This window comes from Drosophila hydei, unplaced genomic scaffold (genome assembly GCF_003285905.1).
Source record: "Drosophila hydei strain 15085-1641.00,03,60 unplaced genomic scaffold, DhydRS2 tig00000541-arrow-arrow-pilon, whole genome shotgun sequence".
Classification (NCBI taxonomy): domain Eukaryota; kingdom Metazoa; phylum Arthropoda; class Insecta; order Diptera; family Drosophilidae; genus Drosophila; species Drosophila hydei.
The window spans coordinates 1-122,637 of NW_022045749.1; the positions used below are offsets into that span (position 1 = coordinate 1).

Here is a 122,637-nt window from a genome sequence, read left to right on the forward strand (position 1 = left end):
AACGCATTGAATGAATGTGTGCATGTATATAAAAAATACTTGAACTTGGCACTGCTTAACATGGAACACGTAGCATCATCTATTGAACGTTGACAACATTGGATTAGAAAAGAATACAAGCGTTGAATGAATAGATGCACATAAAAATTCTTGCGCTTGGCACTGCTTGACATGGAACACGTAGCATAATCTATTGAACAGTAGATTAGAAAAGAATAAACGCATTGACTGAATGTGTGCATATGTATAAAAAATACTTGACATGGAACACGTAGCGTCATCTATTGAACGTTAACAAAGTTGTATTAGAAAAGAATACACGCGTTGAATGAATGGTTCACATAAAAAATGCTTGCGCTTGGCACTGCTTGACATAGAAACATAGCGTCATCTATTGAACGTTGACAACGTGGGATTAGAAAAGACTACACGCTTTGAAGGAATAGGTGCACATATATAAAAGAAACTTGAGCTGGGCACTGCTTGACATGGAACACGTAGCATCATCTATTGAACGTTGACAACATTGGATTAGAAAAGAATACAAGCGTTGAATGAATAGATGCACATAAAAATTCTTGCGCTTGGCACTGCTTGACATGGAACACGTAGCGTCATCTATTGAACGTTGACAACGTTGGATTAGAAAAGACTACACGCTTTGAAGGAATAGGTGCACATATATAAAAGAAACTTGAGCTGGGCACTGCTTGACATGGAACACGTAGCATCATCTATTGAACGTTGACAACATTGGATTAGAAAAGAATACAAACGTTGAATGAATAGATGCACATAAAAATTCTTGCGCTTGGCACTGCTTGACATGGAACACGTAGCATAATCTATTGAACAGTAGATTAGAAAAGAATAAACGCATTGACTGAATGTGTGCATATGTATAAAAAATACTTGACATGGAACACGTAGCATCATCTATTGAACGTTGACAACATTGGATTAGAAAAGAATACAAGCGTTGAATGAATAGATGCACATAAAAATTCTTGCGCTTGGCACTGCTTGACGTGGAAACGTGGCGTCATCTATTGAACGGTAGATTAGAAAAGAATAAACGCATTGAATGAATGTGTGCACATATATAAGAAATACTTGAACTTGGCAATGCTTCACATGGAAACGTGGCGTCATCTAATGAACATTGAAAACGTTGGATTAGAAAAAAATACGCGCATTATATGAATGTGTGCACATATACATAAAATGCTTGAGCAGGGCACTGCTTGACATGGAAATGTGGCTTCATATATTGAACGGTAGATTAGAAAAGAATAAACGCATTGAATGAATGTGTGCACATATATAAAAAATACTTGAACTTGCCTCTGCTAGACATAGAACACGTAGCATTATCTATTGAGCATTGACAACGTTGGATTAGAAAAGAATACACGCGTTGAATGAATAGGTGCATATAAAAAATGTTTGCGCTTGGCACTGCTTGACATTGAACACGTAGCGTCATCTATTGAACGTTGACAACGTTGGATTAGAAAATACACGTATTCAATGAATTTGTGCACATTTATTAAAAACGCTTGCGCTTGGCACTGCTTTACATGGAAACGTGGCGTCATCTATTGATCGGTACTTTAGAAAAGAATAAACGCATCATCTATTGAACGTTGACAACTTTGGATTAGAAAAGAATACACGCGTTGAAAGAATAGGTGCACATAAAAAATTCGTGCGCGTGGCACTGCTTGACATGGAACACGTGGCATCATCTATTGAACGTTGACAACTTTGGATTAGAAAAGAATACACGCGTTGAAAGAATAGGTGCACATAAAAAATTCGTTCGCGTGGCACTGCTTGACATCGAATACGTAGCGTCATCTATTGCACGTTGACAACATTAGTTTAGAATACAATACACACATTGAAGGAATGTGTGCACTTATATAAAATATACTTGAACTTGGCAATGCTTGACATGGAACACGTAGCATCATCTATTGAACGTTGACAACGTTGGATTAGAAAAGAATACGAGCGTTGAATGAATAGGTGAACATAAAAATTCTTGCGCTTGGCACTGCTTGACATGGAACACGTAGCATAATCTATTGAACGGTAGATTAGAAAAGAATAAACGCATTGAATGAATGTGTGCATATATATAAAAAATACTTGACATGGAATACGTAGCGTCATCTATTGAACGTTGGATTAGAAAAGAATACACGCGTTGAAGGAATAGGTGCACATAAAAAGTTCGTTCGCGTGGCACTGCTTGACATGGAACACGTAGCGTCATCTATTGCACGTTGACAATATTAGTTTGGAATGCAATACACGCATAAATAAAAAAATACTTGAACTTGGCAATGCTTGACATGGAACACGTAGCGTCATCTATTGAACGTTGACATCGTTGGATTAGAAAATACACGTATTCAATGAATTTGTGCACATTTACTAAAAACGCTTGCGCTTGGCACTGCTTTACATGGAAACGTAGCGTCATCTATTGATCGGTACTTTAGAAAAGAATAAACGCATTGTGTGCACATATATAAAAAATACTTGAACTTGGCAATGCTTCACATGGAAACGTGGCGTCATCTAATGAACATTGAAAACGTTGGATTAGAAAAAAATACGCGCATTATATGAATGTGTGCACATATACATAAAATGCTTGAGCATGGCACTGCTTGACATGGAAACGTGGCTTCATATATTGAACGGTAGATTAGAAAAGAATAAACGCATTGAATGAATGTGTGCACATATATAAAAAATACTTGAACTTGCCTCTGCTAGACATAGAACACGTAGCATTATCTATTGAGCATTGACAACGTTGGATTAGAAAAGAATACACGCGTTGAATGAATAGGTGCATATAAAAAATGTTTGCGCTTGGCACTGCTTGACATTGAACACGTAGCGTCATCTATTGAACGTTGACAACGTTGGATTAGAAAATACACGTATTCAATGAATTTGTGCACATTTATTAAAAACGCTTGCGCTTGGCACTGCTTTACATGGAAACGTGGCGTCATCTATTGATCGGTACTTTAGAAAAGAATAAACGCATCATCTATTGAACGTTGACAACTTTGGATTAGAAAAGAATACACGCGTTGAAAGAATAGGTGCACATAAAAAATTCGTGCGCGTGGCACTGCTTGACATGGAACACGTGGCATCATCTATTGAACGTTGACAACTTTGGATTAGAAAAGAATACACGCGTTGAAAGAATAGGTGCACATAAAAAATTCGTTCGCGTGGCACTGCTTGACATCGAATACGTAGCGTCATCTATTGCACGTTGACAACATTAGTTTAGAATACAATACACACATTGAAGGAATGTGTGCACTTATATAAAATATACTTGAACTTGGCAATGCTTGACATGGAACACGTAGCATCATCTATTGAACGTTGACAACGTTGGATTAGAAAAGAATACAAGCGTTGAATGAATAGGTGAACATAAAAATTCTTGCGCTTGGCACTGCTTGACATGGAACACGTAGCATAATCTATTGAACGGTAGATTAGAAAAGAATAAACGCATTGAATGAATGTGTGCATATATATAAAAAATACTTGACATGGAATACGTAGCGTCATCTATTGAACGTTGGATTAGAAAAGAATACACGCGTTGAAGGAATAGGTGCACATAAAAAATTCGTTCGCGTGGCACTGCTTGACATGGAACACGTAGCGTCATCTATTGCACGTTGACAATATTAGTTTGGAATGCAATACACGCATAAATAAAAAATACTTGAACTTGGCAATGCTTGACATGGAACACGTAGCGTCATCTATTGAACGTTGACATCGTTCGATTAGAAAATACACGTATTCAATGAATTTGTGCACATTTACTAAAAACGCTTGCGCTTGGCACTGCTTTACATGGAAACGTAGCGTCATCTATTGATCGGTACTTTAGAAAAGAATAAACGCATTGTGTGCACATATATAAAAAATACTTGAACTTGGCAATGCTTGACATGGAAACGTTGCGTCATCTATTGAATGAATGTGTGCACTTATATAAAAAATACTTGAACTTGGCACTGCTTAACATGGAACACGTAGCATCATCTATTGAACGTTGACAACATTGGATTAGAAAAGAATACACGCGTTGAAGGAATAAGTGCACATAAAAAATTCGTGCGCGTGGCACTGCTTGACATGGAAAACGTAGCGTCAGCTATTGCACGTTGACAACATTAGTTTAGAATACAATACACACATTGAAGGAATGTGTGCACATATATAAAATATACTTGAACTTGGCAATGCTTGACATGGAAACGTTGCGTCATCTATTGAATGAATGTGTGCACTTATATAAAAAATACTTGAACTTGGCACTGCTTAACATGGAACACGTAGCATCATCTATTGAACGTTGACAACATTGGATTAGAAAAGAATACACGCGTTGAATGAATAGGTGCACATAAAAATTCTTGCGCTTGGCACTGCTTGACATGGAACACGTAGCATAATCTATTGAACGGTAGATTAGAAAAGAATAAACGCATTGAATGAATGTGTGCATATACATAAAAAATACTTGAACTGGGCACTGCTTAACATCAAACACGTAGCATCATCTGTTGAACGTTAACAAAGTTGTATTAGAAAATAATACACACGCGTTGAATGAATAGGTGCACATAAAAAATGCTTGCGCTTGGCACTGCTTGACATGGAAACATAGCGTCGTCTATTGAACGTTGACAACGTTGGATTAGGAAAGAATACACGCATTGAATGAATTTGTGCACTTATTTAAAAGATACTTGAGCTGGGCACTGCTTGACATGGAACACGTAGCATCATAAGTTGAACGTTAAGAAAGTTGTATTAGAAAATAATACACGCGTTGAATGAATAGGTGCACATAAAAAATGCTTGCGCTTGGCACTGCGTGACATGTAAACGTAGCGGCATCTATTGAACGTTGACAACGTTGGATTAGAAAAGAATACACGCCTTGAATGAATTTGTGCACATATATAAAAAACACTTGCGCTTGGCACTGCTTGACATGGAACAAGTAGCGTCATCTAGTGAACGGTACATACTACCTTCGCCGCTAGAAGAGGAGATTGCCCAAGCGTTGCATTGGGGCCCACTATTCCGAAAGCCTCAAAAGTAAAGTACCTTGGTATCACTCTTGACAGACAGCTGACGTTTAAAGCGCTGCCGAGAGCTTCAAGCTAGTTGTCTTACAGCAGCAAGGCCGCCATCTACAAGGCAATAGTTGTCCCACCAACCTTCGTATATGGTATCTCTCTCTCTCTCTCTCTCTATGGGGCTCAGTCTTACATAGGGATTTAGCAATTCCCACAGTCGCTCAACTCATTGGGCGACACAGTTCAAGATACGCGCACAGACTTGCAGCGCATCCTAAACATCTCGCAAGCAACCTGGCTATAAACAACAATAGCCACCTACAACGAAAGCCCCGCGAGGCATCTCAAAGCTGCTCTCGCCCTGCTTCACAAAAGAGGAGTATCAGCGATGCGCGCTGAAACGAGCTGAATCGCCCCCCCACTGACGCAGAATTTCAATTATGGAAATTTACAAGAAAGCTCAAACGGCAGCCAATCCGTCGTCATCCCATTCGGAGCATTTCTGATTCCTGGCACATCGGAGACGAAGCTCAAGCTGAGGCTTTTGCCAACCATCTTCAAGACCAATTCACGCCGGTGATTACCACAGAGGCCTCAGAAATCGAAGCAACAGAAGACATAGTTCTCTCGCCCCTCCCAACTGAAAACCAGATAACTGAATGTACAAAAGAAGAGGTTCTAGAACACATCAGAAGAGTGAAGGCAAAAATATCCCCTGGATATGATCTAATAAATGGCAGAGTCCTCACAGCACTGCCTGACTCCACCATACGCTACATAACTATGGTGTACAACGCCATGCTTCGCATTCGGCACTTTCCAGCCTGCTGGAAGCGCGCCGTGATTGTGATGATTCGTATGCCTGGCAAACCCGTGGGCGAAATTGCGTCGTACAGACCAATTAGCCTGTTGCCAGTACTCTCAAAAATATTCGAAAGAATATTTCTGGAACGAATACTGACACATCTGGGACGCCAGGAGGCCATTCCGAACCATCAGTTTGCCTTCAGGAGGCAGCATGGAACTCCGGAGCAGGTTCACAGAGTTGTGCACCATATTCTAGGAGCCTTTGAAGAAAAGATGTACTGCTATGCCATCTTTTTAGACATTAAACAGGCGTTTGATCGACTTTGCCACCTGGGACTGCTGCAGAAAGTGAGGACCACCCTTCCAGCCCCATTTTTCGCTTTGCTATCCTCATATCTTATTGGAAGAACCTTCCAAGTGTCAAGGGGCTGCAAGCAGTATCCTCGACTAGACCAATTATGGCTAGAGTACCACAGGGTAGTGTTCTAGGCCCAACACTTTACACTTTATACACTGGAGATATGCCAACTCCCGAGCCAATTATGGGAACTACCGATGCAGTACTCATAGCGACTTATGCAGATGACACCGCCATCTTATCACGTGTCACGTGTCACGTGTCACGTATCTGCGCAAGAAGCCTCAGACTCACTACAAAAATATCTAGACTCTTTCGGACGCTGGGCAAAACGGTGGTGTATCACCATTAATGCACAATAGTCCAGTCCGTACATACTACCTTCGCCGCTAGAAGAGGAGATTGCCCAAGCGTTGCATTGGGGCCCACTATTCCGAAAGCCTCAAAAGTAAAGTACCTTGGTATCACTCTTGACAGACAGCTGACGTTTAAAGCGCTGCCGAGAGCTTCAAGCTAGTTGTCTTACAGCAGCAAGGCCGCCATCTACAAGGCAATAGTTGTCCCACCAACCTTCGTATATGGTATCTCTCTCTCTCTCTCTCTATGGGGCTCAGTCTTACATAGGGATTTAGCAATTCCCACAGTCGCTCAACTCATTGGGCGACACAGTTCAAGATACGCGCACAGACTTGCAGCGCATCCTAAACATCTCGCAAGCAACCTGGCTATAAACAACAATAGCCACCTACAACGAAAGCCCCGCGAGGCATCTCAAAGCTGCTCTCGCCCTGCTTCACAAAAGAGGTGTATCAGCGATGCGCGCTGAAACGAGCTGAATCGCCCCCCCACTGACGCAGAATTTCAATTATGGAAATTTACAAGAAAGCTCAAACGGCAGCCAATCCGTCGTCATCCCATTCGGAGCATTTCTGATTCCTGGCACATCGGAGACGAAGCTCAAGCTGAGGCTTTTGCCAACCATCTTCAAGACCAATTCACGCCGGTGATTACCACAGAGGCCTCAGAAATCGAAGCAACAGAAGACATCGTTCTCTCGCCCCTCCCAACTGAAAACCAGATAACTGAATGTACAAAAGAAGAGGTTCTAGAACACATCAGAAGAGTGAAGGCAAAAATATCCCCTGGATATGATCTAATAAATGGCAGAGTCCTCACAGCACTGCCTGACTCCACCATACGCTACATAACTATGGTGTACAACGCCATGCTTCGCATTCGGCACTTTCCAGCCTGCTGGAAGCGCGCCGTGATTGTGATGATTCGTATGCCTGGCAAACCCGTGGGCGAAATTGCGTCGTACAGACCAATTAGCCTGTTGCCAGTACTCTCCAAAATATTCGAAAGAATATTTCTGGAACGAATACTGACACATCTGGGACGCCAGGAGGCCATTCCGAACCATCAGTTTGCCTTCAGGAGGCAGCATGGAACTCCGGAGCAGGTTCACAGAGTTGTGCACCATATTCTAGGAGCCTTTGAAGAAAAGATGTACTGCTATGCCATCTTTTTAGACATTAAACAGGCGTTTGATCGACTTTGCCACCTGGGACTGCTGCAGAAAGTGAGGACCACCCTTCCAGCCCCATTTTTCGCTTTGCTATCCTCATATCTTATTGGAAGAACCTTCCAAGTGTCAAGGGGCTGCAAGCAGTATCCTCGACTAGACCAATTATGGCTAGAGTACCACAGGGTAGTGTTCTAGGCCCAACACTTTACACTTTATACACTGGAGATATGCCAACTCCCGAGTTATATATGCATTTAAGGTAATCGATATAAGCATAGTTTTAAGAGATTTCTCATCACTAAAAGACAAAGTCCATACCTAAATGTTGCATGTTTAGGATGATGAAAAAACCAGCAACATTATGAAATTAAAATTACAAAGAAATACATATCCACTAAGCTGACGCCAGAATAGTCTAGCAACATGTTGAAACTGAAATTATAAAGAAACGGCTATGTCGCCAGAATAGACTAGGATTAAGAAGAAAAATCGAATAAAGATCAGTTCTAATCTGAGACTTAACTGAAGAGGTTGAGCCATGTTTTTTAATTTCAAAAACAAAGAACTCAAAACAAAATTGGCGCAGCCGGTAGGATCCTTTGTTTAAAAAAAAAAAAAAAAAAAAAAAAAAAAAAAAAAAAAAAAAGGATTCTGTGATAAATTCGAACTAAAAATAAGTCGAAAAATTTATAAATCGATCATTATAAAATAAAAAGTCAAACTAAAAATAAGTTGACAAGTTTTATAAATCGAAAAAAGAGGTCAAACTACAAATAAGTTGACAACTTTTAAAAAAAAAAAAAAAAAAAAAAAAAAAAAAAAAAAAAAAAAAAGTACATCTCAACGCTGGCAACCAGAAAACAAAAGAGAGCAGTATATTACGACAAAAGCAGGATGGCACAAGCTAACCCACAAATGTCATCGCAGCAATTATATGAGCAGTTGATCAACAAGGAGCGGCAACTAGAGGAGCTACATCAAGCTTACGTCACGCTCCAGGGAAACACCAATACGGCTCAGAAGGAACGGTTGTTTCAAAACATCAATTATTTGGCAACGTTCACGGGAACAGGTGATATATCGATTAACTCGTTCTTCAGCAGCGTGGAGTACCTTCTCCAAGGAGTGGAGGACACTGAACTAAGACGAGAGGCCACTAGGACAATCTTCAACAAGACAATTCAAGGACAGGCGAAGGATGTAGTTATCAATATACCGGAACCAGACAACTGGGACCTAATCAAGTCAACCCTAAAGCTAAGGTATCGACCGGACACGGAACCCCATCAAATTTACCGTAAAATTTATGAGTTAAAAGTAGACACCGTAAGCGAACTGGTAGCAGAACTACAAAATATTAAGTATAAAACAGACGAATTAAAAGTTTACCATCAAAACGATAATGTCATAGATTTAAGTAACGTAGAAAGTTTACTAGTAAATGCAGCTAAAGAAATGACTCAAGGCACTTTACTTGATAAAATATACGAAGAAAGAAATTTAAATGAGATTCTAAAAAAAATGATGTTACGTAGATACGAAAATAGTTGTATTAGATTTCAATATAAGAAAAGTAAACCCAATAGGTATAACGCTGAGGCTGAGTCTAGCAAGAAAAATCATAACTACAAAAACGAAAATATCCAACAACAAAATTATGACAAGAAGCAACAATATTATCAACAAAATTATAACAATAACAAGCGATCTTATTATCAACCACAAAGTGGTCACAACAAAAATCAACAAAAATACCAACAAAACAACTCAGGTCAGTACAGACAAGATTATACTCAACACAATTCAGGACAGAATCATCAGCAAACAAATTCACAACAGTCAAAACAGTATAGGCCAAGGAATTCAGAACCCATGGAAATAGAAAACCTAGAAACAAAGCAAGATACAAACAGTTACCCAGAAACAAGAAATGACTACGACCAGGCAGAGGTTAATAATACAGTTTTTTTTATGAAGCAGCCTCGGAATGCCAACCATTATTAGAACTAAACATCGATAAACATAGATATATAGCATTAATAGATACAGGAGCAAGTTTAAGTCTAGTTAACAACCAAATTAATGGGCACACAAAGATTAAGCTGAATAAACCCATATCATATAGCACAATTAATAGTAAGGACATAATAGAGTATGAAATTCATACAACAGCACCTAGAGAATTTAATTTACCAAACAACGCTAGAGTCCGCTGGAAGTTAGCCCCACTAAAGGGAAGAAAATATAACTTTATTATAGGTATAGACCTTCTACAATTTTTAAGTGCAGTTATTAATATTGAAAGAAACAGTTTAACATTAAATCACAAAGAAAACCGTATAATAAATAAGCCATATCAATATGAAGAAATCTGTACATTAGAAAGTACTATAGATAAATATGATAGCTTGGCATTAGATCATTTAAATACACAAGAAGTAATTGAAGTTAAGAAAATTATAAAACGATATAGTAAACTTTTTTTCAAAGAAGGAGATAAACTAACTAGTACAACCGAAATAGAACATGAAATACGGACAACTACAGATGAACAACTTAATTCAAAGCTATATAGATACCCACCACAGCATGAGGAAGAAGTCAGAAAACAGATAAAAGAAATGGAAGAACAGGGAATTATTAGAAAAAGCAATTCAAGATATTCGAGTCCACTTTTAGTAATACCAAAAAAGTTAGACAATTCAAAACAAAAAAAATTCCGCATTGTAATAGATTATAGAAAACTTAATGAAATAACCATCGACGATAAATTTCCGATTCCCAATATAAATTCAATTCTTGATAAACTCGGAAGAGCCCAGTACTTCACAACAATAGATCTAGCAAAAGGCTACCATCAAATTTTAGTAAAAGAGGAAGACAGAAAAAAAACTGCCTTCGTTACGCCGCATGGCTTATATGAATTTATTAGAATGCCATTTGGGTTGAAAAATGCCCCTGCCACTTTCCAAAGACTAATGAATGAAATCTTAAGAGAGTTTATTAACAAAAAATGTGTCGTGTATTTGGACGACATACTTATTTTTAGCACATCGTTGCAAGAGCATGTTGAAGCCATCAACGAAATATTTAAAGTATTAGAGGATAAGAATTTGAAGATTCAAATCGATAAGTGTAACTTCATGAAGAAGGAGACAGAATTTTTAGGTCATATCTTAACCAAAGAAGGCATTAAACCAAATCCAAACAAAATAGCCATAATAGAAAAGTTACCTTTACCAAAAACAGAAAAGGAGATAAAAAGTTTTTTAGGCATAACAGGTTTCTACAGAAAATTTATTAAAGATTACGCAAAAGTAGCACAACCCATAACAAAATATTTAAAGAAAAATACTAAAATAAATACAAAAGATCCAACTTTCATCGAAGCATTTGAAAAGTTAAAGCAGCTTATTTGTTCACACCCTATATTAAGATTTCCTAACTTTGAAAAAGCATTCACGCTTACAACTGACGCTTCAAATTATGCCATAGGATCGGTTCTTTCTCAAGAAGGGCATCCAATTTGTTTTGCGTCAAGGACATTGAACAATCATGAGAAAAATTATTCAGCGACAGATAAAGAATTTTTAGCAGTACTATGGAGTGTAAACTATTTTAGACCATATCTCTACGGAAGAAAATTCAAATTATTAACAGATCACCAAGCGATAAAATTCTTATATTCAAAACATAAAGGGAAAGATATTTCGCCAAGGCATCAAAGATGGTTACTAAAACTAGGAGAATATCAGTTTGACATAGATTACTTAAGAGGAAGAGAAAACAGAGTAGCCGATTTCTTAAGCAGAATAAAAGGTAATGATTTTGACCCACAGCAAGATAACAATGACAATATATCAGACATAAACATTATAACAAATATTGAAGACACAGAAGATAAATATTCGATAGCAGCAACTATACATTCAGCAGAAGAAAATTTACAGGATCATTTTCTAATAAGGGAAGAAATAGTAAATAAATATAAAACACAAATAATAATAACAAATTCCAAAACAGAAGAGTGTAAATCGATTCATGGAAAAAGAATAATTTTCATAGCAAAACACGACTTCCCAACAATGGAAGAAATTTTTACGAAATACTTAAACAAAGGAAAAGTAGGCATATATTCAGATCTACCGGATCAGGAATATAATATAGTACAAGAAAAATTAGTTCAATTATACTCTAACAACATACAAATAGAATTCACTAAATGCACACATAGAGCTCAAGATATAGAAACTGAAACGGACGCTGTAAAACAAATATCTATTTACCATGTACAAGAGAGTATGCATTCAGGTATTCAAGAGACGTATAACAAAATAAAAAATAAAATATTTTACCCTAAGTTATTAGAATTAATACAGAGAGTGATCAACCAATGCGACTTTTGCAAAGAAGTCAAATATGACAGAAACCCAGTTAAAAACAAATTTGTTAAAACAGAAACTCCCTCGGATAAAAACCAAATAATACATATAGACACATACGTAATAAAAAACACATATTTTTTAACTATTATAGATAAATTTTCAAAATTCGCAGCCGTTTACCCACTAAACGATAGGAACCATATAACCATTGTAGAGCAGATCGAAAATCATTTTACTAAAATAGGCAAACCAAATAAGATTGTAGCTGACAATGAATTTAATTCAATAAGAATTAAAGAACTATTAAGCCGAGAAAATATTGAATTACATTTAACAAAACCGAACAGCCATACAGGCAATGCAGATGTAGAAAGACTGCATAACTCATTGGCAGAAAAATTTAGGATAATATATAATACTAAAACAGAAAACATATCAGTAAAACAAATTATGCAAAGGGCAGTAAGAAATTATAACGACAGGTACCACTCTACTATTAAATGCACACCTTTTGAAGCGCATAATAATAAAATGGATTTTAAAATCATTAGGAATAATATAGTAACCACTAAAATCAAGATGCTTGATAAAAACAACCAAAACAGAGAAAATTATGAAGAAAAAAGAGAAGAGGGGTTTATTAAAAACTATAAAGCAGTAAGACACAAAGAAGTACCAAAGTTAAAAAAAGCTAAACTTAAGAATATTAACCCAGCAAATATAAAACGTGTTTACAAATATACAGAAGACAAGAATGATAACTCATCAAATACCTAACTGAAAAAAAAAATAAATAAAACCTATAACAATTAATCTATGAATGTAAACAAGTCAATATTCATAATTCAAAACAATAATTATAAGTAATACCTACCTTATATATTACCGCTAATAAGAAAGTTAATAACAATACAGAATTCAGGAGAATTCTTATTTAAATGAGGGAGAAGTTATATATGCATTTAAGGTAATCGATATAAGCATAGTTTTAAGAGATTTCTCATCACTAAAAGACAAAGTCCATACCTAAATGTTGCATGTTTAGGATGATGAAAAAACCAGCAACATTATGAAATTAAAATTACAAAGAAATACATATCCACTAAGCTGACGCCAGAATAGTCTAGCAACATGTTGAAACTGAAATTATAAAGAAACGGCTATGTCGCCAGAATAGACTAGGATTAAGAAGAAAAATCGAATAAAGATCAGTTCTAATCTGAGACTTAACTGAAGAGGTTGAGCCATGTTTTTTAATTTCAAAAACAAACAACTCAAAACAAAATTCCCGAGCCAATTATGGGAACTACCGATGCAGTACTCATAGCGACTTATGCAGATGACACCGCCATCTTATCACGTGTCACGTGTCACGTGTCACGTATCTGCGCAAGAAGCCTCAGACTCACTACAAAAATATCTAGACTCTTTCGGACGCTGGGCAAAACGGTGGTGTATCACCATTAATGCACAATAGTCCAGTCCGTACATACTACCTTCGCCGCTAGAAGAGGAGATTGCCCAAGCGTTGCATTGGGGCCCACTATTCCGAAAGCCTCAAAAGTAAAGTACCTTGGTATCACTCTTGACAGACAGCTGACGTTTAAAGCGCTGCAGAGAGCTTCAAGCTAGTTGTCTTACAGCAGCAAGGCTGCCATCTACAAGGCAATAGTTGTTCCACCAACCTTCGTATATGGTATCTCTCTCTCTCTGGAAGAACGCTTTTTAACCCTTCTTTGAATTGTTCTTTTTTGAATAATCGAAACAGTTAATTTTATTGGTTTTTCTTATTATATTCACTACTTTTAATTTGACTTATATGACACCAATTTTTAGCATGTCCTATCAGTACGAGTTAAAACACGAGACTGATCTATATTTTTACAAATCATAGCCTCACCGGCGTAAGTAGAGTTGCCCTTGCCAGGGCTGTTCCTTAACTTGTCTAGCACCCGATAATAAGTGTTGAATAATACCTTACATTAAGTGTTATAAGCTAACTAAGTGTTATAAGTTAACTACCCCCCCCTCAAGTGTAAGGTCGTCCTCGACCGACCCAATTCCAGCGACGACTCCTCGCAAGTGCTTCGCGGACTTCTTTGCGTCGATGATCCACCAAAGAGTGAGGCCAATGCAGATTAAAGCACAGCATATGGCTCCTCTTTCGGAGTGCCGTACAACGACACATCATCAAAGTGCACCATTTCGGTTCCTTGGTCGCATATTAGCAGCGGTGACCAGCGAGTCGGTGCAGGTGTTCTCGAATGAAATCCGCAAGTCGTTCTCATTCACATTCAATACGGAGCAGTATGAGCAGCGTACTGATTCTTCGCTATCGCCGTTCAGCAGGCGCTTACTAAGCTTGCTCTTGCGCCTACGTATGTGGCGTCTGTTGAAGCTGTTGGTGCACAACGTGGACGTGGGCCTTGGCATCGGATGATGCACACCAAAGTTGTGCAGCTGCAGCGACTTGAGTGTGGCTGGCGCCGTCGATGACTGGCCGTGCACGTGCCCGTGATGGCCGTGATGACTGTGTCCCACCACTCCAGCGATGCTATGAGCCGTTACTGGACGAGTGATGTGTGTAGTCTGTCGGCGCGCTCAGCTGGCGATTGAATTCGGCCTTGCGGCGCGTCAAGTCCGTCAGGCAGTATTTGTTCAGATGGCCGTTGCTGGAGACAGGGCTCTTGGGCGATGATGCCAGATGCTGCGTATAGGCCGAAGGAGTTGCTGCTCACGCTTAGCTTATTGCCGGCGTTGTGCAGCAGATTGTTACAGTTCTTGCCGCTGATCTTGGCCGCCAGCGAGTGCGACACCGGCCGACTTTTGCCCGTCGTCGGTATCGTGTTGCTGCTGCTGCTAGCCGCCCTGTACTCCTTGTCGTCGCTCTCGCTGCGCACCGATGCTCGATACGCAGTAAATGTCTTCGTCTTGCTCTTCAGCGAGCCGTTCAGCAGTAGCTGCTGTTGCCGTGCGGCAACTGCCGACAATGCCGGCAGCTGCAGTTGACGTGACGCCGCTGCCGATGAGGATGAGGATGAGCCGGCAGCTGTGGCAGGTGTCGACAGAGATGGGCAGCGGTTGGAGCAACCTGTGGCTGTGAAACTTCTTGAATTAATGCAGTTGGCGGTGTTTTGGGGATTTCTTGACTTGGTTCTAGTATGGATGAAGAGTCGCTTGGCTCTGCCGCCGCGAAGAGTTCGTTAGTTGTTGCTGGCTGATGAGCTTCTACTGTTGGTGGTGGTGCCGTGAACAAGGGGGTTTCCTCAACGATTCCGCTTGTAGATTTGCATGCTGTGGTTCTGGCTTAGCATCCAACTATGGGGCGAATAGAGCTGTTGCTGGTTCTTGTGGACGACAGGATAAATCGTAATTTTTCTGCAGGCTTTTTTAATTTTTGGGAATTTGGTTATAAAATGTATAGTGTTGATGGATTCCTCTAGCCAAATTGATTTTAAATCTGAGGAGTCCAAAATGTTTGGGCTAACAATGAGCCTTCGCGAGAGTAATAGCAAGCATTAAACTTTGCAACTCGATCGTCCGCATTCTGTTTCTGGACAGTGTTTCAGTGTTTCAAATAAATAAATCAATTTGTGAGTTTTGGCTATCCCGAGAACTCCATTGACAGCAAATGTTAACTGGTTAAGCTGGTCTTGAACCTCAGTGTTTACTTCTATCCGTCTACTGTTGGCATTCATTAGTCGCATTTCAGTGGACCTAATCTACTCTAAATGACCGGCATCGGGTGTACCCGCCACCAAAATGTTTTATAAAAATTATGCCAAGTGGCTAAAGGTAAATTGAAAAACTATATCTAACTTATTCTAAATTGCCTAGCGGCTTATAATAAAAGGTGTAATAAAAAAAACAAGGGAGTCATCTTAGGTTGTCCTTGTGGACCACCCTTCCTTTAATGAGGACCTCGGTCCCCAGGTCCGCTTCCACGGCCTTCTCGTCACATAAAGGTGCGAGTTTGTTTCCGAGCCGTCGGTTGGACTTGACCAAAACCTTGTCACCAACATCGAAGACTCTATTCTGCCGCTTTGCGTTCTCCCTAGCTCTGAGCGTCGTCTGAGCGTTTCTGATCTTTTCTTCTATCTTTTCTTGTGGCTCTTGTTTTTTGGGGTGTCTATCATACTTAGCCCTAGCACATGTTTTGCAGTTTTGTACTATTTCCTTGGCAATTTTTGCCATCCGTGGAAAGTAGTACTCCGAGAGTACCTGCTTAACATTTTCCTGTGCAGACCTATGGGCCCTATTATGCTCGACTGTGAGGATTTCCCTTCTTTCTCCAACCGCAAATATGTCCACTACGCGATTTTTGCAATGCCAGAACTTTGTGGCTGGGTATCTTCGCACCAATGCATCTTGTATCATTGTATAGCTGATCAAGTAGCGTTTCTTATTTCCAAAAAGAATAAAACTTCGTTTTAAGGGGAAACGCGCCTCTTCTAGCACTATCTGGTTTTGAAAACCGTTCAAGGGTTTGTCTGTCGTCTCAATGGTGTTGGTGAGAGATACCTCACTGTGGATCGTTGCTGCGCAGGACTCAATTTCTTGCTCATTTATAGCGTTGAGCTGCTGTCTTGACAAGGCATCCGCAACCAGATTGTCCTTGCCAGGTTTATAGAAGATACGTGCATTAGACTCGTCAATGCGCGCTTTCCACCTTTTGATTTTCGCATTTTGATTAGATTCCGAAACTGCGAAGGTCAAGGGTTGATGGTCAGTGAAGATATTAATGTCTTTCACCCCATACAAATAGTGCCTTAATTTGGCAAGTGACCATACAATGGCCAATAACTCTCTCTCATTGGTTGCATAGTTAACCTCACTGTCCTTCAATGTTCTTGAAATCATTGTTATAGGACGACCCTCTTGAGACAAAACTGCACCTATGCCGTGAGCCGAAGCGTCGGTCGTTAGATCGAATGGCTTCTTAAAATCAGGGTACCTGAGCATTACATTCTCGGATGACAAAATATCGCGCAACTTCTGAAATGCCCTCTGCTGCACTTCAGAGAATTGAACCTTTATATTTCTGGACCTATGCTTACTGACTGTTCCATTTTCACCCTTCAGGATATTCGAGATGGGTCTTGCTATTGCGGCGAAGTCCCTAATGAAACATCTGTAATAACTTGCGAGGCCTAGAAATGATCTGACCTCGAACAGCGTTTTTGGTTCTGGATACTCCTGTATTGCCCTAACCTTTTCAGGATCCGTCGTGGTGCCAGTGCTGGTGACTACGAAACCAAGAAAGTTCACGCTTTTCTTAAAAAAACGTGACTTTTTGACGGAGACCCTCATGTTTGCTTTGTGTAAGCTTTTTAGGACCCAATCCACGTGTTTAATGTGGGATTCCGCATCTTCTGAAAAGATGATTACGTCATTGACATCAACATAGCAAAATTTGCCAATCTGCTCTCGCAGTATGTCGTCGATGGTTCTTTGAAAGATGCTTGCTGCATTCTTTAATCCAAAGGGGAGTCTTTTGAACTCGTATTTCCCCCCGTTCACAGAGAAAGAGGTTTTTTCACGGTCGCGTTCAGCGAGTATGATCTGGTGATAACCAGACTTGAGGTCTAATGTTGAAAAGAATTTGGCTCTCCCCAAATTCCCCAATATCATTGATATATTTGGCATAGGGTATTTGTCCGGCACGGTTTTTTCGTTAAGTTTACGAAAGTCCATTACCAACCTCATTTTCCTATTGCCCGCTTCATAAGTGCCCTTCTTGTCTACTACCCATATTGAGTTATTGTAGGGAGAGACGGACTTTTGAATTATATCATTCTTTAGTAGATCTTTGATTTCTTTATTAACGAAATCAGCCGCTCCCATTGGATATGGGTAAAGCTTGGTATAGATCGGTTGCTCATCTATGGTCCTAATGGTAGCCACGACTGATGTGTTATACGGCAACGTCTCGTCTGGGTCTGCAAAGGCCTTTTGTCTGGTCTTCAGCATTTTCAAAAAAGAACTTCTAACTAATGGGGATACATCTGCTATTTGTTCAGCTAACTCATTAATTCTTTGAGTCAATGCATGCTCCCTCTGCTGGTTTACAGCAGCCTGTTCGGCTAAAGCTTTGCTGATAGCCGTCCTTATTACTTCCGTAAGCTGATCTACATCCATTCTACCTGATGGTGGGAGAACTGCACAGTCGGAATCTGAGTCGCTAGACTGCCTGCGAGGGTTTCTCTATTGGTTGAACCGAGACATGCGCAGGTCAGTGGTCGCGAAAAATAAAACGGGCCGTCAGAAGATGGGTCGAATTACGTCGCAGTTCTGAACTACGAGAACTGCATGCACAACTTCAGACACACAGAAAGTAACACAATGTAATTTTATTGACGATCTGAATGATCAATTGCTGCCACTAAAATTCCCAAAGTAGTCACTCTCACTTGGTTCTGATCATTAATTTTTTTTTTTTTTTTACATGCAATTGCAATATAAAATACTCGCTAGTCCTAGGTATTTTTTTATAAAATAAATTTTAACACTTTTTGTGTTTGAAGAAAAATTTTGGCTAGAGTATCCACTTACAAGATTCAACTAACACAAAACAAAAAAAAAATCCCTTTATAAGATCTGTCAATTGCAGCTCCCGCGCTGCTGTCTTAATTGTTGTTGGTTGTGGAGTCCGACCACTAGTTGGGCGCCAATTATATGGTTTCCAGTCCTGTGGTGACTGAAAGTTAGGTTGAGAGGCGACTGTGCCTCTTATTGCTGGCCTCGGGCTCAGACAATGAAATAAGCCATTTAACGAGCAAATGACGGAGTGAATATTTATTTAAGCGGTTTACTGGAAGAACGCTTTTTAACCCTTCTTTGAATTGTTCTTTTTTGAATAATCGAAACAGTTAATTTTATTGGTTTTTCTTATTATATTCACTACTTTTAATTTGACTTATATGACACCAATTTTTAGCATGTCCTATCAGTACGAGTTAAAACACGAGACTGATCTATATTTTTACAAATCATAGCCTCACCGGCGTAAGTAGAGTTGCCCTTGCCAGGGCTGTTCCTTAACTTGTCTAGCACCCGATAATAAGTGTTGAATAATACCTTACATTAAGTGTTATAAGCTAACTAAGTGTTATAAGTTAACTACCCCCCCCTCAAGTGTAAGGTCGTCCTCGACCGACCCAATTCCAGCGACGACTCCTCGCAAGTGCTTCGCGGACTTCTTTGCGTCGATGATCCACCAAAGAGTGAGGCCAATGCAGATTAAAGCACAGCATATGGCTCCTCTTTCGGAGTGCCGTACAACGACACATCATCAAAGTGCACCATTTCGGTTCCTTGGTCGCATATTAGCAGCGGTGACCAGCGAGTCGGTGCAGGTGTTCTCGAATGAAATCCGCAAGTCGTTCTCATTCACATTCAATACGGAGCAGTATGAGCAGCGTACTGATTCTTCGCTATCGCCGTTCAGCAGGCGCTTACTAAGCTTGCTCTTGCGCCTACGTATGTGGCGTCTGTTGAAGCTGTTGGTGCACGACGTGGACGTGGGCCTTGGCATCGGATGATGCATACCAAAGTTGTGCAGCTGCAGCGACTTGAGTGTGGCTGGCGCCGTCGATGACTGGCCGTGCACGTGCCCGTGATGGCCGTGATGACTGTGTCCCACCACTCCAGCGATGCTATGAGCCGTTACTGGACGAGTGATGTGTGTAGTCTGTCGGCGCGCTCAGCTGGCGATTGAATTCGGCCTTGCGGCGCGTCAAGTCCGTCAGGCAGTATTTGTTCAGATGGCCGTTGCTGGAGACAGGGCTCTTGGGCGATGATGCCAGATGCTGCGTATAGGCCGAAGGAGTTGCTGCTCACGCTTAGCTTATTGCCGGCGTTGTGCAGCAGATTGTTACAGTTCTTGCCGCTGATCTTGGCCGCCAGCGAGTGCGACACCGGCCGACTTTTGCCCGTCGTCGGTATCGTGTTGCTGCTGCTGCTAGCCGCCCTGTACTCCTTGTCGTCGCTCTCGCTGCGCACCGATGCTCGATACGCAGTAAATGTCTTCGTCTTGCTCTTCAGCGAGCCGTTCAGCAGTAGCTGCTGTTGCCGTGCGGCAACTGCCGACAATGCCGGCAGCTGCAGTTGACGTGACGCCGCTGCCGATGAGGATGAGGATGAGCCGGCAGCTGTGGCAGGTGTCGACAGAGATGGGCAGCGGTTGGAGCAACCTGTGGCTGTGAAACTTCTTGAATTAATGCAGTTGGCGGTGTTTTGGGGATTTCTTGACTTGGTTCTAGTATGGATGAAGAGTCGCTTGGCTCTGCCGCCGCGAAGAGTTCGTTAGTTGTTGCTGGCTGATGAGCTTCTACTGTTGGTGGTGGTGCCGTGAACAAGGGGGTTTCCTCAACGATTCCGCTTGTAGATTTGCATGCTGTGGTTCTGGCTTAGCATCCAACTATGGGGCGAATAGAGCTGTTGCTGGTTCTTGTGGACGACAGGATAAATCGTAATTTTTCTGCAGGCTTTTTTAATTTTTGGGAATTTGGTTATAAAATGTATAGTGTTGATGGATTCCTCTAGCCAAATTGATTTTAAATCTGAGGAGTCCAAAATGTTTGGGCTAACAATGAGCCTTCGCGAGAGTAATAGCAAGCATTAAACTTTGCAACTCCATCGTCCGCATTCTGTTTCTGGACAGTGTTTCAGTGTTTCAAATAAATAAATCAATTTGTGAGTTTTGGCTATCCCGAGAACTCCATTGACAGCAAATGTTAACTGGTTAAGCTGGTCTTGAACCTCAGTGTTTACTTCTATCCGTCTACTGTTGGCATTCATTAGTCGCATTTCAGTGGACCTAATCTACTCTAAATGACCGGCATCGGGTGTACCCGCCACCAAAATGTTTTATAAAAATTATGCCAAGTGGCTAAAGGTAAATTGAAAAACTATATCTAACTTATTCTAAATTGCCTAGCGGCTTATAATAAAAGGTGTAATAAAAAAAACAAGGGAGTCATCTTAGGTTGTCCTTGTGGACCACCCTTCCTTTAATGAGGACCTCGGTCCCCAGGTCCGCTTCCACGGCCTTCTCGTCACATAAAGGTGCGAGTTTGTTTCCGAGCCGTCGGTTGGACTTGAGGTCTAATGTTGAAAAGAATTTGGCTCTCCCCAAATTCCCCAATATCATTGATATATTTGGCATAGGGTATTTGTCCGGCACGGTTTTTTCGTTAAGTTTACGAAAGTCCATTACCAACCTCATTTTCCTATTGCCCGCTTCATAAGTGCCCTTCTTGTCTACTACCCATATTGGGTTATTGTAGGGAGAGACGGACTTTTGAATTATATCATTCTTTAGTAGATCTTTGATTTCTTTATTAACGAAATCAGCCGCTCCCATTGGATATGGGTAAAGCTTGGTATAGATCGGTTGCTCATCTATGGTCCTAATGGTAGCCACGACTGATGTGTTATACGGCAACGTCTCGTCTGGGTCTGCAAAGGCCTTTTGTCTGGTCTTCAGCATTTTCAAAAAAGAACTTCTAACTAATGGGGATGCATCTGCTATTTGTTCAGCTAACTCATGACATGCGCAGGTCAGTGGTCGCGAAAAATAAAACGGGCCGTCAGAAGATGGGTCGAATTACGTCGCAGTTCTGAACTACGAGAACTGCATGCACAACTTCAGACACACAGAAAGTAACACAATGTAATTTTATTGACGATCTGAATGATCAATTGCTGCATTTTGATTAGATTCCGAAACTGCGAAGGTCAAGGGTTGATGGTCAGTGAAGATATTAATGTCTTTCACCCCATACAAATAGTGCCTTAATTTGGCAAGTGACCATACAATGGCCAATAACTCTCTCTCATTGGTTGCATAGTTAACCTCACTGTCCTTCAATGTTCTTGAAATCATTGTTATAGGACGACCCTCTTGAGACAAAACTGCACCTATGCCGTGAGCCGAAGCGTCGGTCGTTAGATCGAATGGCTTCTTAAAATCAGGGTACCTGAGCATTACATTCTCGGATGACAAAATATCGCGCAACTTCTGAAATGCCCTCTGCTGCACTTCAGAGAATTGAACCTTTATATTTCTGGACCTATGCTTACTGACTGTTCCATTTTCACCCTTCAGGATATTCGAGATGGGTCTTGCTATTGCGGCGAAGTCCCTAATGAAACATCTGTAATAACTTGCGAGGCCTAGAAATGATCTGACCTCGAACAGCGTTTTTGGTTCTGGATACTCCTGTATTGCCCTAACCTTTTCAGGATCCGTCGTGGTGCCAGTGCTGGTGACTACGAAACCAAGAAAGTTCACGCTTTTCTTAAAAAAACGTGACTTTTTGACGGAGACCCTCATGTTTGCTTTGTGTAAGCTTTTTTGGACCCAATCCACGTGTTTAATGTGGGATTCCTCATCTTCTGAAAAGATGATTACGTCATTGACATCAACATAGCAAAATTTGCCAATCTGCTCTCGCAGTATGTCGTCGATGGTTCTTTGAAAGATGCTTGCTGCATTCTTTAATCCAAAGGGGAGTCTTTTGAACTCGTATTTCCCCCCGTTCACAGAGAAAGAGGTTTTTTCACGGTCGCGTTCAGCGAGTATGATCTGGTGATAACCAGACTTGAGGTCTAATGTTGAAAAGAATTTGGCTCTCCCCAAATTCCCCAATATCATTGATATATTTGGCATAGGGTATTTGTCCGGCACGGTTTTTTCGTTAAGTTTACGAAAGTCCATTACCAACCTCATTTTCCTATTGCCCGCTTCATAAGTGCCCTTCTTGTCTACTACCCATATTGGGTTATTGTAGGGAGAGACGGACTTTTGAATTATATCATTCTTTAGTAGATCTTTGATTTCTTTATTAACGAAATCAGCCGCTCCCATTGGATATGGGTAAAGCTTGGTATAGATCGGTTGCTCATCTATGGTCCTAATGGTAGCCACGACTGATGTGTTATACGGCAACGTCTCGTCTGGGTCTGCAAAGGCATTTTGTCTGGTCTTCAGCATTTTCAAAAAAGAACTTCTAACTAATGGGGATGCATCTGCTATTTGTTCAGCTAACTCATGACATGCGCAGGTCAGTGGTCGCGAAAAATAAAACGGGCCGTCAGAAGATGGGTCGAATTACGTCGCAGTTCTGAACTACGAGAACTGCATGCACAACTTCAGACACACAGAAAGTAACACAATGTAATTTTATTGACGATCTGAATGATCAATTGCTGCATTTTGATTAGATTCCGAAACTGCGAAGGTCAAGGGTTGATGGTCAGTGAAGATATTAATGTCTTTCACCCCATACAAATAGTGCCTTAATTTGGCAAGTGACCATACAATGGCCAATAACTCTCTCTCATTGGTTGCATAGTTAACCTCACTGTCCTTCAATGTTCTTGAAATCATTGTTATAGGACGACCCTCTTGAGACAAAACTGCACCTATGCCGTGAGCCGAAGCGTCGGTCGTTAGATCGAATGGCTTCTTAAAATCAGGGTACCTGAGCATTACATTCTCGGATGACAAAATATCGCGCAACTTCTGAAATGCCCTCTGCTGCACTTCAGAGAATTGAACCTTTATATTTCTGGACCTATGCTTACTGACTGTTCCATTTTCACCCTTCAGGATATTCGAGATGGGTCTTGCTATTGCGGCGAAGTCCCTAATGAAACATCTGTAATAACTTGCGAGGCCTAGAAATGATCTGACCTCGAACAGCGTTTTTGGTTCTGGATACTCCTGTATTGCCCTAACCTTTTCAGGATCCGTCGTGGTGCCAGTGCTGGTGACTACGAAACCAAGAAAGTTCACGCTTTTCTTAAAAAAACGTGACTTTTTGACGGAGACCCTCATGTTTGCTTTGTGTAAGCTTTTTAGGACCCAATCCACGTGTTTAATGTGGGATTCCTCATCTTCTGAAAAGATGATTACGTCATTGACATCAACATAGCAAAATTTGCCAATCTGCTCTCGCAGTATGTCGTCGATGGTTCTTTGAAAGATGCTTGCTGCATTCTTTAATCCAAAGGGGAGTCTTTTGAACTCGTATTTCCCCCCGTTCACAGAGAAAGAGGTTTTTTCACGGTCGCGTTCAGCGAGTATGATCTGGTGATAACCAGACTTGAGGTCTAATGTTGAAAAGAATTTGGCTCTCCCCAAATTCCCCAATATCATTGATATATTTGGCATAGGGTATTTGTCCGGCACGGTTTTTTCGTTAAGTTTACGAAAGTCCATTACCAACCTCATTTTCCTATTGCCCGCTTCATAAGTGCCCTTCTTGTCTACTACCCATATTGGGTTATTGTAGGGAGAGACGGACTTTTGAATTATATCATTCTTTAGTAGATCTTTGATTTCTTTATTAACGAAATCAGCCGCTCCCATTGGATATGGGTAAAGCTTGGTATAGATCGGTTGCTCATCTATGGTCCTAATGGTAGCCACGACTGATGTGTTATACGGCAACGTCTCGTCTGGGTCTGCAAAGGCCTTTTGTCTGGTCTTCAGCATTTTCAAAAAAGAACTTCTAACTAATGGGGATGCATCTGCTATTTGTTCAGCTAACTCATTAATTCTTTGAGTCAATGCATGCTCCCTCTGCTGGTTTACAGCAGCCTGTTCGGCTAAAGCTTTGCTGATAGCCGTCCTTATTACTTCCGTAAGCTGATCTACATCCATTCTACCTGATGGTGGGAGAACTGCACAGTCGGAATCTGAGTCGCTAGACTGCCTGCGAGGGTTTCTCTATTGGTTGAACCAAGACATGCGCAGGTCAGTGGTCGCGAAAAATAAAACGGGCCGTCAGAAGATGGGTCGAATTACGTCGCAGTTCTGAACTACGAGAACTGCATGCACAACTTCAGACACACAGAAAGTAACACAATGTAATTTTATTGACGATCTGAATGATCAATTGCTGCCACTAAAATTCCCAAAGTAGTCACTCTCACTTGGTTCTGATCATTAATTTTTTTTTTTTTTTTACATGCAATTGCAATATAAAATACTCGCTAGTCCTAGGTATTTTTTTATAAAATAAATTTTAACACTTTTTGTGTTTGAAGAAAAATTTTGGCTAGAGTATCCACTTACAAGATTCAACTAACACAAAACAAAAAAAAAATCCCTTTATAAGATCTGTCAATTGCAGCTCCCGCGCTGCTGTCTTAATTGTTGTTGGTTGTGGAGTCCGACCACTAGTTGGGCGCCAATTATATGGTTTCCAGTCCTGTGGTGACTGAAAGTTAGGTTGAGAGGCGACTGTGCCTCTTATTGCTGGCCTCGGGCTCAGACAATGAAATAAGCCATTTAACGAGCAAATGACGGAGTGAATATTTATTTAAGCGGTTTACTGGAAGAACGCTTTTTAACCCTTCTTTGAATTGTTCTTTTTTGAATAATCGAAACAGTTAATTTTATTGGTTTTTTTTATTATATTCACTACTTTTAATTTGACTTATATGACACCAATTTTTAGCATGTCCTATCAGTACGAGTTAAAACACGAGACTGATCTATATTTTTACAAATCATAGCCTCACCGGCGTAAGTAGAGTTGCCCTTGCCAGGGCTGTTCCTTAACTTGTCTAGCACCCGATAATAAGTGTTGAATAATACCTTACATTAAGTGTTATAAGCTAACTAAGTGTTATAAGTTAACTACCCCCCCCTCAAGTGTAAGGTCGTCCTCGACCGACCCAATTCCAGCGACGACTCCTCGCAAGTGCTTCGCGGACTTCTTTGCGTCGATGATCCACCAAAGAGTGAGGCCAATGCAGATTAAAGCACAGCATATGGCTCCTCTTTCGGAGTGCCGTACAACGACACATCATCAAAGTGCACCATTTCGGTTCCTTGGTCGCATATTAGCAGCGGTGACCAGCGAGTCGGTGCAGGTGTTCTCGAATGAAATCCGCAAGTCGTTCTCATTCACATTCAATACGGAGCAGTATGAGCAGCGTACTGATTCTTCGCTATCGCCGTTCAGCAGGCGCTTACTAAGCTTGCTCTTGCGCCTACGTATGTGGCGTCTGTTGAAGCTGTTGGTGCACGACGTGGACGTGGGCCTTGGCATCGGATGATGCATACCAAAGTTGTGCAGCTGCAGCGACTTGAGTGTGGCTGGCGCCGTCGATGACTGGCCGTGCACGTGCCCGTGATGGCCGTGATGACTGTGTCCCACCACTCCAGCGATGCTATGAGCCGTTACTGGACGAGTGATGTGTGTAGTCTGTCGGCGCGCTCAGCTGGCGATTGAATTCGGCCTTGCGGCGCGTCAAGTCCGTCAGGCAGTATTTGTTCAGATGGCCGTTGCTGGAGACAGGGCTCTTGGGCGATGATGCCAGATGCTGCGTATAGGCCGAAGGAGTTGCTGCTCACGCTTAGCTTATTGCCGGCGTTGTGCAGCAGATTGTTACAGTTCTTGCCGCTGATCTTGGCCGCCAGCGAGTGCGACACCGGCCGACTTTTGCCCGTCGTCGGTATCGTGTTGCTGCTGCTGCTAGCCGCCCTGTACTCCTTGTCGTCGCTCTCGCTGCGCACCGATGCTCGATACGCAGTAAATGTCTTCGTCTTGCTCTTCAGCGAGCCGTTCAGCAGTAGCTGCTGTTGCCGTGCGGCAACTGCCGACAATGCCGGCAGCTGCAGTTGACGTGACGCCGCTGCCGATGAGGATGAGGATGAGCCGGCAGCTGTGGCAGGTGTCGACAGAGATGGGCAGCGGTTGGAGCAACCTGTGGCTGTGAAACTTCTTGAATTAATGCAGTTGGCGGTGTTTTGGGGATTTCTTGACTTGGTTCTAGTATGGATGAAGAGTCGCTTGGCTCTGCCGCCGCGAAGAGTTCGTTAGTTGTTGCTGGCTGATGAGCTTCTACTGTTGGTGGTGGTGCCGTGAACAAGGGGGTTTCCTCAACGATTCCGCTTGTAGATTTGCATGCTGTGGTTCTGGCTTAGCATCCAACTATGGGGCGAATAGAGCTGTTGCTGGTTCTTGTGGACGACAGGATAAATCGTAATTTTTCTGCAGGCTTTTTTAATTTTTGGGAATTTGGTTATAAAATGTATAGTGTTGATGGATTCCTCTAGCCAAATTGATTTTAAATCTGAGGAGTCCAAAATGTTTGGGCTAACAATGAGCCTTCGCGAGAGTAATAGCAAGCATTAAACTTTGCAACTCGATCGTCCGCATTCTGTTTCTGGACAGTGTTTCAGTGTTTCAAATAAATAAATCAATTTGTGAGTTTTGGCTATCCCGAGAACTCCATTGACAGCAAATGTTAACTGGTTAAGCTGGTCTTGAACCTCAGTGTTTACTTCTATCCGTCTACTGTTGGCATTCATTAGTCGCATTTCAGTGGACCTAATCTACTCTAAATGACCGGCATCGGGTGTACCCGCCACCAAAATGTTTTATAAAAATTATGCCAAGTGGCTAAAGGTAAATTGAAAAACTATATCTAACTTATTCTAAATTGCCTAGCGGCTTATAATAAAAGGTGTAATAAAAAAAACAAGGGAGTCATCTTAGGTTGTCCTTGTGGACCACCCTTCCTTTAATGAGGACCTCGGTCCCCAGGTCCGCTTCCACGGCCTTCTCGTCACATAAAGGTGCGAGTTTGTTTCCGAGCCGTCGGTTGGACTTGACCAAAACCTTGTCACCAACATCGAAGACTCTATTCTGCCGCTTTGCGTTCTCCCTAGCTCTGAGCGTCGTCTGAGCGTTTCTGATCTTTTCTTCTATCTTTTCTTGTGGCTCTTGTTTTTTGGGGTGTCTATCATACTTAGCCCTAGCACATGTTTTGCAGTTTTGTACTATTTCCTTGGCAATTTTTGCCATCCGTGGAAAGTAGTACTCCGAGAGTACCTGCTTAACATTTTCCTGTGCAGACCTATGGGCCCTATTATGCTCGACTGTGAGGATTTCCCTTCTTTCTCAGATGGCCGTTGCTGGAGACAGGGCTCTTGGGCGATGATGCCAGATGCTGCGTATAGGCCGAAGGAGTTGCTGCTCACGCTTAGCTTATTGCCGGCGTTGTGCAGCAGATTGTTACAGTTCTTGCCGCTGATCTTGGCCGCCAGCGAGTGCGACACCGGCCGACTTTTGCCCGTCGTCGGTATCGTGTTGCTGCTGCTGCTAGCCGCCCTGTACTCCTTGTCGTCGCTCTCGCTGCGCACCGATGCTCGATACGCAGTAAATGTCTTCGTCTTGCTCTTCAGCGAGCCGTTCAGCAGTAGCTGCTGTTGCCGTGCGGCAACTGCCGACAATGCCGGCAGCTGCAGTTGACGTGACGCCGCTGCCGATGAGGATGAGGATGAGCCGGCAGCTGTGGCAGGTGTCGACAGAGATGGGCAGCGGTTGGAGCAACCTGTGGCTGTGAAACTTCTTGAATTAATGCAGTTGGCGGTGTTTTGGGGATTTCTTGACTTGGTTCTAGTATGGATGAAGAGTCGCTTGGCTCTGCCGCCGCGAAGAGTTCGTTAGTTGTTGCTGGCTGATGAGCTTCTACTGTTGGTGGTGGTGCCGTGAACAAGGGGGTTTCCTCAACGATTCCGCTTGTAGATTTGCATGCTGTGGTTCTGGCTTAGCATCCAACTATGGGGCGAATAGAGCTGTTGCTGGTTCTTGTGGACGACAGGATAAATCGTAATTTTTCTGCAGGCTTTTTTAATTTTTGGGAATTTGGTTATAAAATGTATAGTGTTGATGGATTCCTCTAGCCAAATTGATTTTAAATCTGAGGAGTCCAAAATGTTTGGGCTAACAATGAGCCTTCGCGAGAGTAATAGCAAGCATTAAACTTTGCAACTCGATCGTCCGCATTCTGTTTCTGGACAGTGTTTCAGTGTTTCAAATAAATAAATCAATTTGTGAGTTTTGGCTATCCCGAGAACTCCATTGACAGCAAATGTTAACTGGTTAAGCTGGTCTTGAACCTCAGTGTTTACTTCTATCCGTCTACTGTTGGCATTCATTAGTCGCATTTCAGTGGACCTAATCTACTCTAAATGACCGGCATCGGGTGTACCCGCCACCAAAATGTTTTATAAAAATTATGCCAAGTGGCTAAAGGTAAATTGAAAAACTATATCTAACTTATTCTAAATTGCCTAGCGGCTTATAATAAAAGGTGTAATAAAAAAAACAAGGGAGTCATCTTAGGTTGTCCTTGTGGACCACCCTTCCTTTAATGAGGACCTCGGTCCCCAGGTCCGCTTCCACGGCCTTCTCGTCACATAAAGGTGCGAGTTTGTTTCCGAGCCGTCGGTTGGACTTGACCAAAACCTTGTCACCAACATCGAAGACTCTATTCTGCCGCTTTGCGTTCTCCCTAGCTCTGAGCGTCGTCTGAGCGTTTCTGATCTTTTCTTCTATCTTTTCTTGTGGCTCTTGTTTTTTGGGGTGTCTATCATACTTAGCCCTAGCACATGTTTTGCAGTTTTGTACTATTTCCTTGGCAATTTTTGCCATCCGTGGAAAGTAGTACTCCGAGAGTACCTGCTTAACATTTTCCTGTGCAGACCTATGGGCCCTATTATGCTCGACTGTGAGGATTTCCCTTCTTTCTCCAACCGCAAATATGTCCACTACGCGATTTTTGCAATGCCAGAACTTTGTGGCTGGGTATCTTCGCACCAATGCATCTTGTATCATTGTATAGCTGATCAAGTAGCGTTTCTTATTTCCAAAAAGAATAAAACTTCGTTTTAAGGGGAAACGCGCCTCTTCTAGCACTATCTGGTTTTGAAAACCGTTCAAGGGTTTGTCTGTCGTCTCAATGGTGTTGGTGAGAGATACCTCACTGTGGATCGTTGCTGCGCAGGACTCAATTTCTTGCTCATTTATAGCGTTGAGCTGCTGTCTTGACAAGGCATCCGCAACCAGATTGTCCTTGCCAGGTTTATAGAAGATACGTGCATTAGACTCGTCAATGCGCGCTTTCCACCTTTTGATTTTCGCATTTTGATTAGATTCCGAAACTGCGAAGGTCAAGGGTTGATGGTCAGTGAAGATATTAATGTCTTTCACCCCATACAAATAGTGCCTTAATTTGGCAAGTGACCATGCAATTTCCAATAACTCTCTCTCATTGGATGCATAGTTAACCTCACTGTCCTTCAATGTTCTTGAAATCATTGTTATAGGACGACCCTCTTGAGACAAAACTGCACCTATGCCGTGAGCCGAAGCGTCGGTCGTTAGATCGAATGGCTTCTTAAAATCGGGGTACCTGAGCATTACATTCTCGGATGACAAAATATCGCGCAACTTCTGAAATGCCCTCTGCTGCACTTCAGAGAATTGAACCTTTATATTTCTGGACCTATGCTTACTGACTGTTCCATTTTCACCCTTCAGGATATTCGAGATGGGTCTTGCTATTGCGGCGAAGTCCCTAATGAAACATCTGTAATAACTTGCGAGGCCTAGAAATGATCTGACCTCGAACAGCGTTTTTGGTTCTGGATACTCCTGTATTGCCCTAACCTTTTCAGGATCCGTCGTGGTGCCAGTGCTGGTGACTACGAAACCAAGAAAGTTCACGCTTTTCTTAAAAAAACGTGACTTTTTGACGGAGACCCTCATGTTTGCTTTGTGTAAGCTTTTTAGGACCCAATCCACGTGTTTAATGTGGGATTCCTCATCTTCTGAAAAGATGATTACGTCATTGACATCAACATAGCAAAATTTGCCAATCTGCTCTCGCAGTATGTCGTCGATGGTTCTTTGAAAGATGCTTGCTGCATTCTTTAATCCAAAGGGGAGTCTTTTGAACTCGTATTTCCCCCCGTTCACAGAGAAAGAGGTTTATTCACGGTCGCGTTCAGCGAGTATGATCTGGTGATAACCAGACTTGATGTCTAATGTTGAAAAGAATTTGGCTCTCCCCAAATTCCCCAATATCATTGATATATTTGGCATAGGGTATTTGTCCGGCACGGTTTTTTCGTTAAGTTTACGAAAGTCCATTACCAACCTCATTTTCCTATTGCCCGCTTCATAAGTGCCCTTCTTGTCTACTACCCATATTGGGTTATTGTAGGGAGAGACGGACTTTTGAATTATATCATTCTTTAGTAGATCTTTGATTTCTTTATTAACGAAATCAGCCGCTCCCATTGGATATGGGTAAAGCTTGGTATAGATCGGTTGCTCATCTATGGTCCTAATGGTAGCCACGACTGATGTGTTATACGGCAACGTCTCGTCTGGGTCTGCAAAGGCCTTTTGTCTGGTCTTCAGCATTTTCAAAAAAGAACTTCTAACTAATGGGGATGCATCTGCTATTTGTTCAGCTAACTCATTAATTCTTTGAGTCAATGCATGCTCCCTCTGCTGGTTTACAGCAGCCTGTTCGGCTAAAGCTTTGCTGATAGCCGTCCTTATTACTTCCGTAAGCTGATCTACATCCATTCTACCTGATGGTGGGAGAACTGCACAGTCGGAATCTGAGTCGCTAGACTGCCTGCGAGGGTTTCTCTATTGGTTGAACCGAGACATGCGCAGGTCAGTGGTCGCGAAAAATAAAACGGGCCGTCAGAAGATGGGTCGAATTACGTCGCAGTTCTGAACTACGAGAACTGCATGCACAACTTCAGACACACAGAAAGTAACACAATGTAATTTTATTGACGATCTGAATGATCAATTGCTGCCACTAAAATTCCCAAAGTAGTCACTCTCACTTGGTTCTGATCATTAATTTTTTTTTTTTTTTTACATGCAATTGCAATATAAAATACTCGCTAGTCCTAGGTATTTTTTTATAAAATAAATTTTAACACTTTTTGTGTTTGAAGAAAAATTTTGGCTAGAGTATCCACTTACAAGATTCAACTAACACAAAACAAAAAAAAAAAATCCCTTTATAAGATCTGTCAATTGCAGCTCCCGCGCTGCTGTCTTAATTGTTGTTGGTTGTGGAGTCCGACCACTAGTTGGGCGCCAATTATATGGTTTCCAGTCCTGTGGTGACTGAAAGTTAGGTTGAGAGGCGACTGTGCCTCTTATTGCTGGCCTCGGGCTCAGACAATGAAATAAGCCATTTAACGAGCAAATGACGGAGTGAATATTTATTTAAGCGGTTTACTGGAAGAACGCTTTTTAACCCTTCTTTGAATTGTTCTTTTTTGAATAATCGAAACAGTTAATTTTATTGGTTTTTCTTATTATATTCACTACTTTTAATTTGACTTATATGACACCAATTTTTAGCATGTCCTATCAGTACGAGTTAAAACACGAGACTGATCTATATTGTTACAAATCATAGCCTCACCGGCGTAAGTAGAGTTGCCCTTGCCAGGGCTGTTCCTTAACTTGTCTAGCACCCGATAATAAGTGTTGAATAATACCTTACATTAAGTGTTATAAGCTAACTAAGTGTTATAAGTTAACTTATATATTTATACATATTCTCCAAATTTTTGTTTCCGTTTAGTTTTGATATAACTCAACACGCTAAACTCTAAGCCTATTTTTAGTCAACTAATCCAAATGCATATCACAAACAAAAAAAACTCTCACGCCCTCTTATCTCAAACTTGGCTTTGCTGGCCTTGATCTTGGCTGCTGACCTTGATCTTGGCTCCACGCGTCGCCTCCACCCTTATCTCAAGCTATTGTTGCTGAGTCATCACGTCCTTATCTCAAGCTATTGTTGTTGAGCCACCACGTGATCTTGAACAAAATTGGCATGAGATGTAGGAGTTATGTTTGTTGTTATTGTTGTTAAGTCATCACGTGACCTTGAAAAAAATATACCAACTGGATATGACGTCACTTCCACTTCAAAACAGACTTCCGCTCCAAAACAGACTTCCACTCCAAAAAAAAAAAAACCTTATCTAAAGCGGATATGACGTCACTTCCGCTCCAAAAAAAAAAAACCTTATCTAAACCGGATGTGACGTCACTTCCGCTCCAAAACAGACTTCCGCTCAAAAACAGACAGTTCCTTACTACTATCGCTTGCATGCGTTCTTATGTGTATGCATTTATTATTAGTAATGCATGTATATTATATTAAAACATCACCACTTCGAAGGGGTTTCTTAGCCGAGAAGTCTCCACTCGAGCACTATTGTTTCTGCTCGATTTTATTATTAGACCGAATTTGCACACACATTTAATTCATGTTAAACCAAATCCAATTTTTTGCAAGTATGTTATGTATTTAATTTTTGTATTTAAAAATATTTAAAATTAACCAGTTTTAATAAACTGTGTACCCCATTTCCCAACCATCTTTTTTTAATGCTCTATGATTAATCAATATGTTTAATATTTTAACAATTGGTAAACATCACTTAATTGATATAATATTAATATAAATTCTTAAGCTAAAATACTAAAATATAAGATAATTATGATTGAAAATTATTGTTGTTGATCCACCCAATCGTTATTTAATCGAATATCCGGAGAATTATTGGTTAAATCACAATCGTCAACAAATTCGACGTGCGTAAATGGAAAATGACCTTTTCGTCCATTAAGCTCTCCTTCCCATTGCCCATTTATATTGGTTTTAGTGACTTTAATGATATCCCCTACTTCCAACTTTAGCGCCGTTTTATCGTATGCATTAGGCACGCGAGACTGTTTGACTCGAGCTCGAGCTGGCAATTTGCGCTACCAATACGTAAAAAGATTTTAATATAATAAATAAATCATAATCATATACGCACGTTTAGGTCTGTCCTTTTTAATGTACTAAACTGGCTGGATGACACGGTTGGTGATTCGGAACTGCCCCCTGTGGAACGTGCCGAACAAGCGCTTGGGTTTAAAGTAGCTGCATGGTCCATACCATCTTCGTCCAATGATTCGTCGTACTAAATCCAAAATACATATTTAAAAATGTGGATAAATTGTCGCCTACGAAAATTATTAATGTTTGTGTTAAATTTGCTTAAGTAACTGAAGAATATCTCTTAAAAATAATTTTATAAATCCATGCTTGCTGAGTTGACAATCTGAGATAAAATTACCCAATTTTACAGATGCATCATTATTGTTCCGCTCCAAAGATACATGTATACATTATTTTCCTCGACCATTGCGGCGTGATATATATATGAATTTGTACAAATCAGAACTCACCGTTAACAGAAAATAATTTTCATCATATAACTTACTAATATACTACGATTAAATCACAACCGACTGTAAAATATTCGTTCTCAGTTTAAAACAGCTAAATTTATAAACAATGTCTTCTGAGTGGCCCCATCCTAGTTGTAAGACTAATCCCCTTATCATTCATATTATTATATAACGCTAAGCGTTCCGAATATATATTATCAATTTCAATTAATACTATTAACAATATGTGGTTTATACAGTTTTATAATAAGAGTCAGTAAGTTTTCCAGGCTAACAATTATTTATCTGCTCTATATATTATATTATGTGATCCTCCGGTAAGATGTAGTAAATCAGAAACATAAAAATTGTCCAAATGTCTTAGTTTTTAACAGGAAAGGTGTATTACGAAAAGCGTATATTAAATACTATTTAGCTTGGCCTTAAGACTTTTGAACATATCTCTTAGTTTCTTCAATTTAAGAACTCCTAAATCGGCTATCAACACTTAGTTTCAAGATAATGCTTATTCCTTAGGTTTAAAAATTAATAATGTTTATCTTAATACGTTAATAACGGCAAATTCAAAGAGAAGGAAATTAAAAAAAGCTTACGCGTTGAACATAGGGAACTGGTATTTGCCCAACTAGACCAGTGGAATTGCGGGCTGTCCACCATTGCTCTTCATCTTTTCGAATTACCGTGAGAACTTCGCCTCGTTGAAACGGTAAATCGTCTTGATCCTAAATGTGAAATAGTATAGCCCATATAATTTAAATTTCTTTCAGTATACTTACGCTTCCAACAAAATCAAATTTGCCGATAACTTTTTCATGTTTTTTCTGCGCGGGTCGCTTCAGTGGTGTGGTGTCCAAATAATGCAGTGTGTAGAAAGTTAATAACTTAGGAAGGTTTTCGAAAGACTGATCGCCTATACGGTAAACTATTTGGTCCTGTTGTTGCACCTTGTTTATAATGTAGTTACTAACTTTAGTGTCTTCTCTTTAATTAAGAAGAATAAAATACAAAGGATAAGCATTTTGAATGTGTAATATAAATGTTTTTTTTACCCACCTAACGCAAAGGACGTAATCGCCTTCAATTGAATTGCTATCGCGAACCAAAAAAACTCCTCGTTCCCTCTCATTCATTAATACTTCGGTTGCATCTTGTCGAGACATGGAACCAAAGTACCAGCTGCAACATTTTCATATAAATATTAAGTAAGTTTAGTTGCGCTTATAGTTATAGTTAAATAATAAAATGTATACAACAATATATGTGAACAACAATATCGTGCAGAATCACTGGTTGGGGGATCGGATTATTCATTATTGAAACCAATTGTTCTTACCTGCTATTATCAGATACATCAAATGTATCCATGTTGAATCGAAAATTAATTCGGATTATTCATTATTGAAACCAATTGTTCTTACCTGCTCCTATCAGATACATCAAATGTATCCATGTTGAATCCAAAATTAATTCGACTTTTGTTCGATTATATATATATATATATATACGCCTATATATATATATAGGCGTATATATATATAAACACACACATATATATATATATATATATATGTATATATATATATATATATATATATACATATATTATTGCAACTTTAATTCTTTTTTCTTTGAGCGTTCTCTTTTTATTTTACTTCTTACGGATGTTCACATGGAGTATCGATAAGACTAACAAAGTTTCGGCTTATCAACCGATTAATGCAGCCCTCTACGATAGTTATGGACATCATATGAAGAAAAACGGAATACGATGAAATACATAATATATACATATATATATATATATATATATATATATATATATATACATATATATATATATATATATATATATATATATATATATATGTATATATATATATATATAAGCTTATCAACCGATTAATGCAGTCGTCTACGATAGTTATGGACATCATTTGAAGAAAAACGGAATACGATGAAATACATAAATATATACAGATATATATATATATATATATATATATATAAAAGTCAAATTAATTTTGGATTCAATATATATATATATATATAATATATAATAGTATATATATATTTAGATTTCGATTTATATGCATCGCATATATATATCGTATATTATAATTGTATAGCACTCAATGTATCGGTGTAACAGAATTCGTGACAATTAATCGAGACCAGTCTGTAAGCTGGCTTAAAATCGATACGATAGTCTCAATGTATATATTTAGATTTAGATTTATATGCATCGCATATATATATCGTATATTATAATTGTAAGCACTCAATGTATCGGTGTAAGAGAATTCGTGACAATTAATCGAGACCAGTCTGTAAGCTGGCTTAAAATCGATACGATAGTCTCAATGTATATATTTAGATTTAGATTTATATGCATCGCATATATATATCGTATATTATAATTGTATAGCACTCAATGTATCGGTGTAAGAGAATTCGTGACAATTAATCGAGACCAGTCTGTAAGCTGGCTTAAAATCGATACGATAGTCTCAATGTATATATTTAGATTTCGATTTATATGCATCGCATATATATATCGTATATTATAATTGTAAGCACTCAATGTATCGGTGTAAGAGAATTCGTGACAATTAATCGAGACCAGTCTGTAAGCTGGCTTAAAATCGATACGATAGTCTCAATGTTTTTCTCACATATCTAGTGGCTACGCCATTTTGTGTAAAAGAGAAAAATTGAGAAACGCAAAAAAGGAGTTTCTTTGTGTTAATAATATAATTCTTGATAATTTTAATACTTGGCAATTTGAGTTACAAAGTGCGGTGCAATGTTAATATATTGACGGTGTATGAAATACGTGGCATTAATACGTGCAGATTTACTCATTCTCATGTACATGCAATCTATGTTAATATTCTAATGTGTATGTACATATGTAACTGTATACATGCAAAGAAACTTGTTTGACGTAGATATACATTTACATAAAGGTATATACATAAATGGTATGTGGCTTGTATGCATTTTCAAATACAAATGCATCATTAAAAATTTAGTTAGCTAAAAATATGTGTATTTGTGGACATAATGTATTTAATGAATGCAATAACGATTTCTATTCGAGAACTGTGGCCATTGAGAAAAAATTTGGATTTTAAGTTATTGTTACAAACTACCTGATTTGTAGTCATGTATAGGTATGTACATAAATATGATACTTAATACAGAAATGCAATGATTGCATACAGGGCATTTATGTATTAAGTTTGTTATTTTTTCTACAATTATACATTTCCTCCGTAAAAAAAGTAATCAACTAACAATTTATGGTAATTGTTTTGGGCTATTGCGCAACTTACAATGCTTTTCGTAGTTGTTGAGGCCAATAGTTGACAAAACTTGACCTAAAACGTAGGTTGGTTTATAGAAGTATGTACATATGAAAAGAGGATGAATGTATGCCAGTGAACAAGTTTGGAATTCGATGTGCATTTTTTATCGTGATCATATAAAACACTGTATTTGCCCAATTTTTTGAAGAGCCCAACAATATTAACATTGACTTAAAAGTTTTACAACTTATTCACATGTATATTTTATTATATTTAGGCATTTGTGTTAAGTCTAATTAAATTTAAAGAGCATGAATAAATATAGCATATGGATATAAAGAGCCTGATGTTACATTTTTAGATGAGAAATAGTTGAAAATAATTATAATTTTGAATATATATATATATTACATTTATTCTGCAAAGCTAAAAAATTAATATTAAAATTTAAAATAGAAAGTATGTTTCTATATGTAGCACTATATGTATTTTGTGATTAGTTCGCAGGTTAATTTGTTATTACAGACTATATTATTATTGACAGACCAATATAGGAAGAATCAATATTAAATAGAAACATCCTTAAAGCTATAAACTCTTCTAAATAGTTGAAAAAAGTGAAACTTCAATTTCATAGTTACTTTTAATCGTTTATTTTAAATATCAAAACTATATTGAGTAAATATATTCATCAGTTCAGTTGTTGAGAACTCAAAGAACGACACGTGTACGTATTGGTCAGTTATTCCCGGGCCCTCTTAATCGATTGCTGACTTTCTTAACAGAACGCAACGTTCATATGAACAGCTGAGCAAATTAATAGAACCACCAAAATCACTCAAAGGTAATTAAAAAAAAAACTGAACAAACGGCAAGCATCGTTCAAGACCGACTGAACCTCATTGTTTATAGATACAGAGATAAACCTCAGAAGTTAACACACGGAAAAAGCTTAATCGGATCAACGCGTCTCCCTGATCAAGAATATATCTCATATGGTTTGTCACGTCTGCTTTGGCATGTTGTTTATGTTTTCTAAAAAACTTATGATTCGAATTCTCGATAGGTTTCACTGTATACAAAAATAAGCGTTTATCAATTTTTGAACATTTTTTTTGAAACATTTAATTTGATGTTACTTAATTTTTCATTGACAGGTAAATAAAGCATCAATTATGCCACATTTATCCTTAGCTGTTTACTGTTGGTAAAACGAATACAAGTCAGCCACTAGCTATATTCATCCGAGATGTCAACAATAAATCGGCGGATAAAAGTTAAATTTCGATATACTGAACCCATAAATCAGAATGAAGGCAAGTATATGAAGCTTTAAAAATGTCGGCAAAGTTAAAGGGCAAAGAAGTTTGATTGACTGATATCATTAGCTATTATTATTTCAGCTTACGCATTTTGTATACCCTTATCTCATTAAAAATGGTTTTGTTAAAGTGTATCTAACATGCAGAATGAGGCAAAGCAGACCCCATAAAGTATATGTATTCTTGATCAGGACGATAAGCAGAGTCGCTTGTCCGGTATCGCTCTGTCTGTCCGTATGTGTCAACGCTTCGATGCCAACATCTATAAGAGTTAGAGACTTAAAATGAATTTTTTAGAGATAAGTGTATAGCACGCGCAAATCAAGTTTGTTTCAAATAATCGATAACTGTTCCCGTTTTATTGATTCGGTTAAAAACATGATCGAAATAAAGTTGTTAAATTATATCGTACACTGTTTTGAAATTAAAGCCTCAAAATGTTATATTCAGTTGTATGTACATTTTATACAATTTTTGTTTTTGTTATATTTCGGATGCCGACTCCAAATTCTTTAAAATTAAGTTCAATTGCAAAAAGTGGCAATATGTGAAACTAAGCTGAGAAGAACTCTACTAGCATATGTAGATCATATGCTGAAAATTTCATTAAAATCCATATAATTCTAGCTCTTAAGACGTCCGAGTTATAATTTATTAACTGCATTTCAATCATGTTTTTATTCGATAACAATTAAATGCGAATAGTTATCGAATATTTGAAACAAACTCGATATGCGCGTGCTATACATGATGAATTATTAGCTGCTACTTATGTTAAAATTTGCAACTGCTCGCGTAAGCACTGCAGTGGTTGCGTTGGTAGAGGCGGCGCTCGTATGCAGCTAGGTCCGAGATTCGAGAACGCTGGGGATGAAAAATTTTTTATTGTTTTATTTTATTTTTTTAAATTATGAAGTGGCGGTGTAGGTAGAGTTGGTGCTCGTAGCGCAAATAATCCGGGTTTGAAACCTGGTCTCGCAATGTCGTTTTTTATTTGTTTTCCTTTTTTTTGTTTTGAATACTCGATACAAACTACGGAAAATATTAAAAAACTCAGAGGACTGAGATCAGGGTATCTCCTAGTCGGGCACCCCGACTTACTTGTTTTAATTATGAAGTGGCGGTGTTGGTGAAGCTGACGGTGTCCTAATGTCTGGTTTTAATCCTTTTTTCTTTAATGCTTGGTACAAACCATGGAAAATATTAACAAAAACAAGTAAGCAAGCTGTAGTTGAGTGCCCGACTAGGAGATATTTGCTAATTGGCCAAATTTCATTAAAATCCATATAGTAAAAGCACGTGTCAAGCAGCGCTAATCGCAGTCTTTATCCTATAGATATATACATAAACATATATACAGTGGAGCAATAATGTCTTCGTACAGCAATAATTGTTTTCTTTGGCAACGAATAAGTGATACAAGATGGGGAAAATTAAAAATTTTAATTTACAGATTTATTAACTAATATTTTAACAACAATTAGGAAAAAAAAATAATATCAATATTTTGCTTAGCATAAAAGTTATAACTAAACAACCGCAAGAAAACGCGCTTTTGGCTCCAATAGTCTTCGTACAACGTACTTTCCTAGAACTTTAACTGCAGACAAAAAGCTAAAATGATAACGGTTTTTTACGAAATTTTGCTTATGTATTTTACGCATAGTTGCGAAATAAATTCGAAGTAATTTTTATGCACATTTAGTTGGCGAGTGGACAAAAACTGATTAAAAACGCCAGGAAAACATTTAACAATTGAAGAACGCCATATTATTTTAAGTATGCATGTTAAGCAACAAAAATCCTATTCGGAAATTGCGGAAATAATTGGTCGAAGTAGTTCTACAGTACAATCTGTTATTGGAAGGTTTAAATATAAAGAGCGAGTAGAAAATAAGCCAAAATCAAGACAACCGAAAATTTTGACAAACTCGGATCAGCTAAATATAAAACGAATGGTATCCTCAGATCCATTTATTAGTGCAAATATGATAAGTGCAGAGCTTTTGAAGTCATCGAACAAGGAAGTGCACCCAGAAACTATTCGAAAAGCCATAGTTGCTAGCAGGTATAAGTCGTGCACTCCCAGACGAAAACCATTTATAAGTAGCGCTAATCGTAAAAAACGTTTGGAGTTTGCTCATCAGTACAAAAATCCACCAATAGAGTGCTGGCGTCATATATTATTCTCAGACGAATCAAAGTTTAATATATTTGGATCAGATGGACGACTGCTTGTGTGGAGAAGAGCTGAAGAGGCACTAGATCCAAAAAACACAATTAAGACAGTAAAGCATAGTGGTGGTGGTGTGATGGTATGGGGTTGTATGGTTGTATCGAGTGTTAAAAAAAAAAAAAAGAAAAATAAGAGACCGGGTTTCGAACCCGGATTATTTGCGCAACGTGCACCAACTCTACCAACACCGCACACTTCATAATTAAAAAAAAAAAATAAAACAATAAAAAACTTTTCATCCCTACAGGTCTCGAACCTCGGATCTAGCTGCATACGAGTGCCGCCTCTACGAACGCAGCCACTGCAGTACTTACGCGTGCGGTTGCAAATTTAAACATAAGTAGCAGCTAATAATTCAGCACAATTCAATCGTATTCCTTTCGAATAGAAAAGAATACACGCATTTGAATGTATGCACACTTATAGGAACAATGCGTGCGCGTGGCGCTGCTGACATGTGCTTTTGCAAATTGGCCAAACGTTTTGCTTAATAACTTCTGTTTTACTTAATGTATTTTAATGAAATTCAGCATATGATCTACATATCCTATTGGCTTGGTTGAGATGCAAACGCCTTTACATAATAAACTTAAATTTTAAGAATTTTGGGGAATTATACAAAATCCAACAAAAATCAAAATTGCATAAAATATACATAAAACTAAATACAAAATTCTAGCTCTTAAGACGTCCGAGATATAATTTATTAACTGCATTTCAATCATGTTTTTATTCGATAACAATTAAATGCGAATAGTTATCGAATATTTGAAACAAACTCGATATGCGCGTGCTATACATGATGAATTATTAGCTGCTACTTATGTTAAAATTTGCAACTGCTCGCGTAAGCACTGCAGTGGTTGCGTTGGTAGAGGCGGCGCTCGTATGCAGCTAGGTCCGAGATTCGAGAACGCTGGGGATGAAAAATTTTTTATTGTTTTATTTTATTTTTTTAAATTATGAAGTGGCGGTGTAGGTAGAGTTGGTGCTCGTAGCGCAAATAATCCGGGTTTGAAACCTGGTCTCGCAATGTCGTTTTTTATTTGTTTTCCTTTTTTTTTTTTTGAATACTCGATACAAACTACGGAAAATATTAAAAAACTCAGAGGACTGAGATCAGGGTATCTCCTAGTCGGGCACCCCGACTTACTTGTTTTAATTATGAAGTGGCGGTGTTGGTGGAGCTGACGGTGTCCTAATGTCTGGTTTTAATCCTTTTTTCTTTAATGCTTGGTACAAACCATGGAAAATATTAACAAAAACAAGTAAGCAAGCTGTAGTTGGGGTGCCCGACTAGGAGATATTTGCTAATTGGCCAAACATTTTGTTGAATAACTTCTGTTTTACTTAATGGATTTTAGCATATTTATCAGCATATGATCTACAAATTCTATTAGTTTGGGAGAGATGCAAACGCCTTCACATAATGTCCCTATTTCCAACTGAACTTAAATTTAAAAATGTTGAGGAAATTTGGAGCCAGTATCCAAATTCCAACAAAAATCAAAATTGCGTAAAATATACAGTGGTTCACAGCTTATTTCAACCAGCACCTTAAAAAACGTTTGTTGAGCTATAAAATCTAAACTATTGGGGATATCCCGAAAATTTAAATACATGTTGTTAGTGTGATGTTTAAACTAATATAAAATCAATTCATTTATTTTTTAGATATTTTTTCAATATTTAATAATGTTTAAAAACTAAAAAATGAGAATAAAACAGTTCCGAATATTTGAATCAAACTAGATATGCGCTTGCTATGCACGGACCTCCAATAAAATTTCAGTGTCTAGCTCTTATAGATGTTGTGATCGATACATTCACACAAACTGACAGACGGACGGACAAGTCTCAACCGAATTGTCCTCCTCAAGAATATATACACTTCGTAGGGTCTGCCACGCCTCCTTCTGCTGTTACATACATTTGCACAAAATGATACCCTGATTTCCCATTATCAAATCCTAGTCGGGCACCTTGTTTACTTGATTTCAATCTTTTTTGTAGATTTCAAGAATTTACAAAATCCGCAATTTTCAAGAAAACAAATGATAGTTTTTCTATACCTGCCAGATCTTCTTTAATGGTTTTTGGTCCAAACAGTTGAGGGTCAATGATTGATTTCTTCTCTAAAGATTAAAATACATATCTTTTCATAGTAACTTTAAAGCGATAATTTTATTCATTTCATGTAATAGTAATTTAAGTAAATTTAACTAAAAGTAATTTAGTCGTTAAATTTTTATTTTCTAAATACATTACTGTAGACTATACAGTAGTTAAAATAATATTTGGCAAATAATACACTAACATAACTTTCAAGTTTGGTAGCCCATACACTCTTTCACTTCATTTATGTGCATAAAAAGCTATTTATTCGATCAATCATAAATTTCCTCTTAAATATATAAATTGCAAATACTTTTCTGGCTTGGCAACATTATAAAGTAACGTTATGTTAATAAATATTTATTATACATATATTTATTTTTATTTTTACAGACATTGCTTTAAAATGTGGGCGTAACGCTCTATTAGCCTTCAACTTTCTGAATGTATCTCCACTTTCAAGGGCAGGCAAGGAGCGTAGCCAAGCAGTATTAAATGCCAAATTATCAAATTCAAAGAAGTCTGAATTAATATGTATCCAGCAGCCTATTAATCCTGCCAATAATCCGAATTGTAATACTCAGCGTACGCATGCGGTTAAAAGTTTGTTAAAAAACTGTGAAATCAGCAGCCAAGCAAACAGCAATATATTTGCAACGCAGACATCGATTAAATGCAACATCCTTCGGAAAAAGTGTAACATGATTATTGCGTTTTTAGTAACGTTTTCCCTTATATGCTCATCGCAATCGATATTAGTGGATGAAGACGATGTAGTCGGCATTGCTAATGGAGACCGTTTGTCTGCGATCTCTAATAACACGAACTTTCGAACAGCTGGAAAATCAATTTCCAGCAATAGCACGGCTAGTAGATCCGCAGTTGCCGTAAACGGATATCTCGACAAATTGGACAATTTGGAGCGAAGCGTTGCAGCTGTGCTAATTAAAGTGGCTTATGGAACAACATCCACAACTAAACGAAGTATACCCGATAACAGCTACATTTTGGGCCTCACCACTGTCGCGACGCCACTTTTAACTACACTCAGGTATGTCAATATATTGTAGAACGTTTATTGGGGCCATGATAAACCTGCTGAAAATATGCCTTCCAAACTTTATGGTTGTCAAGTGAGTTACTGCTAGTGCTTATACTTATTAAATATAATCTAAGTTACCAAGTACCCTAAAGATTGACCACTTTGTATAGCCCTAACTAATAAAAGAAAAAAACACTTTTTCTTAAGCTTAAGGTCGCTAACGATTACAACATTCTTAATTATTTTTTGTCTTTCTGAATTTAGCCCTGTTTGTCAATGTTTTTCAATGATGAGTTTCTTATAGCGCAGCAACTGGCGTGCTTTTATTGTTATGTAATTATACAAGAAACCTCTTATGATTAAAGCAGCAGTTTTGGCACCGTTCAGTGATTCATCGGTGATTGCCGACTAGAGCATTTTTGATTAACATAAGAAGTTAATTACGTTGCAACGTGATTAATTATTTATTTCAATTTTATAGGTACCAATCGGCTAATCAAGCCCAGCATAATGGAGGTCGCCATAGAAACTATGAACTAGACTTGGAGCGCGATCATGCGCTGCCCACTTCAGCTCCAAACGCTGATATATTAAAAAGTAATAATAATCCCACCTATCCGAATCCAAATCGTCATCACAGCATCAGCAGTCATGATAGAGATCGTCATCGACATACAATGCAATACAATTCAACGCCAATGCCATCAAGTAATTAGATTATGAATTTAATATGAATTTAATTAGTATTAAAATGTTCTCTTTTTCAATAGTTCCTAACTTACTAAAGAAAACCAGCGGCCAACCAACTATACCAATGTACCCTGGAGATATTCCGTCATATTCGCCACCATCAAGATCATTTTTTACTCCGCCATTACCACCGGAATATCAAAATCCATTTGCCGACAAACCCACATTACGGGGCACTAATAACGAAGGTCTTGTATCGAATACAGTGCAATTTAATAACAGGCGTCCAATACCGCCACCCAGCTTGATGCCCGGCCATGAAAGAATACCATTTCGTCCGCCCGATTTGGCAGCATCGATTGGTAACGAAAATGGAAATTCAAACGACAGCTACGTCACCAGTTCCGTAGAGCTGAAAAAGTCACTTATCGCGACCAGCATGCAGGGAGCATTTGACGTTTCCGGCGATCGTAAAAAAGCACTCAATACACCATCTCGCAATGGAAATGATGCAGTTGTAGTTGAAACACCTGATCATAATAATAATGCCAACAATCATAAAACACAAGAAACCGGCACTTCTAATGACAAAGAAAATACTAATAAAAGACAGGAAGTATTACCGAATATTAGACGTATACTGGGATCAAATGGTAAGAAAGGTGACATTCCTGCCGTTTTGCTGCGGCACGTGACACAACGTCCCATGGTCACCTACCATCAGCCACCAGCATCGCCGATTGTTTCAGTTGATAACGTTGAAGCTGCAATGGATAGTAGTAGCATCAGCAGTATGACTGGTGATAATGGTACATCTTCCGCTGCCAGTCCAAATATAAATAAGAGTAAACAGTCGCCAGGACAATTGGATTTGAATAATGCTGCTACAAAAAATTCGCTTGGAAGTAATTTTAGTCAGGCAGCAGTTACCACACCATCCGCTGCAGCTGCAGTTGGTGAGGCAGCTGCTACATCATTTACGTCAGCAACAACAAACGCAAGACCAACTTTGAAAAGCAATTTAGTAGCAGGTAAATCTGATCAAGATGCTGGCATAAAAGGAGTCGTAAATGGGGAAGGAAATGATGTGGGCGCAGCTGCTGCTGCAGCAGCATCTGCACATACCACATGGACTTGGGCATGGAACATACATATATATCTCTCAGTCGTACTATTCACCATATTAGCAGTCTATTCGTTTTACAAGCTTGTTACCTATAACAAATTAACACATCTATTCGCACAGTCATATTTTGTTTACATACAACTTATACTAATTGCAATTTGCATAATGCGCATAATTTACTTGTGTGTTGATGCATACAATATTCATGGAACATTTCCAATATTTGTCGCAGAGGTTTTGTTGAATTTGCCGTCAACATTCTTGACCGTTGCATTTGCAGTGCTAATACTATTTCTATTTCTCAAGTCTCTCAATCACAAAAATAATCGGTATTCAGCGCTAGTCCGGCCATTAACCGTCGTTGTCGGTTGTGGTGTTCATGTTGGACTTTGCATAACTTTGCATTATGTCGAATCGTATACACTACAGAACCATCATATGTACTATCAGCAACAGCAGCAACAGCAATACTTTCGTCGTCAACAGCAGCAACAGAACCAACAATTTCTACAGCAACCGCAATCACCGTTTTCAGCTAGCCCATCAAGCAGTTTGGCAAATCCGCCTCCTCCTCGTGTTCTGTCACTGATATGCCAAATAATATATATTTTCATTTGCTTTAGTTTGGGTCTACTATATCTGTATTTATATCGGATTCTAAAGCGCATACTAAGAAGCAAATCACAAAACTATATACATGGCTATCAAAATTTGTCCTATGCAATTCATATTACAATCGCAACAGCGTTGCTTTTTGTTTTATTAGCTGTTCTACAAATCTTTGGCGCTATTTGCATCTCAGCAGCGCGTCCTTTGATGAGTCAAGCTAATATTGTGGAAATTGATTGGATGCAGTGGGGCTATCAGTTTTCATTGCGTCTGATCGAGATTGCAATCATAACTCTAATATCCTGGGTGACGGGCCTAAAAACAAGCGTTGGTAGCAATGTCAATGCCGCCATATCCATCAATAGCGATGTTCGTATGGTTGGGCAAGCTACTGGTAGCTTTGGTAGTGCCAATGCCACCAGCAGCGTAATGAGAGAAAAGCATGCTGCTGCTACCCACCACAATTCACATTCAAATGTTGCAAACTTCTTCTTGCCTTGTACATCAAGCTCCAGCCAGGAACAGTTCGAAACTGATTATCCAGCCATTTGCAATGCAAATACTAATTTACATACGTATACAATGCGTACAGGAAAGCTTATCTATGATGATAGCTATGCTCTAAACTCGTTGGCGGGACCATCGGTGGCGTCTCCAAGTGGCGGTAGCACCGAGTATCAGCTGCAAGAACCTATGTATCAGAGACCTTACGATACTGGCTCTGTAAGAAGTGCTATCAATCATAATATTACAGCTGAATATGGTACACAAACATCTAGATACCATCATATTCATCATAATCAATATAAACATCAGCACAACAGCCGCGTGCATGAACCGACGTCATATATGAGCGCGGATTATATGACCGATTCAACAACCGATCATTACGAGAATCCAAATTTTGATTTGCGCACTAGTTCAACAGGTGCTGTCGGTGGGATCGGAGTTGGAGCCATACAAAAATTGGCCAAAAATACTGTTAGCTCTGGATCAGCATCTGGATCAGGTTCTGGGTCCGGTTCCTCCGGTACATCACAGCAGCAAATGCTGCTATTGCAGAGCGATAGCTGCTATTCAGAGCCATTACATGAGAATTCCAACTATGAGTTTAATAATTTTGAGCGGCCAGTTTTCAAAGAAAAATCGATTGGTAATGGTTCACATCCAACCGATGGATGCTGGCCAGAGAGGGAGAAAGACGGGCGCAAGCTTTCAAAGAGCCGGGATCGAAAACATGATAATAACAGTCAGCTCGATACGACAAATGAATATCCAGAACGACGTAGCTCAAACTCAACAAATTCATGTTCCTCATCAAATGGTATACGTTATACCAGCTATAATGCATATGAGAGTGGTGGTCATTACAATGGTGTGCGGAAAAGCGGTACATTAAGCAACATTGCTACTGGCTCGAAAACGGTTGCTGGTCAGTGTGGAGGTATCAGTATAGAAAATGGTCATGGTCCTGGCCCAGGCACTGGTCGTGCAATCACCGCTATGCCCGGCATTAAACGAGGGAATGGTGCTCAGACATTAGCACACACCGAGCGTTCGCATTGTTTTCAAAGAAGTGGACGTGTGAACACCGTCAATAATAGAACCTTACCATCGAATAACTTTGAGTTAGCACCGGGCGCTTGCAATGAATTGGCGATAAAGCAACTTCAAGTGAAGCAACAGCAGCAAACACACCACCATCCGCATCAACATCACCAGCTGCATTACAATCATAACAATTCCGAAGAGGAAGATGAGGAAGAAGATGAGGATATGATATCAGGCAACAATGTCGAGTGCACCAACTTGATAAGTAATAATGAGCATGGATATTGTATAGCAAGCGATAACAGCATTACGACAAACAAAACTCCACACCTGCATGTACAAAATAATACAAAAGACCTAAAGACAAATGTTTCAACAACATCAGGCGATGCTGAATCACCTTCATGCGCCGCGGATAGTACGATTGTTGCTGATCAGGGTTTTCTGCGCTTTCGGGGCGTCAATGAAGAACAAGTGGAGGTCGGTCTTGGCAAGCCAACAAATGGGGTTCATCAGCCAAATCGCAGCGCATCTCTAATATGTAGTAATATTAACGGCATCGACTGCTAAGCAAGTACACTTCATATATATATATATCTATTTATATATACTCTCATCGACACCTGTCGTCGCTGCCGCCCCTTACTGCCAATTGTAGTTAATTCAACACTTTCTACTCTCTTTAAACTTGTGATATACATAGTAATACATACATTACATTAATATATATATATATATATATATATATATATATATATATACATATATATATATATATATATATATATATATATATATATATATATATATATATATATATATATATATATATATATATATATATATATATATATATATATATATATAAATGCATACATACATACACAATACGAAAATTTAAAAAAAAAAACTTTAGTAACTGTATTCATATTCCTACAAATTAGGCAAAGCTTGAATACAATTATGAATATTCAATATATATTATTTTTAGTGTATATACTGTAAAATATATTTGCTGAATTTAAGAAAATCGGATACACAAAAATACACAGGTGATATCTGTTTTTTCTTAAATTATATATATATGAATTTAAGCGCTGCTTTTTACCATTTGGCAGCTGAAACACGCAGCATAATCATTTTAAGGCAGTTGAAAAATAAATTAGTCTTACGTACTTACATGTAATGATGTTAGCATTAATAATATTCTTTTATTCATATTTTACCTACTGATATAGTATTTATTAAAAGCAAGTTAAAGAATTAAGAATTAAATAAATTTTGGTAATGAATGTTCACATTTTTTTAATTTTAACTTATAAAAAAACAACTTTCAATTTAAATTTACATCGTTTATTTTAAAAAAATTTTTAAAAGACCTTTATTCCAAAGAGCTGTACTTCACGTTTTGTTTTGACATAAAATCATTATGTTAACTTTAAACCATGTTTCTCGAATAAATGTCCCAAATGAAGCATTCATCTACAAAAAGTCTTAAACAATTGTAGAAAATATATAACTGTCAATGTTAATTGGAAATGTATAATTCTATAAATATACTACTATTCTCAATCGCATGTTTTGAAGGCTGGCTTCAATGCGTAGAGAGGTGCTCTAATAACTAAAAATTTTTAGTATAAGTAAAAACTCTTAAATACGAAGAAATTGCACTTTTACAAAATACATAAACATTCAAACATACGAGGATTCGCATTAGTATTAAATATTTCAATAGAGGTAAGAAATTTCAGATCTAATATTAGTTATCAATTGCGATACGATTTCCGATCAACCAATATATGCTTACCGCAAAATTTCTGTATAATGTTAATTATTAACGCAAATAGTACTGATTAGATAAGGCTTCTGCATTTTTACTGTAAAATTCAATTAACAAAAAATAAAAAGAAACGTATATTCGTAGATATACAAATTTTTCTGCTTTAAGGGATGACGTATCATCACCAATATAAAGTATTTATATACTAAGCGGAAGGAAAAATATAGAATTTATTATATTGATCCAACTATGGCACAAGATTATAAATAAAATGATCCCCAATACATTTTTACACTATGATACAAATAATAAATACAAAAAAATAATCCCCTTATCATTATACGACTTACATAATAGAGAAAAATGTATACATACAATTAACTACATGTACATGAAACAATTAATCTTATAATAAAATAACTACTTTTATTATAAATTTTAACTTATTTATATATGATAATACGAAACAATCTCTTATTAATGCAACAGCTTTTGATATTCAACTACAGACCCATTGAAAATCTTAAAAACAAAATGAGATGTGAACTACATGGAAACAATTAAGAATCCGTAACCGTTGAAAACTGAAATTCAAACTATCATGGCTTTATTGAAATGTATGTAACAGACATAAATTATATATGTTCTTAACCAGAACACACACACGCAGAAGACACTCAATCGTACACATCAACAAGTAGATCTAAGCACCTGTAACCCAACTCAATGAAATCAATTAGGAACGGTGTAGTCCTTCAATTATTAAATCATATATCTGAGTTATGTAAATTTAATACAATTTATTTTTTAGAATCTTTCGGGCAGAATTATTATTTTACACTTTTCAAATACATTGTTAAATGCATACATATACATGCATACTATCTACCCAATTTTCTGGACAAGTGTGCATACCCCGTAAAGGAAATTATTTTTCAACAAGATGGGGACCCGAAGCACACTGCCAAAATTGTCCGAGAATGGTTACAAACCCAAGATTTTATGCTGATGGAGTGGCCAGCTCAAAGTCCCGAACTCAATCCGATTGAGAACCTGTGGTCAATCGTGCAGCGACGGCTCGGGCAATATCAATCAATGCCATCCAACCTAGACGATCTTTGGAAGCGTGTAGAACTGAAGTGGAACCGAGTTCCAAAGGAAACCATAGAAAAGTTAGTCGAGAGTATGCCAAACTGAATAAAAAATGTAATAGCTAATAAGGGCCTGTGAACAAAATATTGATTTAGAATCATATTTAATTTTTTCACTGAAGGTACAAAATTGTACACATGCGTTTTGTTTCAGTTTTCTTTGTTTGAATATTTTACTGATTAAGTTTTGTTTTTGTTATATACGGCAATTTGTTAAGAATTATATACATATTGTTGGAAAAAAAAGTTTTCTTTGATTTGCTTCCTTCGTTTAGAAATTATCGACTCACAAAGTTTAAAGTGTCAACTATGGAAACACTTTTGCTCCCTACTGTATGCGTGAGAACAATCTTCAAATCGAAAAGAATTCAGTAGGCAGTTCAGACAAGCGCCTTATTTGTTTTTATTTAATCGCGTCTATTTTATACCTCGCCAGCGAAAAATACATGTGGTGTCTAAGTATTTATGCAACAATTGTAACTATTTCTGGATATAATTATTTGCGTTGAGATCCATCAGGGCCATATGAATCCTGAAGTGCAGGCGCGATTCCAATGCATATTTCGAGAATTTTTTTCTTAAATGCAAATATTTTAAATAATTGGTTTATAGGAAAAAAATTTTATTGTATATTCTTACTTGGTTTCCTGCAGCATGGATATTGCTAGAGCCGGATCATTTTCTGCGTGACAAAGTGCAGATTCCACGGAGGCGTACGGGATAATAAAGTGATCTTGGACAATTCCAATCTGAGCAATGCACTCACCTAAATCCCTGAATATCGAATTACAGGAAATTATTCAATTACTTTAACTATGGATCTTGATTGAGAAATACTTACTGTAGCGCTAATGCCGGTTTACCCATTTGAACATAACACGATCCACGTAGCAAAAGGCATAGAGCCCGATTATCTGCGTAATATAAGTTCGTTGACGCTTCGGAAAGCGTGGCAAGTTCAGCATCGATGATTTGTAGAAAGTTATCAGATATTTGGTAGTTATTGCCAATAAATTTGAACATATTCCATAGATACATCAACTCAATCAGAGGCAAGACGAGTCTATTATTCTGGCTCCTATATCGAATAGCACGGCCAGCCATAAATTTTTCCATTGGCAAAGATTTGCCAGCAATTTTTTGCCTATACTGCGGCACCTCCAACATTAATTTTTCAATTTTCTGTTTGTCTTCGTCTGATTTAGGGCATAACATTAATTTAATTACAGCCAACTGATAGGAATATATAGATCGCGACCAGTTACTCTTTTCGAGTAATTGACTAGCATAAAACTGTGCATCATTCCACTTTTGTTGTATGCAATTGATCCATAGCAGCTCCCAAAAGCTTAAATAGTGAAATTGGGGCCAAGTATCCTGTGACTGCCAGGAGCGAACATACCACGATTCGGCGGCATCTAAATTACCCTGGATCAATTCAAATCTTCCCTTGAAGAACAGCATCCAAACCCCATTCGGATATTTAGTCAACTGGGTAGTCAGTATATCATCGCATAGGCTGAGATCATTCATGGAAATTCTAGCGCTGAGCATAGGTACAACCATTAGATGATAACCGAGCAACGATAATGCACACAATGTTTGCCGCAGGCCATTCTCTTGGTATCCTGTGCGCAGATCATTTAAGCCATCACTCTAAATATGTTTACTTCAAACATAAGCCTCGGAAGGACTCTGTCGTAATGTGTTGCTTACCCTATTGGTGGAGAACCCAATAAATTGCAGTATCTTAATAACGCGAGCTGGGAGCATAGATATCATTAGGTTAAAAGTTCCGATTCCCAGATGTACTCCGCTTCTAAAATGAATTTTCACGCTAGCTGAACTCGCATCCCATTTGCGGTGCTTCATTATTTGTCCACAGAATCTGAAAGCAAATATCGGTAGCTCCCTCTTGTTCCCACTCTTTTCATTTCACAGTCTTTCTCGATAATACCTAAAACAATTATAGCATTGACGGACTTGTAAACTGCCACGGATGAACCCACTGAGATTCTCGTCCTCGATAAAAGTGAGCAGAGCGCTCATCAGCAAAACTTCGGCCATACAGAGCTCCGCGTGGCATTCCAAGTCTGTGAGTGTGTTGAAATTTTTCTAAAAAATATCTGTTATATATCTATATATATATATATATATAATTTTAAGAATGATACTTTTTTGAATGTATTGCCAATTGCTTCCGTTAGAGTGCTTCTTTTTCGAAAACGTTGACAGAGGTCCACGCACTTCTTAAGCTCTGTTGATGCTTCGTCAATGTGCTCAAAGGTAAGCATTGCCCCAAGAAATGCAAATACTGCAGTGCCCATTGCATGATATAGACTCGATCCAGCAAAAGGTTTTAGCAGAGCGCGAGCCTCTTCAAACCTGTTATCAAAGAAATAGCTGATGGCCAGTTTTCCCTCTGTTAGAGCGGTTTGCAGGTCCATTTCTAATGGTGTTAAATCCAATGGCTCAGAACTCGCATCAAAAAACTCCTGAATTTAGTTTTTTTGTTATTTTGCATTATTGTAACATAGACATACATTTTAGATAACTTATAGCGATCTATCAGATCTATTCGGGAGCGCTCAATACCCGGAATACCCATTTTAGCAGCCATTGTAGATATACGAGTACGAGATAAACATATATATATATATATATATATATATATATATATATATATATATATATATATATATATATATATATATATATATATATATATATATATATATATACGTATATATATATATATATATATAAGGTATATATGTTCTCGATCAGGACGACAAGTGTAGTCGATTGGGCTCTGTCCGTATTTGTGAACGCGTCGATCTTAGCATCTATAAGAGTGTACAGCAAACTACCTATTCCCGTTTTATTTTTTCGATCAAAAGCATGATCAAAATACAGTAATTACTGCTTAAGAGCCTACAGTCTCAAAATGTTGAATTTAGTTCTATGTACATTGTCTACAATATTGATTCTTGTTATATTTTTAATGCCGGCTCCGAATTTCCCCAAATTCTTGAAATTTAAGTTCAGTTGCAAATCCGCTAAGTAAAACATAAGTTATTACATAGAATGTTAGAAAAGCACATGACAAACAACGCCAAGCGTATGCAGTCTTCTTATACATGACACATACATTTAAATGAGTGTATTCCTTTCTATTCGAAGAATTGAAATCACCTGTTACGTAAGTTGAGCCTTGCAACTTCTTTCTGAAGCAGTGCAGTGGCGCTGTTGGTAGAGGCGGCGCTCGTCGTGAATTTCTGTGTTCGGTTACAGACGGCGAAGGACGTTATATTTTTCATTTTTCTAATTATATAGTGGTAGTGTTGGTAGAGTTGATGCGCGTTGCATAGGCAATGTTAGGTTAAATCCTGGTGTCCTATTGTCAGGTTTTAATTATTTTTTTAATACTGGATGCAAACTATTAAAAATATTAAAAAACCCAGATAGGACTGCGATCAGTGTATCACCCCGACTAGAGATTTCATACTTGTTTAATTTAGTCTTAAAGGCATAACTTGAAGGTCGTGGAAGGCCTGAATTGGATACGTCTTCTCTTCCGTAAGATGGAACAAAACCTATTAAGATTGTAAATCAGGAAGCGAGTCTCTGCAAGTACATATTTTATTTGTGATTTTAATGACAGCTATGCGGGTTATTATTATTAGACAAGCACTCCCGACTTGATCACACATATTTGATATACAAATGTTTTTCTTTACCTCGGATGAATCGGAATTATTGTCATCATCATCCATGTCTGCCTGCAAACGTTAATGTTTGCCAACAATTTAAATAATAAATGTACAGAAATGTCCAACAAATGTCAACAGATTATGAAAAGAGCTGTAAAATTTTATATATATATATATATATACATACATATACATATATATATATATATATATATATATATATATATATATATATATATATATATATGTATGTTTGTATATATATATATGTTTGCTAAGAAAGAACAAACCGAAAAATTCAGCATTAAATTTTTGTATCATATCAAATTAACCTTTGCACTAGGCAAAATTAAAAATAACGTAGTGCGATTTTTAAAGGCTTAATCATATTGGGAAAATATCACTTTTTCGTGGCTATTTCTAGAAATAAAAATAAGAAATTATTATTTATCAAACTATCACACATATATGTGTGAGTCAATAATTTCCAAACGAATGAAGCAAATCAAAAAAATATGTATTTAATTCTTAACAAATTGCCGTATACAACAAAAACAAAAGTTAATCAGTAAAATATTTAAGCAAAGAAAACTGAAACAAAACGCATGTGTACAATTTTGCACTTTCTGTTATGCTTACTTTGGTTTGATTTCTTAATTCTCTTATCGGCAATAGACATGCAGTTTTATCGTTATATGTTTTATTTTTGCATTCCACACTTTTATGATCCAGAAATTCACGTGTTTCTTATTATTCGAAGCAGATTTGTTAGTTTTAGCAATTAGTCTATAAAGTACCGCGAAAAAATGAAGAAGCGTTCGTCAGATGTCGAAAATAGTATTATTAGCCTAACTGAAAGTGGCTGTTCGACTCGTAGTACTTCAGATCAGCTTAATATTTTTCATTCAGCGGTGTCCGAAGTCCAGAAAAGACGCAATGGTGCATCCAAAAACACTATTAAAGGCCGCAAACGACTCTTAAAGGACTCTGACGCCAGACTGATAAGTTCCTAACACCGATGAAGGCATCTATGGACATAGTAAAAGACGTGAGTCGGCGGGTGGCTAGAAGAGCACTAGCTAAGGTTGGATATGTAGCAAGTATGAAAAAAAATAAACCAGCTTTATCCGAGAAGAAGTTCAAGGCTCGATGGAATTTCGCCCGGGAACACAAGAACTGGACTGTAGATGATTGGAAACGTGTCATGTGGTCGGATGAATCCAAGTTCAACCGTTTTTAATCGGATGGCAAGCAATACTATTGGCACAGGCCCGGGGACAAGCTTCAAAAACACCATGTGAAGCAAACCGTTAAGCATGGAGGAGGCAATGTCAAAGTTTGGGGATGCTTTACTTGGTGGCACATTGGACCATTGCATAAAATTGATGGTATAATGTTAAAAGAAGACTATCTCAATATTTTGAAAACCTATCTACCAAATTTTCTGGACAAGTGTGCATACCCCGTAAAGGAAATTATTTTTCAACAAGATGGGGACCCGAAGCACACTGCCAAAATTGTCCGAGAATGGTTACAAACCCAAGATTTTATGCTGATGGAGTGGCCAGCTCAAAGTCCCGAACTCAATCCGATTGAGAACCTGTGGTCAATCGTGCAGCGACGGCTCGGGCAATATCAATCAATGCCATCCAACCTAGACGATCTTTGGAAGCGTGTAGAACTGAAGTGGAACCGAGTTCCAAAGGAAACCATAGAAAAGTTAGTCGAGAGTATGCCAAACTGAATAAAAAATGTAATAGCTAATAAGGGCCTGTGAACAAAATATTGATTTAGAATCATATTTAATTTTTTCACTGAAGGTGCAAAATTGTACACATGCGTTTTGTTTCAGTTTTCTTTGTTTGAATATTTTACTGATTAAGTTTTGTTTTTGTTAATTACGGCAATTTGTTAAGAATTATATACATATTATTGGAAAAAAGTTTTTTTGATTTGCTTCATTCGTTTGGAAATTATTGACTCACAATATATGAGTGAAGTTTATAGAGTCGATTATTCTTTTCGAAATTCAACTGCAATACAGAAGATACGGTGTTACGGGTCAGACCCAATATATATATACTCACACACATTCATACTTTCCCACATGCACACGGGTGAGAACACAAGCTGAGCTAATTTTCAGTTACTTTGACTCCTATTTAACTCGTATTCATTTATGTATATGTTTATGTATATATACATATATATATATATACATATATATATATATATATATATACATATATATATATATATATATATATATATATATATATATATATATATATATATATATATATATATATATATATATATATATATATATATATACATACATAAATGTATGCGTGTATGAATGTATGGAGATTAAATTATAATTGTATAGCTCATGTTATTATGTTATTCTATACAAACATCACATCACGTCATATGAATACACACTAACAAATTTATAAACATTAATTTGATTTGGCTTACGTGTTTGTCCCGTTATATACATACGCAGAGACACAAATACATACATGTTGTTGGAATGCAGTTATCTTTTTTTATTGTAGCAGCCGAAGAAAAATGAAAAACTAAGCTAGTCCGCAGTAAGTACACACAACACTAAGCTTTAAGCTCTCGTGCCGTTCGGTCGTGTTTTTATTGCGTTGCTATGTTTGACCGAATTTTATTATTAATTTTGTGATAACTTTGTACTTTTTACTCTAATTATTATTGTTGTTTTGTTAAAAACGTGTTGATTCAACAATGCCCGATTTATCAACTGGCTTATTGTTGTTTATCTACGTTTAATTGAAGCTCTGTACTGTGTTTCAGTTGTACATTGTTTGGCTTTATCTTTACGTTGTTATTGAAGCTTTTCGCAATAAAATATTTTGTAACCGAGAAATACGAATTAAAGTGCACAGAGCAAATGTGGAAACACAGTGCAAACAAATCAGCTGATCGAGCATGCTGAAAAGCTGAATGCTATAAGTTGCGCATCACGCATGTTGTGTGAGAACAAGCAAAATAATAATAAATAAACATAATTAATACATGTGTACGTACATTCCTTTTACAAAACATGAATAAATCGTATACTCATATCTTTTAAGTCAATAAACCCACTGCAACTGGGATGAGAGGGCATAAGTATTGATTGCTGCCTGCCGTATGAACGTAGTGAATCCACACACAGTATGCTTGAATGTGTGAGTGCGTGTATTAGACCACTCTTGGCTATAATATCCTTGTGGGAGTATGAAGTATGGTTATTAAACATGCAACAATGATAATATATGCTGTTAACTTCTACTATATATGTACATATATTGCTCTGTAACACCCACATATAAAAATCAAGTGCAAATCAGTCTCAGTTTTACGGCATTGGCCATAACAACATTTGTACTTACTTATTCAGCATAAGTAAATAAATCTATAATAATGATTATTAAAGTTTGTTCTAGGAAAAATCCGTCAAAGCATATACATACAATCCGCAGCATTAGGTGAGCCCCCCCTTTTTATACCCTGATCCCATTGAAAATGGGAAATCAGGGTATAATGTTGTGTGCAAATGTGTGTAACAGCCAGAAGGACTCGTAGCAGGCCACATAGAGTATATATATTCTTGATCAGGATGCCGGGTCGATTGAGCCCTGTCCGTCTGTCCGTATGTGAGAACTCGTCGATCTCAGATAGGTCGATATAAGATCTTGAGACTTGTTTTGGAGGTCCGCGCATGGCACGCGCATATCAAGTTTGTTTCATATATTCGATAACTTGTCCCATTTAATTGTTATCGAATACAAATATGATCGAAATGCAGTTAATAAATTATATCTCGTACGTCTTAAGAGCTTAATAGCTGGAGCCTCCAAATTTTGTATTTAGTGTTATAAATATTTTATGCAATTTTGGTTTTTTTTTAGAATTTGGAATCCGCTATAACTTTCCCCAAATTCTTACAATTTACGTTCAGTGGGAAATAGGAACAATATGTGAAGGCGTTTGCAGCTCTACCGAGCCAATAGAATATATAGATCATAAGCAAATCGAAGTAAGCTTTAATCATTGATTTTTTCCCTAGAGATAAACCCAAATATCTTCACAATAAAATATGTATTGACGCAAATAAGTGCAAGTTTTTTCGACGGAAAATTAACAACATAGTATAAATAACGGTTCTTTTTATCGAGCTTAGTTATTTTGTCAGAGCGATCTCAAAAGAGTATTGCAAAAACAAACAAAAAATGATAATTAAAAAATGTGTGGAAGGGGGCGCTCACCTAATGCCGCGGAGTGTATGTACTCCTGTTTTACTGTGTTGAAGACACAAAAAATTTAACAAAAATTTTCTGAGTCGATCAGCCATGTCAATCCGTCCGAGTGAACACAGCGATCTCGGAAGCTATAAGAACACTTCAAATTAAAAATATATATGCCTGTGTACCATAAGCAGTATGAGCTTATAATATTTCTCAATAACTTTTCCTTAATATCGCAGATTAAAATTTTTTTTCGATTTTGGATACAAATCATAATTTCAAAAGTTACATCATTGTCAATAGACTAAATTGCAGTTGGCCAATCATAAAGATATTTTTAAAAACGATTCTCACATTTTAAAAACAAAATATATATGTTTATACAGAATTAGATATGTATTTATAAGTATGTATTTAGTCCTATGTAAGAAATTTAGTATTTTATCTCGATGCGAGTAACTCTAATGTGTTATTCAAATTAATCTAGAACCCAATGAATATATATCTCGTTTTTGGAGCTCCAAGTGTTGCAATTTGAATTTTTGTTAAATTTTTTGTATACCGACCCCAAATATAGATAATGTTTGAAAGAATTTCATTGAAAAGCGCTTAGTGCACGGAAGTTATTAAGCAAAACTTTCAGCCAATTAACAGACTAGACTAGACTACTTAACAGTAGACTAGAGCTTTCTTGCGTGTTTAATATGTTCTTGAAAACATTAATTAAACATGTATAAACTGATGAATTACAGGCCATTAATTTTTCTTAATCATAACCGATTAATATTTTTACATAACAATCTTTATCTTTAAAATCAGGGCTTTCGTTGTACAGATATAATTAAAAAAAAAATCGAAAATATCGGGGATGGAATGCGGAAAGAACTGCAGCATGTGAAAATCATATATATATCTATATACAGCTAATCTAATCCAGATTTGTTATCAGTTTCATTGATTAGGCTAGTTTAAGTTTACAAATTTATAAAACTTAGCACATTGAGTTATTTGATAATTCTTTGGCTTTTTAACGTATATATACACCTATATATATATATAGATATTTATGAAGGTAAGTTACTGTGAATAAACCCTTGAGGAACAAATGTTAGTGAAACAGAAAGCTGAGAACCATCATAAAATAGGCGCCAAGTAAATTTCAATGTCTCAGTTTTATTGAGATTGCGAGTTAATCGAGACCTTTGGCATGCGCGGCTAACTGAATTACTCTTGACAAGCTTTCAGTACAAGGTTCGGCATGGAAGAGTAGAGTGCGATGACCTTTGACTCCACGTGAATAGCTAAATTTATTAAAAAGAAAACGATACTTTTGCGTTCATAAGACACAAAAAACTAGTGGTATGTAATATATTTCAAACGTTACGAAATTCTCGCTCTTCATAATTATAACCTTAGATATTCGTAAAAACCCACTTATGCAAGTGTACAATGTGACATATCAAAAAAATAATAATATATTCAGCGTTAATATATATTTTAACAAAAATTATTAATTTGTATTTGCAGTATAAAATCTAAAAGTTTGCCTTACGCAGGTATAAAGATATATACCTATTCGAAATACATTTAGGTATAGGATAAATGTAAATATGACAGTGTTTTCCAAATACGTTGGTCGTATAGCGGAAAAATATGACAAATCTGGATTGTCAAAGCAGGCTTTCAGTTACGCCCTAGTGGGCACCGCACTGTTTGCATTAACCATCAAGGTAACTGTACCATATATACGAAATGCCCAATGCATTAAGCATAAGAACGCGAATGCGGGTGCGCTCACACCTTCAGAGATCGATGGATTGCACGATGACTTGAAGCTGGCTGAGGCCGAGAAACTGCTAGTAGAAAAGCAATTAAAAAAGCAGCAGAAAAATAAGCAAATGCTCGAACCTGGCCTGAACAAGGAGTTTTTGAAGCAACTCAGCATGCTGGTTAGGATAATGATACCGCAGAAATTATGCTATGAAACGGGTCTACTAACTGTCCATACTTTGTGTCTCATCTCTCGGACATTTCTCAGCATTTATGTGGCAGCATTGGAAGGAGCGATTGTAAAGTTTATCGTACGCAAGGACATCAAGCAGTTTGCACTCGTTTTACTCAAATGGTTTGGAATTGCAATACCAGCTACATTCATCAATTCAATGATTCGATTTCTGGAGAGTAAGCTATCATTAGCGTTTCGGTAAGCACTTCAATATCTATCTATATATATATATATATATATATATATATATATATATATATATATATATATATATATATATATATACTTACATATACCTATACCTATATATATAAGAACTATATCCACGCTGCAAAAGTCAAAAACTACAGAGTTAAAAAGTAATTCAAGAAACGTCAAATTATTTAGCGTAGTATATGTGACACTGCCGATTACGCCTGAAGCTATTTTTATTGTAAAATCAGATTAGTAAGTGCATGAAGTGCATATGAAGATGCGAAATAGTTATGTTTCTTATGTCGTTTCTGCTGATTCGGCTTATTCTGCTGGATGGTAGTTACTCTATTTTCTCCTCGTACAGGTGCACGATATCCCTTAGTTATATTCGAAAGGCGTGGCATACTTTCGTAAATAATTTCTAAAAATATTTATTCGTTTATTAGTTAACATATATATAAATATATATCTCATATTTATTCCTTTGAATAGAACTCGGTTGGTGCGTCATTCTTATCGTTTGTACTTTAAGAATCAGAATTACTATCGAGTATCGAACTTGGACGGCCGCATCGAAAACGCTGATCACAGGTAATATATATATATATATATATATATATATATATATATATATATATATATATATATATATATATATATATATATATATATCATTTATATAATGAATATTTGTGCTAATGTTCTGGGGCTCTGTAGACTTACAGAGGATATTGCAGTATTTTCCAGCTCTGTAGCTCATTTATATAGCAGTTTAACCAAACCTTGCTTCGATCTGATGTTGATTGGCTTGGCTTTAATGCGCTCCTCCAGAAAGATGAAAGCAAATATTTTATCAGGCAATTATCAACAATTATCCCTTTTCAACAATATATTTATTTTTATATATATTTATATATATTTTATATATATTTTAAGGGCCCGCGTTATCAGTAAGTGTTATTGCGCTTACCGCTCATATTTTGCGTATTGTATCCCCCAAATTTGGGCAATTGGTATCAGAGGAGGCTAATCGATATGGTTATCTAAGGCATATACATTCACGCATCATAACAAATGCAGAGGAAATTGCGTTCTATAGCGGACATAAAGTGAGTAAAAAAGGAAAATATAAAAATTAAATATACATTTATATACAACAATAATAATATAAAATAATAATAATAATATAATAAAATTTGTATTATAAATACTTTTCATTTTTAACAACTAGGTTGAACTACAGCAACTAAGGCAGGCCTACAATCGCCTTGTTAATCAAATGAATAACATATTTAGTCAAAAACTTTGGTTTGTAATGCTAGAGCAATTTTTTATGAAATACGTGTGGTCCGGAACTGGCATGGTGATGGTTTCACTGCCTATTTTAACGGGAGCAGCTTCATCCACATCTAATAATAGGACTATGGAAATAAATGATTCGAGTGTTAGTGAGCGTACCCAATACCTCACAACGGCTAGAAATCTGCTTATATCGGCAGCCGATGCTATAGAACGTTTAATGTCTTCCTATAAGGAAATTGTAGCATTGGCCGGCTATACCTATCGAGTAGCTGGTATGCTAGACGTTTTTGAAGACACCGCTCAAGGCATCTACAGCAAAGCCACGATCGCTGAGAATGAGGAAATAAATGGCATCATTGAGTTTCGTGGCGGCAAACCCATTGCCAAGGGACGTATTATATATATCGATGATCCCGGCAACATGTCTATCAGTCTCCGAGCCGTGCCTGTCGTAACACCAAACTGTGATATTGTTGTTCCAAGCTTGACCCTGTGCATTGAGCCGGGTGTTCATTTGTTGATAACTGGTCCAAATGGCTGCGGCAAGTCCAGCTTGTTTCGCATTTTAAGTGGTCTTTGGCCAATCTATGCCGGCGAGCTGCACATTCCCCGCCCCATTAAAAACAAACCCTGTATGTTCTATATACCCCAACGACCATATATGTCCATTGGCAGCCTATGTGATCAGATAATATATCCAGATACTCGTGACGATATGAAACGCAAGGGTATTACCGAAAATGAGCTGATGAACATTTTAAAATTGGTCTCCCTCGAGCATATTGCACAACGGTAAGTTTTATGTATATATAGTATTTGAACAGGTAATTTGGTAAAAGACAGAGAGACAGGTAAAAGAGGCAGACTCCAAAATAAATTGCTTGATCTGATGATTGTCCCTATGTTTGAAATACATACTCCTTGGCACCGTCAGTCTTACGACTATAACTAAACATATGTATTAAATATATCTAAATATATATCTAGAGCGTAAAAAATACGAATTGGCCTAATAAACAACAAACTAGAATTATGTGCTCCATCGTGCCTAACTACAACATTCTTATTTGTTAATTATATTTATACACTTTCAGTAACAGCTTTGATGTGGTGCGTGATTGGAAAGACATTCTCTCCGGAGGTGAAAAGCAACGTATGGCTGTGGCGCGTCTATTTTATCACAAGTATTAAATACAATTATTATATTGTTATTGATTATTTATTATTATATATTGCAATTAACTAATACAATTCTTCAAAGGCCACGTTACGCACTTCTTGATGAATGTACCAGTGCGGTTTCCATTGACGTGGAAAACTCAATCTATGAAATTGCCAAGAGCATGGGCATTACGCTACTGACAATAACTCATAGACCAACACTATGGTAAATGGAAACGGATAAATACACCCTATACTATACTAATATTTGTGGGTTTTTAGGAAATTCCATACTCATATTCTTGAATTTGATGGTCAAGGAAGCTGGAAGTTCAGGCAAATGAACAGCAATGAGAACCAAAAAGAAAAGTTCATTCATTAATATGTATATATATTGAGTATTATTAAGTAAAGAGTGAATAAAAGCTAAATATATATGTTTTTAGATTTGAACGGATTTCTTAAGCTCGACGGTCTATGCGAGTCGACATAGTGGTTAATTGTTTATTAATAAATAACAAAATATTATTTTCCTACGATATTTTTTATATTTTTTAGAATCGTTTCAATATACAATAAGATTCACAATATCTTCCTAAGTAAAGTATTTTTTTTCTGCGTTATTGAAAAACATCAACCATGCGTAGACAACGTCATATATACAAGGTTCGGCATGGAAGAGTAGAGTGCGATGACCTTTGACTCCACGTGAATAGCTAAATTTATTAAAAAGAAAACGATACTTTTGCGTTCATGTGTACAATGTGTACAATGTACAATGTGACATATCAAAAAAAAAAAATATATTCAGCGTTAATATATATTTTAACAAAAATTATTAATTTGTATTTCCAGTATAAAATTTAAAAGTTTGCCTTACGCAGGTATAAAGATATATACCTATTCGACGATTCGACATACATTTAGGTATAGGATAAATGTAAATATGACAGTGTTTTCCAAATACGTTGGTCGTATAGCGGAAAAATATGACCAATCTGGATTGTCAAAGCAGGCTTTCAGTTACGCCCTAGTGGGCACCGCACTATTTGCATTAACCACCAAGGTAACTGTACCATATAAGTTAAAATTAAATAAGCGAATGAATAATAGACTGACTAAGCGGACTGAGTACTTCTTAAGACAATACTACCTTGGCTAGCTAGAATTTGAGTTGACAGCGGCAGCGCTGCTGATGACGGCTGCAACGTTGCTCGCATCCGGCGACGGCTGGATTCCTAGAAATTGCAGACTGCTGAGTTGCAGGCTGCTGATTAGGCGTTTTGGGCTAGTGTGCCGGTTGTTGACTGCGACGGGAAATTGTGCAATAATTTTGTTGTTAGCTCTTCCCTCTCTAAATCCGACTTGTCCCCAAGTAGGCCTTTCTTTGTTAAAAGTAAGGGATGTCTGCGTTGGAGCGGCGATGGATGATGCTCCTTTTCCTTCTGAGGTAACATGCAGTGGAATTTGGCTGACTTGTAAAGTAATGTTCTTCCTTTCTTTTCTCAGCTTGCAGAGGGTGGTGATGATGAAGATAGCAATCAGGGACAGAGAAATCAACGCGATAGTGTTGATGTGGGCTCTGATGTTTAAGTTCCTTAGTTGCCCAATGTTGTTGACGTGCAGCGCTTCCAGAGACTGCAGCGAAAGCACCTTCACCCGTTCGACCTCTTTTGGAGTCATCTGTATTATAGGCACTTCGGGCCTAAGGATGGTTGATTCGACGTTGTCGAACTGCTGAGCGCCGATATTAACAGATTCATTATGGAATCGGATGAGGTAAGTCCCTCCGATAAACTCCGTGGTTCCATTCCAGGTCAGGTTACCGCCGAAGTCGTTAAGCAGGATTAGCCCGTCGTCGATTTCCTCTATTTTTTTCAGATGTTCTGCGTTGCTAAAATTGCAGTGCGCACTAATACCCTTCACTAGTTTTGGTAGACAATCGGTATTACTTAAATTAACAATTTTATTTTTATGACATATAATATTATTAGATGTTTTACATTTCTCTGGTATTTCATAGATTAGATTTTTTTCCAATAAAAAAGTCATTACTGTTTAAATGAATAATTCTATTGTTTCTTACAACAGGTTTAAATATTATATGCTGAAAATCTTGCTTTTCTAACAAAGGTATTTTTACAAAGTAAACAAGTGTTGTACCGTTATGTAGGATGGATACTTTAGAGAATTCGAGCATTTCCTCGACTGACAGTTGGGTCAAATTTTGATCGTGAAACATGTTGTTTATTAAGATTAACTCTTCTTGGCTCAGGATTACAAAATTAATGATGTTTAACCTTGCCCACTGAATGGCGTGTCTGATATTAATAATTTCTTCCTTTATCAATCTTACTTGATTTTGGAAGCTAATTGCTATTTCATCACCTGCCACATACTTCCAAGCTGATCCTATCCAATTTATAGATCTAGCCTTTCTATGATTTAATGAGGATGTTATTGCGTAGAAAATGGTAAATGTTTGGGTTATTTCATGATGTAAAGTGGGATATAGATTATTAGTTTTTAGTTCATTTTCGGTGTACTGTGCTAAAGTTTCAAGTACGTTTTCTATTTGGTTCAAATCTATTATGTGGGCAATGGTTGTAGTAGAAGTTTGAAGTTTTCCCACCCCTTTGTTGATGGTAATGGTTTGGGCATTAGTGAAGTTAAGGATTTCCATAAAACATGTGCTCGTCCTTATCATGGTAGCCAGTAACCTGAGGAAAGGAAGTTATTGATTTATTATATTACTTTTGTGTACTACTTTTCCCGATTCAGTTAGTATAGTAGTACCCCTGTCTTCCTTCAACATCTCTTTCTTATACCTAGCTGTTAGCTTAGACCCTAAGCGTGTGTTTTGTCTGACAAAGATTTCCTGACCGATATCTTGTAATTTTTTACGTCCTTTGTTATGATGCTCCAAGTCTGTTGCCTGTTTTGTTCTGATTCGTTCTATGTTGTTCTGTCTGGATCTTTCGTAACATTCCAGGACTGTTGTAATATTCCTTCCAAAAAATACATCCAAAGGTCTCTTATTGGTAACTGAATGTATCGATGAGTTATATTCATATACTGCTCTATCCAGTAGTTCTTTAAAATTGTTCTGCTTCCGGTAATTTTTTAAATATCTCATTATTTCGGATAAGGTGGAATGGAATCTTTCCACTTGTCCGTTAACTGAACTTTTGTAAGGGGGAGGTTTATAGATTTGGATATCTAACTGATCCTTAAGCATGAAGGTTATAGTTTCTGAATTCAGCGACTTTTCGTTGTCCATCACAATAAACTTTGGTCGGAGTACCAGTAGAATACTAAAAGACTACTAGTAGAATACTAAATCGTGTAATGGTTCTTTAATATCCTGGATAGCTTTTCGTTGTCCATCACAATACACTTTGGTCGGAGTACCAGTAGAATACTAAAAGACTACTAGTAGAATACTAAATCGTGTAATGGTTCTTTAATATCCTGGATAGCTTTTGATTTGATAATTTTGGCCTGAGCTAGTTTTGAGAATTTATCTAGTGCTGTTAGTACCAATACTTTTTCCGTTGAGTAAATGTCTACGTGGATGATTTGTCCTGGATACTGTGGAATAGGGGTTTCTTTTAGTTCTGGGTTCGTAGGGTGTCTATCGTACTTTTGTTCTTTACATATCCTGCACTGTTTGATAAGATTCGTGATTTTCTCCTTCATTTTGGGGAAGTAACATTTTTCCGAAAGTTGTGCCTTATTTTCTGCTATAGCACGATGGGCCCTACTGTGTTCTTTAAGTATCTCTTCTTCCTGTTCGATGTCTGTTTTTAAAGTGTAAAGGATAGATCTTTTGTATTACTAACATTATATCTTCTGATGTTATGATTCCGTTTAAAACTGATGGATTTAAATACTTTTTTAGGATGTCCAGTATGTCCTTTACGTTATAGTTTGGTTGTTGAATGGTATGCCTATGGAATGTTGGGAATGGGATATCGAAATTGTAGCTGGTTAAGTCATCTTTCTTAATGAAGATTTGATTTTTGAATGCATTACTCGGGACTTCTATGCTGGGAATTAAATTATCCGCTGAACTTTCCGAACTATGTTGTGTTGACGCGACTGAATAGATCTGGCTAGGTCTTGATAACGCATCTGCGACTACGATACTTTTACCCGGTTTGTATAGCAATTCGTAATTGTATTCCTCAAGGTATGCTTTCCATCTTTTTACTCTGGAATTTCCATTCCAGCTGCTAAGCGAATAAGTAAGAGGTTGGTGATCAGTGTAGATTTTAACTTTTGATCTACCGTATAGGTAGTTTCTGAGGACTTTTAATGCCCAGACTATAGCTAACATCTCTTTCTGGTTAGTGGCGTAATTTTCTTCTGCTTTGGAAAGCGTTCTAGAGAGAAAGGAAATTGCCCTGTCACCTTGGGATAGTACTGCGCCTATGGCGAAATCGGAGGCATCTGTTGTTAGTTGAAATTCCTTGTTGAAATCAGGGAATTGAAGAATAAATTCATCGGACACTAGTGAATTCTTGATTTTGTTAAAAGCTTCTATTGCCTCTTGGTTCATATTAATAATTTTTTCTTTGAATTGTTTAGGACACTCGTCCATCTTCCCCTCTTAAAAGGGAGCTAAGGGGTTTAGCTAACTTAGCAAAATCCCTTATGAACCTTCTATAGTACCCTGCTAATCCTAAAAATGCTCTTAAATCTTTTAAAGTTCTGGGTTGAGGGTAATTGGCTATTGCTAGTACTTTGTTTGGGTTTGTTACGATACCTTGGTCAGAAATAACGAACCCTAAAAATTCTACTTTATTTTTGTAAAACTCACATTTGTCTAATTGGAATTTCATTTTGGCATCTTGCAGAGTTTGGAAAATTGTTTGAAGATTTTTTGTATGTGATTCCCTATCCTTGCTAAAAATAATAATATCGTCGATGTAATTGTAACAGATTTTCCCGATGTGTTCTCTGAGAATATCATCGAGCGCACGTTGGAAAATGGATGGTGCGTTTTTTAAGCCGAATGGGAGTCGTGTAAACTCGTATTTTCCGTTGTTCACGGAGAAGGCATATCGGACGTTTTTAGCGGAATTTGATGAAATCCACTCTTAAGGTCGAGGACAGAAAAGAGTTTATTGTTTCCGAGTTGGGCTAATACCTCGTTAATCTCGGCGATGGGGTATTTGTCTGCTATAGTGACATTATTGAGTTTTCTGTAGTCTATTACCATTCGAAATTTCCTTTCACCGGATGCATCTAGTTTCTTAGGAACTATACATATGCATCTAGTTTCTTAGGAACTATCCATACTGGTGAGTTATAAGGTGACCGTGAAGGTCGAATAATGCCATTATCTAGCAGCTCTTGGACTTGACTATTTACTTAATTTTTCAGGGACATCGGATATTGGTAGAATTTTGAATATATTGGGGAATCGGTAGAGGTTCTTATTTCTGCTTCAAAGTTCGTAGCGTAGGTTAATTTTTCGTTTGGGTCCGCAAAAAGATTAGGATATTTCAGGATTAATTGGTCGAGGTCTAGTTTTTGTCTGTCGTCTAAATGTTCCGTCAGGGGTATGATTGTGTTGACTGCTTCGTATTTTTTTTCTTTTATCTGTATCTTTTTTACTCCTTTAATTGTCGTCGATTGCTTCTAAATCTTTAAGACTATCATTGCCAAGAATGGCGTCAAATGATTTAAGGGTTGGTAATAGAAAAAATTATACGTTACATTCCGGATGGTTATATAAATTTGCAAGTTTGTGGTGTGTTATTTCGATACTACCTCCTACAGTTATTGCTTTAAAAGGTGTTTCGTTTGGTTTTGGATTTGTTACGTGTCTTGGTTGTATGTAATTTCTGTTTGAACCAGTATCGATAAGAATTTTAAAAGTTTCGTGACCCCCACTCTACATTCGAAATAGGGAAGCGAGGAGTCGCTCATTCTAAAAAATTCAAATCTGTATCGGGGTATTTCTGGTTCGTTGTTTTCGTTTGATTGCTCCATATACTCTGTCAAGCTCATGTCGTATTCCTCCTGGTTATTAGCTTCTGTCATTTCTTGCTCGTACCTTTCATAGTCCGTCTTTGTTCGTTTCGTTCTTGGCATTCCGCTCCCTCAGTGTTAAAGAGTCTTTGTCTTTTCCCGTCTTGGTTTGAGCGGAATGGTGGCGTTTTTTTTTTCTCAAACTGAGGTCTGTTCATATAGTTGATCATCTTCGTTTGCATACTACGATCAACGTCCATTGGTTCTGCTGGCTTGGCAGCAGTCGGACGAGGTGGGGCTATTGGTAGGGTTGGTTTGGTTGTGACCAGTATTGTGGTTGATAGCCAAATTGGTTTGGTGGTCTTTGGAATTGACCGGGCTGTACCTGGTTATAACTGTAGAATTGTTTGGGTTGTGGTACTGGTCTCCGTGAAGGAATTGGAGGTGGATTCTGATATGGAAGATATGTCGGAAGTCTATAACTTGGATTGCTTGATGGAGTCGTTATGAACCTACGAGGTGCCGGAATTGGATTCTGGTCTATGTTTCTGGATTTCACGTTGTGCTGTCTACTGTTTGCATAAGTTGTCCTATAAGTTTGGTTTTCTAACTTTAGGCACAAATGCAAGGCTTGCGGCAAGTCAGTTGGTTCCTTGATGCCGAGAAGGCGTGATAAATCGCCACGTAGTCTACTTACAAACGTATCTAATGCTCTATCCCTATATGATTTTGTCATAACCACCTCGATTTGCCTGTCTAAATTCATACAGCTAACCTTATTAAGGATCAGAGATAGGTGTTTGTAAATATTCTGGTAAAACTCCTCAACTGTCTGTTGTCCATTTTGCGTCATAGTAGTTAGTTGGTATTCAAGTGTACTTAGGTCCCGTTTATCCGCAAAGTGCAGAGTAAGGCATCGAGCGATTGCCTCCCAGTTCAGGGGCATATTGTAAGAGTCCAATACTTGGTCTGCGTGGTGCGTTATCTTACTACGGATCGTTTGTAAAATACCGAAGTATTTTGGTGATCCTTTAATACTAGAGTAGGCCTCTAGTATCCTGTCTACACCCTTTTTCCAGGAGCTAAACTCAACTGGATCTCCTGAAAATTCCCTCATACCTTTTACTATGTCCGGCACGCGGGCTAAGTCAGTAGTGTTGCCTCTAGAGTCGGGATCTATGCTATAGGCGGTTGCCTCAGCAAAATCGCTAGCATTGCAGTTACCACTCATGTTGCTTAAAATTGTTGTCAATCTATCGTTGATTATTCTGTCTATATAGTTTTCGATGGAATTTGTTTCACCACTCCTATAGTTTTGATTCATCGTCTGTCTACATGCTGTTCGTTGCTGCTGTCTCTGGTTGTATTCGTCATTATTGGCGTTGGTTGGTGCTGAAGTTGGTATTTCGTCCGTGTCAACTGTGTTAAATACTGCGGGTCGTAATAGATTATTCGGGTTGGCCATAGTTAGTTAGTATTTTGTTAGTATAAGCGGATGTGTTTGCGAATGAAAGGTAATATTTAGGAAATGTTTGAATATGTAAAAAAATATTTGTAGTGTAAAGGTTATAAAAGAAAAATAAATTTTATATTTTATATGGATTGTAAAAATATTAATTTATAGTATAATTTTAGTTTCAAAATGATAAGTTTTATTTTTAATTTGTTTTCCTCAAGTATTCTGGGATTTTTTAAATGAAATTTTTAACTAAGCGTAAAAACTAGTCAGCGTTGCCTGTTTGAGTTCTTGCAGCGCGCTTGTGTTTTACTGTTTATTGTATTTTCTTTATCATGTCGTTTCGAATTACACTGCACAGCTGCAAGCTCGCTACACTGAGTTGATATTTTATTTTTTGCTTTTGTTTTTTTTTCTTATTAATTTTCTTAACTTATGTTTGTAATAATTTTTTATCTAATTCGTTGTGTTTGTCTTTCTTTAACTTTTCTTATTTTTAATTCGATTTCAATTTTTCTTAAACACTATTTTCTTTTCTTACAGGACTATGGTTGTCGCGAACTCCATTCCCGGTGATAACGAATTCCTCGCTTTTGAATGTTTCTCCTACTCGCGGTTCAGCTATTCACACCTTGTTTTGGAACGTACTCTGCGAACGGATCGTACAGAGTTTGAGACCACGTTGCGCAACTTTTCTGCGATTCGAAAGTTTTTTTTTTTTTTGAGTACCGATTGCAAGGGCGAATTGAACACTTAAGATTTTTTGTATCTTGTCGAGCCAATTATTCGCGGATTATTGCAAGTTCGAATTGAACACTTAAGAGTCGTTTTGTCTTATCGTGTCAATTATTTGTGGCCGATACGCGTAACTTAGTTGACGTTTTGCACTGTTGTTCACGCTATCGGTCCCTGCTCGGGCGCCAGTTAAAATTAAATAAGCGAATATTTAGTTTTACGTGTGGATCTGTTTATTTCAAATTTCGGACTGAGTACTTCTTAAGACAATAATACACTGGCTAGCTAGAATTTGAGTTGACAGCGGCAGCGCTGCTGATGACGGCTGCAACGTTGCTCGCATCCGGCGACGGCTGGATTCCTAGAAATTGCAGACTGCTGAGTTGCAGGCTGCTGATTAGGCGTTTTGGGCTAGTGTGCCGGTTGTTGACTGCGACGGGAAATTGTGCAATAATTTTGTTGTTAACTTATATACGAAATGACCAATGCATTAAGCATAAGAACGCGAATGCGGGTGCGCTCACACCTTCAGAGATCGATGGATTGCACGATGACTTGAAGCTGGCTGAGGCCGAGAAACTGCTAGTAGAAAAGCAATTAAAAAAGCGGCAGAAAAATACCGGAACAAGGAGTTTTTGAAGCAACTCAGCATGCTGGTTAGGATAATGATACCGCAGAAATTATGCTATGAAACGGGTCTACTAACTGTCCATTCTTTGTGTCTCATCTCTCGGACATTTCTCAGCATTTATGTGACAGCATTGGAAGGAGCGATTGTAAAGTTTATCGTACGCAAGGACATCAAGCAGTTTGCACTCGTTTTACTCAAATGGTTTGGAATTGCAATACCAGCTACATTCATCAATTCAATGATTCGATTTCTGGAGAGTAAGCTATCATTAGCGTTTCGGTAAGCACTTCAATATCTATCTATATATATATATATATATATATATATATATATATATATATATATATATATATATATATATATATATATATATATATATATATATGTATATATATATACTTACATATACCTATACCTATATATATAAGAACTCTATCCACGCTGCAAAACTACAGAGTTAAAAAGTAATTCAAGAAACAATCGCCTTGTTAATCAAATGAATAACATATTTAGTCAAAAACTTTGGTTTGTAATGCTAGAGCAATTTTTTATGAAATACGTGTGGTATATGGAAATAAATGATTCGAGTGTTAGTGAGCGTACCCAATACCTCACAACGGCTAGAAATCTGCTTATATCGGCAGCCGATGCTATAGAACGTTTAATGTCTTCCTATAAGGAAATTGTAGCATTGGCCGGCTATACCTATCGAGTAGCTGGTATGCTAGACGTTTTTGAAGACACCGCTCAAGGCATCTACAGCAAAGCCACGATCGTTGAGAATGAGGAAATAAATGGCATCATTGAGTTTCGTGGCGGCAAACCCATTGCCAAGGGACGTATTATATATATCGATGATCCCGGCAACATGTCTATCAGTCTCCGAGCCGTGCCTGTCGTAACACCAAACTGTGATATTGTTGTTCCAAGCTTGACCCTGTGCATTGAGCCGGGTGTTCATTTGTTGATAACTGGTCCAAATGGCTGCGGCAAGTCCAGCTTGTTTCGCATTTTAAGTGGCCTTTGGCCAATCTATGCCGGCGAGCTGCACATTCCCCGCCCCATTAAAAACAAACCCTGTATGTTCTATATACCCCAACGACCATATATGTCCATTGGCAGCCTATGTAATCAGATAATATATCCAGATACTCGTGACGATATGAAACGCAAGGGTATTACCGAAAATGAGCTGATGAACATTTTAAAATTGGTCTCCTTCGAGCATATTGCACAACGGTAAGTTTTATGTATAAGTTAACACGTCCAATCAGCAATAAGCCAATAATAAGCTAAACGTCTCAAATATCTTTTTGTGCAAGTTCCGAACTCGATCGTTGCACAAAATAATGTTGCAATGATGTTGCAGTCAGCGAATTCCAAGAACCCTTGGGTATGCGGTCAATGTACCATATACGAATCACATGATCCGTTGGCCAAATCGCTGTATCAGCGAATATAGGGCAGGGCTAGCTTCATATAAGAATCCAATTGTAATTTTAGTTTTAGTCTGATTTGAACATTAAACCGGTACAGAACAAAAATACCTTTGTCTTCATTTCGTAAAACTTAAACAAGTGAAGACGAGAAACTTTAACTGGCGCCCAACGGTGGTTCGAACTACTCAACCCAAAATTTGTAAGCAACAACTCAGCATCGCTGGATCGGCATCGCGGGAACTGCAACAAATCATAACAAGACAACGCAAACAAAAAAATATAATAATTTAAGCTAACAACAAAAATAAGCAAAAGCTGAGAAAGTCATGTAAGTGGAGTGCTCATCTAAAAAATAGTAATAATTAAAATATACTAAACATAAAGTAAGTATATAAGTATATAAGATTTGAATCTTTGCATACAAAATTTTAAATAGAGAAACAGTTAAAATCTTATGAGTAATCGTAAAGTTGAGGAAGTTGACACAGAGCTAGAAGAACTAATAGGAGATTTAAAAGACAGACTATCACTAAATCAAGTAAAAACAAAAATGCCTTTTGACGAGACAACTATTAGAAGTCTCCTTGAGTATGCCGTAAATTCTGCACTTGAAAACCAAGCAGCAATATTTAAAAGGCAGATGGAAGAGATGAAAAAAGAATTACAGAAAACAACAGTGTCCGTACCTGAGGTGGAAGTTTTTGAAGATGCAATAATAGATCGCAATGTTAAGTGTGAGGAAAGTCTAGATATGGTAAAATCTGTACCCGAGTTCGACGGAAAAATCGAAGCATATGTTTCATGGCGCACAGCCGCACACACAGCATATAAAGTTTTTGAGGACTATGTAGGCAGCTCAAGACATTACCAGGCATTAGGCATAATTAGGAATAAAGTAAGGGGTCCTGCCGATATGGTATTATCTTCATATAGCACACCACTAAATTTCAAGGCGATTATTAACAGACTCGACTTTACATACGCCGATAAGCGGCCTGTCTATATAATTGAACAAGAATTGTCTGTTCTGCGCCAAGGAAACCTTACGATAGTCCAATATTATGGGGAAATAGAAAAAAAGTTAACACTTCTAACAAATAAAACAATAATGACTTATGACTATCAGTTGGCTACTTCAATGAACGAGAAATATAGATCTGACGCATTGAGAGTATTTATTTCAGGGGCTAAGAAATCCCTAAGTGATATTCTTTTTTCGGCAAGGCCAAAAGATTTACCATCTGCTCTGGCTTTAGCCCAAGAAGTAGAATCTAATCACGAACGGTTCCAGTTTGCAAGTAGTTTTTCAAGAAACAGCGAGGAAAATAGCTCGCACCAAGGGAAAAATCCTTTCTATAAGCAAAAGCCACAATTTAATAACCAAGGTCAAAAACAAGAACCGCCACAACCAATGGAAGTTGATACTTCTTCTAGATTCAGACAACCGACCCAAGCAAATCAAGGTAACTTCCCTAATGTCTCTTATCAAAACCAATTTCCAAAAATAACAAACAGTGGAACAGCTAGATACACAGGCCCAAAACAACAGAGAGTAAATCATATCTCTCAAGAAGGAAACTCAGGAAATTTAGAGCAGGAATACCAAGCAGTTGCAGAATCCGAGGTATCAGACATTGATGACGAGGATCAACTACAAGAGCTGAATTTTTTAGACACAGTTCCCTGCTACCGTTCGTAGAGCGAACGATAGCAGGTAAGACGATAAAGCTACTCATTGACACAGGCGCTTCTAAAAATTACATTAAACCTATTCCGGAATTAAGAGGTGTAACGAAAGTACAAGACATATTTCAGGTCAAGTCACTTCATGGCTTTACTTCAATTCAAAATAAATGTCGCATGTACCTCTTTAATACCACAACCACATTTTTTTTGCTTCCAAATCTAACAAGCTTTGATGGAATAATAGGACTTGATCTTCTTAATAAAGTAAACGCAACACTAGACTTCAAAAGTAAAATTCTAGAAACTGAATCTGGATCTGAGAAGATTCAATTCCAAAAATGCGCAAATGTCAATTTTACAGAAATAGAAAACATAGTAGTTCCTCAAGAGATCGAAAAAAAATTCAAAAGCATATTAAAAGAGAAAATAGGCGTTTTTGCTGATCCTAACGAAGCTCTTCCGTACAATACTAACGTCATTGCTACAATTCGAACTGAGGACGATGATGCAATTTACTCAAAATTTTATCCGTACCCACTAGGAGTAACTGAGTTTGTTAATAATGAAACAAGCAACATGTTAAGGGATAATATGATTAGACCATCCAGTTCACCGTATAACAACGTATAACGCTTTTTCAATAGGAAACGGGAAGTATGAATTCTGCAGACTTCTCTTCGGTCTAAAAAATGCTCCTGGAATATTCCAACGAGCAATTGATGACGTACTTCGGGAACAGATCGGCAAGTCGTGCTACGTTTACGTGGATGACGTGATTATATTCTCAGAAGACATGAAAAACCACGTATATCACATTGCCTGGGTATTAGACAAATTATTTAATGCTAACATGAGGGTATCACGAGAAAAATCTCATTTTTTTCAAAGAAAAAGTAGAGTATCTTGGATTCGTAGTATCCCGTGGCGGCATTACAACCAATCCCGGCAAAGTAGAAGCAATCGGCAAATTCGAGCAGCCAACTACTTTGTTCCATCTTAGATCATTCCTTGGTTTAGCAAGCTTTTACAGATGCTTTATAAAAGATTTTGCGTCTTTAGCCAAACCACTAACGGACATATTAAAAGGTGACAACGGCAAAGTAAGCGCCGGACAGTCAAAGAAAATCCCTGTGAACCTCAATGAAAAACAAAAGTTGACCTTTGAGAAACTCAAGAGCATACTAGTTTCTGATGACGTAATGCTCCTTTACCCTGATTACCAGAAACCTTTCGACTTGACAACAGACGCTTCATCATCTGGTCTCGGTGCCGTCTTATCACAAGATAAGAAACCAATTACCATGATCTCTAGGACCTTAAGGGACAATGAATTAAATATAGTAGTAAAATTTTGTCGCTGATGCTCTCTCAAGGCAAAACCTTTATGCCCTAGAAGAAAATGCTCCATCTGACCTGGCCACTATACATAGCGAATTGTCACTTACATACACCATTGAGTCCACAGACAAACCGGTTAACTGCTTTCGAAATCAAATAATTATCGAAGAAGGCACTACGGCCTTTGAGAAAATTATTGTTATGTTCGGACAAAAAACACGACACCTCATATGCTACACTAGTAGAGAAAACTTAGTGGAAAAAGTGTGCGATGCAGTTAAAAAGGACGTGGTGAATGCGATTAAATGCGATTTACCAACACTAGCATTTATCCAAAACACATTAGTCGAAACCTTCCTTTCAACTAAATTTTGGCATTCCAACAAGTTGGTCATAGATGTCCTCGATAAAAACGAGCAGAAACAAATAATAATTGCAGAACATAGCAGAGCTCATAGAGCAGTTCAGGAAAATGTAAAGCAAATTCTCCAAGATTATTTTTTCCCTAAAATGACTCGTTTGGCAAGTGAAATAGTTGCAAATTGCAAGATTTGTAATAAGTCAAAATACGACCGGCATCCGAAAAAACAGCTTATTAGTGAAACGCTAATTCCCAATCGAGTAGGCGAAATCCTCCACATAGACATTTTTTCAACAGACAAGAAATATTTCTTAGCTTGCATTGATAAATTTTCAAAATTTGCAATTGTTCAACCTATACCCTCAAGAACCATAGTATACATTGAACCACTTATTCTACAACTCATGAATTTTTACCCCCACACCAAAATTGTATATTGCGACAATGAACCGTCACTAAATTCAGGAACGATTCATTCACTCTTAAAAAATCATTTTAACGTTGACATTGTAAATTCCCCTCCGCTCCATAGTACATCCAACGGCCAAGTAGAGAGATTCCATAGTACTCTCGCAGAAATTGCCAGATGTTTAAAACTTGAAAAACAATTAGGGGATACGACCGAGTTAATTTTACAAGCTACAATAGAATAAATATAACAGAACAATTCATTCTGTTATAAAGGAAAAGCCAATAAATATAATACATTCATCGCCACCAGAATTTGAAGCAGAAATAAGGGAAAGACTCAATATAGCACAGAAATTACTATTACAAAGACACAACACTGACAGAAAAAACAGAACCTTCCAAGTAGGTGACAAGGTCCTCGTGAAATTAAATAAAAGACTCGGGAATAAGTTAACGCCCTTATTTAAGGAGGTTACTGTAGAAGCCGATCTGGGGACAACGGTTCTTATAAAAGGGAGGGAGGTACATAAGGATAATTTAAGATAAACTATCCCCATGGTACAAATTCTAATATCTAATATCTTTATTAGGATTTGGATTCTATGGCCCCTACTTTTCCTAACGATAACAGCCGGAAAGATTATCGACTACACTAGCTCAGACTACATACCGATAATGGAGTTCAGATATCTTAGACATTCCTCTAATCTGAGCATGTACTCGGAAACTACCGAGGAGACAAATTCTTTAATGATACACTTCCCACAGTCGCACATGAAAAAAATTCTTGAATCAGACATAGGTCATATTAAAACACTTTTAGATACAGTTAACATCCATCATAGACAGACAAGGAGTATAAATATTCTGGGAACAGCTCTGAAGATTGTTGCTGGAACTCCAGACTTTGAAGACTTTGAACAATTAAAATTCAATTAACAAAAACTAAGAGAATCAATTAATAGACAGGCACTAATAAATACTAAAATGCAAGAGAGAATTAATAATTTAACAGAATCTATAAACACTATAGTTAAATTTGCAAAAGAAAAACAGATTGACTCAGGTCACCTTTACGAAACATTACTCGCAAGAAATAGAATTGTAATTTCAGAGCTTGAGACAATAATGTTGTCTATTACACTCGCAAAGATTCAAATAGTAAACCCAGCAATTCTCGATTCGAAAGACCTGAACGAAATTTTAAATGAGCACTCTTCAATTATAACTGTAACAGATTTAATGGAATTAGCCTATGTAAACGTTTTGTTAGACCATAAGATTGTACACTTTATAATTGCACTGCTACGCTCTCTTCAACTTTCTGCAAGGAGTTGCCTTCAGCGACATGCGCACAACAATTACACTCTGGAGGCATTGCACATTGTAGTACTCGTCCCAGTCCCCTTCAGTCATTAGAAGTGATAGATGATGGGATCATCATACTAAATGAGGAAACGGCTACAATAAAAATGAACAGAGGAACAGATCAAATTCTCCATGGCACGTTTTTGCTGACATTCGATGAAGAAATCAACATCAATGGGTCTCTATATAAGAACATGAGAAGCATTGTCCGAAGACGTCCAGGCTCTGCAACATCGACTCTCATTAACATTACTGGTCATCAAGAAATTTTGAGCTTACCTTACCTTCAAAGGCTAAATTTCGAAAACTTACAACACATTGGCAACGTTGAGAAAAAGCTAATAACATTGCCTACGGGGTTCATCGTACTTACTATCATTCTCCTGGTCGCAGGATTCTTCCTTTCCAAAATATATCAAAAATGGACAGCAAATAGGCAACAAACCACTCTCAGAGCTGTCATTGACTCTTTAAGGAAATCAGAAGACGGCCTTCACTTTAATGAGGGAGAAGTTAACACGTCCAATCAGCAATAAGCCAATAATAAGCTAAACGTCTCAAATATCTTTTTGTGCAAGTTCCGAACTCGATCGTTGCACAAAATAATGTTGCAATGATGTTGCAGTCAGCGAATTCCAAGAACCCTTGGGTATGCGGTCAACGTACCATATACGAATCACATGATCCGTTGGCCAAATCGCTGTATCAGCGAATATAGGGCAGGGCTAGCTTCATATAAGAATCCAATTGTAATTTTAGTTTTAGTCTGATTTGAACATTAAACCGGCACAGAACAAAAATACCTTTGTCTTCATTTCGTAAAACTTAAACAAGTGAAGACGAGAAACATTAACTTATATATAGTATTTGAACAGGTAATTTGGTAAAAGACAGAGAGACAGGTAAAAGAGGCAGACTCCAAAATAAATTGCTTGATCTGATGATTGTCCCTATGTTTGAAATACATACTCCTTGGCACCGTCAGTCTTACGACTATAACTAAACATATGTATTAAATATATCTAAATATATATCTAGAGCGTAAAAAATACGAATTGGCCTAATAAACAACAAACTAGAATTATGTGCTCCATCGTGCCTAACTACAACATTCTTATTTGTTAATTATATTTATACACTTTCAGTAACAGCTTTGATGTGGTGCGTGATTGGAAAGACATTCTCTCCGGAGGTGAAAAGCAACGTATGGCTGTGGCGCGTCTATTTTATCACAAGTATTAAATACAATTATTATATTGTTATTGATTATTTATTATTATATATTGCAATTAACTAATACAATTCTTCAAAGGCCACGTTACGCACTTCTTGATGAATGTACCAGTGCGGTTTCCATTGACGTGGAAAACTCAATCTATGAAATTGCCAAGAGCATGGGCATTACGCTACTGACAATAACTCATAGACCAACACTATGGTAAATGGAAACGGATAAATACACCATATACTATACTAATATTTGTGGGTTTTTAGGAAATTCCATACTCATATTCTTGAATTTGATGGTCAAGGAAGCTGGAAGATCAGGCAAATGAACAGCAATGAGAACCAAAAAGAAAAGTTCATTCATTAATATGTATATATATTGAGTATTATTAAGTAAAGAGTGAATAAAAGCTAAATATATATGTTTTTTGATTTGAACGGATTTCTTAAGCACGACGGTCTATGCGAGTCGACATAGTGGTTAATTGTTTATTAATAAATAACAAAATATTATTTTCATACGATATTTTTTATATTTTTTAGAATCGTTTCAATATACAATAAGATTCACAATATCTTCCTAAGTAAAGTATTTTTTTTCTGCATTATTCAAAAACATCAACCATGCGTAGACAACGTCATATATATATACATATTTCTATATATCATACGTCGCGTAATTAATTTATATTCTTATGTATATATATATACATATGTAACAACATATTTTTGTTATTGTCCGGAACTCACAACTAGAGATTTATTGTCAATTGTTTTCAAATATCTTCAAGTGCATATATATTTATGTATGCATATAGGTTACACTTAGTAGTTACTAGTACATAATATCTATACAATAGAGTACAATAACTAAATAACACAATTTAATCGTTTCCAGAGACAAGAAATGGTACATAGTTGATTAGTTCAAAATTTTTTTAAATACATAGGTAGCACAAGTACTTCGGATAAGATCGATATGTTAAATTGACATTTAGTTGATAGATACACATACACATACACACACACATATATATGTGCATATATATATATATATATATATATATATATATATATATATATATATATATATATATATATTTTTTTTTTTTAATTATGTAGCCTTTTCTGAATACATTATTTGTTGCATAAAACAAATGGTATGCTACTGAATAAATTAAATAATAAGAATAGTAAAACATACAGTATAGCCACTCAATTTCTAAAAATATTCCAGATTTTTTTAATTTCTATAGATTTTGTATTTTTTCTTTTCAAATTTTAAGCTTAAATACATTATAAAAAATTATTTAAGATTTTATTTAAAAGACTGTTCGGTAACGTCAATGCATTAAAATTGGCTAAACTGAAAATTTGTAATTATTATTGATTGTTTTCAATTTGTTTCAATTTTAATTTTTAGTTAATACGTTTAAGATCAGGCACAGTTAGATTATAAATGTGTATGTATATTGGCGTTTCTATACCAGTTGTTTGCGTAGATACCTTAAAATGATGATCGCTAGTTAGAAAAGTTAAATAATATCGTATCGTTGACGATCCCATCAAGCCATTTGCTGTCATATTTAAATAATTATTCTCTGGGCTTTTGGAAAACCCTATTCTCAATTGTAGCATGATCTTTTTTATATATTTTTTTTTTTTTTGTATTTCCAGGGATACTTTATTTAGCTTTCTTTGATACCTCTTGTATATTGATGATTGTTTTATATTGGAAGCATTTGATTATTTTCTAATAGGAATTTTATATAGATATGAATATATATGGCGTGCGTATATAATCCAATATTAATCTTCATTCACAGCTCCCATTAAAATAAAATCAAAGTTTTGTTCTAATACTTCGGATTTTTACTTAAGATAATCGTAACTTTAAGATATATGAACATTATTTATACAGTTTTGATATTAATATATATACATTTGCCGGAACATTGGGTATTTTGCTTAAATTTAAAACAAACATAAGTTTTATAGTATAGAATAACATGTGCGTGTCAGTAGTTAAGATTGATAGCATGATAAGAAAATGTACAAATATTTCTTTTTCAGATTCTGCTCCGAAAATGCATTCTTTTTGCATGTGGATAAGTAGAAATGTACATACTGATGTATGATATGTAGGTATATACCATACCGGGCGCTTCAGTAGTTTCTTAAATATGTACTAAAATATATATAACTAATTGGAGCGCCCGGTATATACTATATATACCCATATAACTTTCATGTATATATATATATTTTTTTTTTGTTAAATTGACAACCGTTTTTCCTGTTATAAGTATATTGATGCTAAATCATTTATATTCTGTATTTACATGTTCATATTAAAATAATAGTAAAATTACAATTATATTGTTTAAATATATTTCGGATTAATAATTGTCATACTATATTTGACAAAAAATAGTTTAGTAAGCATCATTGTTGTAAAAGTCCAAGCCATGTTGATTTGATTTTGGAGTTAATCCAGCCTCATTGGCTAGATTGTCATTGTTTAAATAAAACAGGGCATTTATAGCGGGCTTCGTGTCATATTCAATCGAAGTTAATGGACTTAAGTAGTTCTCATTGAAATCTTGTTTCACGTTTGAAATCCCTGTCTGTGGTACAAATTGCAAACTGCTCATTATTCTAGCGTTTCGATGAAAGTATTCATTCGGTGTGGACTGAAAAAAGAAATATAAACATTTTTAAATACAACCATATCATATTTACAATATAAAAAGGTAAGAAAACTCTAGTCGGGGTGCCCGACAAGGAGATACCCTGCTCCTAATCCTATCTGCGTTTTTTATACCCTGATCCCATTGAAAATGGGAAATCAGGGTATTATGGTTTTGTGCAAATGTATGTAACAGGCAGAAGGAGGCGTGGCATACCCCATTAAGTATATATATTCTTGATCAGGACGACAAGCCGAGTCGATTGAGCCCTGTCCGTCTGTCTGTCCGTCCGTCTGTCCGTCCGTCTGACCGTCTGTCCGTATGTGTGAACGCGTGGATCTCAGCATCTATAAGAGCTAGAGACTTGAAATTTGAATTTTTTTTGCTAGGTCGATAACTATTCGCATTTAATTGTTATCGAATAAAAACCTTATTGAAATGCAGTAAATAAATTATATCTCAAACGTCTTAAGAGCTATAGCCCCAAATTTTGTGTTTAGTTTTATGTATATTTTATGCAATTTTGATTTTTGTTGGATTTGGATACCGGCTCCAAATTCCCCCTAATTCATAAAATTTAAGTTTAGTTGGAACTAGAGCCATTATGTGAAAGCGTTTGCATCTCAACCAAGCCAATAGGATATGTAGATCATATGCTGAAAATTTCATTAAAATCCATTAAGTAAAACAGAAGTTATTAAACAAAACGTTTGGCCAATTTGCAAAAGCACATGTCAGCAGCGCAACGCGCACGCATTTTTCCTATGCGTTTGCACACATTCTCGAGACCGGTGGAGATGAAACATTTCTTATTGTTTTATTATTATTGTTTTATTATTATTATTATTATTAATTATGAAGTGGCGGTGTTGGTAGAGTTGGTGCACGTTGCGCAAATAATCCGGGTTCGAAACCTAGTCTCGCAATGTCGATTTTTATTTGTTTTCTTTTTTTTTTGAATACTCGATACAACCTACGGAAAATATTAAAACCTCAGAGGACTGGGATCAGGGTATCTCCTAGTCGGGCACCCCGACTAGAGCTTTCTTACTTGTTTTATATTTTAATTTTTTTAGCGTAGCTTGAATACCGTTATTGTTCACAGTCATTGTGAAGGTTTTTGTAATGAATACAGAGTTTGTTTGTTTTGATTTTGTATACCTCCTCATCCTTACATCCATTACAACTAAATCAATTAAAACCCTGTTTCAAATACTATAGATTTTTATTTTTTTGAATACAAGCATACAAATTCCATTAGTATGCTCTGCACAAAATTTATAATCTTCATGTAACTATCGACATACCGCTACGTAAGCTACGCAGTAAACAGAGCGCATTCATAATAGAATAGAAGAAAGTCGTGTTTTACCATATATTAATATAATTTATTGCATTTTACCTGCTTCAAAAGTGATCGATTCCTTTCCCTAAAATGGGATTGTCGGACTGGATACGTGCGTGGTATACCGATAGATGGCTGATCTTTTTCTTTTGAATCACCTGCATTGACTGCATTGGTTGGTATCCTTATGCGAGAATATATTTTTGGCTGGCCGTCGGCAACGTTGCTAGTAAAATATGTCTCCTTTCTCGTATGTCCAGTAGGTAAAAATCTGTAGGCACTTCCAATGCGACGAGTCGACGGTCGAGGACCACTGTTACTATGATCAGCATGCTCATTGTTGGCATCAAAGTTTTGCACATTTGCGATTGACAATCGTTCGCCGTTTAAATATTGATTGTCGCTGCTATCAGGACTGCGATTCTCATCCATTAGAAGGGAATCTCCTTGATTATTAAAGGGTATCTTATATGACGATTGAATGCTAAATAAAACGTAAGACGTCAAAAGTAAAAGATATGATATATATTTTTCTTTATATACTAAAAGCGCCAGCGGCAAAAAGAAAATAATATTAATTTGATAAATATGTAGATTCATCTGTATCCAAAAAAAGATAAAGACATACTTTTGACCATTTGCGATTTCCTTGAGGACAGCCGCTCGAGCTGCCAATTCTTCCGCTCGGCGCTGTTGAGTCAATTCCTTGGCACGCTCTGTCCAGATAAGTTCCTTTAGCTTTTGAAAGCTGCCGTGTACAGCCACTGAGTTATGGTTTCCAGCTGCATTATTGGCTGCCGAGCTACTTGACACGCCCAAATATCTGTTTTTGCTGGATCTGCGTGGAGAGGGGCCCGCTGCCCCAGCTCCAACTCCAGCTCCAGCACCAATTCCAGACGGGCGTACTTCAGCTCCATATAAGCGGGCCTGGCTAGCTCCATTTGTATTGCCATCCAGATGGCGTTGGCGTTGCTCAAATGAAATCCGTTGTGGTATGATGGGCTCCCGACTTACAACACGTCCAAATACCGGGGATCGAGCACGTTCCCGAGCGCCCATTCGAATTCTACAATGAACACAGATGATTAATTTAGTCAGAATGTTTCGAAGTCAAAGAAACTCACGAGCCGAGCAACCGAGAGTTGGAGTAGAGTGGCTCCCAGACATTATATGTGAAGGGGTCACGATATGTGGGTATTTCATTTGTTATTTCAGCTGCACGGGATTGTCTCTTGGAAAATCTGTGTTTGCAACTTAATTATAACTCGTGTACGAAATTAATATATATATGTATCAAAACTCACATCCACATAGCGCGTAGCTGTTCACATGACGGTTCCTGCGAAGTCATTGAAAATGTCTTTGGAACAAAGACTTCGCCAACGGCTCGCACACCGCCATCCTCTACATTGGAATTGGAATCCTCGTCCTTGACTAACTTATTGCTATCAGCAGTTCTTTGCACTCCAAAGTCGCGACTACGTGCATTTAAGAAGTTGCAATTGCCTTGTGTTAGGTAAAGCATAATTAAAAATATGTATATGTGTATGTACTTATTCTGCAAAGATTGAATAATATTGAGCAAATAAATGTATTAATTTATTAAGTTAATAGAAAACAGTATTGAGGTTCAACAAAAATCTATTCTCTAATTCTAATCTTTATACCCTGATCCCATTAAAAATTGCAAATTTTGTGCAAATGTTTGTAACAGGCAAAAAGAGGCGTGGCAGACCCCATAAAATATATATATTCTTGTCAGGACGACAAGCCGAGTCTATTGAACCGAGTCTATTGTATTTAGTTCTATGTACATTTTCCACAATTTTGATTCTTGTTATATTTTTAATACCGACTCCGAATTTGCCCAAATCCGTTAAATTTAAGTGCAAAAAGGGCATTTTAACTAAACTCTAATAGAATATGTAGATATTGAAAATTTCATTCACATACGTTAAGTAAAACATAAGTTTTTAAACAAAACATTTGGCCAATTTGAAATTTGGCCAAAAAGCACAGTGCAAGCAACGCCACGCCTACGCATTTTTATTATACATGACACATAGATTCAAATGCGTGTATTCCTTTCTATTCGAAGAATTGAAATTGCGATTAAATTGTGCTACTTTAGTTGAGATTTTAAACCTTCTGTTTAAACAGTTTAGGGGCGATGTTAGTAGAGGCGATGCTCGTTGCCGAGAGTTTTTAGGTTCAATGCCAGGAAGTGAAAACACTTTTTTGTTGCGTAGGCAATCCTGGTTCTAATCTTGGTGTCGTAATGCTGCCGGGTTTTATTTGATTTTTTTTTTTAATACTCGATACAAACTACGGAAAATATTAAATCTTAATTGTTTCATTTCCTTTCATTTTTTAAATTATTTCATTTTTTGAATTAGTTTTGAATTTAATTGAATAGTAGACCTAATTCAATGGTTTAAATTCTAACATATTATAAGAGAATGCCTCTAAAATTGTAAGCATATAAATAAATACACTTACCATACTGATATAACAATGCATCTCTGATAATTATCTAATTAGTATCCAGCAATGCGTTTTATGCATATATCGTCGAATAGATATGTATTTTAATATATTGATATTGTCTGCCATTTCGAGATAAGAAAATGGATTAGTACTTTCACAGAGATCACAGTTTCAGCATGCAAAAATATACTTATATATAAATATAAATATATATATATGGGAAATCATAACAACATTATCGTATCGATTATATACTGTAAAAATAACTTTTAAGAATAAGATAAAAAGTAATGTTTTATTGTTTTATTGAGCTCTCGTTCGTTAATTAGAGCTGAGCACATACGTTGAATGGCAAATACACATCCAAAAATTTATACAACAATTTTTTTTCATATTCAATTCGCATTTCATAGATGAAAACTATTTTTAGAATTCTCTTATAAACTTATTATGTGCATTTTTTTATTTAAGAATATTTCTCCTTTGCAAATAAAAGAAAATTAACATACGTAAATATAAAAATATATATATATATATATATTATTTAGACAGATTTAAAATATTTGATATTTTGAAAATTTCTTTATAAACTACTTGGTGCAGGTGCTTGACAAAAACAACTATTGGTGCTCTTATTTGAAACGTGAATTGAATTCAATTGAAAGTTTTATATGTTAAGAATTACTTTTTCTGTAATATTTATAAGCTTTTCCGCTTATTGAGTACGAAATATTTCTCGATAGCTTCATACCACGGATATAGCCGTGGGTATATCTTTGATGCGATGATTTACCATGAGTCGCAGTCATGTTTATATTTTTTCTCTTTTACTGTAGACCAATACACTAGTTTCACTATAGAAAATATAGCAAACCAATATTAAAAATGTGTATAAAACAAATTATAAGTTTTTCTATATAAAATGCATATAAATTTTGGTGTACCATAGCCCTACTCTATAATTTGTACATCTGTATATCTGTATATCTGTATATCTGTATATCTGTATATCTGTATATCTGTATATCTGTATATCTTTATATCTGTATATCTGTATATCTGTATATCTGTATATCTGTATATCTGTATATCTGTATATCTGTATATCTGTATATCTGTATATCTGTATATCTGTATATCTGTATATCTGTATATCTGTATATCTGTATATCTGTACATCTGTATATCTGTATATCTGTATATCTGTATATCTGTATATCTGTATATCTGTATATCTGTATATCTGTATATCTGTATATCTGTATATCTGTATATCTGTATATCTGTATATCTGTATATCTGTATATCTGTATATCTGTATATCTGTATATCTGTATATCTGTATATCTGTATATCTGTATATCTGTATATCTGTATATCTGTATATCTGTATATCTGTATATCTGTATATCTGTATATCTGTATATCTGTATATCTGTATATCTGTATATCTGTATATCTGTATATCTGTATATCTGTATATCTGTATATCTGTATATCTGTATATCTGTATATCTGTATATCGTATATCTGTATATCTGTATATCTGTATATCTGTATATCTGTATATCTGTAGATCTGTTATCTGTATATCTGTATATCTGTATATCTGTATATCTGTATATCTGTATATCTGTATATATGTATATCTGCATATCTGTATAGATGTATATCTGTATATCTGCGTATCTGCATATCTGTATCTCTGTATATCTGTATATCTGTGTATCTGTATATCTGCATGTCCGTATATCTGTATATCTGTATATCTGTATATCTGTATATCTGTATATCTGTATATCTGTATATCTGTATATCTGTATATCTGTATATCTGTATATCTGTATATCTGTATATCTGTATATCTGTATATCTGTATATCTGTATATCTGTGATATCTATATATCTGTATATCCGTATATCTGTATATCTGCATATCTGTATATTCTGTATATCTGTATGTCTGTATATCTGTATATCTGTATATCTGTATATCCATATATCTGTATATCTGTATATCTGTATATCTGTATATCTGTATATCTGTATATCTGTATATCCCTGTATATCTGTATATCTGTATATCTGTATATCTATATATCTGTATATCTGTATATCTGGTATAACTGTATATCTGTATATCTGTATATCTGTATATCTGTATATATGTATATCTGTATATCTGTATATCTGTGTATCTGTATGTCTGTATATCTATATATCTGTATATCTGTATATCTGTATATGTGTATATCTGTGTATCTGTATATCTGTATATCTATATATCTGTATATCTGTATATCTGTATATCTGTATATCTGTATATCTGTATATCTATATATCTGTATATCTGTATATCTGTATATCTGTATATCTGTATATCTGTATATCTGTATATCTATATATCTGTATATCTGTATATCTGTATATCTATATCTGTATATCTGTATATCTGTATATCTGTATATCTGTATATCTGTGTATCTGTATATCTGTATATCTATATATCTGTATATCTGTATATCTGTATATCTGTATATCTGTATATCTGTATATCTGTATATCTGTATATCTGTATATCTGTATATCCGTAATATCTGTATATCTGTATATCTGTATATCTGTATATTGTATATCTGTATATCTGTATATCTGTATATCTTTATATCTGTATATCTGTATATCTGTATATCTGTATATCTGTATATCTGTATATCTGTATATCTGTATATCTGTATATCTGTATATCTGTATATCTGTATATCTGTATATCTGTATATCTGTATATCTGTATATCTGTATATCTGTATATCTGTATATCTGTATATCTGTATATCTGTCTATCTGTATATCTGTATATCTGTATATCTGTATATCTGTATATCTGTATATCTGTATATCTGTATATCTGTATATCTGTATATCTGTATATCATGTATATCTGTATATCTGTATATCTGTATATCTGTATATCTGTATATCTGTATACTCTGTATATCTGTATATCTGATATCTGTATATCTGTATATCTGTATATCTGTATATCTGTATTCTGTATAATCTGTAAATCTGTATATCTGTATATCTGTATATCTAATATACCATATGTATATCTGTATATCTGTATATCTGTATATCTGTATATCTGTATAGTATGTATCTGTATATCTGTATATCTGTATATCTGGTATAATCTGTATATCTGTATATCTGTATATCTGTATATCTGTATATCTGTATATCTGTATATCTGTATATCTGTATATCTGTATATCTGTATATCTGTATATCTGTATATCTGTATATCTGTATATCTGTATATCTGTATATCTATATACCTGTATATCTGTATATCTGTATATATGTATATCTGTATATCTGTATATCTGTATATCTGTATATCTGTATATCTGTATATCTGTATATCTGTATATCTGTATATCTGTATATCTGTATATATGTATATCTGTATATCTGTATATCTGTATATCTGTATATCTGTATATCTGTATATCTGTATATCTGTATATCTGTATATCTGTATATCTGTATATCTGTATATCTGTATATCTGTATATCTGTATATCTGTATATCTGTATATCTGTATATCTGTATATCTGTATATCTGTATATCTGTATATCTATATACCTGTACATCTGTATATCTGTATATCTGTATATCTGTATATCTGTATATCTGTATATCTGTATATCTGTATATATGTATACTGTATATCTGTATATCTGTATATCTGTATATCTGTATATCTCTATACCTGTATATCCGTATTATATCTGTATATCTGTGTAAATGTTTATCTGTGTAAATGTTTATCTGTATATCTGTATATCTGTGTATCTGTATATCTGTATATCTATATATCTGTATATCTGTATATCTGTATATCTGTATATCTGTGTATCTGTATATCTGTATATCTATATATCTGTATATCTGTATATCTGTATATCTGTATATCTGTATATTTGTATATCTGTATATCTGTTTATCTGTATATCTGCATATCTGTATATCTGTATATTTGTATATCTGTGTATCTGTATATCTGTATATCTGTGTATCTGTATATCTGTATTTCTGTATATCTGTATATCTGTATATCTGTATATCTATATACCTGTATATCTGTATATATGTATATCTGTATATCTGTATATCTGTATATCTGTATATCTGTATATCTGTATATCTGTATATCTGTATATCTGTATATCTGTATATCTGTATATCTGTATATCTGTATATCTGTGTATCTGTATATCTGTATATCTGTATATCTGTATATCTGTACATCTGTATATCTGTATATCTGTATATCTGTATATCTGTATATCTGTATATCTGTATATCTGTATATCTGTATATCTGTATATCTGTATATCTGTATATCTGTATATCTGTATATCTGTATATCTGTATATCTGTATATCTGTATATCTGTATATCTGTATATCTGTATATCTGTATATCTGTATATCTGTATATCTGTATATCTGTATATCTGTATATCTATATATCTGTACATCTGTATATCTGTATATCTGTATATCTGTATATCTGTATATCTGTATATCTGTATATCTGTATATCTGTATATCTGTATATCTGTATATCTGTATATCTGTATATCTGTATATCTGTATATCTGTATATCTGTATATCTCTATACCTGTATATCCGTATATCTGTAAATCTGTATATCTGTGTAAATGTTTATCTGTGTAAATGTTTATCTGTATATCTGTATATCTGTGTATCTGTATATCTGTATATCTATATATCTGTATATCTGTATATCTGTATATCTGTATATCTGTATATCTGTATATCTGTATATCTATATATCTGTATATCTGTATATCTGTATATCTGTATATTTGTATATCTGTATATCTCTATATCTGTATATCTGCATATCTGTATATCTGTATATTTGTATATCTGTATATCTGTATATCTGTATATCTGTATATCTGTATCTGTATATCTGTATTTCTGTATATCTGTATATCTGTATATCTGTATATCTGTATATCTGTATATCTGTATATCTGTATATCTGTATATCTGTATATCTGTATATCTGTATATCTGTATATCTGTATATCTGTATATCTGTATATCTGTATATCTGTATATCTGTATATCTGTATATCTGTATATCTGTATATCTGTATATCTGTATATCTGTATATCTGTATATCTGTATATCTGTATATCTGTATATCTGTATATCTGTATATCTGTATATCTGTATATCTGTATATCTGTATATCTGTATATCTGTATATCTGTATATCTGTATATCTGTATATCTGTATATCTGTATATCTGTATATCTGTATATCTGTATATCTGTATATCTGTATATCTGTATATCTGTATATCTGTATATCTGTATATCTGTATATCTGTATATCTGTATATCTGTATATCTGTATATCTGTATATCTGTATATCTGTATATCTGTATATCTGTATATCTGTATATCTGTATATCTGTATATCTGTATATCTGTATATCTGTATATCTGTATATCTGTATATCTGTATATCTGTATATCTGTATATCTGTATATCTGTATATCTGTATATCTGTATATCTGTATATCTGTATATCTGTATATCTGTATATCTGTATATCTGTATATCTGTATATCTGTATATCTGTATATCTGTATATCTGTATATCTGTATATCTGTATATCTGTATATCTGTATATCTGTATATCTGTATATCTGTATATCTGTATATCTGTATATCTGTATATCTGTATATCTGTATATTTGTATATCTGTATATCTGTATATCTGTATATCTGTATATCTGTATATCTGTATATCTGTATATCTGTATATCTGTATATCTGTATATCTGTATATCTGTATATCTGTATATCTATATCTGTATATCTATATATCTGAATATCTGTATATCTGTATATCTGTATATCTGTGTATCTGTATATCTGTATATCTGTATATCTGTATATCTGTATATCTCTATATCTGTATATATGTATATCTGTATATCTGTATATCTGTATATCTGTATATCTATATATCTGTATATCTGTATATCTGTATATATGTATATCTGTATATCTGTATATCTGTATATCTGTATATCTGTATATCTGTATATCTGTATATCTGTATATCTGTATATCTGTATATCTGTATATCTGTATATCTGTATATCTGTATATCTGTATATCTGTATATCTGTATCTGTATATCTGTATATCTGTATATCTGTATATCTGTATATCTGTATATCTGTATATCTGTATATCTGTATATCTGTATATCTGTATATCTGTATATCTGTATATCTGTATATCTGTATATCTGTATATCTGTATATCTGTATATCTGTATATCTGTATATCTGTATATCTGTATATCTGTATATCTGTATATCTGTATATCTGTATATCTGTATATCTGTATATCTGTATATCTGTATATCTGTATATCTGTATATCTGTATATCTGTATATCTGTATATCTGTATATCTGTATATCTGTATATCTGTATATCTGTATATCTGTATATCTGTATATCTGTATATCTGTATATCTGTATATCTGTATATCTGTATATCTGTATATCTGTATATCTGTATATCTGTATATCTGTATATCTGTATATCTGTATATCTGTATATCTGTATATCTGTATATCTGTATATCTGTATATCTGTATATCTGTATATCTGTATATCTGTATATCTGTATATCTGTATATCTGTATATCTGTATATCTGTATATCTGTATATCTGTATATCTGTATATCTGTATATCTGTATATCTGTATATCTGTATATCTGTATATCTGTATATCTGTATATCTGTATATCTGATATCTGTATATCTGTATATCTGTATATCTGTATATCTGTATATCTGTATATCTGTATATCTGTATATCTGTATATCTGTATATCTGTATATCTGTATATCTGTATATCTGTATATCTGTATATATATCTGTATACTATATATCTGTATATCTGTATATCTGTATATCTGTATATCTGTATATCTGTATATCTGTATATCTGTATATCTGTATATCTGTTATCTGTATATCTGTATATCTGTATATCTGTATATCTGTATATCTGTATATCTGTATATCTGTATATCTGTATATCTGTATATCTGTATATCTGTATATCTGTATATCTGTATATCTGTATATCTGTATATCTGTATATCTGTATATCTGTGTATTGTATATCTGTATATCTGTATATCTGTATATCTGTATATCTGTATATCTGTATATCTGTATATCTGTATATCTGAATATATGTATATGTATATCTGTATATCTGTATATCTGTATATCTGTATATCTATATCTGTATATCTGTATATCTGTATATCTGTATATCTGTATATCTGTATATCTGTATATCTGTATATCTGTATATCTGTATATCTGTATATCTGTATATCTGTATATCTTTATATATGTATATCTGTATATCTGTATATCTGTATATCTGTATATCTGTATATCTGTATATCTGTATATCTGTATATCTGTATATCTGTATATCTGTATATCTGTATATCTGTATATCTGTATATCTGTATATCTGTATATCTGTATATCTGTATATCTGTATATCTGTATATCTGTATATCTGTATATCTTTATATCTTTATCTTTATATCTGTATATCTGTATATCTGTATATCTGTATATCTGTATATCTGTATATCTGTATATCTGTATATCTGTATATCTGTATATCTGTATATCTGTATATCTGTATATCTGTATATCTGTATATCTGTATATCTGTATATCTGTATATCTGTATATCTGTATATCTGTATATCTGTATATCTGTATATCTGTATATCTGTATATCTGTATATCTGTATATCTGTATATCTGTATATCTGTATATCTGTATATCTTTATCTGTATATCTGTATATCTGTATATCTGTATATCTGTATATCTGTATATCTGTATCTGTATATCTGTATATCTGTATATCTGTATATCTGTATATCTGTATATCTATATCTGTATATCTGTATATCTGTATATCTGTATATATGTATATCTGTATATCTGTATATCTGTATATCTGTATATCTGTATATCTGTATATCTGTATATCTGTATATCTGTATATCTGTATATCTGTATATCTGTATATCTGTATATCTGTATATCTGTATATCTGTATATCTGTATATCTGTATATCTGTATATCTGTATATCTGTATATCTGTATATCTGTATATCTGTATATCTGTATATCTGTATATCTGTATATCTGTATATCTGTATATCTGTATATCTGTGTATATGTATATCTGTAATGTTATCTGTATATCTGTATATCTGTATATCTGTATATCTGTATATCTGTATATCTGTATATCTGTATATCTGTATATCTGTATATCTGTATATCTGTATATCTGTATATATCTGTATATCTGTATATCTGTATATCTGTATATCTGTATATCTGTATATCTGTATATCTGTATATCTGTATATCTGTATATCTGTATATCTGTATATCTGTATATCTGTATATCTGTATATCTGTATATCTGTATATCTGTATATCTGTATATCTGTATATCTGTATATCTGTATATCTGTATATCTGTATATCTGTATATCTGTATATCTGTATATCTGTATATCTGTATATCTGTATATCTGTATATCTGTATATCTGTATATCTGTATATCTGTATATCTGTATATCTGTATATCTGTATATCTGTATATCTGTATATCTGTATATCTGTATATCTGTATATCTGTATATCTGTATATCTGTATATCTGTATATCTGTATATCTGTATATTGTATATCTGTATATCTGTATATCTGTATATCTGTATATCTGTATATCTGTATATCTGTATATCTGTATATCTGTATATCTGTATATCTGTATATCTGTATATCTGTATATCTGTATATCTGTATATCTGTATATCTGTATATCTGTATATCTGTATATCTGTATATCTGTATATCTGTATATCTGTATATCTGTATATCTGTATATCTGTATATCTGTATATCTGTATATCTGTAATCTGTTATATATCTGTATATGTGTATCTGTATATCTGTATATCTGTATATCTGTATATCTGTATATCTGTATATCTGTATATCTGTATATCTGTATATCTGTATATCTGTATATCTGTATATCTGTATATCTGTATATCTGTATATCTGTATATCTGTATATCTGTATATCTGTATATCTGTATATCTGTATATCTGTATATCTGTATATCTGTATATCTGTATATCTGTATATCTGTATATCTGTATATCTGTATATCTGTATATCTGTATATCTGTATATCTGTATATCTGTATATCTGTATATCTGTATATCTGTATATCTGTATATCTGTATATCTGTATATCTGTATATCTGTATATCTGTATATCTGTATATCTGTATATCTGTGTATCTGTATATCTGTATATCTGTATATCTGTATATCTGTATATCTGTATATCTGTATATCTGTATATCTGTATATCTGTATATCTGTATATCTGTATATCTGTATATCTGTATATCTGTATATCTGTATATCTGTATATCTGTATATCTGTATATCTGTATATCTGTATATCTGTATATCTGTATATCTGTATACTGTATATCTGTATATCTGTATATCTGGTATCTGATATCTGTATATCTGTATATCTGTATATCTGTATATCTGTATATCTGTATATCTGTATATCTGTATATCTGTATATCTGTATATCTGTATACTGTATATCTGTATATCTGTATATCTGTATATCTGTATATCTGTATATCTGTATATCTGTATATCTGTATATCTGTATATCTGTATATCTGTATATCTGTATATCTGTATATCTGTATATCTGTATATCTGTATATCTGTATATCTGTATATCTATATATCTGTATATCTGTATATCTGTATATCTGTATATCTGTATATCTGTATATCTGTATATCTGTATATCTGTATATCTGTATATCTGTATATCTGTATATCTGTATATCTGTATATCTGTATATCTGTATATCTTTATATCTGTATATCTGTATATCTGTATATCTGTATATCTGTATATCTGTATATCTTATATCTGTATATCTGTATATCTGTATATCTGTATATCTGTATATCTGTATATCTGTATATCTGTATATCTGTATATCTGTATATCTGTATATCTGTATATCTGTATATCTGTATATCTGTATATCTGTATATCTGTATATCTGTATATCTGTATATCTGTATATCTGTATATCTGTATATCTGTATATCTGTATATCTGTATATCTGTATATCTGTATATCTGTATATCTGTATATCTGTATATCTGTATATCTGTATCTGTATATCTGTATATCTGTATATCTGTATATCTGTATATCTGTATATCTGTATATCTGTATATCTGTATATCTGTATATCTGTATATCTGTATATCTGTATATCTGTATATCTGTATATCTGTATATCTGTATATGTATATCTGTATACCTATATATCTGTATATCTGTATATCTGTATATCTGTATATCTGTATATCTGTATATCTGTATATCTGTATATCTGTATATCTGTATATCTGTATATCTGTATATCTGTATATCTGTATATCTGTATATCTTTATATCTTTATATCTTTATATCTTTATACTGTATATCTTTATATCTGTATATCTGTATATCTTTATATGTATATCTGTATATCTGTATATCTGTATATCTGTATATCTGTATATCTGTATATCTGTATATCTGTATATCTGTATATCTGTATATCTGTAAATCTGTATATCTGTATATCTGTATATCTGTATATCTGTATATCTGTATATCTGTATATCTGTATATCTGTATATCTGTATATGTATATCTGTATATTGTATATCTGTATATCTGTATATCTATATCTGTATATCTGTATATCGTATATCTGTATATCTGTATATCTGTATATATGTATATCTGTATATCTGTATATCTGTATATCTGTATATCTGTATATCTGTATATCTGTATATCTGTATATCTGTATATCTGTATATCTGTATATCTGTATATCTGTATATCTGTATATCTGTATATCTGTATATATGTATATCTGTATATCTGTATATCTGTATATCTGTATATCTGTATATCTGTATATCTGTATATCTGTATATCTGTATATCTGTATATCTGTATATCTGTATATCTGTATATCTGTATATCTTTGTATATCTGTATATCTGTATATCTGTATATCTGTATATCTGTATATCTGTATATCTGTATATCTGTATATCTGTATATCTGTATATCTGTATATCTGTATATCTGTATATCTGTATATCTGTATATCTGTATATCTGTATATCTGTATATCTGTATATCTGTATATCTGTATATCTGTATATCTGTATATCTGTATATCTGTTATCTGTATATCTGTATATCTGTATATCTGTATATCTGTATATCTGTATATCTGTATATCTGTATATCTGTATATCTGTATATCTGTATATCTGTATATCTGTGTATCTGTTTATCTGTGTAAATGTTTATCTGTATATCTATATATCTGTATATCTGTATATCTGTATATCTGTATATCTGTATATCTGTATATCTGTATATCTGTCATCTGTATATCTGTATATCTGTATATCTGTATATCTGTATATCTGTATATCTGTATATCTGTATATCTGTATATCTGTATATCTGTATATCTGTATATCTGTATATCTGTATATCTGTATATCTGTATATCTGTATATCTGTATATCTGTATATCTGTATATCTGTATATCTGTATATCTGTATATCTGTATATCTGTATATCTGTATATCTGTATATCTGTATCTGTATATCTGTATATCTGTATATCTGTATATCTGTATATCTGTATATCTGTATATCTGTATCTGTATATCTGTATATCTGTATATCTGTATCTGTATATCTGTATATCTGTATATCTGTATATCTGTATATCTGTATATCTGTATATCTGTATATCTGTATATCTGTATCTGTATATCGTATATCTGTATATCTGTATATCTGTATATCTGTATATCTGTATATCTGTATCTGTATATCTGTATATCTGTATATCTGTATATCTGTATATCTGTATATCTGTATATCTGTATATCTGTATATCTGTATATCTGTATATCTGTATATCTGTATATCTGTATATCTGTATATCTGTATATCTGTATATCTGTATATCTGTATATCTGTATATCTGTATATCTTCTGTATATCTGTATATCTGTATATCTGTATATTCTGTATATCTGTATATCTGTATATCTGAATATATCTGTATATCTGTATATCTGTATATCTGTATATCTGTATATCTGTATATCTGTATATCTGTATATCTGTATATCTGTATATCTGTATATCTGTATATCTGTATATCTGTATATCTGTATATCTGTATATCTGTATATCTGTATATCTGTATATCTGTATATCTGTATATCTGTATATCTGTATATCTGTATATCTGTATATCTGTATATCTGTATATCTGTATATCTGTATATCTGTATATCTGTATATCTGTATATCTGTATATCTGTATATCTGTATATCTGTATATCTGTATATCTGTATATCTGTATATCTGTATATTGTATATCTGTATATCTGTATATCTGTATATCTGTATATCTGTATATCTGTATATCTGTATATCTGTATATCTGTATTCTGTATATCTGTATATCTGTATATCTGTATATCTGTATATCTGTATATCTGTATATCTGTATATCTGTATATCTGTATATCTGTATATCTGTATATCTGTATATCTGTATATCTGTATATCTGTATATCTGTATATCTGTATATCTGTATATCTGTATATCTGTATATCTGTATATCTGTATATCTGTATATCTGTATATCTGTATATCTGTATATCTGTATATCTGTATATCTGTATATCTGTATATCTGTATATCTGTATATCTGTATATCTGTATATCTGTATATCTGTATATCTGTATATCTGTATATCTGTATATCTGTATATCTGTATATCTGTATATCTGTATCTGTATATCTGTATATCTGTATATCTGTATATCTGTATATCTGTATATCTGTATATCTGTATATCTGTATATCTGTATATCTGTATATCTGTATATCTGTATATCTGTATATCTGTATATCTGTATATCTGTATATCTGTATATCTGTATATCTGTATATCTGTATATCTGTATATCTGTATATCTTTATATCTGTATATCTATATATCTGTATATCTGTATATCTGTATATCTGTATATCTGTATATCTGTATATCTGTATATCTGTATATCTGTATATCTGTATATCTGTATATCTGTATATCTGTATATCTGTATATCTGTATATCTGTAATCTGTATATCTGTATATCTGTATATCTGTATATCTGTATATCTGTATATCTGTATATCTGTATATCTGTATATCTGTATATCTGTATATCTGTATATCTGTATATCTGTATATCTGTATATCTGTATATCTGTATATCTATTATATCTGTATATCTGTATATCTGTATATCTGTTATATCTGTATATCTGTATATCTGTATCTGTATATCTGTATATCTGTATATCTGTATATCTGTATATCTGTATATCTGTATATCGTATATCTGTATATCTGTATATCTGTATATCTGTATATCTGTATATCTGTATATCTGTATATCTGTATATCTGTATATAGTATATTGTGTATATCTGTATATCTGTATATCTGTATATCTGTATATCTGTATATCTGTATATCTGTATATCTGTATATCTGTATATCTGTATATCTGTATATCTGTATATCTGTATATCTGTATATCTATATATCTGTATATCTGTATATCTGTATATCTGTATATCTGTATATCTGTATATCTGTATATCTGTATATCTGTATATCTGTATATCTGTATATCTGTATATCTGTATATCTGTATATCTGTATATCTGTATATCTGTATATCTGTATATCTGTTATCTGTATATCTGTATATCTGTATATCTGTGTAAATGTATATCTGTATGTATCTGTATATCTGTATATCTGTATATCTGTGTATCTGATATCTGTATATCTGTATATCTATATATCTGTATATCTGTATATCTGTATATCTGTATATTGTATATCTGTATATCTGTATATCTGTATATCTGTATATTCTGTATATCTGTATATTGTATATCTGTATATCTGTATATCTGTATATCTGTATATCTGTATATCTGTATATCTGTATATCTGTATATCTGTATATCTGTATATCTGTATATCTGTATATCTGTATATCTGTATATCTGTATATCTGTATATCTGTGTATATCTGTATATCTGTATATCTGTATCTGTATATCTGTATATCTGTATATCTGTATATCTGTATATCTGTATATCTGTATATCTGTATATCTGTATATCTGTATATCTGTATATCTGTATATCTGTATATCTGTATATCTGTATATCTGTATATCTGTATATCTGTATATCTGTATATCTGTATATCTGTATACTGTATATCTGTATATCTGTATATCTGTATATCTGTATATCTGTGTTATCTGTATATCTGTATATCTGTATATCTATATCTGTATATCTGTATATCTGTATATCTGTATATCTGTATATCTGTATATCTGTATATCTGTATATCTGTATATCTGTATATCTGTATATCTGTATATCTGTATATCTGTATATCTGTATATCTGTATATCTGTATATCTATATTCTGTATCTGTATATCTGTATATCTGTATATCTGTATATCTGTATATCTGTATATCTGTATATGTATATCTGTATATCTGTATATCTGTATATCTGTATATCTGTATATCTGTATATCTGTATATCTGTATATCTGTATATCTGTATATCTGTATATCTGTATATCTGTATATCTGTATATCTGATATCTGTATATCTGTATATCTGTATATCTGTATATCTGTATATCTGTATATCTGTATATCTGTTGTATCTGTATATCTGTATCTGTATATCTGTATATCTGTATATCTGTATATCTGTATATCTGTATATCTGTATATCTGTATATCTGTATATCTGTATATCTGTATATCTGTATATCTGTATATCTGTATATCTGTATATCTGTATATCTGTATATCTGTATATCTGTATATCTGTATATCTGTATATCTGTATATCTGTATATCTGTATATCTGTATATCTGTATATCTGTATATCTGTATATCTGTATATCTGTATATCTGTATATCTGTATATCTGTATATCTGTATATCTGTATATCTGTATATCTGTATATCTGTATATCTGTATATCTGTATATCTGTATATCTGTATATCTGTATATCTGTATATCTGTATATCTGTATATCTGTATATCTGTATATCTGTATATCTGTATATCTGTATATCTGTATATCTGTATATCTGTATATCTGTATATCTGTATATCTGTATATCTGTATATCTGTATATCTGTATATCTGTATATCTGTATATCTGTATATCTGTATATCTGTATATCTGTATATCTGTATATCTGTATATCTGTATATCTGTATATCTGTATATCTGTATATCTGTATATCTGTATATCTGTATATCTGTATATCTGTATATCTGTATATCTGTATATCTGTATATCTGTATATCTGTATATCTGTATATCTGTTATCTGTATATCTGTATATCTGTATATCTGTATATCTGTATATCTGTATATCTGTATATCTGTATATCTGTATATTGTTATATCTGTATATCTGTAATCTGTATATCTGTATCTGTATATCTGTATATCTGTATATCTGTATATCTGTATATCTGTATATCTGTATATCTGTATATCTGTATATCTGTATATCTGTATATCTGTATATCTGTATATTGTATATCTGTATATCTTATATCTGTATATCTGGTATATCTGTATATCTGTATATCTGTGTATACTGTATATCTGTATATCTGTATTCTGTATATCTGTATATCTGTATATCTGTATATCTGTATATCTGTATATCTGTATATCTGTATATCTGTATATCTGTATATCTGTATATCTGTATATCTGTATATCTGTATATCTGTATATCTGTATATCTGTATATCTATATCTGTATATCTGTATATCTGTATATCTGTATATCTGTATATCTGTATATCTGTATATCTGTATATCTGTATATCTGTATATCTGTATATCTGTATATCTGTATATCTGTATATCTGTTATCTATCTGTATATCTGTATATCTGTATATCTGTATGTCTGTATATCTGTATATCTGTATATCTGTATATCTGTATATCTGTATATCTGTATATCTGTATATCTGTATATCTGTATATCTGTATATCTGTATATCTGTATATCTGTATATCTGTATATCTGTATATCTGTATATCTGTATATCTGTATATCTGTATATCTGTATATCTGTATATCTGTATATCTGTATATCTGTATATCTGTATATCTGTATATCTGTATATCTGTATATCTGTATATCTGTATATCTGTATATCTGTATATCTGTATATCTGTATATCTGTATATCTGTATATCTGTATATCTGTATATCTGTATATCTGTATATCTGTAATCTGTATATCTGTATATCTGTATATCTGTATATCTGTATATCTGTATATCTGTATATCTGTATATCTGTATATCTGTATATCTGTATATCTGTATATCTGTATATCTGTATATCTGTATATCTGTATATCTTATATCTGTATATCTGTATATCTGTATATCTGTATATCTGTATATCTGTATATCTGTATATCTGTATATCTGTATATCTGTATATCTGTATATCTGTATATCTGTATATCTGTATATATCTGTATATCTGTATATCTGTATATCTGTATATCTGTATATCTGTATATCTGTATATCTGTATATCTGTATATCTGTATATCTGTATATCTGTATATCTGTATATCTGTATATCTGTATATCTGTATATCTGTATATCTGTATATCTGTATATCTGTATATCTGTATATCTGTATATCTGTATATCTGTATATCTGTATATCTGTATATCTGTATATCTGTATATCTGTATATCTGTATATCTGTATATCTGTATATCTGTATATCTGTATATCTGTATATCTGATATCTGTATATCTGTATATCTGTATATCTGTATATCTGTATATCTGTATATCTGTATATCTTGTATATCTGTATATCTGTATATCTGTATATCTGTATATCTGTATATCTGTATATCTGTATATCTGTTATCTGTATATCTGTATATCTGTATATCTGATATCTGTATATCTGTATCTCTGTATATCTGTATCTGTATTCTGTATATCTGTATATCTGTATATCTGTATATCTGTATATCTGTATATCTGTATATCTGTATATCTGTATATCTGTATATCTGTATATCTGTATATCTGTATATCTGTATATCTGTATATCTGTATATCTGTATATCTGTATATCTGTATATCTGTATATCTGTATATCTGTATATCTGTATATCTGTATATCTGTATATCTGTATATCTGTATATCTGTATATCTGTATATCTGTATATCTGTATATCTGTATATCTGTATATCTGTATATCTGTATATCTGTATATCTGTATATCTGTATATCTGTATATCTGTATATATCTGTATATCTGTATATCTGTATATCTGTATATCTGTATATCTGTATATCTGTATATCTGTATATCTGTATATCTGTATATCTGTATATCTGTATATCTGTATATCTGTATATCTGTATATCTGTATATCTGTATATCTGTATATCTGTATATCTGTATATCTGTATATCTGTATATCTGTATATCTGTATATCTGTATATCTGTATATCTGTATATCTGTATATCTGTATATCTGTATATCTGTATATCTATATCTGTATATCTGTATATCTGTATATCTGTATATCTGTATATCTGTATATCTGTATATCTGTATATCTGTATATCTGTATATCTGTATATCTGGTATCTGTATATCTGTATATCTGTATATCTGTATATCTGTATATCTGTATATCTGTATATCTGTATATCTGTATCTGTATATCTGTATATCTGTAATCTGTATATCTGTATATCTGTATATCTGTATATCTGTATATCTGTATATCTGTATATCTGTAATATCTGTATATCTGTATATCTGTATATCTGTATATCTGTATATCTGTATATCTGTATATCTGTATATCTGTTATCTGTATATCTGTATATCTGTATATCTGTAATCTGTATATCTGTATATCTGTATATCTGTATATCTGTATATCTGTATATCTGTATATCTGTATATCTGTATATCTGTATATCTGTATATCTGTATATCTGTATATCTGTATATCTGTATATCTGTATATCTGTATATCTGTATATCTGTATATCTGTATATCTGTATATCTGTATATCTGTATATCTGTATATCTGTATATCTGTATATCTGTATATCTGATATCTGTATATCTGTATATCTGTATATCTGTATATCTGTATATCTGTATATCTGTATATCTGTATATCTGTATATCTGTATATCTGTATATCTGTATATCTGTATATCTGTATATATATCTGTATATCTGTATATCTGTATATCTGTATATCTGTATATCTGTATATCTGTATATCTGTATATCTGTATATCTGTATATCTGTATATCTGTATATCTGTATATCTGTATATCTGTATATCTGTATATCTGTATCTCTGTATATCTGTATATCTGTATATCTGTAATCTGTATATCTGTATATCTGTATATCTGTATATCTGTATATCTGTATATCTGTATATCTGTATATCTGTATATCTGTATATCTGTATATCTGTATATCTGTATATCTGTATATCTGTATATCTGTAATCTGTATATCTGTATATCTGTATATCTGTATATCTGTATATCTGTATATCTGTATATCTGTATATCTGTATATCTGTATATCTGTATATCTGTATATCTGTATATCTGTATATCTGTATATCTGTATATCTGTATATCTGTATATCTGTATATCTGTATATCTGTATATCTGTATATCTGTATATCTGTATATCTGTATATCTGTATATCTGTATATCTGTATATCTGTATATCTGTATATCTGTATATCTGTATATCTGTATATCTGTATATCTGTATATCTGTATATCTGTATATCTGTATATCTGTATATCTGTATATCTGTATATCTGTATATCTGTATATCTGTTATCTGTATCTGTTATATCTGTATATCTGTATATCTGTATATCTGTATATCTGTATATCTGTATATCTGTATATCTGTATATCTGTATATCTGTATATCTGTATATCTGTATATCTGTATATCTGTATATCTGTATATCTGTATATCTGTATATCTGTATATCTGTATATCTGTATATCTGTATATCTGTATATCTGTATATCTGTATATCTGTATATCTGTATATCTGTATATCTGTATATCTGTATATCTGTATATCTGTATATCTGTATATCTGTATATCTGTATATCTGTATATCTGTATATCTGTATATCTGTATATCTGTATATCTGTATATCTGTATATCTGTATATCTGTATATCTGTATATCTGTATATCTGTATATCTGTATATCTGTATATCTGTATATCTGTATATCTGTATATCTGTATATCTGTATATCTGTATATCTGTATATCTGTATATCTGTATATCTGTATATCTGTATATCTGTATAATTTTCTGTATTCTGTATATCTGTATATCTGTATATCTGTATATCTTATATCTGTATATCTGTATATCTGTATATCTGTATCTGTATATCTGTATATCTGTATATCTGTATATCTGTATATCTGTATATCTTATATCTGTATATCTGTATATCTGTATATCTGTATATCTGTATATCTGTATATCTGTATCTGTATATCTGTATATCTGTATATCTGTATATCTGTAATATCTGTATATCTGTATATCTGTATATCTGTATATCTGTATATCTGTATATCTGTATATCTGTATATCTGTATATCTGTATATCTTAATCTATCTGTATATCTGTATATCTGTATATCTGTATATCTGTATATCTGTATATCTGTATATCTGTATATCTATGTATTGTATATCTGTATATCTGGTATCTGTATATCTGTATATCTGTATATCTGTATATCTGTATATGTTATGTAATATAATCTGTATATCTGTGTATCTGTATATCTGTATATCTGTATATCTGTATATCTGTATATCTGTATATCTGTATATCTGTATATCTGTATATCTGTATATCTGTATATCTGTATATCTGTATATCTGTATATCTGTATATCTGTATATCTGTATATCTGTATATCTGTATATCTGTATATCTGTGTATTTGTATATCTTTATCTGTATATCTGTATATCTGTATATCTGTATATCTGTATATCTGTATATCTGTATATCTGTATATCTGTATATCTATATATTAGTATATCTGTATATCTGTATATCTGTATATCTGTATATCTGTATATCTGTAATCTGTATATCTGTATATCTGTATATCTGTATATCTGTATATCTGTATATCTGTATATCTGTATATCTGTATATCTGTATATCTGTATATCTGTAATATCTGTATATCTGTATATCTGTATATCTGTATATCTGTATATCTGTATATCTGTATCTGTATATCTGTATATCTGTATATCTGTATATCTGTATATCTGTATATCTGTATATCTGTTATAGTATGTATTTATATCTGTATATCTGTGTATACTGTATATCTGTATATCTGTATATCTGTATATCTGTATATCTGTATATCTGTATATCTGTATATCTGTATATCTGTATATCTGTATATCTGTATATCTGTATATCTGTATATCTGTATATCTGTCTATCTGTATATCTGTATATCTGTATATCTGTATATCTGTATATCTGTATATCTGTATATCTGTATATCTGTATATCTGTATATCTGTATATCTGTATATCTGTATATCTGTATATCTGTATATCTGTATATCTGTATATCTGTATATCTGTATATTCTGTATATCTGTATATCTGTATATCTGTATATGTATATAAATCTGTATATCTGTATATCTGTATATCTGTATATCTGTATATCTGTATATCGTATATCTGTATATCTGTATATCTGTATATCTGTATATCTGTATATCTGTATATCTGTATATCTGTATATCTGTATATCTGTATCTGTATATCTGTATATCTGTATATCTGTATATCTGTTATCTGTATATCTGTATATCTGTATATCTGTATATCTGTATATCTGTATATCTGTATATCTGTATATCTGTATATCTGTATATCTGTATATCTGTATATCTGTATATCTGTATATCTGTATATCTGTATATCTCTGTATATCTGTATAATCTGTATATCTGTATCTGTATATCTGTAATCTGTATATCTGTATATCTGTATATCTGTATATCTGTATATCTGTATATCTGTATATCTATCTGTATATCTGTATATCTGTATATCTGTATATCTGTATATCTGGTATATCTTGTATCTGTATATCTGTAATCTGTGTATCTGTATATCTGTATATCTGTATATCTGTATATCTGTATATCTGTATATCTGTATATCTGTATATCTGTATATCTGTATATCTGTATATCTGTATATCTGTATATCTGTATATCTGTATATCTGTATATCTGTATATCTGTATATCTGTATATCTGTATATGTAATATCTGTATATCTGTATATCTGTATATCTGTATATCTGTATATCTGTATATCTGTATATCTGTATATCTGTATATCTGTATATCTGTATATCTATAATCTGTATATCTGTATATCTGTATATCTGTATATATATATGTATAATCTGTATATCTGTATATCTGTATATCTGTATATCTGTATATCTGTATATCTGTATATCTGTATATCTGTATTCTGTATATCTGTATATCTGTAATCTGTATATCTGTATATCTGTATATCTGTATATCTGTATATCTGTATATCTGTATATCTGTATATCTGTATATCTGTATATCTGTATATCTGTATCTGTATATCTGTATATCTGTATATCTGTATATCTGTGATATCTGTATATCTGTATATCTGTATATCTGTATATCTGTATATCTGTATATCTGTATATCTGTATATCTGTATATCTGTATATCTGTATATCTGTATATCTGTATATCTGTATATCTGTATATCTATATTCTGTATATCTGTATATCTGTATATCTGTATATCTGTATATCTGTATATCTGTATATTTTCTGTATATCTGTATATCTGTATATCTGTGTATCTGTATATCTGTATATCTGTATATCTGTATATCTGTATATCTGTATATCTGTATATCTGTATATCTGTATATCTGTATATCTGTATATCTGTATATCTGTATATCTGTATATCTGTATATCTGTATATCTGTATATCTGTATATCTGTATATCTGTATATCTGTATATCTGTATATCTGTATATCTGTATATCTGTATATCTGTATATCTGTATATCTGTATATCTGTATATCTGTATATCTGTATATCTGTATATCTGTATATCTGTATATCTGTATATCTGTATATCTGTATATCTGTATATCTGTATATCTGTATATCTGTATATCTGTATATCTGTATATCTGTATATCTGTATATCTGTATATCTGTATATCTGTATATCTGTATATCTGTATATCTGTATATCTGTATATCTGTATATCTGTATATCTGTATATCTGTATATCTGTATACTGTGTATCTGTATATCTATGTTATCTGTAATCTGTATATCTGTGTATCTGTATATCTGTATCTGTATATCTGTATATGTATTTCTTTATATCTGTGTATCTGTATATCTGTATATCTGTATATCTGTATATCTGTATATCTGTATATCTGTATATCTGTATATCTGTATATCTGTATATCTGTATATCTGTATATCTGTATATATATGTATTTGTAAATCTGTGTATCTGTGTATCTGTATATCTGTATATCTGTATATCTGTATATCTGTATATCTGTATATCTGTATATCGTATATCTGTATCTAGTAATCTGTATATCTGTGTATCTGTATATCTGTATCTGTATATCTGTATATCTGTACATCTGTATATCTGTATATCTGTATATCTGTATATCTGTATATCTGTATATCTGTATATCTGTATATCTGTATATCTGTATATCTGTATATCTGTATATCTGTATATCTGTATATCTGTATATCTGTATATCTGTATATCTGTATATCTGTATATCTGTATATCTGTATATCTGTATATCTGTATATCTGTATATCTGTTATTTGTATATCTGTATATCTGTGTATCTGTATATCTGTATATCTGTATATCTGTATATCTGTATATGTATGTCTTAATCTGTATATCTGTATATCTGTATATCTGTATATCTGTATATCTGTATATCTGTATATCTCTGTATATCTGTATATCTGTATATCTGTATATATCTGTATATCTGTATATCTGTATATCTCTGTATATCTGTATGTCGGTATATCTGTATATCTGTATATCTGTATATCTATGTATTAGTATATCTGTATACTGTGTATCTGTATATCTGTATATCTGTATATCTGTATATCTGTATATCTGTATATCTGTATATCTGTATATCTGTATATCTGTATATCTGTATATCTGTATATCTGTATATCTGTATATCTGTATATCTGTATATCTGTATATCTGTATATCTGTATATCTGTATGTATTGTAAATCTGTATATCTGTATATCTGTATATCTGTATATCTGTATATCTGTATATCTGTATATCTGTATATCTGTATATCTGTATATCTGTATATCTGTATATCTGTATATCTGTATATCTGTATATCTGTATATCTGTATATCTGTATATCTGTATATCTGTATATCTGTATATCTGTATATCTGTATATCTGTATATCTGTATATCTGTATATCTGTATATCTGTATATCTGTATATCTGTATATCTGTATATCTGTATATCTGTATATCTGTATATCTGTATGTCGGTATATCTATGTATTTGTAAATCTGTATATCTGTATATCTGTATATCTGTATATCTGTATATCTGTATATATGTATATTAGTAATCTGTGTATCTGTGTATATCTGTATATCTGTATATCTGTATATCTGTATATCTGTATATCTGTATATCTGTATATCTGTATATCTGTATATCTGTATATCTGTATATCTGTATATCTGTATATCTGTATGTCGGTATATCTGTATGTCGGTATATCTGTGTATTAGTAAATCTGTATATCTGTGTATCTGTATATCTGTATATCTGTATATCTGTATATCTGTATATCTGTATATCTGTATATCTGTATATCTGATATCTGTATATCTGTATATCTGTATATCTGTATATCTGTATATATCTGTATATCTGTATATCTGTATATCTGTATATCTGTATATCTGTATATCTGTATATCTGTATATCTGTATATCTGTATATCTGTATATCTGTATCTGTCGTATAATATCTATGTATTGTATATCGTGTATCTGTGTATCTGTATATCTGTATATCTGTATATCTGTATATCTGTATATCTGTATATCTGTATATCTGTATATCTGTATATCTGTATATCTGTATATCTGTATATCTGTATATCTGTATATCTGTATATCTGTATATCTGTATATCTGTATATCTGTATATCTGTATATCTGTATATCTGTATATCTGTATCTGTATATCTGTATATCTGTATATCTGTATATCTGTAATTCTGTATATCTGTATATCTGTATATCTGTATATCTGTATATCTGTATATCTGTATATCTGTATATCTGTATATCTGTATATCTGTATATCTGTATATCTGTATATCTGTATATCTGTATATCTGTATATCTGTATATCTGTATATCTGTATATCTGTATATCTGTATATCTGTATATCTGTATATCTGTATATCTGTATATCTGTATATCTGTATATCTGTATATCTGTATATCTGTATATCTGTATATCTGTATATCTGTATATCTGTATATCTGTATATCTGTATATCTGTGTATCTGTATATCTGTATATCTGTATATCTGTATATCTGTATATCTGTATATCTGTATATCTGTATATCTGTATATCTGTATATCTGTATATCTGTATATCTGTATATCTGTATATCTGTATATCTGTATATCTGTATATCTGTATATCTGTATATCTGTATTCTGTATATCTGTATATCTGTATATCTGTATATCTGTATATCTGTATATCTGTATATCTGTATATCTGTATATCTGTATATCTGTATATCTGTATATCTGTATATCTGTATATCTGTATATCTATGTATTTGTAATCTGTATATCTGTATATCTGTATATCTGTATATCTGTATATCTGTAATATGTATATTAGTTAATCTGTATATCTGTATATCTGTATATCTGTATATCTGTATATCTGTATATCTGTATATCTGTATATCTGTATATCTGTATATCTGTATATCTGTATATCTGTATATCTGTATATCTGTATATCTGTATATCTATGTATTTGTATATCTGTATCTGTATATCTGTATATCTGTATATCTGTATATCTGTATATCTGTATATCTGTATATCTGTATATCTGTATATCTATGTATATCTGTATATCTGTGTATCTGTGTATCTGTATATCTGTATATCTGTATATCTGTATATCTGTATATCTGTATATCTGTATATCTGTATATCTGTATATCTGTCTATCTGTATATCTGTATCTGTATATCTGTATATCTGTGTATCTGTATATCTGTATATCTCTGTATATCTGTATATCTGTATATCTGTATATCTGTATATGTATATCTGTATATCTGTATATCTGTATATCTGTATCTGTATATCTGTATATCTGTATATCTAATATCTGTATATCTGTATATCTATATCTTTTAAATCTGTGTATCTGTGTATCTGTATATCTGTATATCTGTATATCTGTATATCTGTATATGTATATGTATTAGTAATCTGTGTATCTGTGTATCTGTATATCTGTATATCTGTATATCTGTATATCTGTATATCTGTATATCTGTAATCTGTATATCTGTGTATCTGTATATCTGTATATCTGTATATCTGTATATCTGTATATCTGTATATCTGTATATCTGTATATCTATATATCTGTATATCTGTATATCTGTGTATCTGTATATCTGTATATCTGTATATCTGTATATCTGTTATCTGTATATCTGTATATCTGTATATCTGTATCTGTATATCTGTATATCTGTATATCTGTATATCTGTATATCTGTATATCTGTATATCTGTATATCTGTATATCTGTATATCTGTATATCTGTATATCTGTATATCTGTATATCTGTATACCTGTATATCTGTTATCTATGTATTTGTAATCTGTATATCTGTATATCTGTATATCTGTATATCTGTATATCTGTATATGTATGTATTAGTAAATCTGTGTATCTGTGTATCTGTATATCTGTATATCTGTATATCTGTATATCTGTATGTCTGTATATCTGTATATCTGTATATCTGTATATCTGTATATCTGTATATCTGTATATCTGTATATCTGTATATCTGTATATCTGTATATCTGTATCTCTGTATCTGTATATCTGTATATCTGTATATCTGTATATCTGTATACCTGTATATCTGTATATCTATATTTGTAAATCTGTATATCTGTATATCTGTATATCTGTATATCTGATATCTGTATATGTATGTATATTATAATCTGTATATCTGTATATCTGTATATCTGTATATCTGTATATCTGTATATCTGTATATCTGTATATCTATGTATTTGTATATCTGTGTATCTGTGTATCTGTATATCTGTATATCTGTATATCTGTATATCGGTATATCTGTATATCTGTATATCGGTATATCTATGTATTAGTAAAGCTGTGTATCTGTATATCTGTATATCTGTATATCTGTATATCTGTATATCTGTATATCTGTAATCTGTATATCTGTATATCTGTATATCTGTATATCTGTATATCTGTATATCTGTATATCTGTATATCTGTATATCTGTATATCTGTATATCTGTATATCTGTATATCTATGTAATTTGTACTCTGTGTGGTATCTGTATATCTGTATATCTGTATATCTGTATATCTGTATATGTATGTATGTAAATCTGTGTATCTGTATATCTGTATATCTGTATCTGTATATCTGTATATCTGTATATCTGTATATCTGTATATCTGTATATCTGTATATCTGTATATCTGTATATCTGTATATCTGTATATCTGTATATCTGTATATCTGTATCTGTATATCTGTATATCTGTATATCTGTATATCTGTATATCTGTATATCTGTATATCTGTATATCTGTATATCTGTATATCTGTATATCTGTATATCTGTATATCTGTATATATCTGTATATCTGTATATCTGTATATCTGTATATCTGTATATCTGTATATCTGTATATCTGTATATCTGTATATCTGTATATCTGTATATCTGTATCTATATCTGTATATCTGTATATCTGTATATCTGTATATCTGTATATCTGTATATCTGTATATCTGTATATCTATCTGTAATCTGTATATCTGTATATCTGTATATCTGTATATCTGATATCTGTATATCTGTATATCTGTATATCTGATATCTGTATATCTGTATATCTGTATATCTGTATATTTGTATATCTGTATATCTGTATATCTGTGTATCTGCATATCTGTATATCTGTATATCTGTATATCTGTATATCTGTATATCTGTATATCTGTATATCTGTATATCTGTATATCTGTATATCTGTATATCTGTATATCTGTATATCTGTATATCTGTATATCTGTATATCTGTATATCTGTATATCTGTGTCTGTATATCTGTATATCTGTATATCTGTATATCTGTATATCTGTATATCTGTATATCTGTATATCTGTATATCTGTATATCTGTATATCTGTATATCTGTATATCTGTATATCTGTATATCTGTATATCTGTATATCTGTATATCTGTATATCTGTATATCTGTATATCTGTATATCTGTATATCTGTATATCTGTATATCTGTATATCTGTATATCTGTATATCTGTATATCTGTATATCTGTATATCTGTATATCTGTATATATCTGTATATCTGTATATCTGTATTCTGTATATCTGTATATCTGTATATCTGTATATCTGTATATCTGTATATCTGTATATCTGTATATCTGTATATCTGTATATCTGTATATCTGTATATCTGTATATCTGTATATCTGTATATCTGTATATCTGTATATCTGTATATCTGTATATCTGTATATCTGTATATCTGTATATCTGTATATCTGTATATCTGTATATCTGTATATCTGTATATCTGTATATCTGTATATCTGTATATCTGTATATCTGTATATCTGTATATCTGTATATTTTATGTATCTGTATATCTGTATATCTGTATATCTGTATATCTGTTATCTGTATATCTGTATATCTGTATATCTGTATATCTGTATATCTGTATATCTGTATATCTGTATATCTGTATATCTGTATATCTGTATATCTGTATATCTGTATATCTGTATCTGTATATCTGTATATCTGTATATCTGTATATCTGTATATCTGTATATCTGTATATCTGTATATCTGTATATCTGTATATCTGTATATCTGTATATCTGTATATCTGTATATCTGTATCCTTGTATATCTGTATATCTTATATCTGTATATCTGTATATCTGTATATCTGATATCTGTATATCTGTATATCTGTATATCTGTATATCTGTATATCTGTATATCTGTATATCTGTATATCTGTATATCTGTATATCTGTATATCTGTATATCTGTATATCTGTATATCTGTATATCTGTATATCTGTATATCTGTATATCTGTATATCTGGTATATCTGTATATCTGTATATCTGTATATCTGTATATCTGTATATCTGTATATCTGTATATCTGTATATCTGTATATCTGTATATCTGTATATCTGTATATCTGTATATCTGTATATCTGTATATCTGTATATCTGTATATCTGTATATCTGTATATCTGTATATCTGTATATCTGTATATCTGTATATCTGTATATCTGTATATCTGTATACTGTATATCTGTATATCTGTATATCTGTATATCTGTATATCTGTATATCTGTATATATCTGTATATCTGTATATCTGTATATCTGTATATCTGTATATCTGTATATCTGTATATCTGTATATCTGTATATCTGTATATCTGTATATCTATATCTGTATATCTGTATATCTGTATATCTGTATATCTGTATATCTGTATATCTGTATATCTGTATATCTGTATATCTGTATATCTGTATATCTGTATATCTGTATATCTGTATATCTGTATATTCTGTATATCTGTATATCTGTATATCTGTATATCTGTATATCTGTATATCTGTAATATCTGTATATCTATGTATCTGTATATCTGTATTTTGTATATCTGTATATCTGTATATCTGTATATCTGTATATCTGATATCTGTATATCTTTGTATATCTGTATATCTGTATATCTGTATATCTGTATATCTGTATATCTGTATATCTGTATATCTGTATATCTGTATATCTGTATATCTGTATATCTGTATATCTGTATATCTGTATATCTGTATATCTGTATATCTGTATATCTGTATATCATTCTGTATATCTGTACATTTGTATATCTGTATATCTGTATATCTGTATATCTGTATATCTGTATATACGTATATCTGTATATCTGTATATCTGTATGTCTATATATCTGTATATCTTATATATCTGTATATCTGTATATCTGTATCTGTATATCTGTATATCCTACATATTTGTATATCTGTATACTGTATATCTGTATATCTGTGTATCTGTATCTGTATATCTGTATATCTGTATATCTGTATATCTGTATATCTGTATATCTGTATATCTGTATATCTGATATCTGTATATCTGTATATCTGTATATCTGTATATCTGTATATCTGTATATCTGTATATCTGTATATCTGTATATCTATATTTTGAATCTCTATATAACTGTATATCTGTATATCTGTATATCTGTATATCTGTATATCTGTATATCTGTATATCTGTATATCTGTATATCTGTATATCTGTAATCTCTGTATATCTGTATATCTGTATATCTGTATATCTGTATATCTGTATATCTGTATATCTGTATATCTGTATATCTGTATATCTGTATATCTGTATATCTGTATATCTGTATATCTGTATATCTGTATATCTGTATATCTGTATATCTGTATATCTGTATATCTGTATATCTGTATATCTGTATATCTGTATATCTGTATATCTGTATATCTGTATATCTGTATATCTGTATATCTGTATATCTTATATCTGTATATCTGTATATCTGTATATCTGTATATCTGTATATCTGTATATCTGTATATCTTTATCTGTATATCTGTATATCTGTATATAATCTGTATATTGTATATCTGTATATCTGTATATCTGTATATCTGTATATCTGTATATCTGTGTATCTGTATATCTGTATATCTGTATATCTGTATATCTGTATATCTGTATATCTGTATATCTGTATATCTGTATATCTGTATATCTGTATATCTGTATATCTGTATATCTGTATATCTGTATATCTGTATATCTGTATATATCTGTATATCTGTATATCTGTATATCTGTATATCTGTATATCTGTATATCTGTATATCTGTATATCTGTATATCTGTATATCTGTATATCTGTATATCTGTATATCTGTATATCTGTATATCTGTATATCTGTATATCTGTATATCTGTATATCTGTATATCTGTATATCTGTATATCTGTATATCTGTATATCTGTATATCTGTATATCTGTATATCTGTATATCTGTATATCTGTATATCTGTATATCTGTATATATCTGTATATCTGTATATCTGTATATCTGTATATCTGTATATCTGTATATCTGTATATCTGTATATCTGTATATCTGTATATCTGTATATCTGTATATCTGTATATCTGTATATCTGTATATCTGTATATCTGTATATCTGTATATCTGTATATCTGTAATCTGTATATCTGTATATCTGTATATCTGTATATCTGTTATCTGTATATCTGTATCTGTATATCTGTATATCTGTATATCTGTATATCTGTATATCTGTATATCTGTATATCTGTATATCTGTATATCTGTATATCTGTATATCTGCTATCTGTATATCTGTATATCTGTATATCTGTATATCTGTATATCTGTATATCTGTATATCTGTATATCTGTATATCTGTATATCTGTATATCTGTATATCTGTATATCTGTATATCTGTATATCTGTATATCTGTATATCTGTATATCTGTATATCTGTATATCTGTATATCTGTATATCTGTATATCTGTATATCTGTATATCTGTATATCTGTATATCTGTATATCTGTATATCTGTATATCTGTATATCTGTATTCTGTATATCTGTATATCTGTATATCTGTATATCTGTATATCTGTATATCTGTATATCTGTATATCTGTATATCTGTATATCTGTATATCTGTATATCTGTATATCTGTATATCTGTATATCTGTATATCTGTATATCTGTATATCTGTATATCTGTATATCTGTATATCTGTATATCTGTATATCTGTATATCTGTATATCTGTATATCTGTATATCTCTGTATATCTGTATATCTGTATATATCTGTATATCTGTATATCTGTTATCTGTATATCTGTATATCTGTATATCTTGTATCTGTATATCTGTATATTGTGTAATCTGTATATCTGTATATCTGTATATCTGTATATCTGTATATCTGTATATCTGTATATCTGTATATCTGTATATCTGTATATCTGTATATCTGTATATCTGTATATCTGTATATCTGTATATCTGTATATCTGTATATCTGTATATCTGTATATCTGTATATCTATGTATCTGTATATCTGTGTATCTGTGTATCTGTATATCTGTATATATGTATTTAATATATCTGTATATCTGTATATCTGTATATCTGTATATCTGTATATCTGTATATCTGTATATATCTGTATATCTGTATATCGGTATATATCTGTATATCTGTATATCTGTATATCTGTATATCTGTATATCTGTATATCTGTATATCTGTATATCTGTATATCTGTATATCTGTATATCTGTATATCTGTATATCTGTATATCTGTATATCTGTATATCTGTATGTCTATGTATCTGTAATATCTGTGTATCTGTATAGATGTATATAAAGTTTTTTATATATATTTGTATATCTGCATATCTGTATATCTGCATATCTGTATATATGTTTTTATATATATTTGTATATCTGCATATCTGTATATCTGTATATCTGTATATCTGTATATCTGTATATCTGTATATCTGTATATCTGTATATCTGTATATCTGTATATCTGTATATCTGTATATCTGTATGTCTATGTATCTGTATATCTGTGTATCTGTGTATATCTGTATATCTGTATATCTGTATATCTGTATATCTGTATATATCTGTATATCTATGTATCTGTATATCTGTGTATCTGTGCATCTGTATATTTGTATATGTATTTATTTATATATTTGTATATCTGCATATCTATATCTGTATATATGTTTTTATATATATTTGTATATCTGTATATCTGTATATCTGTATATCTGTATATCTGTATATCTGTATATCTGTATATCTGTATATCTTGTATCTGTATATCTGTGTATCTGTATATCTGTATATCTGTATATCTGTATATCTGTATATCTGTATTCTGTATATCTGTATATCTGTATATCTGTATATATCTGTATATCTGTATATCTGTATATCTGTATATCTATGTATCTGTATATCTGTGTATCTGTATATCTGTATATCTGTATATCTGTATATCTGTATATCTGTATATCTGTATATCTGTATATCTGTATATTATCTGTATATCTGTATATCTGTATATCTGTATATATCTGTATATCTGTATATCTGTATATCTGTATATCTGTATATCTATCTGTATATCTGTATATCTGTATAGCTGTATATCTGTATATCTGTATATCTGTATATCTGTATATCTGTATATCTGTATATCTGTATATCTGTATATCTGTATATCTGTATATCTGTATATCTGTATATCTGTATATCTTGTATCTGTATATCTTGTATCTGTGTATATCTGTATATCTGTATATCTGTATATCTGTATATCTGTATATCTGTATATCTGTATATCTGTATATCTGTATATCTGTATATCTTTATATCTGTATATCTGTATGTCTTGTATCTGTATATCTGTGTATCTGTAATCTGTATATCTGTATATCTGTATATCTGTATATCTGTATATCTGTATATCTGTATATCTGTATATCTGTATATCTGTATATCTGTATATCTGTATATCTTTATATCTGTATATCTGTATATCTGTATATCTGTATATGTCTATGTATCTGTATATCTGTTTATCTGTATATCTGTATATCTGTATATCTGTATATCTGTATATCTGTATATCTGTATATCTGTATATCTGTATATCTGTATATCTGTATATCTGTATATCTGTATATCTGTATATCTGTATATCTGTATATCTGTATATCTGTATATCTGTATATCTGTATATCTGTATATCTGTATATCTGTATATCTGTATATCTGTATATCTGTATATCTGTATATCTGTAATCTGTATATCTGTATATCTGTATATCTGTATATCTGTATATCTGTATATCTGTATATATCTGTATCTCTGTATATCTGTATATCTGTATATCTGTATATCTGTATATCTGTATATCTGTATATCTGTATATCTGTATATCTGTATATCTGTATATGTATATCTGTATATCTGTATATCTGTATATCTGTATATATCTGTATATCTGTATATCTGTATAATCATCTGTATATCTGTAATCTGTTATCTGTATATCTGTATATCTGTATATCTGTATATCTGTATATCTGTATATCTGTATATCTGTATATCTGTATATCTGTATCTGTATATCTGTATATCTGTATATCTGTATATCTGTATATCTGTATATCTGTATATCTGTATATCTGTATATCTGTATATCTGTATATCTGTATATCTGTATATCTGTATATCTGTTTATCTTATATCTGTATATCTGTATATCTGTATATCTGTTTTCTGTATATCTGTATATCTGTATATCTGTATTCTGTATATCTGTATATCTGTATATCTGTATATCTGTATATCTGTATATCTGTATATCTGTATATCTGTATATCTGTATATCTGTATATCTGTATATCTGTGTATCTGTATATCTGTATATCTGTATATCTGTATATCTGTATATCTGTATATCTGTATATCTGTATATCTGTATATCTTTATATCTGTATATCTGTATATCTGTATATCTGTATCTCTGTATATCTGTATATCTGTATATCTGTATATCTGTATATCTGTATATCTGTATATCTGTATATCTATATATCTGTATATCTGTGTATCTGTATATCTGTATATCTGTATATCTGTATATCTGTATATCTGTATATCTGTATATCTGTTATATCTGTTTATCTGTATATCTGTATATCTTGTTATCTGTATATCTGTATATTTGTATATCTGTATATCTGTATATCTGTATATCTGTATACTATCTGATATTGTATATCTGTATATCTGTATATCTGTATATCTGTATATCTGTATATCTGTATATCTGTATATCTGTATATCTGTATATCTGTATATCTGTATATCTGTATATCTGTATATCTGTATATCTGTATATCTGTATATCTGTTTATCTGTTTATCTGTATATCTGTATATCGGTATATCTGTATATCTGTATATCCGTTTATCTGTATTATCTGTATATCTGTATATCTGTATATCTGTTTATCTGTTTATCTGTATATCTATATATCTGTATATCTGTATATCTGTATATCTGTATATCTATATATCTGTATATCTGTATATCTGTATATCTGTATATCTGTATATGTAACTATATATATGTATATCCCGTGTATGTTTTTATACATGTAGGCAAGTATACATAGAATTGCACACCCACACGTAGACTTGCACACATTCACTGAGGCTAGGCGTGGGTGGCGTTCATGATAGACGTCGACGTCTTTGACTGGCATTTAAATTTAAATTCATACATATGTATCAATTCACTTATATATTTGTACTTTCTTCAA

At 33.8% G+C, this 122,637-nt stretch overlaps 5 protein-coding genes across 17 annotated transcripts; 2 read left to right on the forward strand and 3 right to left on the reverse strand.

Annotated features, from left to right (window-relative positions):
- Window positions 1-33,569: 33,569 nt before the first annotated feature.
- LOC111598393 (adapter molecule Crk) lies at window positions 33,570-36,035 on the reverse strand. 6 transcript variants are annotated; one of them, XM_030224318.1, is made up of 7 exons: window positions 35,982-36,035; window positions 35,741-35,746; window positions 35,376-35,501; window positions 35,099-35,303; window positions 34,916-35,044; window positions 33,905-34,051; window positions 33,570-33,848 (listed from the first exon to the last, which is right to left on the reverse strand). In XM_030224318.1, exons 3-7 carry the CDS (start codon window positions 35,480-35,482, stop codon window positions 33,594-33,596), a joined length of 843 nt encoding a protein of 280 aa, XP_030080178.1. In that variant the 5' UTR covers window positions 35,483-35,501; window positions 35,741-35,746; window positions 35,982-36,035; the 3' UTR covers window positions 33,570-33,593. The 6 variants fall into 6 exon arrangements, with proteins under 6 accessions (XP_030080178.1, XP_030080177.1, XP_030080176.1 ...); XM_030224317.1 differs by having other exon boundaries at window positions 35,376-35,498; window positions 35,982-36,008; XM_030224316.1 differs by having other exon boundaries at window positions 35,376-35,498; window positions 35,975-35,996.
- A 1,092-nt stretch (window positions 36,036-37,127) lies between these two features.
- Window positions 37,128-49,013, forward strand: LOC111598392. 4 transcript variants are annotated; one of them, XM_023313608.2, is made up of 7 exons: window positions 37,347-37,495; window positions 38,326-38,474; window positions 38,543-38,628; window positions 38,788-38,946; window positions 43,697-44,354; window positions 44,827-45,053; window positions 45,116-49,013. In XM_023313608.2, exons 4-7 carry the CDS (start codon window positions 38,880-38,882, stop codon window positions 48,889-48,891), a joined length of 4,728 nt encoding a protein of 1,575 aa, XP_023169376.1. In that variant the 5' UTR covers window positions 37,347-37,495; window positions 38,326-38,474; window positions 38,543-38,628; window positions 38,788-38,879; the 3' UTR covers window positions 48,892-49,013. The 4 variants fall into 4 exon arrangements, with proteins under 4 accessions (XP_023169378.1, XP_023169379.1, XP_023169376.1 ...); XM_023313610.2 differs by lacking the exons at window positions 37,347-37,495; window positions 38,326-38,474; window positions 38,543-38,628 and adding an exon at window positions 37,128-37,303; XM_023313611.2 differs by lacking the exons at window positions 37,347-37,495; window positions 38,326-38,474; window positions 38,543-38,628 and adding an exon at window positions 37,128-37,288.
- Window positions 49,014-51,619: 2,606 nt separating this feature from the next.
- Window positions 51,620-57,525, reverse strand: LOC111598390 (tetratricopeptide repeat protein 39B-like). Of its 3 annotated transcripts, XM_023313604.2 has the most exons (8): window positions 55,256-55,343; window positions 54,993-55,116; window positions 53,427-53,747; window positions 53,210-53,367; window positions 52,969-53,140; window positions 52,094-52,908; window positions 51,892-52,026; window positions 51,620-51,829 (listed from the first exon to the last, which is right to left on the reverse strand). In XM_023313604.2, exons 2-8 carry the CDS (start codon window positions 55,026-55,028, stop codon window positions 51,733-51,735), a joined length of 1,734 nt encoding a protein of 577 aa, XP_023169372.1. In that variant the 5' UTR covers window positions 55,029-55,116; window positions 55,256-55,343; the 3' UTR covers window positions 51,620-51,732. The 3 variants fall into 3 exon arrangements, with proteins under 3 accessions (XP_023169372.1, XP_023169373.1, XP_023169374.1); XM_023313606.2 differs by lacking the exons at window positions 51,620-51,829; window positions 51,892-52,026 and adding an exon at window positions 57,447-57,525 and having other exon boundaries at window positions 52,801-52,880; window positions 55,256-55,385; XM_023313605.1 differs by lacking the exons at window positions 53,210-53,367; window positions 53,427-53,747; window positions 54,993-55,116; window positions 55,256-55,343 and having other exon boundaries at window positions 52,094-52,880; window positions 52,969-53,050.
- A 415-nt stretch (window positions 57,526-57,940) lies between these two features.
- Window positions 57,941-80,965, forward strand: LOC111594140 (ATP-binding cassette sub-family D member). 3 transcript variants are annotated; one of them, XM_030224320.1, is made up of 9 exons: window positions 57,941-58,017; window positions 60,755-61,430; window positions 61,920-62,018; window positions 62,145-62,284; window positions 62,364-62,536; window positions 62,659-63,521; window positions 63,824-63,913; window positions 63,991-64,116; window positions 64,173-64,331. In XM_030224320.1, the coding sequence occupies exons 2-9, from the start codon at window positions 60,838-60,840 to the stop codon at window positions 64,270-64,272; spliced, it is 2,184 nt and encodes a 727-aa protein (XP_030080180.1). In that variant the 5' UTR covers window positions 57,941-58,017; window positions 60,755-60,837; the 3' UTR covers window positions 64,273-64,331. The 3 variants fall into 3 exon arrangements, with proteins under 3 accessions (XP_030080180.1, XP_030080181.1, XP_030080182.1); XM_030224321.1 differs by lacking the exon at window positions 57,941-58,017 and adding an exon at window positions 60,339-60,586; XM_030224322.1 differs by lacking the exons at window positions 57,941-58,017; window positions 63,824-63,913; window positions 63,991-64,116; window positions 64,173-64,331 and adding exons at window positions 73,266-73,930; window positions 80,440-80,529; window positions 80,607-80,732; window positions 80,789-80,965 and having other exon boundaries at window positions 62,659-62,856.
- A 1,943-nt stretch (window positions 80,966-82,908) lies between these two features.
- LOC111594137 lies at window positions 82,909-87,850 on the reverse strand. The gene is made up of 7 exons (XM_030224319.1): window positions 87,729-87,850; window positions 87,056-87,162; window positions 85,861-86,114; window positions 85,681-85,797; window positions 85,185-85,622; window positions 84,614-85,040; window positions 82,909-83,214 (listed from the first exon to the last, which is right to left on the reverse strand). Exons 2-7 carry the CDS (start codon window positions 87,074-87,076, stop codon window positions 82,957-82,959), a joined length of 1,515 nt encoding a protein of 504 aa, XP_030080179.1. The 5' UTR covers window positions 87,077-87,162; window positions 87,729-87,850; the 3' UTR covers window positions 82,909-82,956.
- Window positions 87,851-122,637: the final 34,787 nt, after the last annotated feature.

Excerpts from the sequence above, each read along its gene's own strand:
- LOC111598393 (XM_023313613.2), bottom strand. The coding sequence starts at position 35,772 with ATGGATACATTTGATGTATCTGATAGGAGCAG. Across the intron at positions 35,502-35,740 it reads GATGTATCTGATAGGAGCAG|CAGCTGGTACTTTGGTTCCA; the intron begins GTAAGAACAATT and ends ATGAAAATGTTG. Across the intron at positions 34,052-34,915 it reads CAGTTCCCTATGTTCAACGC|TACGACGAATCATTGGACGA; the intron begins GTAAGCTTTTTT and ends TTTTGGATTTAG.
- LOC111594140 (XM_030224320.1), top strand. The coding sequence starts at position 60,838 with ATGACAGTGTTTTCCAAATACGTTGGTCGTATAGCGGAAAAATATGAC. Across the intron at positions 63,522-63,823 it reads CTCGAGCATATTGCACAACG|TAACAGCTTTGATGTGGTGC; the intron begins GTAAGTTTTATG and ends ATACACTTTCAG. Across the intron at positions 64,117-64,172 it reads ACTCATAGACCAACACTATG|GAAATTCCATACTCATATTC; the intron begins GTAAATGGAAAC and ends GTGGGTTTTTAG.
- LOC111598390 (XM_023313604.2), bottom strand. The coding sequence starts at position 55,028 with ATGGATGATGATGACAATAATTCCGATTCATCCGAG. Across the intron at positions 53,141-53,209 it reads CAATGCTATAATTGTTTTAG|ATTCTGTGGACAAATAATGA; the intron begins GTATTATCGAGA and ends ATTTGCTTTCAG. Across the intron at positions 51,830-51,891 it reads TCCATGCTGCAGGAAACCAA|AAAAAAATTCTCGAAATATG; the intron begins GTAAGAATATAC and ends TTTGCATTTAAG.
- LOC111594137 (XM_030224319.1), bottom strand. The coding sequence starts at position 87,076 with ATGCATTGTTATATCAGTATG. Across the intron at positions 85,623-85,680 it reads AACTCTCGGTTGCTCGGCTC|AATTCGAATGGGCGCTCGGG; the intron begins GTGAGTTTCTTT and ends TGTTCATTGTAG. Across the intron at positions 83,215-84,613 it reads ATCGATCACTTTTGAAGCAG|TCCACACCGAATGAATACTT; the intron begins GTAAAATGCAAT and ends TTCTTTTTTCAG.
- LOC111598392 (XM_023313610.2), top strand. The coding sequence starts at position 38,880 with ATGTCAACAATAAATCGGCGGATAAAAGTTAAATTTCGATATACTGAA. Across the intron at positions 38,947-43,696 it reads ACCCATAAATCAGAATGAAG|ACATTGCTTTAAAATGTGGG; the intron begins GCAAGTATATGA and ends TTATTTTTACAG. Across the intron at positions 45,054-45,115 it reads TTCAACGCCAATGCCATCAA|TTCCTAACTTACTAAAGAAA; the intron begins GTAATTAGATTA and ends CTTTTTCAATAG.